Source organism: Triplophysa dalaica, chromosome 19 (assembly GCF_015846415.1).
Source record: "Triplophysa dalaica isolate WHDGS20190420 chromosome 19, ASM1584641v1, whole genome shotgun sequence".
NCBI classification, from domain to species: domain Eukaryota; kingdom Metazoa; phylum Chordata; class Actinopteri; order Cypriniformes; family Nemacheilidae; genus Triplophysa; species Triplophysa dalaica.
This window is the reverse complement of record NC_079560.1, coordinates 20,636,760-20,758,655: the sequence shown is the minus strand read 5'-3', so window position 1 is coordinate 20,758,655 and position 121,896 is coordinate 20,636,760. Positions and strand designations below refer to the sequence as shown.

General features: G+C 43.1%; 3 protein-coding genes across 6 annotated transcripts; all 3 read left to right on the top strand.

Annotated features, from left to right (window-relative positions):
- The first annotated feature begins 1,415 nt into the window (after positions 1–1,415).
- On the top strand, positions 1,416–18,149 carry p4ha2 (procollagen-proline, 2-oxoglutarate 4-dioxygenase (proline 4-hydroxylase), alpha polypeptide 2). 3 transcript variants are annotated; one of them, XM_056731828.1, is made up of 15 exons: positions 1,416–1,572; positions 2,625–2,725; positions 4,212–4,308; positions 4,382–4,533; positions 7,813–7,968; positions 10,886–11,125; positions 12,940–13,130; positions 13,646–13,822; positions 13,901–13,971; positions 15,169–15,268; positions 15,346–15,399; positions 15,605–15,670; positions 15,959–16,027; positions 16,152–16,248; positions 17,786–18,149. In XM_056731828.1, exons 2-15 carry the CDS (start codon positions 2,638–2,640, stop codon positions 17,854–17,856), a joined length of 1,629 nt encoding a protein of 542 aa, XP_056587806.1. In that variant the 5' UTR covers positions 1,416–1,572; positions 2,625–2,637; the 3' UTR covers positions 17,857–18,149. The 3 variants fall into 3 exon arrangements, 2 of the variants coding, with proteins under 2 accessions (XP_056587806.1, XP_056587807.1); XM_056731829.1 differs by lacking the exon at positions 15,605–15,670 and adding an exon at positions 15,486–15,545; XR_008904740.1 differs by lacking the exon at positions 17,786–18,149 and having other exon boundaries at positions 15,486–15,670; positions 16,152–16,221.
- A 299-nt stretch (positions 18,150–18,448) lies between these two features.
- LOC130407539 (prolyl 4-hydroxylase subunit alpha-2-like) lies at positions 18,449–32,084 on the top strand. Its single transcript, XM_056730527.1, has 13 exons — positions 18,449–18,647; positions 18,718–18,814; positions 21,787–21,938; positions 22,020–22,151; positions 24,050–24,250; positions 24,526–24,692; positions 25,344–25,505; positions 30,691–30,807; positions 31,304–31,354; positions 31,437–31,496; positions 31,573–31,641; positions 31,710–31,806; positions 32,014–32,084. The coding sequence occupies exons 1-13, from the start codon at positions 18,449–18,451 to the stop codon at positions 32,082–32,084; spliced, it is 1,575 nt and encodes a 524-aa protein (XP_056586505.1).
- A 1,408-nt stretch (positions 32,085–33,492) lies between these two features.
- Positions 33,493–96,789, top strand: jakmip2 (janus kinase and microtubule interacting protein 2). 2 transcript variants are annotated; one of them, XM_056731823.1, is made up of 22 exons: positions 33,493–33,626; positions 47,769–47,987; positions 48,458–48,955; positions 50,957–51,166; positions 53,758–53,856; positions 53,966–54,112; positions 59,396–59,536; positions 83,582–83,638; positions 85,298–85,420; positions 85,506–85,634; positions 85,951–86,034; positions 86,143–86,205; positions 86,664–86,762; positions 86,856–86,954; positions 87,049–87,102; positions 87,197–87,262; positions 87,346–87,414; positions 87,491–87,568; positions 91,074–91,277; positions 93,115–93,180; positions 93,454–93,530; positions 93,748–96,789. In XM_056731823.1, exons 2-21 carry the CDS (start codon positions 47,859–47,861, stop codon positions 93,502–93,504), a joined length of 2,466 nt encoding a protein of 821 aa, XP_056587801.1. In that variant the 5' UTR covers positions 33,493–33,626; positions 47,769–47,858; the 3' UTR covers positions 93,505–93,530; positions 93,748–96,789. The 2 variants fall into 2 exon arrangements, with proteins under 2 accessions (XP_056587801.1, XP_056587800.1); XM_056731822.1 differs by having other exon boundaries at positions 93,673–96,789.
- Positions 96,790–121,896: the final 25,107 nt, after the last annotated feature.

Below are 121,896 nucleotides of genomic sequence, written 5' to 3'. Positions count from 1 at the left end.
GAAGAGTAAAAAAATGTGTATAAAGACCTTACATAATGAGGTTTTATATTTTTATTATATTAAAATGAGTTATTTCAAGCGACATACACCGCAGGTCTTCTTGTATGGAATTCACTGTGTTGTTTCTACAGTAGCCCTGAAGGGACAAACTGCTCTACAGAAGGCATTTTGTAAGTACGTGGTTTTCCTGCGGCTCAGTGGTTAGAGCATGGCACTAGCAACTCCAAGTTCATGGCTTCCTTCCAAATAAATGGCCTGATAAAAGAGCATATATTTTATACAGTACATCCAACTGGGCTAAATTGATTCAATATTTATTTATTTTCCAAACACATGTTTCCGGAACTCCGTTGGAAGAAAATATAAAGATTGGACCTCTTGGAACTTTAATTGAATACCCCTGTCCTAGATCCTAGAACGTGTTATGGTCTTCTTCTGCAGTGCGTATTTGGAGATTCCACACGAGAGCGCCCTCTGGCTTTCAGATGCAGCAGCATTTTCCCTTACTTCACTCAAAAGCTGTGTATAAATCACGTGATATTTATCGTCGTTTTATCGTGACAGCCCTGCCTTCATATCATTTTATGTCACGCACATGATGCTTTCAGTGACTAGCTGGGCGCTACCTCATGTGAAACATAAAACAACATCTATTAATTAAATGCATTGTAACGTATTAAAAATGATATGCAATTGCAGCCACAACACACTAATAGATGCGACTGAAACTCTTGTGAAGATAGCCCGGGACTGCCCTGTAAACAAAATATAGAGTTTAAAAATGCTTTTCATATCAGCTTTAAATATATGTTACATATCAACTGAACGACTCACCAGCAAAGCCTCGAGTCAAATGTAAACGTGCAGTCCGGCATGATCCGTCTTTTACCGTAAACCACCGTACATGCTCCAGCTCAAATAAAAGAATCAACTTTACGACGATTAAACGCTAACATTCATTGCTGCGTCTCAGTTTGAAGGATGAGTCCGCCAATGATCGCAATTTTTCGGGCACATTTATACGTGATTGAGGTTTAGTATGTCACTTTTTATATCTGAGTAAAGCATCCGTTACATTTCAAGGCAAGAATTGAAACTACATCTTAAGAGAAATCATTGTTAAGTGTATTGTTTTATTCACTGAACTTAATAGACAACCTCCATGACTGCCTTCGAACTGAGACGCGGTGTAAATATGATGAAACAAACATGATGTGTTTAAAAGGTCTTCTGCGGGAGACGTTGGCGTTAAGGAATGTGAGTGCGCGTTTATAAGGCGCATTGTGTGCGTGTAGATTCGACTTCCATGCGCCGCGCAGACCGATCGGCATATGCTATTAAAGTATCGCGAGAGCGACGCGAAATCACACATTTAAAATAGTTCTCGCGAGACTTTGATGCCACACGCCAATGCATCTTCGCACCGCGTCGAGACGTGGACACGCCTCTTCTGTACGTGGCAGCGACCAAAACTCTGCGAAACATCAGAAACATAACGGAGAAATCTGACGAACCGGCTTCGGTACATCTGTCTCGAGCTCGCTTGACCACTTTAATCCCGAAAACGCTGAGGTGAGGCCTATCCGATATTTCACGATTCACGAATAACGCGTCTGCATGCAACATTTCTCACTAACGTTACATAACGTAAGTGATTTGATTTCTTTACGTGACCGGTGTCTTCTTGCCTTCAAACATTCCGCGTTATTTGTGTAAAACGCTCGTTTATTTAGAAGACTAACACACAGCATTCACGAACAAGAGAAACTGTTCAACTTGAACTCACACGAGATCATCACATGTGCCTTCTGTCATTTCTTAAACAAACTTAATTCACGACGTATTTTCAGGAATTTAATAATATTGCATTTTAAATAATGTACTTAATTACTCCCTCATTAAACATACTGTAGTATATTATAGTGGCTAACGTTACTATACGTGTACTAGTGTTGTGATTTTATGTTGTTCTTATGTGTTTTACACGGTGGACGTCCGTGAAAGTGTTATAATCTGAGCAGAATATGTTGATGAAAGTATTGTGTGTATAATGAACTGTGTTTGTTTATAAAACCGAAGAATAACAGTGAACAATGTAAAAGTAAGTTTAAGAGTGATCAGATGACATGCGCGCGCGCGCGCGCTCGAGTCGTGAGTGGAGCAGAACTTTCTAGATGACGTCATCTTTCCCATGCCTTCACTTCACGAATACTTTCTAATGGCTCTAGTGGGTTGCTGTCAAAAAATGTCTTTCTAACATTAAGACAGCTTATTTCTTCGTGATGAGATCAAAGATGAGTGGAGTGTGATCTTCAGATTCTTCTGTCTGTCATCAGAAGGGCCGGAAAGCTCGAATATGATGGGAGTGAATTTCAATTTCATCTCTAAATGTAGACGGTTTCCTTCATTAACATGAAAAGCCGAACGCTCTTCAGGCTTCATCCACACATAAAGTGGTGTTCAAGAAGGTGTCAATGAGGATGGTTTGAGATATGATGTACTCCAAAAAGGTTGAGAAGCACAGGTCTAGAGCATCTGTTCTTAAACAACCTTCCCACTCACAGTGACAACATCACTATCATTCTGCACATTTCTACACAATGTCTCTGTGTGTTCTTTCAAAGGTTTTGCTGGAGGATGGTGACACGTGTGAAGATGTTAACGCTGCTCCTGGCGCTGGCGTGTCTCTCCTCTCCTACCCGAGCAGAAATCTTCACGTCCATCGGTAAACTTCTGAATAACATCATCTTGTCTCAGAGAGAACTGTGTGTGGGTGTTCTCACTCAACGGCTGAAAGCACAGACTGTTTTCCTAGCACTCCCCATGTCTTCCATTGTTTGGGCCAACATGTTCCTCTAGACTTTAAGTCAGTGTTTGTGAATGTTGTGCTTACCCACTAGAATCCCGTCATATTTACCCAAAAATATGTCACATGTAATAGGGGTGGGCGATCTAGAAAAAAAATTCAAATCACGATTTTTTCCAGATAGATCACGATTCACGATTTTATCGCGGTTCTTCTTCAAGTTGGTTTTAAGACTATTTTGCAAATTAAAGGGGCTTCAGTACAGCCAAACTAAGTCCCCATATAAAAATATACTCTTTACCATTTATATTATGAAGAATATTTTAATCAAGTTAATATTTAATGCAAGTGCAAGACCATAAATCAGCTGTTAGCAAAAAACTTTACATTTTGAATTTTGTTTTTCATCTTGTTGTGGCACTCGGAGTAAAGCTGTGGAATGGGCGTGGAGGATAAATATTTTTGGCTGGGTATTTCGTAACGTGGATCTACGACTTTGAGCAGTTTTTTAAAGCCCTCATTTTCCACAGTCTTTATGGGAATCATGTCTTTGGCCAGGTAAAATGCGACCGCATCAGTGACATCTTTCCAGCGCTTGTTCATTCTGTCATACAGATACGTGTTTTTTTTTCTCAAATGGTTCTTTCGCTAAAGTCGTTGTTTAAGCCTTTTAGTTTCCGTATGCTTGGTTGTACCTGATTTACTCGCGTGGGATACCCTTATAATTTGACTGTCGGCATACTCTTTCAGTCCCTTTATTTTGAGGTGGTTAAAAAGGTTCGTTGTGTTGCCTTACGACGCTCGAATCTTATCATTGCCACATTTGCAAATAACTGTTGTTTGGGCCGTGTCAGTTGGGGAAAACCCAAACCATTTCATTATTACTGATGGAGAATTTTTTTTAGGGACCAAGTCCTCCGTGTTTCCCTCCATCGTCACTGACCGCGTCACTTAATCTTACTGAATTCACAAGCAACGTATACGAGCTTGTTAACATGGCGCAATCTATCGCAAGTATGTTGACGAATTCTATAGAACAGCACTATATAGGACGATTTAACGATTTTCCCGAAAAAGTGGATCGTGCAGTCATTTTAATCGTTCGCGATCTAATATCGTCATATCGCACACCCCTAACATGTAATGCCATTTTTACAAATTCATTACAAGGAACATTCAAATGTGGTCTGAGATCCTATTGAATCTCTTCTGAAGATCTGCTCAACTGTGGGTTTGTGAGAAGCATTTTGTGTCATGATCATTGACTTCTTGCCGATGATAATCACATCTGTCCTGTCTCATCTCTAACCGTCACATTGTTGGTTTGTTGAAGGACTCTTCAGAATTGAATTTTGTTCTGCCTCTTTCGGTAGATGGTGCTAATGTTTTCCCCTTTCTTTGATAGGCCAGATGACAGATCTGATCTTCACAGAGAGAGAGCTGGTCCAGTCACTGAAGGAATACATCAGAGCAGAAGAAACCAAACTAGAAGCTGTGAAGAGGTGAATCTCTGGCCCACATAAATCTCTAGCCGTGACTCATTCATGTGTTAATGTTGTGTTTGGGTGACTGCAGCTGGGCTAATAAACTGGATTTGTTGACACGAGCGTCCACATCAGATCCAGAAGGATTCTTGGCTCATCCGGTGAACGCTTACAAACTGATGAAGAGACTGAACACAGAGTGGTCAGAGCTGGAGAGTCTTGTGCTTCAGGACCCATCAGACGGTACACAATAAAACCCTTTAACTCTAAAGTCCAAATGTGTCTCAAACATTTACAAATAAAGGCAGATGATATACAACGTCGCAGGGACAGTGTAGCCTATATCGAAAACATAAAGTTAGTGGTGTAGACTCTAGAAATCTAAATTCATTTGTTATCATGTGATGAGCTTTAAGATTGTGAGAGACACGTGCGTTCAGATGCACAATATCTTTTTGAAGAGGCCTTTAGAGGAGTTCACATTACAAAACTAACTGTAACACTAACTGTAACTAGAACTATATTTGAAGAATTTGCAGGGTTCGTACGGTCATGAAAAACCTCGAAAAGTCATGGAATTTTAAAATGGCAATTTCCAGGCCTGGAAAAGTTTTGGAAAACGAATAAACTCAGAATGTTTTGGAAAAGTCATGGAAATTTGTTTTTCAAAATATCCGTGTACTTGAAATTGTTTAATTGATAATATTGGTTTTCAAATTGCAATAATTTTTTCGTTCGGGCGATCAGTAACGTCACGTGACATGTTCTCTGCGTGGGGCAACTCAGTTGCAGCTGAGCAAAAATAAACAATGCCGGGAAAATGACTATGTGTCCAGAAACGAAACCCTCACTGCAGAGGTACTGTGGGCGCTAAAAGTGGCTAATTCTCACAATTCTTACAAGTCTTGTGAAGACATAAGCCAGCTTTTTCTGGTCATGTTCCCCGACAGTCAGATAACTACAAGATGTGCTCATGTGTAATTTTGGAGTGGCTCCTTATTTTAAGAAACTGACTTCGGCTAGTGTATCAAAGCAACGAGTATATGTCATTTTGTGTGATGAAAGCCTGAATCACTATTTACAGGCTAAACAGTTAGACCAGTGTTGCCAGGGTCGCGGTTTTATACAAAAATTATGGAGCCGTGGGTTTTTGGGCTACTTTCATAATGTACTGCGGCCGCCAAAATGTTTATTTATATTCTAATGATAAATGTTAATTGATGAGTTTCTTAATGTGTATTCACACTCCGAATGAATACATGGCAACTCAAGGAACGGTCCGATCTCAAAAGTCTGTGGAACGAGTCTGACATGCAGGCTACAGTACAGGGAGGGACGCGGGAGCTCAGATCACCCAAAGAGGAAAAAATTAGCAGTGGTATAAGACACAATGCATCCGAATTATGTTTTTAACAATGTTTCGTCAGGTGAATGTCACGTTGCACAATGAAAGAAATCACTCGTGAGTGTACAACACTTGATTCTTCCGGCTGCCAAATATCACGTTTGATCAGCGCTCTACGCAGTCTAGAACAACTAAATCATTGAGGTGCTTGTATGCTTTTACAGATTATACATTATGCAATAAATGTAACCAAGCTTATATCTTAACCAAGTTTCTGCATGTCTTACGAAGAGAAAACATGTTTCCGTCCATTTACGTGCACGTGGGATATTTTTAATATCCACCCAAAAATTAAAAATTCATATGAATTACTCTAGTTGTTTCTAAACCTGTATACATTTATTTGTTCGGTTGAAAACATGCCACCATGTTTCAGCCTCTGTGGCCTTCTTCAGGGCAAATTTAACAGCATTTTTTTGCCCTGAAGAAGGCCACAGAGGCTGAAACATGTTGGCATGTTTTTAATGGATAGCCAAGTTTAGATAAAGGCTTTTTAAACTTCTATTCCTTGTGAGTGCCTCAGAACTACTGTTTATTAAGTCATGAATATTTAACTTTAAGTCATGGAAAAGTCATGGAATGTAATTGGTAAAAATGTGTATGAACCCTGAATTTGGTTCCAAAATGAGATTCTTCCATTTGAAAAAAATGAATGTTATTTTTATTGTGTTAGTTAGCTGTATTTGTTGAGTTATTATTGCTTAAATCAAAAGGAACCAACTACAGTTTGATTGATATTAGTTGGAATGCACAATAAATAAAGATGATTTTTTTGGTGCCCAACTCTTCATTTGCATCCACACAAGTGGAGGATAATGATGATGTTGTGTGACATCAGTATGTAATGTAAACACAACACTTTCTGACATGTAACCCACGCTGCGATCATCAATAACCAAACATTAGAGATCCACCTGAGGCTGTTTCACAGCATGTTTTATCATTCTTCAGCTAGAAAAAACATTCAGAAAGTGACTCCAACCATACGTCTCTCTGTATCTTTATCATTATAGTTGTGATGTGAACTCTGCTTTATGAATCCTAAATGAAGAACCATTTTTCAAACTGTATTTTATAGTTGTGGTTCATTGTGTGAATGACCCTTTCTTCAATTCAATTCAAGTTTATTTATATAGCGCTTTTCACAATGTGTATTGTTTCAAAGCAGCTTTACAGGGCAAACAGGAAAAACAGATAAGTTAGAACACAGCACAGTGCATGGTGTTTATACAACGAGTAAGATCATTCTAATAAATAATATCTAATTTCTAAATAAATAAATAAATGAATGAATGCAGTCTCCCGGTGAGCAGGCCAACACTGCCCTGCTGTGGTGAGGAACCCAAACTCCAATGATTGATTAATGGAGAAAAAAACCTTGGGAGAAACCAGGCTCAACCGGATTCAGTGTCTAAACAGATGAAATGTGTTGTTATTATGGTATATTTTTATGATTTGATGCGGTGTAGGGCTCGGCTCGGCTCGGTAAAAAAGATGAATTCTCAAATTCTGATGAATTCTTAATTTAACCAAACAAAATTGATTATGGTGGAGGGTGTTTTATTTCTCAAACATGTTTCAGGTTGGTAATGAATTTCTCTAGGGAAGTACTAAGGGTTTATAATGTGTTTACAGTAATGTGTGCTTTGTTTGTTACTAAAAGTAAAGTATAAGTAATGAAACAATTATTGTGTGGCCATATTGTTAATGTAATACATTAGTTAGGGGTTCACTGACCAGCATTTGTATTTCAATATCAATTCTGTTTCTGCATATCTTACATTTTTTAAGGGAACATTGATAACTAATCGAATCAAATTGAAATAAGAACTGAATGGAATTGGCAAACTGTGTGAACTCTCTCAAACTGATGTGAACTTGTGTAAGCATGTGTTGCCACCTGGATCTGAAGAATGTCTTCCTTTACAACGAAACTTAAACAAGTTTGGACTAAAATACAGTCAGTGTGTCAGTCTGTCCTACAAGACTCATGTTAAGAACATTCATTCATCATCCAACAATGACATGAGACCACAAGACAAAACATCCAACCTGTTCCATTTGTTCATCTGTTTGACACATGTTGATGATCCTGATGTTCTCCTCCTCTTCTTCAGGTTTTCTGTCTAACATGTCAGTACACAGACAGTATTTTCCTGATGAAGAAGATGAGAAAGGAGCGGCGAAAGCTCTGATGCGGCTGCAGGACACGTATAAACTAGACTCTGAGAGTTTTTCTAAAGGCACACTGCCAGGTCAGGAGCAGCTCACAGGTAACTTCAACTCTTCTTCTGACATCTACATTCATACATGCCGTCATTTCAAGAGCGTCTCCACGGGATCTTGCAGAGATTTTTTTTTGTGATTTCTGCGGCACAAAATGTGTAATTTTACTTTTATTCAAATTTTGTTTTTTACAGAAAAAGATAAAAATACCACTTGAATTGGCGTGAAAACATTATTGATTCATTCATACTGAAGGTCTGGAAACCTTTAGCCAAAAAAACTTAAGGGCTAATGCTAACCGCTTCAGTGCAACGAAGGAAAGGAGACCTAAATACAGTTGAAAGAAAAAGTATGTGAACCCTTTGGGCTTACTTGGATTTCTTCATAAATTGGTCATAAAATGTGTTCTGATCTTCATCTAAGTCACAACAATAGAGAAACACAGTCTGCTTAAACTAATAGCGCACAAACATTATACGTTTTCATGTTTTTATTGAACACAACATGTAAACATTCATAGTGCAGGTTGGAAAAAGTATGTGAACCTTTGGGTTTAATAACTGGTTGACCCTCCTTTGGCAGCAATAACCTCAACCAAACATTTCCTATAGTTGCAGATCAGACCTGCACAACGGTCAGGAGAAATTTTGGACCATTCCTCTTTACAAAAGTGTTTCAGTTCAGCAATATTCTTGGGATGTCTGGTGTGAATCGCTCTCTTGAGGTCATGCCACAGCATCTCAATCGGGTTGAGGTCAGGACTCTGACTGGGCCACTCCAGAAGGCGTATTTTCTTCTGTTGAAGCCATTCTGTTGTTGATTTACTTCTATGCTTTGGGTCGTTGTCCTGTTGCATCGTCCATCCTCTGTTAAGCTTCAGTTGGCGGACAGATGGTCTTAAGTTTTCCTGCAAAATGTCTTGATAAACTTTGGAATTCATTTTTCCATCGATGACAGTAATCCGTCCAGGGCCTGAGGCAGCAAAGCAGCCCCAAACCATGATGCTCCTCCACCATATTTCACAGTTGGGATGAGGTTTTGATGTTGGTGTGCTATGCCTTTTGTTCTCCACACATAGCGTTGTGTGTTCTTTCCAAACAACTCAATTTTGGTTTCATCTGTCCACAGAATGTTTTGCCAGTAGTGCTGTGGAACATCCAGGTGCTCTTTTGCAAACTTCAAACGTGCTGCAATGTTTTTTTTGGACAGCAGTGGCTTCCTCCGTGGTGTCCTCCCATGAAGTCCATTCTTGTTTAATGTTTTCCTTATTGTAGATTTGTCAACAGAAATGTTAGCATGTGCCAGAGATTTCTGTAAGTGTTTAGCTGACACTCTAGGATTCTTCTTCACCTCATTGAGCATTCTGCGCTGTGCTCTTGCAGTCATCTTTACAGGACGACCACGCCTAGGGAGTGTAGCAACAGTGCTGAACTTTCTCCATTTGTAGACAATCTGTCTTACTGTGGACACATGGACATCAAGGCTTTTAGATATACTTTTGTAGCCCTTTCCAGCTTTATGTAAGTCAACAATTCTTGATCGTAGATCTTCTGAGAGCTCTTTTGTGCGAGGCATGGTTCACATCAGACAATGCTTCTTCAGAACAGCAAACTCAAAACTGGTGTGTGTTTTTTATTGGACAGGCCAGCTTTAATCAACACATCCAATCTCATCACATTGATTGGACCCCAGGTTGGCTGACTCCTGGCTCCAATGAGCTCTTGGAGAAGTCATTAAACAAGGGTTTCACATACTTTTTCCACCCTGCACTATGAATGTTTACATGTTGTGTTCAATAAAAACATGAAAACGTATAATGTTTGTGCGCTATTAGTTTAAGCAGACTGTGTTTCTCTATTGTTGTGACTTAGATGAAGATCAGAACACATTTTATGACCAATTTATGAAGAAATCCAAGTAAGCCCAAAGGGTTCACTGTAGATGACAATGGATGTCATCATATCATAAGTGTTACAGACCCTTCTATAGTATCTCTGCTTGACTTTTGGATTAGGTTTTGACGGAATGCGTGATGTGATGATTGGTGTGTCTTCGGCCAAATTATGAAGAAACTGCGACAATCTCTAAATATTGCAAGTTTGTTTGATTATGCATTATATAATTGCAGAGACTGAATGATGTTGATTTACAGCGATCAGGCGTTACATTATGAGCACTGACAGGTGAAGTGAATAACACTCATTATCTCTTCATCACCACATCTGTTAGTGGGTGGGATATATCAAGCAGCAAGTGAACATTTATGACTAGGGATTCTCCAATATCACTTTTCCTTTACCGATCCGAGACCTGAATTCTGAGTATCACCCGATACAGACCCCGATCTGATACTAGCACTGTTTTTACTTTTTAAGTAGAAAGAAACTGGATTTTTTATGTACTTAAGGACAATATTAAAGGCTAAAACATATATTTTTTTATTTATGAAGCGTAATGGAATAAAAATTGGCCCGAATGTGGTTGATAATGTAGTGAGGTCATTTTTTATTATATAATTTTTTTAAACTACTACCATTGATCTTTGTTTATGGCACAAAACTATCAGGTGCAGAGAGACACAAAAGTGCACATGCACATCTCGGACACAGAATGATGCACTTAATGCACTTTCTCTTTCTGAAGTTGCGGGGATCTTTGCTCCTCATTTTCATAACATTAGGACACAAAGAGTAAAGATATGTTATGTGTTTAACACACTGGGTATTGTGTTCATACAACAGTTTAAATCTGAGGTTTCAAGAGTTATTGTGTGAGAATGAGTCGCAGTGTTTTGAAGTTCCATTTGAAGCTTTATGAGTAACATCTGCGGCCAAAGCACGGGATCAGATTTGGATCGGTCCCATCAGTCTGATCCCCGATTCAGCAAAAACGTCCGTATCGGACAAAGTATCGGATCGGCACATCCCTAGATATGATATTGGATGACTGATGTGATGTCCACAGGGGTGCGCTACAGTGCTCTGCTGACAGTAGATGATTGTTCTGATATGGGGAAGTTGGCCTACAATGAGAACGACTACTATCACGCCGTGCTGTGGATGCAGCAGGCTCTTAAACAGATGGATTCTGGAGAAGATGCCAAGACGCTGAAGGCTGATATCTTAGATTATCTCAGTTACTCCGTCTATCAGATGGGTGACCTTCCACGAGCTATCGAGCTCACACGACGCCTGGTGGCCATCGGTAAGCTCTTTCTTTTCTGTAGATTAAGTTGTCAGTTGAATTGATGTCCACTGCAGATCACGTGTGCTTTATTAATGTCATTGATGTACTGACCTATAGAAATCACTGGATTGCTCATGACGTCATTACACTGAGGCTACCACGCCGCCATGTTGGTGTGCCCAGACATTCTATTTAATGAAAAGGGAGTTATCCCATATGAATCATAAAACCCTAAAGGGGGTCGCACACTGGATGCTGAAGTGCCGCGCATGTAGTGCTATTGTTTGTAAAAATGAGCATATTGTTTTCTATGAGTGTACACACACCGGCGTCGCCATTCTGCACGTGTCGGCAGTGCTATGCTACAACTCGGGACGCTGTTTTGAGTTCTGCAGCGAAACAACGCACCACACTTAATTTAACATTAAGTGAGATGTTCTTTGTCTGAACTCATCTTTAATGTTCACACTAACTTCACCATATGCTGCAAGATGTATATTTCTGTTTGGGAATAACAGAAAACCTCTTGACTCTACCACGTTCATAGCAGAGTTGTCATAGACTCGACGCTGCGCTTCCGCATCAGATGTGCGACCCCTTAACTCACCCGTCCCTGTTTTATATCTAAAGTTTCACAGTATATTCTTACAACGCAAATGCATGTTAATGGTTCATTATTGAAAGTCTGGGATTTTCTCATCTTATTTTATATATGCAGAGATAAGTTCATTTTCATGACAGTAGCGTACACATCAGATCAGCAGACTCAAGAGACATATCGACATGTGACAAACGGGCTTATTCTGAAATCTACAGATAAACACAGGCGATATATGAAGAGTTTGGTTCCAAAATCAGATAACTCTGAATGAATAATAAGAAATATGACTTTTAAAACAAAGTAATATCTATCAAACTGCAGTTGATGTGTTTTGATTTAAGCCGTAATAACTTAAAAAATACAGCTAATCAACAAAAAACACACAAGAGAAACATTTTTTTTTTTTTAAATTCATTGTGGAACTAAACTTTTTATATGTTCTTTAAGTAATGAAGCTTTATTTTTAAACATTCAAACACGTGTGATTACAACAGTTTGAAATACACACTCGCCTTCTATACGTCGCTGTTCTGCCCGAAATAAACAAAGGAAAAAACACCAGAATTAACACACATGTGAACTCAAAATGTATCCCGTCCCTAATAAACTGCAAAAGGGTTTATGTAAGATTTAATGGCGCTCTCTGTCAGTTGGACACCAAGATGGCGGCGCGATCGCTTCTGGTGCCTTCACCTCCTGCCGTTGCTGTAGCGTTCTAGACACAATCCAGTCATGTTAATAGATCTGTGGGCCTTACATGTGCTTAATGAAGTACTGGCACGTCATGTGAATAGTGCCACAGTAATTTATGCTTTTATAAAACTGTCAGTTCTGGTCCTTGATTCTGATTGGCTAAGCCAACTTCCAAGCTGTTATAAAATACCCCCATTTATGACAGAGGACTGCATTACATAGTCTAAATATCACTTTATTTACTTTATTTTATGAAGCCTTGCTACGCATATGGAATAACCGTTTTATAAAAGCTATACGCCCTGTGAAGAAGTGGCTTTACCATAGCAACATGTGACGTGTGTGTGGTATATAATAATTGCCATTTTTGTTATGTAGAATGTGTTAAGCTATTTATGTTTGTCAAGCATTAAACAGGATATATTCGCTGTATTATCATATATACGTAACAAAGCAAATGACAACAGAACAGCAACCACATGCTGCTCTTGCTATATGATAAACTATTGTAACAGAGGAAATGTTTGTGTACCTGCAGATCCCGGCCACCAGAGGGCAGGAGGGAACCTACGTTACTTTGAGCGTCTTCTGTCGAAAGAGCTGAGAGACGTGACTCAAGAGTCTGGTGATGAGCGACCCATTCAGCTGGACACTTATGAGCGTCCTAAAGACTATCTGCCTGAGAGAGAGATCTATGAAGCCCTGTGCAGAGGAGAGGGAGTGAAAATGGTCCGTGTAGAGTAATCGTCCATCCAGGGCCGTGACCATATATATCCATTCACACTAGTTATACCTGTCTCGGCCCATTCTGAAATCCACTGTGTGTTTTCTGCACAGCTCTTCTGTGAACTACGGCTCTTTGATCAGTAGGAAGATGTACTCAATCTAAAATCATTACGAGATTGAGTCGTTTATAACGTGCATTTGAAAAACTATAAATCACTAGAAATGTTCTTTATTATCATGAAAATAACAGCGATAGAATATCATCATTGGCACCAAACTACTTTTGTAATCCAACCTGTGTTCTTCTTCTGTGTCCCATACTCAGAGTTTCTGCTCAGAGAGCGTCCTCTGGCTTTCAGATGTGGCGTAATTTAACTGTAATAAATTGAGAAATTGAGCTTAAAAATATACAGTATAAATGGTCCCAGCCCTACATGGATCTCAGATCATTCCAGAAGATCACATGATACCGGCATAAATGAATGAACATTAATGATTATCAATCGTGTGAACCGCAGACTTCTCAGAGAAGCAGCCGACTCTTCTGTCGCTATCAGAACGGGAACAGGAATCCACGTCTGCTGCTGAAGCCCATGAAGGAGGAGGACGAGTGGGACAGTCCTCATATCGTTCGCTATCTGGAGGCTCTTTCAGACGAGGAGATTGAGAAGATCAAGGAGTTAGCCAAACCCAAGGTGAGTGCCGGCGTTCTGTAACCCATCAGACATGTTTGACTTTCATTTCACACGTCTGTCTCCTGTTGTTGTGTTCAGCTCACCAGGGCCACGGTGAGAGATCCAAAAACTGGCGTTCTGACTGTCGCCCATTACAGAGTTTCTAAAAGGTGAGCGCACACACATTCACCTCAGGATCATCAACACGGCTGTAAAAAGCAGCTGTACAGAAAACACCAGCTGAAACACACAGATAATAATCAAATGTTAACATATAGAAAGATGATGGATTCAGAATGACATACTGTGTGTGTAACACAGGGTCGAGAACCTCCTGTCTACACCTTTACATGTTTTGTCATTGTAGATGTATTTCTGTTAACATTCTAAAGATGCCTTTCAAACAAACACTGTAATCATCTAGAGTCCATTAGAAAATGTTTACTTAAAGGGACAGTTCACCCAAAACATCCTTTCCTAACCCTCAAGTTGTTTCAAGCCTGTATACATTTCTTTGTTCTGCCAAACACAGAGGAAGATATTTGGAGCAATTTTAAGTTCTGTGACATTGTTCACTTCCAAAGTAGAACAAAATCAAATGCTAGTCCACAGTGCCCCAGAACTGTTCAATTCTTCTAAATATCTCATGATGTGTTCAACACAACACAACAATCATTTATCCTGCTATGTGAGTCAATGGCGCCGCAGAACTGAACATTCTTCAGGTTTTTTTAAATATCTTTCCCTTTGTTCATCAAAACAAAGACATTTATACAGGTTTGAAATAACTGTGAGTAAATAAAGACAGAATCATTTTTTGAGTGAACTAGCCCTTCAAAATCAGGTATAAAATCAATACTAGGAAACACAATTCCGTGCGATATTTCAGGGTCCAAGGACTTCCTTTATAAGTCAAAAGATCACAGTTGAGCACAGCTGCTTTCATATTTTACTCCCGGTGTCATTGTTTCTTCTTTTGAAAGCAGCCGAATCTAATGTCATTGGTAACGACAGAAGCTGCGCGGTGCTGGTGTGTGTTCAGTCAGACAAAACAACATGCAGCGTTATAACAGTCATGTGTTTGGGTGTTAAAGACGTGGCACAGCGTGTCATATGTTGAGTTATTCATGAAGTGTTTCTGATTGGTTTGTGACACCCTTTACAGGAAACATAGGTGTAATGCTGCTCATAAAGCTCGGCCACGCACCACACCTGAGCCGTCTTCAGAAACCGATACCTTTAAGTTCAAATGAAATAAATTGCTCACGTTTCTGGCTCATTTAAAAAAACACATCCCAACTCAACTGGCGATGTAAAGGCACAGAGATGTTGTTTTGATAAGAGGCGTGTTTGTGTTGTGTGTTCAGCGCGTGGTTGGATGGTGATGATGATCCGGTGGTGGAACGGGTCAATCAGAGGATACAAGACATCACTGGATTATCTGTGGACACGGCAGAGCTTCTTCAGGTGACTCCTCATCCACACCGTGGGTTCATTTCCTCTGATTTGAATTGCTAATGTTGTGTGTTTGTGTTGTGTGTCAGGTGGCTAACTATGGTGTCGGAGGTCAATATGAACCACACTATGACTTCTCAAGGGTAAGATCCGTTCATCACGTGTCCTCATCATCATCACTGGCAGAGTAAATGTGAAGAGAGATAAAAGTTGCACACGTCTGTTGCAGCGTCCTTTTGACAGCAACCTCATGGTTGATGGAAATAGACTTGCCACCTATCTGAACTACGTAAGTACACGCGCATGTGTGTTTGTGCCTGTCTTTACTCTCACGTTTTGTCTTCATAGAAAGATGAACCTGATGCTTTCAAATCATTAGGCACTGGAAATCGTGTGGCTACTTATTTACATTATGTAAGTATGAGTATGTGGTGGTGTCTGCCTTCACGTCTCATGTGTTGTGTGATCCATGTGGCGGTCGCTCCACCAGTAAAGCGCACACACTTCAGGAATGCCAGTGTTGTCTCTGTTCAAGACATGAGGAATGAGAATGATCAGTCCAGACGTTACAGTAAACACAGGTTCACACCCGTGCTTTCATGTCTGGACACACCCGAGCAGAACTGACATCATACAGTCAACAGACACGCGTGGATGATGTGTGTTTTGTGTGCCATTCTGATTGATGTCTGTGGATTACAGATGAGTGACGTGGAGGCGGGTGGAGCTACAGTTTTTCCAGATTTTGGGGCCACTATCAGGCCTAGAAAGGTACAGTGATCATTTCCCTTCAAGAAAAGTAAAGAAGTGAAGGTTGTGTTCGATCCGTTCTGTACGGAGATGACAGACAGTATTAATCATAAGTCTGTGTTGACGTGTGGTGGTGTTGTTTTAGGGAACGGCGGTGTTCTGGTATAATCTTTTTAAGAGCGGTGAAGGAGACTACAGGACGAGACACGCCGCCTGTCCGGTTCTTGTAGGGAGTAAATGGGGTAAGCAGTCGGATTGCTCTGTATTATGATGTTCATCTGATAAATGAGAACATGAGAAGCAGAAAATGATCTGATATCTAAACACACATCACATTGGGCTATATGGGCTATTCTACAGAATTTGTGCAAACTGCTTTCCAACAAAAAAACACACATTTTATTAAAAAAAAAAAGGTATTCAGTTGTTTACTGAGATCATCTAATGAAACCCACAATAATATTTGCCATATATAATCAGTTGGTAGATGGGTGTCCCAAACCCGTACATTTCAACTTTATATAACGTTTTTTTGCATTTCGAAGCAAGTGAAGTTCAAAAAATATATTTTTCTTTTTTAATAATTAAACTTTAGTTAATAAATTGTGTCCTGGATTTTAGCCACGCCACTATTTTTTTGATCAAGAATCATGACTGTGTCCCTCTCTCTAATAGCTGTCTAAAAACAGTAAGTAGATCGGTCTTATTATTTTAAAGTAAATGTGTTCAAAAGTATGAAAATCTGTGTTCAGTTATGCAAATCATGAGTATTTGAGTATGTTTTTGTAGGGATGAAGTACGATATAGTATGTGAGGTATTTACTGTCAGGTGTGTGTCTGCTATATTCTTTGTGCTGGCTGCGTATGTGCAACATAGTTAGTTGTTTGTATTTATGTTGTATTTTATGGCTAGTAATTTATATTAACATGAAATGTTGAAAGTCTGATTCAGATGTGCAATTTAAATATTGTGATCACTACTAAAACATTACCAACATTTCTGAATCATGTTTAGTCAAAAATGCCTTTTACAAATAAAGATTGGTTTAAAAATACAGGAAATCTCAAAGTACACACTTGTAACTGTTATTGATTTACATGTGAAAACAATTTTAAATAGCAAAAATATATTTAAAAATGAGTTTAAACATAATCCTTCTTATTAAATTATATAAATGACCTTTGGTAGTGACAACATTGTGGAGACTAGAGGAGGAATATTTCAAAACTTTCTGAAATGACGATATGAAAATGAATTGCACAATTACTAGACATGTGAACCTTTGATATTCTACAATTTGCATCCATAAAACAATTGTGGAAGATCTTTCCAGCTCTGATTTTGTACCAATTCTGTCAAATGGCCCATTTATCCCACTTCTCTTTATGGAGTATTTCACACATGAAGTAATATCATTTATCCTTCCATGTGACAAACAATGTGAACCAATGACTAGACAAATCATTACAATAATTAAACAAATACTTGAAGCAACATGTGTTTGATTTTCATTCATTGAGTGAGGGACGTACAGTATTTTATTTCAACTAAATCTGCAGTCCATTCTGACACGTTGATTGTTTGTTATACACTAGTTATATTCTAACAGTTTATTGGTGACACCTTGCAGGACATTTCTTCAGCTAACATGAACTCACAATGAACACTATACAGTATCTTTACAGGATTCATTCTTTGTTCATGTGATGAATATTTTCTGCTGTAAAATAAAGCAGGTCATGAAGTGTTTGGTGAGTGTGTTGTGTTTCCTCTGACAGTGTCAAACAAATGGATTCATGAGAGAGGACAAGAGTTCAGGAGACCGTGTGGCCTGACTCAAGCGGACTGATGGAGGATTGACACCCGCAGTGTCTCAACATCAACACACACACCAGAGACCTGAGAGATCTGTGCGGACGCTTTCTCTCCGTCAGGGATTCTCTTTTAATCAAGTGTCATTATGAGGATGATTTGCTGTTTTAGTGTTTGATATTTCTCGATGGATGTAAAGTGATCCAGTGATGCATCATGTCACAGCAGACCACTCTGTGTGTGTGTGTGTGTGTTTATATCCTGCATAAATTATTGCTCTGTTCTTTTAATCCTTGTTTTTATGTTTGCAATAAAAGATTTGAACTTTAATATTGTATATTTCATTTTGTAGTATTTGTGAGCAGTTCTTATAGCAGCTGTAACATCTGAAAGATTGAGTTCATGTCCTGGAAAACGATTTCACTCCTCAGATGAGGAATAAAGTCAATATCATGCCCTGGAATAAAGTCTTCATCAGTGGGTTAAGCAAAGATGTACAATGTGACTTTAATAGTTTTATGATCTGTTTTGCTCTGATGGGCCACAGAAAAGAAACCATGATTGAGTCAACTGTGTGTGTGTTTGTCAATGAGATTAGACCTGTAGGTGGGACGTGGTTTGATGTAAACATGTGTCACAGTGGTTTGTCTCTGTGTAACTCGGTGGATTTATGTGGATTGTTGAGGTTCAGTGACTCAGTTCATCTGCTTGGACTGCTTGTGTTTCTTCTGTTCGCTCTGAAGCTGAAGGCTGTGATGGAGGTGAAGTGGATGATGTTACTGCTGTCGACACACTTGTGTTACTCCACTGAGTTTTATTCTTCAACAGGTGAGTGTGAACCTGTGCTCTAGAAAACTGATGAAAAATGAAGAGTTTTAACATGAAACTCTGTTTACAGATCACATGACTCAACTGATGGACATCCAGAGAGAGTTTGCTCAATGTCTCAGTGAATATACACAAGCCCTGCGGAGACAGACGGACAGTCTCATGAGGTAAGACTCTTTGCCGGAGACATTAGTATGTGATGAATGCAGTGCTGTTGTACTTGAGTCTGGACACCAGACGATTTCCTGCATGTAGTCTTGGACTTGTCTTGCTTTGTATCTGCACGCGGACTCAGTCATTGGACTCGCCACATGTTCAGTTGGTCTCAACAGAGTCCGATGATATTTTCTTCTTCCAAAAAAAACATTGTTGAAGCATTTATGTTTACTTTAGTTGGACTCTTGACTTTCATTAGGTTGATTCTCTTTCCTCTTGGAGTTGGTTACTTTTTGTGATGGGTGTCAAGCTGTAAAAAAAGTACTAAATGCAAATAAACTCAATATTATTTGAAAAACTGAACTAAACTAAAATGAGAAATGTTGCCTCGGCAATAAAGTAAACTAAGTCACTAAAATAATGAACTAATAATTATTTAGTGGTTAGTTAACAATTTACTAATAAATAAATAAAAACTAAACAATATAAAATGTATAGCATGTAACAAAACTATTAGAATGAAAATTAATATTCTGCATTTTACTTGTGCGTTTTTCCTCAGTCGGTTTAGGAGAACAATGACATTTTTCACTCGGGGATTACGGTCAATGACGTGAGATAAATTATTCAAACACTACGTCACGTCATACATCCACAACCAAAAAGATGTGCTTCAGTCCATCTGTTTCAAGCTACATTCACAAATATGAAAGTAAAGTAAAGGTTTGCTCAGACTCCAGGCATGAGCACAGAGGCACATGCTCAGTCGGGCCAATGAAATTGTTTTGTATTATTTTAGTAAACATATCCTTATCATATGGTGACAAATGACCTCAGCCCGATGAGAGCAGAAGTAGCTTAACTGGCTGAGATTCTAGTGGAAGTACGTCTGTCATGGTTTGCGTGGCAAGACATGGTGTGGGAACCCAAGTGCAGGCAGACACAGACGGTAAAGGTGGTAACAAGGTTTATTTAACACTGAACACTACAAAACAGGCAAAACCAAAAACCCACGAGGGGGAAAACAGGACAGGAATATATAAACTTAAAACAACAAACACTGACTTACTAAACTAGAAAACAAAGACTGGAAATAACCACAAAACTAACACTTACAATTTATGGGGGAAACAGGGACGAAGCAAAACAGCAATAGATACGAGAGCACAGGTACAAGGACAAGTACAATGCACGAGCACAAGACAATGAAACATGAGGACTCTTTATAGGAGACAAACACAGGGTCATAACGAGCAACAGGTGCTGGGGATTAGCACTCAGGGAAAGGCTGACGAGGGACGAGATGTAGGGAACAATGACGAGACACAAGAAAGAACTGTGTCTTTCTCACATAAAACCATAGGCAATGCCATGGCTCCACTAGAGACAGGAATAAAACATGTCATGGTAGTGGAACCATGACAACGTCATAATGAGATATCTCATCCTCATATAGTCTACGAGACGAGACAATTCAAACAAAGTTTTCTTCTATAGACTGTTTCAGAGGCAATAAGAAAAACAAACATCATGTGGGCCAAACTTATCTTCTGGTAGACCGCAGCAAGGTGTAGCTTTAATCTACTTTAACACAACACTTCCCACATCCCGCCCCTGTGGTCACAGCATGACAACTTTAGAAAAAGAAGTTGAAATTTACAAAAGCTATTCTATACAGTGACCGCAAGGGGACATGATCGGTTCACTTAGATTTGTCATGGCCATGAGATATCACCTCGTGGGAACATGATAATATGTTGTTGCCACAAGAAACTCATTTGTGATGAGGCCACAATATGTGAAGTCCTTTCCTCAAGATCCTATGTTGAGAGACCCACATCCATATCTTATTTTCCAACTCACCCCAAATTAGTTTGATGGGGTTGAGCACTTTGAGGGGTCCAGTCCATCATATCCAATGTTCCAGCAGATTCCTTCAGTCACGGGTACTTCTGTTTCTCACATTTTAAAGTAATTAACATTTGGCATAGTAGGCTAATTATTATTAGTTATATTATTATTAATTATATTGTATTATCGAGGAATGTGCTAATAAAAGTAAAACTAAACAGAAAAGACCATTGTGTGTTCGTGTATACAGTATATTTGATTGTGATAACCATGTTTATTTATTGTACTGTCTGTCTATTTCTCCATATTACTCTGTTTGACAAAAAAAGTCTTGTGTGTATTTTTTCCCCACATCTTCACCAACCAAACCACCCCCCAAAAGAACCTTTCTTTTCTCTTAAAACATTATCAGTTTACTTTTCCAAACATTCCTTTTGCCATAATCATCCCAGATTGTTTGTATTCACAGCGAGTCTGACAACAGCCAGTGCACAATGTGAAGATCTGGTGACTCTATCATCACTGTCTGACTTTTTTGTCTTTATTCATGTTGTAAAAGACAGACACAAACTAAATCAAGAAGAACTTTGGGAACGTCTCCAATGCGCTTGAAGAAACTCACCTGCGAAGCTACAGGACTGAGAAAAGATTGAGGCTACAGTTGTGTGAAAAGGGGATACTGTCTTAAATCATGTTATAAATCAGTCAAATGAATCAAAGCAGTCTTTGTGTTTAGGGAACTCTTGCATATAGTTGTCAGGCACATAAGTAAGTCTTGGCGACATTGCGTCTCAGGTTTATATCTTCATGGAATTATAAATGTAGTTGATGATGGTAAAAATAAATAAACTAATCAAATAAAATAGTAAAATGTGATTTGAAGGCTAAATGGTCCTAAGAATAAACTGACAGAGGAAATGAATGGGAAGCAGGTAAACGTGTTACAGTATGTCTGAATGAAATGAAAACTGGGGACTTATCGAAATTCTGTAGTCCATTAATATGTTCGGATGAAGAAAAATGTTTCATTTGAAAAGTTCTTCTGCATCACACACAAAAATCATTTCACCACAGAACACAAAGGGCATTATATTGAATGACATGTTTTATTTTGATGTTATTTTGTGATCAGGGCTGTTAATGCGCTGGCGTGTAACTCTGAAGACACGTCTGAAGACACAGAGACATTCATCAGCAATCCTCTCGCAGCGTATCAACTTGTGAGAAAACTGAATAAAGTCTGGACCATCGCAAATGAAGTTCTAGAAGATCAAAACGTTCAAGGTCTGAGGAGAAGCGCTGACTGTCTGAATGCTGAAAATTGGCCGTTTCATTGGTTTGGATTTTTTTCATTATTTTTCACAGACAGTTTGAAGAAAGTGCGTTCAGCGGCTCAGATGTTACCAGGTCCTGATGATGTTGAAGGTTTAGTGATGGCTCTGCTCAGACTGCAGGACATCTACAGATTACATCCCACAAACATCTCTGGGTTTTCTGGTGGGTTTCATTTGGTGTCTGTTCTCTGATGAATATTTCACTGATTACTGCATTTACATTACATTACATTTAGTCATATAGCAGACCCTTTTATCCAAAGCGACTTACAGGTGTGGTAAGCAATGGAAGCAATTAGGACAGCATAAGTACAACAAAAGCATAAGTCAATCAAAAAAAGACTGGTCTCATATAACCTAACACAGTTTACAGAACCAAGTTCGATTTTTTGTTTAGAAAAAAAGAGTAGAGAATAAAATAGAAGTCAGAACAGATCAGTCAGATGTTGACGGAAGAGATGTGTTTTCAGACGTTTCTTAAAGATGGCTAAAGAATCTGCAGATCTTGTATCAGCAGGCAGATCATTCCACATAGGTGGAACAGATCCCGAGAAGGTGTGCGAGAGAGATTTTTTACCTTTATGGGATGGCACCACAAGACGTCGTTCGTTTGCAGAGTGTAGGGATCTGGCGGGTAAATATGTCTGCATTAGCGATTTAAGATAAGGTGGTGTATCGAACCAGTGGTGGTCTTGTAGGCCAGGAGCAGAGTCTTGAATTTGATGCGAGCGACTATAGGGAGCCAATGTAGCTTAATGAGTAGAGGAGTGACGTGTGCTCTCTTTGGTTCATTAAAGATAACTCTTGCCGCAGCATTCTGGATCATCTGTAGAGGTTTGGTTGTGCAAGCTGGAAGTCCCCCAGTAGCGCATTGCAGTAGTCCAGTCTGGACAGGACCAGAGCCTGTACTAGGACTTGTGTAGCATGCTCTGATAGGAAGGGTCTAATTTTCCTTATATTGTAGAGGATGAATCTACAGGACCGGGCGGTGCTAGCAATTTCCTATAATTAACTTCAATCACACTTCCACCATCCAGACCAGAGCTGACATGTTTCATCTGTTGCTCAAGAGCCGATTGTGTGTGTGTCTGCGTGCGCTTGTGCGTGTTTGTGCGGATGTGTGTGTGTGTGTTGATGAAACTTGCCACATGGATGTGACTGACATGTCTCTGCTCCACTGTTGGGTGTAACGAGTTTCAACGTAATTAGTTACTTTAATTCAAAGACTTTTCCCTTAAGAAAGTAAAGTAAGGGATTACTTTGATTAATTACAGTTACTTGTGATGTATTTGAGCTAAATACTTTGTGTAATATATGTGTGAGCAATAGTGGAATTGATATCAAAATGTAAAGTCTAACTTTAAAATCTGTGCTTTAATGTTTAATTCTCACATTTGTAATACTTTGTTCAGTTAATAACACTATTCAGTTTAATATTATTTATGTGAATGAATTAAATGAGCTGTTTCATGTCTATCCTTGAATGACTGAACTAATTAAAGTTAATTATAGGATATAGAAAGTAATAAGTAACTAAATACTTTTTTGTAATAACACGATTGAATATGTCATTAGTAACTAGTAATGGATTACTTTATCAGAGTAACTTACCCAACACTGCGAGTCGGCTCTCTGGGTCACATGGCACATAAAGAATTCAGCTGTGGATTTTCATTGAAGAATTGCATCACAGTAATTGCAGCTGACATTGAACAAACTGTTTCTGAAATGTGTTTCAATCCTGATGTGCTGTTCTGGCTATGAGCAGAAATGATGTGAGCTGAAATATTCTGAGGGATCAGATAGACACTTTCCTCAGATAAAATGGGAGAGCAAACACCAGCCGTGAATAAAAGGAAGGTCTCAGTGTGAACAGTAGAGAAAGAGATGAGGGAAACACACCTGATGAAAGTGTTCAGAGATGAAAATGACTGACAGGTGTCAGTGGATCTCTGACGTGTTGGTCAAGCTTCACTCAATCGTTTTCCTTCAATAAATATACAAATCTATTGGATTCTGTTTGTGTGAAGGTATTATTGATGTTTTTGACTGTGTTTTTAGGAGTAAAAAACATAACACTGGATGCAGATGAAACCTTTGACATTGCGGTGGTGTCCTATCAGAACCAGAGGTTTTCTTCGGCTCTTCTGTGGATGCTGGAGACCCTCAGAAAACTCAACGCCAGTGAGACAGCCAGCGTCAGCAGAGAAGAGCTTCTGTACCGTCTCACGTTATTCTCCTGTCACCTGTCAGCTGGCAAAGGTACAAGACATCATAGTGCCCAGCACAAATGTCATACTGATACTCTTTTCAAGGTCTCTAGTGGGTTTTTGTTCCTGTCAGGATCGAATAAACGCACACTTTCTGTTGTTCAAGCGTTACACTCTGTTTTGTTTGAAAAGTTTGTTTGTGACCGTTCAAAGAAATAGGCTTTGATTTGATGTTTTGTTAACTTGAAAAGAACTCATTTGAAAGGTTTAGTTAAGAAGATCAATGCAACAGAAGGTTTAGTGAAGTAAAATATCTTCACACTCCAGATCTGATGAATGTGAGCGATGGACCTGCATGTTCTGCACACATGATAGAGAAGATGAAGTCGTGGGATTGGACAGAAGTCAGTGCTCACTTTGCCACACCAGTGGAAGACACGTCACACAAGGAGGACACATATGAGAGTCTGTGCACAGGCAGGAGACTTAAGTCGGTGAGCAAACACTATGTAAGTGATAATGTACAGGCAGCCGGTTGCTATGGCAGAAATAATCCCCTCAGTGTGATCAGGACGTGATGCGGGAGTCTTGTGTCACACTGAAGGGGTTTATTTCACCATAACAGCCAGCTGCATGTACATTATCCCGCTTATTACACGCCTACTTGACACATGAAAAAAAAACTGGAAATGACATGTGAATTTGAAATATTAGCTCGTTTTTACAGACTGCAGATCTTCTGTGAGGAAAAGCCGTTTAGTTTCGTTTTTTAAATAAGAAATGACATTCAAACGCCACGAACAGGCACATTGGTTATATGTCATATATGTTATTAAAAATAAATGTTAATTTGTCAAATCAACCTGTCAAAATGATTTGCTGCCTCCAGCTTACTGTGTGTTATAAGTTTTTAGCGGTTGTTATCTGGGAATAACAAACCTGCAAATGTCACGACTGGCCAATCGGAATGAATTATCTAATTACTCTGATAAAACCACAACATCATTCAGTGATCTTACTGTACATGTCATGAATGTAATGAAAGTGTGGACACACATTCTGTGTATCAGAAAAGAGTTTGAAGGTGATTCATGTGTGACACTTCACCAGGGGTCAGTAAATGTAATGAATGTGTGTTGATGTAGAGGACAGAGAGAGGGCAGGTGTGCAGGTACAGGAGAGGACGACTGGGGACTTATCCTCCGTTCAGAGAGGAGGTGGAGTGGACACAGCCGCTGATTCTGAGATATCATGACTTCACGTCAGAGCAAGAGATGAACATCATCAAAACACTGGCCAGACCCAAGGTACAGCACACACAAACACATCATCAGAAGTCTCTTCAATCTGAAGTTTCTGTGTAGAATCAATTCTGTCATCTCTGTTTCAGGATTGAATACATCTAATAATAATAAATGTTTCACATTATGCTCGGTTTATATTAAGCTTTCCAGAGCTAAAGTCTCAGATCCGGTGTCTGGGAAGAAGTTTTCTGCGGAAGTTCGAGTGTCAAAAAGGTAACATGCTCCATTCTCCAATGAAAGAAACTCCAGTACTCACTGTGACTGTGATTAATGGTTTAGTTCTCATCCTTTCTTTGTTTTGTGTGAACCATCAGCACACTACTGAGTGCCTTTTAGACTCAACGTCAACGTTATGTCTCTTTCTTTGCCTCTCTTAATCTGAATGACATGGTCTGTTCACTACATGGTGGAAGACGCCTTTTCGTTCACGTCAGATGGAGAATCTTGTACCAGTGATGTGTCAGAAACTATTTCAGTCGTGGTCTAATGGTTAGAGAGTTGGACTTGTGATCAGAAGGTTTCCGGATGGATTCTCAGGGCCGGCGGGTAACGACTGAGGTGCCCTTGAGCAAGGCACTTAACCCCTACTTGCTCCCCGGGCACTGCAGTGATAGCTGCCCACTGCTCCGGGTGTACGTGTGTTCACCACTCTCTGGATGAGTTAAACGCAGAGGTCACATTTCGGGTATGGGTCAGCATATCTGACAATAGGTCACTTTTAGTAGTGACTACATCATGGTTGGTCTCTTTATCCCGGACAGATCTGGCTCAAGCGTGGACAGCTCGATTGGGCTGGCGTTCACTCCTGGAGATAGCTCTGTCCTGCTAGATTACATTTGGGAAGCTTTTTAGTGGGTTTTTCTTTTTGGTGTATGTTGGCTTTTTGTTGGATTTCAGATTACTTTGGACTCATTGGTTGTCCAGGGTCTTCACATAACACAATGATCCTGTCAGTGTTTGTATTAACACTGTGGATCTCAAGGATGCCCGTATTTATTGTCATGCTTGTTATTTAGATTTGTTTAGAAGGTCATAGGCAGCCGCAGAGAGGACCTTTATTTGTATGCAAACCCCAGAAGCAAGTTACTGTAGTATTTCAGGACTTCTGGTTCCATCACTCCAATATCTGTGGGGTTTCTTAATGGGTTTTTGGTGAATCGCCTGATATAAGGTCTGTGGTTTACAAAACCTCTAAATATGTTCACGTTTTATTCTATGACATAAAGCATACCAGTTATACCCCTGCTTGTGATTGTTTAAACCTTTATTGTAGCTAAAAAAAACGGCGGTTGCTAACAAGTTGCTATAAGCGACTACTTACTTTGGCAAGTACCTTAGACATCCTCGCACACATAAAGCTCACAAATAATGAAACATGGACACAAATTTCTTCAAATATAGATGTGGGTTCATTCACGGAGTAATTACTTGCCAGGGAACTCTTTCGCCGCCAGGTTGTTTTAAGATTGTTGTTTAACATTTTCACCAAACTTTAATGGCTCACAGTACATTTTCAGTATATAAGGACAAACAATATGATCAATTAAAGAACAGAGTCTCTGCTTTTAAACAAAAGAAACCGTATTTTTCTATCTTCATTTGTTGGTTTTTTATCACTCCTTAGATGTGGATAGGTTTCTTCAAAAATGCATCACTTTGATTAAACAGCTGAGATAATTAACGTAAGATTCCGCCCAGATTACACTCAGAACAATCATTAAAAAACGCTAAAACATATACATTCTAGGTTCTGTGATTCTGTAATTTTTCCAACGGTGTGTAATAGCGCCACCTGCTGTATAACAGTACAAACACTGATCGTCTTTGGTGGGGAACAGTTTTTTTTTAAATGACAAGATAACTCGTCAATGGCGATGAAAGAGTTAATAAAGTTTAAAAGAGTTGTCAGAGGCTTGGTGGTGGTGACGTTGATATTGAGCAACCTTAAGTGTAGTCTGTTGTAGCTTGGTGTTAGCTTTTTACTTCTGCCGATTGTATTTCGGCTTTAACAGTAACAAATGTGGTGTTAATTTGTAAAGATGATCTTGATAGACAAAACTTGTAAACATCATAAACATTTGTTAAACACAGAGCTTATTTATTTGGCCATCTTCCAAAAGTCTATGGAAAAAATTAACAGGCTTTCGTTCGAGGGAACCACTGCGGCGCTTACATCTGGGTTAGCATACAAAAATACATCATCTCTGCCGCTCCTGTTTTGAACAGAAGCAGGTCAGCTGGTACAAATCAAAGCTCTCAGAAATTTCACAAGTTTACAACTTTTACAATAGTGACAGTAATTCAGACTTGGCGTTCACTTGATGTCCATGCTCTGATAACAATTTATCATTGGCTAGTCCATGAGCGGCTTTTAACTCAGGGGAGCATTAATAAACATCACCAGCCTTTTCCCAGCTGTATCATCAAATTATTTGTAGAACTTTAAGCAAGCGGATTTAAGTAAACAACCTTACAACAAAACAACCTTAGCTTAGTGAAGTGCTAAATATTTAGAGGTTCAGCCAGGTGCGGCATCAATGCGATGAATTGTTTTATCTAAATCCACATGACTGGCCCTTCAATGTTCTGTACTCTCTTGTCTCACTGTGTTTCTCATGTATGTCTTTAGTCGGCGCAAGCAAGAAGAATTTCTTTCACATGATGCAGTGTTCATCAGCACAGTCAAGAATAGCCTCAATATTTTCTAGACTTTCTAGAGTGAACAGTGACAATCGTTGTTTGAAACTCACTTCTCCAGTTGGCATAGCATTGAAAAGTGAAAATTGGTCTTCTCTTGTGAAAGTCCATAGTGACGACAAAGAAATGTCAGGTCCTCTTCGTTGCCTGTGTTAGAGCTGAGGATGTGGTTAAGAGAAAGTGTTAATGTCATTTTCCTTGTAATAGTGCTGGGCTGAAGCTGAATTTGGTTCAGGCACCTTTGCTTTGGATCTCCTCCGTAGACGTTGCGGCCTGTGGTAAATGTTCTTCTTATCTCACAAGTCGACTGTGATCTCCCAAAGCTGCTGGAGGTGGTGATCAGTTCTCATCGCCTGTGGTGATGTGAGGCTTTTAACACCACAGACAGTACACTCACCTAAAGGATTATTAGGAACACTTGTTCAATTTCTCATTATTGCAATTATGGTGGAGGTGTAATGGTGTGGGGGATGTTTTCTTCACACACTTTAGGCCCCTTAGTGCCAATTGGCCATCGTTTAAATGCCACAGCCTACCTGAGCATTGTTTCTGACCATGTCCATCCCTTTATGACCACCATGTACCCATCCTCTGATGACTACTTCCAGCAGGATAATGCACCATGTCACAAAGCACGAATCATTTCAAATTGGTTTCTTGAACATGACAATGAGTTCACTGTACTAAAATGACCCCCACAGTCACCAGATCTCAACCCAATAGAGCATCTTTGGGATGTGGTGGAACGGGAGCTTCGAGCATCCCAAAAATCTCCATCAACTGCAAGATGTTATCCTATCAATATGGGCCAACATTTCTAAAGAATGCTTTCAGCACCTTGTTGAATCAATGCCACGTAGAATTAAGGCAGTTCTGACGGCGAAAGGGGCTCAAACACAGTATTAGTATGATGTTCCTAATAATCCTTTAATTGAGTGTATATTAAACTGTTTTAGAACACGTCGCATCAAAATACAAGGGAACAAAAAGTGGATATCAGCAGACTACTTGGCAAACTACACCACGATAGGCTCCTTGCATACTCGCCACACCATCGTAACATTGCGCTCTCAAGTTGAAGATATCAAGATTGAAGCTTGTCAGTTCCATTTTAAAAAGAAGTGTCAAAGATTCACCGTCTGTTTTGTCAGTCCGATAAAATGCAATGAATGAACCGTGGACAACAAGGTCTCTGTCGACAGATCTTAAAACCACTGCAACTTGCTCATGTTGACTTATGACTTGTGTTTCATCTGCAATAGGGGCAAAACTTCCAGCTTCATGCACTCTTTGAATGATGTCACTTTTAACCGTTATATTGATCAACTCATTCTGGGGCTTGCTCAGAATTAAATGATCTCTATCTTTTTTTGAATATCCGCTGAATTAGTTGGTTATCAGTGGCCCTTAAATCCATCAACTGTAAAACTGTTTCTGATTCATCCATTTCGTTGTGACCACGAAGTCTCGCATATTTTTTCCAACTATACCTGTTCTAATCCACTCTCTTTGTGTGTTCACTGCTTATTTGCATTGCTACCCTTCTGAAAAACAGCATATGCTGGTTTGGTATGTTTTGATGGTTTCAGCTGGTTTAAACTGGTCAAACCATCATCAAAATTTACCAAACCCAGAATATGCTGTTTTTTAACAGGCTTCAGTTCCTGTATTGAGTGTCTGTAGGTGACTTTATTTTAAAACTTGCAGTAATCTGCGCACTACTTTTCTGATGTTCGTTAAAATTGAAATCTTTCAGTGACATTTTTGCAGTTGGCAAACCCAGTCATTTGAAATGCATCTGTCTTAGACTCGGGCATTCATGAATCTGATACCATTCTTTCTGCCATCATTCACTGAAAATGAAATTCCCGGTTGATATATGGCCCAATCTCAATAACGTTGGTAGACATTTTGGGTCCATGAACGGTTTTGAATCTGTGGAGGGCTGGCTAACGGCTCAAATTTAGTACGTAATGTGTTACTTGTTTCTCTTTCTTTGTTTTGCTGCTCCCTATCAGTGCGGGGATAAGAACATAGGAAACAATCTTCAAATCTCAAACTCTATGACTACAATAAATGTTTATTGGGTGTGTGAAAGACTACACCAGACAGAGAATGTACTTTGTAAGAAGATTATGGGTTTATAGAGTTGATAGGAAAGTGATAGTCCTCTTTAATCAGTCTGTTTTAGAAAGTGTTATCAGAAAGGGCTGGTCCACCTGGTAGGGTAAGTTCACTGTCAATTACAAGTTTAAGATACTGTATATTGTTTGCACTGCTGTAAAGATGTTCGGACTGAAAGACAATTTTAGTTTTACAACCCTGTACGAGCAATGTATACTGATAGGCTTGATAAAATGCCAAAAGAGACCACTGGTGTAAATTGACTGTATGTGATCAAATACTGTATAACACAGCTTTGAGGTATTTCTTTCAGTGAATCGTGTAGTCAGAAATCCAGTAGTTTTGTGCTGATGTTTGAAATGTGAAGGAGTTGATCTCTTTCAGCGCTTGGCTCTCTGAAGATGAAGATCCTGTCATCACACGGATCAATCAGAGAATCACTGATGTTACTGGTTTAGATCTGGAGACAGCAGAAGACCTTCAGGTACAGATCCTAATGCAAAACTTATTTCATTACACTTTAGTAGTGCGTGTGATCTGGTAATGGATTCAAATGTTCCTGTGGCTCAGTGGTTAGAGCTTTGGGTTTGATTCCCAGTGGACACACGTTCTGATCAAATGTATAGTCTGGTGCACTCGAAATCCCTTTGGATAAAACACACACATAAATGTGAAAAGCTCATGGTCTCTCACTGGTGCTGTGTACTGAAACCATCATCACAGCAGTGGGTTAGACTCAGATTCTCCTGCTAACCTCTCCGGCTCTGAGACACTCTAAAAGTAAAGCGATGTTCAAAAGATGTGCAGGAGGTTTCTGATGGTGTAAGATTGCAAGGGTAAAAATGTTTTTTTGGCAGCAGCAGCAGCATTTTGTGTTGTGAAACTGCAGTTTCTGGATATAAAACAAAGCATATAAAGGATGCTTTTGATGTCTTTAACACCATGTCTCCGTCTAAACGTTTGCTGAACTCTTTATTTAGGTGGCAAACTATGGGATTGGAGGCCAGTATGAGCCGCATTATGACTCAAAGGTTGGAAAGCAAGTGCTTTTATTGTCATCTCTTTCACCCTTGTGTTTCATTTAACCAACTCCAATATTTCTACACTCCACAGCTGGCCAATGACTCCGATTTTCAGCTCAGAGGCGGCCGGATTGCCACTCTTTTAATCTATGTAAGAATATCATCTAGCTCTGTGTGATATGTGTGAGTTCATTTCAGAGTCTTGAGGGTCATCTCGTCTGTTGTAGATGAGTGATGTGAATATGGGAGGGGCGACAGTCTTTCCAAACATAGGAGCAGCACTTCAGCCGAAGAGAGTAAGTGTAAAGTGTGCGTGACATGTGATGTCCTCCCTCACGCTGATGGCTTCACTCTTGTTTTTCAGGGTTCTGCAGTCTTTTGGTTTAATCTGCTGAGGAATGGACGTGAAGACGGCAGGACCTTACATGCAGCGTGTCCTGTGTTTGGCGGCAACAAATGGGGTAGGGTAGTTTAAAAACAACATTTGCCTTAAAAACACACTTCTTCAGCACAAAATGTTATGATTTTTGCATTATTTCTATTGATTTTGCCACCAAATATGATTTCAGCATTTGGAGAGTGTCCTGAGAGTTTTTCTAGATGAAACAAAGGAATTATACATTTACAAATAAACCCAATTCTTCAATGTTTTCATTTAAATCTTTTAGTTGCCAACAAGTGGATTCGTGCTACAGGACAGGAGTTCAGGAGGAAGTGCTCGACAGACCCGTCTGAGTGACAGAAACACACACAATAATGCCACTGTAAACAAACCAACAAACTCTTTCTTAACCTTCAAGATGATGTTGATGTTGGGTCCCTTATTGACGTTCAGTGATATTTCTTTTCGCACGGTGTACTGTGCTAACTACACTTGACATATTTCATAACTAACTAAAGTAACTACACTGTAAATGAGCCACAGCAATATGGCAGAAAACAACCTTCTGTTATTTTACTCAAATATTTGTATAGCTCCTGATAGATAGATGTAACCAGTGTTGGGTAAGTTACTCTGAAAAGTAATTAATTACTAGTTACTCATTACATATTCAATAGTGTAATTAGATTACTGTCCAAATTACTCTGTCCAAAGAGTATTTAGTTAATCATCACTAATTACTTTCTATATCCTACATCAACCTTGATTAGTTAAGTGATTCAAGAATATACATGAAACGGCTTATTTAATTCATTCAAATAAATAATATTATTAACCAAAGTATTACAAATGTGAGAATGATATATTAAAGCACATATTTTAAAGTAAGACTTTGAATTTTGAAGTCAATTACGCTATTGCACACGCATTTAGGGTATTTAGTATTTAGTTTAATTACATCAAAAGTAACTGTAATTAAATTACAGAAAACATATGAGTAATCCCTTTTTCAAGGGAAAAGTAATTAAATTACAGTAACTAATTACTTAGTAAATAGTTACGCCCAACACTGGATGTAACTATCGATTAACGTAATGGAATAATACCCTCCTGCTGCTGATCATATGAACAGTTTTTTTTATGATGTTATCATGTTTTTAATATGTTTTATCGTGTTTGTTAGCTGTATTTTTTGAGTTATTATGGCTTACATCAAAACAAACCATCTGCAGTTAGATTGATATAAATTTGAATGCAAAATAAAAAACATGATATCTGAACTAATTTAAAAACGGAGTTCTCTCATTTTGGAACCAAACTCTTCATATATGATGACGCATTTAATGAGTTCAGTTCAGTAGTAGTTCTTGATCATAATCTCACTTCATCATTAGATGATCCTGTCTGGACTCAAAGAGAAAACTTTAGATCAGTACAGAGCTGAAGAGGCAAGAACAGCAGGCAGAAACACATTCGGAACACTAACACAACTCGAACAATTGCGCGCGCACGCACGCACGCACGCACGCACACGCACGCATACATGCACACACACACACACACACACACACACACACACACACACACGGGTTGCTCACAAGTTCTTCAGTCTGCAGGGTTTGAGATTAACAGAGCTTGTGTTTTACTGCAATCAAAAGCAACGATGAGCGAGAGGGCGGATTGATTGCAGTGTGTAAATGTGATGAGGTCATTCTGACAGCAGCAGGAGGAGGGCGGGGTCACGCAGCATCATTCTGACACTGGAGGGCGGGGTCACGCAGCATCATCGAAGCCTGTCGTGTCATTGTACGGTTGCTGATGCTGAGGGGAAAATGTAGAGCCATGATTGAGGGTTTTAGGTTCTCAGGACGCGGCGCATCGTTGAGCGTGGTTTTCTAGGTAAGCAAGACATCTTCTGGAGTCGCTTTTTTATTCCTTACTGTATGTGTGCGTTGTGGGCGATGTCCGCGGAACGCGACAGGACAGATAGGCTACAGTACAGTACTGTAGAAGAAAACTGAAATGTGAGCAAATGCGCGAGAAGAAGGACAACGTCAGTAATGTTGTGATACTGTGTACAGATGATTTGTGTTTTCTATCAGTTGATAGATGTGAATGAGAAGTGTGCGCTCGGCCTGCGCGTCGCGTCAGTGCGCGTATTATCTGACGCTTTACAGGCCGCGCTGATGGACGCCAATGCATCACATTACACATCTACTCTTCACTTCACACACATATGCATCACATTACACATCTACTCTTCACTTCACACACATATGCATCACATTACACATCTACTCTTCACTTCACACACATATGCATCACATTACACATCACGACACACACGCGCGCATGCAATGATGCTCACATCAGACATGAATGCACTTCGATCTCAGAACAGAAGGGTGATTTTTGCGTCACGTGACCTCGGCTAAAGCGTCTGAATGATGTGCATTAGATACTGTGACACTAAAATCAAGTGCGGAAAACACGAAAGGATTTTTTTGTGTAGATTTGCTAGTTATAGATATTTAACATTTAAAATGGCATTTAGCCCTGGTCAAATCATTTACATGTGTAGGCCTACATGATATTTCTATGAATCATTTGTGAGCCAATCCGAAGTGTGTAAAAAAATAAATCTGCCTCTAGATCACATTGGACTGTAAAAGCTTGATCAAGAGCGCACGAGTGTATTCTATATAATGTAAAAGACTTCTGCTTCTGGGCTGCTAGGGAAGTCTAGAGTTTTTTAATATCCTCTTGACATATATTCAAATATCATACATGTGGGAGAAATGATAGAAAACATGTAAAGCAATGCAGTGGCAAGTAAGCAATTGCAGATTTGTAAGATATTTCCAGTCAGTAAGTCTTAAAGTCCCATAAGAATTGAAAAAGTAACACACCTAATGCTGAAAATAATGTGTGAGTGATAAATCATTTCATATCCTGTGGTCCAAGGTGTCTTGTTTCTTGATAACCACATTTTGTGTTATGTTTGTCTTAAAATGACAAAATCTGAAATTTCAATGAAAAGCAAAAAAGAAATTAAAAAAATGAATACGTGTAGTAGTTCACCAGGACTGTTTGTCATGCTCTATGTTAATATAGTAATCGTTTTTATTTCTTGAGCCATTAAGTAACAATGAAAGTAGTTTTTATTTATGACTCTGAAATATCTATTAATTACTCATTATGCTTTTTGATTAGTGCGGTATTGGTTACAAATCATATAACCAGATTAAAAACCTTTTTTCAAAATTAACATTGCTTTTATATTATTGTTTTTTTGTACATTGAAAAAAAAGTGAAAGTAGCTTTTTACTACTGTACAATGAATAGCCCTTTTTGGGGGGGAATTAACCTAGCTGAATGACAAATATTAAGTGTTTGTGTCGCCTGTAATTGAGAAACATCATAATAATAATAATAATGCTTCAGGTTCTCTAGACCAATGAACATGAGCTGAGGAAGAAAAACATGAACGACATACAGGTGAATCTTTAGTCACATACAGTCTTTACTGGTCCATTACCATTACATAACAGATTGTGTGTGAACAGGACCTTTCCAGTAAATCAGTTCTCCTAATTTACCAGTATTAGAAGTTGTAACATTACCTGTAAATTACCAGTATGAGGCGCTGTGTGAATGAAGAATGTTTTGCCGGTGTAGCAGTTTTTTATTTTGGAAATGCAATTGCTGGAAAAATGATGGAGCAGGTTTTTAGCTTTTTTCATAACGTACTACAGCCGCCTAAAAGTGTTTATTTATTTTTATATTTCACCTATAAATCACCAGCGATTGACAACTCTGTTGAGAAGTTTTAGCAAGTAAGGGGCCAAATGCACATACATAGCAGCTTCAATGGACTGGAAATGACTATGTTTCTTCTGTAGCAGAAAGAAACGGCTGCAGATGTTCAAGTATCATACTAAGTGCATAACACGAGACCCACTGACTGAACCCATCAAATCAGTGGTTAGTAAGATTTAGATTTAAAGTTTATTTATGACAGTGTGTAGTAAAGTACATTTATAATAGTTTAGTTCTGAGTCACTTCTGAGTTTTGAGCTCGCTAATTTAATTTAATGTGATAAAAATAAAGAAGGCCACTGTCACAGTGACAGCTTTTGCAAAGAGGGCAATAAAGGAGGATTGTGAAGAGTGACAGGTTATAGTTGTGTCTGATCATTTCATTGCCAATATATAACTTGAATATAAAACTAAATAATAACAAGTATATCAAATATATATTTATTTTGGATTTATTGGGCTTGCAAGTGGGGGGCACGGTGGCTTAGTGGTTAGCACGTTCGCCTCACACCTCCAGGGTTGGGGGTTCGATTCCCGCCTCCAACTTGTGTGTGTGGAGTTTGCATGTTCTCCCCGTGCCTTGGGGGTTTCCTCCGGGTTCTCCGGTTTCCTCCCCTGGTCCAAAGACATGCATGGTAGGTTGATTGGCATCTCTGGAAAAATTGTCCGTAGGGTGTGAGTGCGTGAGTGAATGAGTGAGTGTGTGTGCCCTGCGATGGGTTGGCACTCCATCCAGGGTGTATCCTGCCTTGATGCCCGATGACTCCTGAGATAGGCGCAGGCTCCCCGTGACCCGAGGTAGTTCGGATAAAGCGGTAGAAAATTGATGGATGGATGGATGGGCTTGCAAGTATTAAAGCACAAATATGAAGCTGTTATAGCCAAATTAACAGAACGATTCATCAACTGAGTTCATTATTCAAGGTCTTTATGATTACTATTAAAAGGTGAGACCAAACCGTAAGTCAGTGCAACCGACTGAGAAAGTGGGGAAATGAGTCTAAAGCCCTGACACACAGCTTCTTCTAATGGGACTGTTGTGCCACGCCACGTCTGGTGTAGACAAAATTTCAACTTACAATGGGTTCTAATGCGGTCTTTTGTCTCTTGCATGCTGCATCTGGTGTAGACACTGTGTTAGTCATTACAAATGTGATGGAGGAAAGAGTACATGCTGTATACTTATTCAAAAATGCAGTCAAGTAGAGAGTAAAGGTTGCTTATATCTTTAATACTCAGTACAACTACAATGTCAAAAAAGGCAAAAAGACACTCAAGTACAGTAACTAATAACATTTACTCTAATACTTTACACCACTGATGACGCGTGTGCTCCGAGCTGTTTATCGCTTCACATTTCTGCACAGAAGCTGACGAATGCATGAACAACATAAGAACTGTTGTGTGAACCATCAATTTAGCAGAATGACTTGACCACTAATTACCAGCATTGCTGCGTGAAAAGGGCTTCTAAATATATTAAGCAGTGATGTTACAGCGAGCTTTAGAATCTGTCTGATGTATTTTCCTCAACCTTTGTGTCTAATGAAAGGTAAATGTACTATTTATATTTCCATTGATTGGTGTGCACTGGCGTCTGGATGTCCAGAGTTCTTAAGTGAATTATGTGACTGTCTGTGGAGAGACTGAAGTGAAATCCTCTCAATGTGATCTGTGTGCTGAAGTTGGCCCTTCAGCAGCGCTCTGTGTTTTGTTGTAATTTAGTTCTGTAGGATCAGGGCTTTCCAAACCTTTCCTTCCCCACAGATCTATCCCAAATCCCACCAAAATGTTTTGATAAGAGAATGTATAGAGCAATTTTTCTTGTCGTCGCATGAAGTGTACAGTGTGTTTCAATGCAATACCCAATAGTACAGTAAAGAAAGATAAAAACATTCAGACAAAACTGCTTGTTGATGTTGTTATTGTAGTGAAATGTAGTTATGGTAACATGATTATTATCATAACAGTACAGTAGAGATATATTGTCGTATGGATCACATGTAGCGTTCCTCCGCTGGAGAATGATGTTTGCAGCCTCAGGGTTCCAGTGTTTCCACTAGGTTTATGGCTTTGGGAGGTCCAGACAATACTTTTTTTAATAAATAATATTTAATCACTTCAGCCCAGTCGATTATGTATGTCTATGTATATAGCGCCGCAAGATCCGACAGGCGGATGACATCAAAGTACCACGAGAGCCGTTCCAAAGCAAACTTTTATGCTTTTTATGTTTTTTCGAATCGCTCTCACGGTACTTTGATGTCATCCGCCTGTCTGATCTTGCGGCGCCGCATCAAATTAAAGACATACACACATAAAACAATAAGATATATAGAATGATTAAAACACGTGTCATGTGTGAGAGTGTCACAACCTGCTTAAAAGCACCTGTCACATTAATAATCTTATATCTAGAAATCTGACATCTAGAAATCCCTCGTCTATTTAAATTCAACACATTTCTTTCTTTAATTGAATCTATTTAGTCCTGACTACAAGTTTATGCATATATTCATATTAATTTGTTATAAAAATTATCTGTTTGTAAAACACATGCATACATATGATGTAGTGAAGTATGAGGACTTGATCTTCTGCAACTTCATACTAATTCTCAAAACTACTATATTCATTGATTTGGCACATTAACTGATAAGTGGTTTTGATAATAACCATAATGATAAAAATGAAAATTTTCTACAAGTATATTTGCTCTAAATCTGTCCTATGAGAAATGTAATTAAATATGGACCCTTATTGGGATGAGAATCATATCGTGAAGTTGTTGGCCATGCACAACCCTACCACACACTACAGATGTCATGAATGATGGGCCTGAGAGTCATACTGAGAAACTATCACAGAGCATTAAACATGTGAGACAAAGAACATGTCTAAATCTTACAGTTTTTATGTATTAATAATAAGTGATGTGGAGAAAAGATGCGATAAGAGCTTTGCTCTCCAAACTTATGAGTTTTCTACATTTATCTCACAGAAAGACTGAAAGCATGAATATTATAGTGAAGCAGAACACATGATGTTGACCTCTACACACTACAAATGTAACTGTGATTTAACGTCAAACAATTTATACTTAAAAAATTTAGTAGATTTTAAAGGTGTGAAATCAATAAAAAACTGTTTAAATTGAGTAAATGTAAAATATGAAGTTAATCTGAGTAACTCAAATATTGCTATAAAAAAGCACCCAAAATAGTGTTTAAAAAAGTGTATATTAAAAGTATGATATGTTTATTAAATATAAATATTATTTAAGTTTATTAAATAAATAAAAAGTTCATTTTAGAGAAATGAACTATTGGATTTTTAATATTGTTTTATATGTCCCACAAAAATTGGTTAAAAGATTTTAATAAGTTAATATAGTTGTTTATTTTTGTGACATTTACTAAGTCCACAGAATATTTTTTTAGAGGTCATCAGCTCATTCTAAACACAGATGGGAGAGGAGAACTCTGCACATGTGTGTGTGGGTTAATATGGTATTAGTGATAGTGGTTGTGTCTCGCCACAGTATTCAGTTCTAGTAAACAAGGATGCTCAGATCCACCAGTTTTGTTTCCGATACAGATTCTGATATAAGAGATTCAGTATTGGGCGATACAGAGTACTGAAGGTAAAATTGCGGAATTACTGTATGCACTGAACAAGGCATCAGGCTCAAGTTAATTCAACTATAATTTCCTAACCTTGTAAAACAAAATAACAAACAAATTATTCACAAGTTTAGTGAACTATTTGCTAACACAGGCAAAGGCCTATGTGTTCCACTTTCCTTACGATATGATCAGTAATATTTCTGCATCTTCGCCAACCCTGACTGGATCATGTTAGCGGCTGTAAGAAGTGACGTCTTGAGCATTTGTTTGCTTTGGCTGGTCTGTGTCTGGGCTTCAAATATATATCCTATACAACCTTTTAAAATCCATTTGATTTTCTCCTTACTCTTACTTGTTTTTCTTCAATTATGTTAATTCACATACAATTTAAGTAATCAAATTGAATTATATTAAGTTAGAGTAAAGCTACGTCTATTACACTTTGAAAATTTAAAACAAATCTTTTATTATTTGTTTATTCAAATGATGTTGAATGAAAAAAACATAGCTTTTTTTAATGTCGCAATTTGAGAACAAGTTATAATTAGGGTAGACCTATAACTCATCAACAAAAAGATAAGATAGCCCACATTGCATCATGTTTTTTATTTATAAAGCAAAACAATGTGTGGAGACAAAAAAGTGAATAGAAGGCAATGGATAAAAAGTATTACAGAACAAGTAGACTACAAAAGAACGCATTTGATCTCGCCCAGAGTCAATGAACGAGCCGCTAATAAAGCTGACTGCCCATATAAGCTCATTTATAGAACATACATGGGCCAAACACTCTTTTATCACGTTAAGATCCAAGCGCTTTCTTTGTGATTAACCGAATATAAAGGAATCACAGCAATAAGAAACCAATACAGTTTGCTTAAGCATGGCTCCAGTGAGATTATTACGTCCCTTTGATATGAAATAGTTTGTGTAAAACCTACCCGTTTTCTTCCTTCAGAACACCCCCACAACTCGTCTTTACAGTGCTCATTTCTGAGCACGCTGCAATTGGCACAAAGGAAACGCATTCTAGATCTGATCTAAAATTAAAACATTTAGTTCCTCATACACTTATAATTATTTTTCCAACATAATGTTTTATTGTGTTTTTTTATGTTTTTCAACCAAACATTAAAATGAAAGCAATTTGAATTATAACATTTTGTGTCATTTTTTCGTGTAATCGACTGTTGTTTTCAGTTTCGACTAGTAGGAGCTGAACCATTTAAACATCTAGATGACTAGTATTGCACATCCCTTAAATACATGGAAACAAAATCTCATTATTACTGTTTAGTTTATAATATGCTCTTTGGGAAGAAATTGCTGTTTTAAAATACCTCTAAATCGCAAATATTAAACGGACTATAAATTCCTATATGCAATATTAATTATGTAAAACTTCTGAATTCAAAAGCAGCCCCCCCGGCCAGGCAAAAACAGTATGTAAACGGTGGTGAGGAACCCAAAACTCCAATCGAGAAAAAAAACCCAGGAGAACCCAGGCCCAACCAGGGGATTCCAGTTCCCCTCTGGCAAAAGCTGCTGCCTCTGCACAAGCTCAACAGTGCTTGCACAACAAGGATAAATAAAAAAAAAAAATTACTTAAAAGGTAAATTATAGATGTAAGATTATCATTAATAATCTAATAGCATTTGAAATTTTGTAGTGAAACCGTGTCAAGTCACTGCATCCTTTGTCCGCTCCATTCTGTTTGCTGGTCTATGCTCCATATGTTAGCTTGTTCACCTGCGTACAGAGCACATTGATACGTATAGGCCTAATGTCACACACTGCACACAGCACAGCTGCGGCGCGCAGGCGTTTAAGAGCCAGCATCTTCGTAAACCTTGACACCCCCTGGCAGTAATTTGACGTCAGATCGGGCCAATTTTCACCGATACCCTATCTAGAATTTTATTCAGTATCAACCCGATACAAATATGGGATCAGAGCATCCCTACTAGTAAATGTCATCATGGGTTCTGCTGGGCAGATGATTGTTTTCATAACCAGTGTTCAAAGAATTAGAATAACCTCTAATCATGCTCATTGAAGAATCATTTTATGTTAAATCCAGAGTGGGTCTGGAAATTGAACCCACTTAAGTGTGATAGAAAGGCTTTGAGATGTATGTTGTTGCCCAGGAGACATTTAAAAAGTTGGAGGCAAACTCTTAGCTAAAGCCCAGATAGTCAAATCAAATCTCCTCATTTTGGACCACTACTTCTTGTTAACTGTCAGACCACCATCAGATTGTAAACTTGTCTGATCATGAATAAAATAACATTGATTTTTACAACAATATGAAATAAGCAAGATAAGAAGTACAAATTAATGATCAAAGAGCAAAATGCTAGAAGAATGCCAGATTGTCCCCTGTAATGTTAGGCCAGCCTTTTATAAATCAACACTATTCTACAATTTACAATATTTGGGTTAAACAGCTGTCCTCCCTCAAAATAACAAATGGGCTATGCAACATAGCCATGAAAATAAATGTGTCTTTATCATAGCAGAGATAAAGAAAAATACAAACAAGCAAATATGACATACAAGTATATATAAGCAGCATACCAGCTCTAGATAAACAATGACACTTGAATGCCGGATCACATATTTTGCCAAGATGACAGCACGGCAGTAGCACGTAATGGCCACTCCAGAGCCAAAACAATACTATTTTTGTTGCTATTGTATTGTAAGCCCTTCTATAGAACATATAGAAATTGGAGCAACAGTTTTACTGGTGTACCTCCACCAGACCCTACTAAAATATAAAAACAACTCAAGAAACAACATACAAGTCGATCTATGAAGCTATGCAACCTCGGTTTGTTGCGAGTGCCAGGCCTCCAGACCACGGCGTTGGCTGATGCCAGTGGCTGCCAGAAGAGACATCAAAAGAGGTGCGCGAGAAAGCGGAAGAGCGGCAAACGGGCTGGAGCCTATACTAGGCTAAAAACAAACCCTAGCCGGCTGGCTCTCCCATCGATCCTGCTCTCCAATTTCTGCTCCCTGAACAATAAAGTGGTGTCACTGGCCGCTCGGACCGCCACATCCCCACGGCGCCCCCCCAAAAAATATTTGGGGCTTGACACCACCGGACTTTGGGGCTAAAGACCACCAGACTCGGGACCACCGGACTCGGGACCACCGGACTCGGGACCACCGCACTCGGGACCACCGGACTCGGGACCTGGGCAGGACTGGACGGCACTCCCCTTCTTGGGCATCTTCTTCCGGGACCGGCCCACAGGGAGTGGGGCATACGGAAGAGACATCGGCAGTCACGGTAGGCTCCTTGCTGGAGGAGTCGGACGGGGAGTCCCACGACGCCCTCCGTTGGCGCAGTCCACCGAGACTGGTGGATGGTGGAGAGGACGCAGACTCTGGGGAGAGACCCATGACCGCGATTTGCAGGGCCTGGTCCTCCAGAATCATGTCCAGCCCTGCTGAAGACTCCGCCTTGGACAATTCCCTGGACTCCTCGCGATCCATCGCAATCTGGAGCTGATCTACGAAGCCCAGGGACCTCAACCTGCGCATCTCCGCAGGCTCAAAGGGTTCGACTAGGCAGCTGTTGAAAATGACCTTAAACTCTGCGAGTGGCGTGCAGTGGAGAGGAAGTCCATGGCGAAGAGCTTCACAGGGGTGCCTCTCTGGCGAAGGCCAAACAGGGTGTGAGCCTGGCGGCTCCGAAACGCCTCCTCTGACTCGTCCATGCTACCTGCTGGGTTCTTTGATGGCTGGTTCATTATGTCACGGATCACGTGGCAAGACAGGGAAGGAGAACCCAAGTGCAGGCAGGACTCAGGACGAGACGTGATGGTAGGGGGTCAACAGGGTATTTTATTAGACAAGGAACACTATAACAAAAGAGCAAAACAAAACCCACAAGGGGGAAAACAGGACAGGATAATATTTATATATAAATAAAGACTAGGACGCTGACTTACAACAAAAACTAAGAAAAAACAAACACTTGAAACAAACACTAAACTGACACTTACTAGGACTCAGGGTAACAGGAAACAGGGGGTAAGCATATAGCTAGAGACAGCAAGACCAAACATGTACAAACAGGGTAGGACGTACATGTACATACAATGAACCAGCACGGGACAATGAACACGAGGATGTTTTAAAGGGAGAGGAACCAAGAGGGAACAGGTGCAAGGGATTAACACTCAAGGAAAGCTAATTAACACAAACTAGGAAACAGGAGGGTAGGAACGATGACACGACTCGGGGAGAGTATGGAAGGCCACAAGGTCAAAAACATCTCTCCCCACATGAAACAAAGGATTCTGTATGATTCCACCTCTAAACCAAGAAATACCTGACAAGGAGAGGTGAAACCATGACAACTGGACTATATCTGACTTCAGTGGGCTACACGTTTAGAGAATGTTGGGTCTTTGTTTTCACATAGACGCGGCTCAACAAGAGAGTTCTGGACGCTGACATTCAGCTAAACGGGCTAGCCTAGTTTCGTGCCGACAGGAAAGCAGCTCTGTGCGGTAAGGCTTCGGGTAGTTACTTGTGTGTTTATATAAACACGGAATAATGCAAGAACTCTGTGCTAGTTTCTAGTAACTGCTCATTGCTGGTGGAGCTTGTGACTGTTAGTTTTTTAGACCGTTTTATTTACCACAGGAACTCACCTCTGTCATTGTAACCGAAGTGTACATTCCACCTAGCCCTAATGCTAGGGAGGCGCTCTGTGAGCTGTACGGAAATATCAGTGAACTACATAACACACAGCCTGATGGACTGTTCATTTTGGACTGGAGATTTCAATAATGCAATTCTCAAGTCAGTGCTCTCTAAATTTCATCAGTATGTGGACTTTGCAACGAGAGGGCAAAAAATGGTGGATCTCGTTTACACAATCATTCCGAGTGCGTACCGTGCAGAGCCCCGACCCCTCACATCTCTGTTATTCAAGACCACTCATCAGACAATTGAAACCAGTTCTGAAGCAGGTGAAAACCTGGCCAGCAGGAGCCATCTCTGGTCTTCAGAACTGTTTTGAGACAACTGACTGGGACATGTTTTGGGAGGCTGCAACTGATGGGGTATATGGAGAGCTTGGAGGGGTATATGGCATATCAGTGACCAGCTACATCACTAAGTGCATCAGTAAGTGCAATGATGTCCCCAAGAACATCACTACACTCCCCAACCATTTGTTCCCTTTGCCCAATCAAATGAAAGGAGAGACGGACCTTCCAATGTGGTGACGGAACTTTACAGTTGCTTGAAACGTCCGGAGATTGCAATGATGGTGGAGAAACTTGTGTTGGCTGACGCGGGTTAACCAGCCAATCTCAGATTGAGCACCCTGTGCTTGTACCTTTTTAAAGTTTCTGCTAATATGACAGTTTACTGCAACTAGAGCGCTATAATCCTTGACTGACAGAACAGCTGATTCGGTGGTTGTCCGGCAAGATAATAAAACACTGTGTGTTGCTCTTTTTAAAATGTCAACCAAAAGAGCAACACGGTGCGCCTTGTGTTTTCAAACATGAAAGATGCGTTCTGTCTGATCGGCCCCTAAAATGTCTCCACTCTACTCTAGCTTTCCTACTATAGCTCAGTGGTAAGAGCATTGTGTTGACAACGCAAGGTGGTGGGTTCGATCCCAAGGGATTGCAAATACCTATGTAAAATGTTTAGGATAAAGCAATGTAAGTCGCTTTGGATGAAAGCGTCTGCCAAATGTCTAAATGTAAACAACATGTTTTAGGATCAACAACTGTATTTACTCACAGGTGTGAGTCTCGAAATGTCTCGTTCACACAGCAGCTTGTATACTGTCTGTATGAACTCACAACCAAACTCACGACCATGTCCTATCTGCACGCAACGACTGTAACCATAGTGACATGATGTAAATATTGCAGTGGTCTTGTAGACACATGTACCACTTGCCATCATGCAAAGAAGACTTTAAAAGGGTATTTGCATGTTTAAAGTCAATTTACAATTTACAGGTGTGTGTTCGGTAATAGAACGCGGTTGTCACACCCGTAAATAACCAAACTGGGTGTGAACACAACCTTATTAAGGACTCAAATACAGATGTGACAACTGTACAATGGGGCTGTATGAATTTTTACACGATCTTGCTATCCAACGTTGGAAATCATATAACGCGGGTCCTATTGCATATCTCCTGGATATCCTTCCCCATAGTATCCTCAGTTGGAGTCCATTTTATCTGTCTGATCATTTTATAAAATTTATACATGCTTTATCCTCTGATTTTAGTTTTTGGATGATATATCAGTATATTAATATAATCAGTATTGGATGATATGTCTTCTTCCACAGTCTTTCTACAAATGTCCAGCTTGGTCACTCTTTCTGGTGCCACTATGAGCGTATACTCATTAATTTGTGTAATAATGAACTGACTACTGTGAGTAGAGTCAAAGTCATGACCACAGGGAGACCACAGTCCAATATCCCAATATACTACAGAGGCGTCCTACCCCGTCAAACAGAGTTTTGAACAGTCAGTTTTGCATGCAACCTCAAATTGACGAGTTGGGTATCTATTAACTAGTTTACATTTAGTCATTTAGCAGACGCTTTTATCCAAAGCGCATTGCTGGTGGGTTAAGCAATGGAAGCAATTGGGATAGTAGAAGGACAACAAGAGCATAAGTGCAATCAAAAAGAAGAAGACTGGTCTCAGAAGTCAGAACGGAAGAGATGTGTTTTCAGGTGTCAAAGATGGCTACAGAATCTGCAGATCTTGTATCAGCAGGCAGATCATTCCACATAGGTGGAACAGATCCGGAGAAGGTACGTGAGAGAGATTTTTTTACCTTTATGGGATGGCACCACAAGACGCTGTTCGTTTGCAGAGCGTAGGGATCTGGTGGGTAAATATGTCTGCATTAGCGAGTGAAGATAACTTGGCAGTTGGGGGAGCCGAACCACTGGTGGTCTTGTAGGCCAGGAGCAGAGTCTTGAATTTGATGAGAGCGACTATAGGGAGCCAATGTAGCTGCACGATTCTTATGGAAGAAACTATATCAGTTACTGTGTGTGCTGCAAACTCCTCATTTTTGGGAGATTTTTGCCATTTTGGAATTGCCGAAACCATAACGAAGACTTTCCGACCCTTTCTACGCTAGTATGTCATGTTGTTCAGGCAAACCATTTCATTCATTAAGACCCATCATCGAACACGTGTGTGAGAACTGGACCCATGAACTGTGTTTTAGACTTGAAGCGGTGCTGCCCAGACCGATCTGTGTGTGTCAGTAAACTACTGCGAGAGCGGGCTGATCCGTACGCTTTGCGAAACTTTGATGTCTGGGCAGTCGATCAAACCTCTTGGCAGTTGGCATGATAGCATCATTTAAAGTGAATAACTTTTATATTACAGTATCAACACTTCAAATTCAGTGTGCAAAGATTGAGACAACTCTTAAAGAACATATAATTTCCTCTAAATGAAAAGAACTATCAATATAATAAATCATTTGGTAAATTTGGATAGAATAGTATTATAGTTAAAATAATATATATGCATAAAGAATTGCCACTTTTTTTACTGGCGAGAAGATTCGTATATATGGTGTTGTCATTTTAATTCTCGCAATGATTTGTGTGATGTTTTGAATACACTTAAGAGATAACACTGCTTTATATGTTTGTATTTGTACAGTATGTACAGGACATGTTTCTGTGTGTTGTGCACACTGTGCCCCCTTAACAAAAGAATGAGTGCAAGACGCCCCTGACCACAGATATCTCTGATAATCATTTTGTTTCTTAAGGTTAAATTGAGCTAAAAACTATTTATAGTGTTCACATCAGCTACTGCACATGTGCCTCACCCATGTCTGTGTGGAGCCCCGCCCCAGAGAATCATCAGACTTTATAAACTGATGATTGGTTGTTTTTACTGAAGGCGGGTCTTCCTTCGCTAAACATTCTCTCATCATTCACAGTTATGTCATCGACACATCTTCTTAACATCTTTGGTAGAGAACATGTGTGATATTCTGACCATGTGATCTCGCTCTTCTTCAGCACACCGGGTTCAGTGACCGTGCGCGTGTGTGTGTTGTCATGGAAACCCTTAGCATTTCTGCCAACAGTGACCGCTGTGGGTGCATCATGTGTATTGTGTTTAACAACTGTTCGGCTTCTTTGCATTTTAAGAGCAAAAGTAGGAAATGTCTTTCATTCCTCAGAAAATAAAAATGCTTAAAACTCACTACTGTCATTTTATTACATTTGTCAACGGCAAAATAATGAATAAATACTATTCACTTTTATTCTGGCACTATTTTGAAAAGCAACAATTTCACAATTTCTGACCATGTACAGCAACTAAAATGGTCCATGTGAAAATGGATAAACATGAAATAATTGTCAAACAATGAATATTGAAATGTTTTGCGTTCCTTCAGATTGTTCAGTTAGATAATGATCTAATATCATCTTTCATCATGGTCATGGTGTGGGACGAAGATAAAACCTTCACATAGAGACATCTGAAGAGTATTGGAAATAATCCTAACCCTGTGTCATGATGGTGACGTGTATTTGTGTTTGACTCATTCGCAGGTATTCTGACTGTAAGGATAATGAAGAAAAGGAGGAACTGGACACATGATGGATGAGTAAGAGTGTTTGAGGAGCACTGCATCCGACTCGATGGCAAAGAAAGGTCGAGTCAAGGGCGAGAAGCCTGAAGCCCTCATCTCTGCCCTCCAGGCGGCCAATGAGGAGCTCAGGTCCAAACTCACAGATATTCAAATTGAACTACATCAAGAAAAATGCAAGGTACCAGTGTGACATCCCTTGTGTTCGAGTAAAAGACCTGCACACTCTTCATACTTTGAGATTTAAAGAAAGTCTTCATGATATCACAAACATGTACAAGTTCACTTATAACAGACAAGGGGTTCAGAGGGTCCTGAACGAGGAGCATTTACTTCAAACCTTCCTTCCCTGTGTCATATTAGGTGTTTATAAGAACCCATGATGTGTTAGCTCTCTTTTACAAAATACTTTTCCAATATAGTTATCTTTTCAAATCAAAAACTAGATTCCCCTGATTAGATAAGAAAGCAGGGTTTAATTGAAGTTAAATCAAACGAAAAAAAATTGCCAATTGTAATCAATGCAGTGAAAAGCAATGGGTACCACACTTTTAAGATGACAACAACATGAGAAATAATGTAAGATGTTCCAGGAAAAACACGGCGATCTGGCATCCGCAGACACCGATATTGACAAACGGGTTTTTGCAGGTGACCAAGCTGGAGCGAGAGAAGGTGCAGGAGGGCAAGCGCATCCGCGAGCAGGAGCAGCACCGCCACACGGTGGCTCTGACGGAGCAGCGAGCACGCTGGCACGAAGAGAAGCTGAAGGAGCTCGCTGGGCTACGAGAGTCGCTAACACGACAACATGAACAGGAGCTAGCGCGTACCTCCAAAATCAAAGAGGGCGAGATCCAGCGGCTTCGGACTGCTCTCAGCGCGCTGCGCGACGGCAGCGGAGAGAAAATACGTACGGCTCTGACGCTGGAGGCCCGAGAGGAGGCCCGGCGCTTCTTCGACATCGAGCGAGTAAAACTGCTGCAGGAAATAACCGAACTAAAGAGCACCAAACGACAGACGGATGAGGCGCTTAACACCATAATCTTAGCTGACAAGATGAAGGCCGGTGACTTGCGTTCTGAGCATCATGCGCACCAAGAGCAAATCACCAAGATTAAGTGGGACTGTGAGCGAGACGTTCGGCGATTGGTAAGCAATTCCTACAAATGACACAATAATAGCAAGTGCAGGAACATCCAGCGGCACGTCTAACATTCCAACACAAACTTAGAGCTGTGGGAACACGTCAGCTGTTAGTCAATGTACAACAGACAGAGTCAGAAAATCTACCAATGCTTGACATTTTCACACGACTGCTCACTTTTTCAACTTTAATTGTGTAACGTGGCTGTTGGAACATAAGAAATATATCAAATTTAAAGTTATCAAACTCCAACTTTTTTTCTAACAGAAACTATCTTTATTAACCAACCGCACATTTCACTTTCAAACACATACATTCTGGCCTAAACTGCATTTTGTGATAAAGTAACTATTATGAGAAAAAAGAGTAAAAAGACTTTTGCTGGGTTTTCCCAAGCAGGGCCACATGGGTTTGTTATGAACAACGTTGTAATTGAGAAATGATTTAAAGACAGAAATAGTTCTGTTATGAATGGCATGGAAAGGCTAATTTATGTAGTAACTTTGTTTTCTGTTTATGACGAGAGCATTTTAATTGTTACATTACGTTTTCTGTTTGTATGTTGTCAGTAGTTTTTTCTTCATTCAGACTTCTATTAAGAGGGCATTGCCCTAAAGCCACAGAGCCTACCATACAAACAAACTGTGGATAGCAAGATATATAAAATATTATATTTTATACAGTACATCCAACTGGACTAAATTGATTATATTTTTATTTTCAAAAAAACATATTGTCCGGACCTCCGTTTGGAAGCAAATATGAAGACCGGACCTCTTTGATCTTTAATTGAATAGCTAGCCCTGATATATACATGTGGATATGGGGGCGGCACAGTGGTTAGCACTGGCTTCACAGATAAAAGGGTTTACTCTGGTTGATCCAGTTTCCTCCCACAACCCAAAGAGGTTGATGGTGGATTCCAAACATCAGGGTATGTGTTAGGAACATAGGAAAAGGGACCAGAACCATTTGCTGCTCACTCCTTCCAGACAGATCATGAGCTCACTCTACTCTGCAGCGCAAAAGAGCGTCGGTATTAAACACAGGAAAACCAGTATGACTTGCATAGCTCAGAAAATGATTTAAAATACACTCATACTTCACAAAATCAACTAAAACACTGAAATCAACCAGGACTGTTTTCCCTCATACCACTGGGTACCGTAGAGGGCGGAGCCCGATGATGTAATGATGTAAACCATCCATATACCTTCCATTGACCACCACTAAAAGTCCACTGTCACTCTGATTCTATTAGTTCATGTTTTTCTTTAAAAATGTAATTTCAGTGATATACTGTTCAGTACAGTAGCTAGTGAATCCAGAATGACTATGACCTGCTGTGTTGAGTGCTGCTGAAATGCTGTAGCAGCAGGTATAAAACATTTAACTTGTTATTCAATATTTAACCGCACATACAGTGATGAATTCCTTATGCAACACATAAGAGATTATAGGTGTAGAGTATATTTAATCATTAAAGCAATCACAATCAACTTCTATATTACATTTTTATAAAAGCATATAACAGTGTTCAATAGACACAATTATTACCAAGAAAATCAAGCAGGAAACATTTTGAACTCTCAACAACGTGTTTAAAGTCATTTTCTTTTAAAGTGTGAAACTGCTTTCTTTCTTTCAAAGCAGCTAGTGGAAGATAGACATCAATTGTGCCCTTTAAAGGAAAGGATTTTGCCGTTTGTGTGGATGACACACAGCACAATAAACATACACATGAAACACACAAGACAGAGGCACAGTTTTGCACCAGCACACTTTTCTGATCTTATGTCTCACAGAAAACACACAGTCACCTAGCCGTAAACATTAACACACATTACTGCTGACAGGAGGATTATTCTGTTTGAGTACAATCTGTAAATATTGACCCAAAAGATGTTTCTTCAGGAGGTGTGTGTACAGAAAGAAAGGCTTTTTATTGACAGTATGACTGACAGTATGGTTTATCTAGAAATGGTTCATTTTTGTTAACTGCGCAGGTGGATGAGATCAAGGCGAAGGACCGAACCATCTTCTCACTGGAGAAGGAGCTTGAAACAGCGACAGGCTACGTTCAGAGATTACAGCTGCAGAAAGATGCTCTGGATGAGCAGTTGTTTCTGGTCAAAGAGGCAGAATGCAGCCTGGGAAGCCCAAAAAGAGAAATCCCCGGACGAGCTGGAGATGGAGCTGAGCAATGTGGGAGTCCGGTAATGAAAACGACAATGTCTTCACTGACAAAATGAATATCTATTTGTCATTATTTTTGTCTTGGGAATAATCTGTATTTCATCCACAGTGACAAGGTTGTAAATGACCTGCTTCTTTCTGTTAACTCTTGTCTTTCTCTCTCTGTTCCTATACTGCCTGTCATACTCTTTCCTATTTCTTGTCTCGGGTATTTTTTAGATGCTGTCCATTTTTAGCCCTCCTCTCTACTAGACAATTTTACATTTCAGTAAGGGATTTTTGATCTCCAAATTTCCCTCTGAAGCAAGGCATCCCACAGGGATCAGTTCTCGGTCCGTCCCTAAATACACTGTTATCATTTCTATCCGAATTTCATCCAAATGTAATATTTACACAAGTGGCATCGTCCAGCTCTGTGTAATGTCCTTTTTATTGGATTACCTGCCAACTACCGGATTGCAATACATTCAAAACTCAAATCTTAAAGCTTATTCTGTCTGATCTCCACTGGTTACTGCTGTCTTTTTGCTTTAAATGCAAAATCTTACTGCTCACCTTTAACTCTCTATGTGACTCTGCTCCCCGCTATCTCTGTAAAGTGCTTCTTCTCACAACAACTCATTTGTTTCTTTCTCCGGCCTTCTGTCTGTCCCTTCTTCTTTAAGAAGTGTTGCATTATCACTATCTTTGAATTCAAAACTCATCCCACAACACTTTCTTGTTAGTGGTCAAACCTTGAAGGGGTGGAGATTATCATTTCTAATCTAATAGCAGTTTAAATTTTGTAGTGAAGTGGTGTCAGGTCGTGTCTTTTATCCAGCTCTATCCTCTTAGCTCTTGTCAGGTCACCGCTTCCCATTCTCCGCTCTGCCATCAGGTCTGGGCATGAACTGCATCCTGCTCAATGTGATTACCTCTGAACAAAGAGACAAGACTGGCTGAGAGAAGATTTTCTGTCTATGAACTTTCTTTATTTCAATCTACTGCTTGTCATTCTTTATTCTGTTGTTTGTACTTATGTTTTTCCACGTGTATTTTTGTCTTATTGCCTTTAACCTTATTATTTATTATTCTCAGGGTAGTTAAAGTAGTTAAAGTCCATCCTAAAGTATAAGTATTTCAAATACTCACAGTTTGCTGGGAAGATCCTTATGTGTTATGTTCTTGCTCACAGTCTAAAACCTTTAAATTAAAACCTAGCAATTATATTTATTTGAACTCTTTGAAGCCTTTAAAAAAAGAGTTGCCAGTCAGTGCCAGCGTTTTTAACATTTTCACTAAATTAGAAAAGTACATTTTCTGTAATTAGTTTGTAGACAAATGAAAAGAATGAAAGAACAGAGTCTCTGGTCTCAAACGAAGAAACTATATTCTTCAATCTTCTTTCGTTCGTTTTTTTATCACTCCTTAGATGTGAGTAGCTTTAAATGCATCATTTTGATTAAATACCTGAGATGATTAATGTTTTTTGGTGAAAGATTCCGCCCAGATTACACTCAGAACACTCATTAAAAACACATAAAACATATACCTTCAAGGATCGAAGATTCTGTACTTTTTCCAAAGATGTGTAACAGCGCCACCTGCTGTACAACAGTACAAACAATCTTCAACCAGTCCATTATCTTTGATAAACTGGTTAAGAAATCAGCAAAAATAACAGACAAGAGAATAGTAGGCAAAGTGATTTCACTTTCTTGACATATATAAATCTTTTATGTATTCACATTGTAAAGCATCACTGAGCTGTGGAAAAGGGCTATATTAATCCAACATTATTATAACATGAGGTGTTAAAACTGATGTGGAGATTTCCAGAGCATGCAAGTTAAAGGTCCACTCCAATTTTTCTCAAATAGTATATTAAAGTTATCCAGCAGTCATTAAGTGATTAAAACAGATTTATTTTCTGCCGTCTTTATGAAGTATTATATATGGACTGACCCCATACTCATTATCTGTACATTACAGTTATACATTTCCAGTAAACGAGGGTGTTCACAGAATTGTATGCCTTTATCACTGTCTCTCAACTCAACTCAACTTTATTTATAAAGCGCTTTTTACTATTTTCATTGGTACAAAGCAGCTGTACATGAGACACATTGAATACAAGTAAAACAACTAATGGCATATACCTGTAAAAACAAGAAAAAGGTGAAAACAACAAAAGACAGACATACAAATGCTCCACACACACAATATGCATACATACTTACACACATTGACATAGACATACACACACACACACACTCGCACTCACTCACAGTGAAAGCACACATTTGAGATGAAGGAGAGAGAACCACAGGTCTAATATTAAACGGACTATAAATTCCTATATGCAATATTAATTATGTCTAAATTCTAAAGCAGCCCCCCCGCCCCCCCGGTCTCTGTTCATACGTTACAATCTGATGTTTTTCTGCAATGGTAACATGTGAAGATTACGTGATTTCATTTTAGTTTTCATTTAATGACCTTTTGGTGATACACAAATCAGCTGGAACTGCTCACACTAGAGTGGCTCACAAACATGACGACAGTCAGCTGACGCTCGGAGAGTTTGTCTGATTCATAGAGATCTCTGAGGTGTTGTGTGTATGTTTGTCAGGACATGAGGAGAAACCAGAGACGCATGTCTGACCTGAAATCCACCATCCGCAAGCTGGAAGACCGCAATTCAATTTTAGTGGATGAAAGAAATGAGCTGGTGAGATTATTTGTCTGTACATATTTAGTGTTTTATTTAAGAACATCTTTATTCTTCTTGGGATTTTTCTTAACCTTCCTTCTCTTTAATTGTTCTCACTTGCATTTAGCTGAAGCGTGTCCGTGAAACAGAGAAACAGTGCAAACCACTGCTGGAAAAGAATAAAATATTGAGCAGAAAAAATGATGACCTGAGCCAATCTCTCCAGCGGCTGGAAGACAAAGTCAAGTCCTTAACCAAAGAGAACAATGAAATGGTATTTACTGTCTCTGTCATTCATCGTTGTGCATTCATGTCAATAGATACAGTGTCACGCAGGGCAGTAAGTTAACTATTTTTGCTCATAACGCTGGTGCTACAGAGGTTTACAGAGTTTTGTAGCACAGGCCAAACAATTGTAGCACAAGTATAAAACGTCTGACGTCCTCTTTGAATCCACAGAAATAGGCAGGGAACTGACAAAGGACATTAATGTTACAAATTCAGATACGTTCTACGTTTTTTCATTTTTTTACCACAGAAGTAAGATATAGGTCCACCAAAAAATACTGTAGTATACTATATACCTTAGTATTTACTGCAGTAAAATGTGTAGGTACTATTGTAACGGCACATGCACTATTACTTACACAAGTAGCCAGGAGTAACAAGAAACATATTTAACAATCCAACTAGGTACATGGAAGGAGACAGGAACACAGCATCCGTATACATAAGACAATAACCAACAAAGAATTCAGGATCAGAGGGCTTAAATACAGAGGGTAACATAAAAAGGATGAACAGAAACTGGTGTGGGACTAAATAACTTATGATCACCTCAGGCAAAGGAACACAGAACACAAAACAAACGGACTGAAACTGTGACAGTTCGCCCCACTCCCGGAAGTCGGGTCTTCATGCCGTAAAATGTTCGACTGAGGAGGGTGGGTTCAGGAGATGGGCGTGTTGCGGCTGAGGAGCAGATGATGGGAAGGAGTTCTGAGGGAGATATCTAGAGCAGGGGGAGCCAGGTGGGAACCCAGAGGCCAGCCAGGGTAACGTTCCACAGGGATGCCAACTGAGACAGGAGCCATGGTGGAGGTACGGTTGAAGACACAAGGGGACCCACTGCCGTGGACGAGTAGGTGGAGGAGCCCAAGAAGATGGCTCAGGCGACCAAGGCAGAGGCGGGGACACAGAACAAAACAACCTTGGATGGAGGTGGAACCGGAGGGAAGGAGGAGCCCGACAGAGTCATAGTGTCTGAGTGACAAGGTTTAGCCAGAGGATTGGAGTCCCGGGTGCCAGATGATCAACGACTGACCAAGGTGAAGCTGGAGGGACGAGGGAGCTTTGTGGAGCAGGTGGGATGACAGCCCACCATGGAGATCAGGGAGGCAGGAGCCAAGGTGTAGCCTTTGGGTCAGAGGGCCGAGGGTTCGAGTCCGAGTCTCGAAGAGTGGAGGCGGAGATATGGGATATGCAACCCCTGAGGTAATAGCTGGTGGCTGGTTTCCCGAAGCTTATCTGACCCAACTGTGCTGGTGAGCAGAGGGTGAGCTGAGGGGTCTCTGGATGCCATCAGACCCATGGCAGCCGGACAGGCTGACAATAACAGACGAGGCTGGGCGGGACTTTCTTGGAGGCTGAAGAGGAGGTGCTGGCTAACGAAAAGCTTGACGGGACTTGGAAGAGCTGGACGGGACCGGCAGGGAAGACAGCAGCCAATATTCCTCTTCTTTTACACAGTCCTCAATAGCTTACCCTCTGCCGCATGCGTTGCCATCTTACGCACCTGTTTAGACACGTCTTGAGGGTCAGGTGACGTGATGAAGGGCTAACACTATTCCGCTGGAAACCAGCACCCACTCCAAAAATGTAGCAAAGCTCCCTCGAGGAGCCTTCCGGACAACTGCGATTGTGTGGCGTTGTTGAGTCTGGCGAGCAGAAACGATCAGAGGCAGTCTTCTGGGATAGCAGTGAACTGGGTTAAATATAGTGGTGGGCATAGATTAATATTTTTTAATCTAGATTAAAATGGCTGATTTGAATTCTGCCGAAGGCATTCAGAATATGTGTGCTACCCAAATAATGACTAAAAGTAAGTCTTTGAGAACGGGTTTCTCAAGCCAGGTGGCGCATTAGACCAGGGGCTCATCTCCTGTTTCCAAATGCATCACAAACTGCTTGAGAAAACTGTTCTACTATGATAATTTGTGATGAAAATTAAATTTTGTTCAATAAGATGTACTTGTGTTTACTTCCGCATTAGCTAAGGGATGATTTGCGTTTAGGTGGTACTTGAGACTGGAAGAGCTCCTACAGTACATTTACATTTAGTCATTTAGCAGACGCTTTTATCCAAAGCGACTTACAAAGAGTGAGGGAGCAACAAGCGATATGTCATACAGGAGCCATAATACATTAGATCTCAATACAAAGTTACTGGTTTCAACTAAAGATAGACCACTACCTGTTGAGAGAAAGTTAGTTTTTTTTTTTTAAACCAACTGTATGTAAAGCAATTCCGTACAGTAAACCAATTCCACATTGAACAAGGTGCAAACAACCTCGGTCTTGTCGAGGTTTCTATTGGGAAGCTTCTTAAAAATACATTTACCCTGAAGCAAACCCGGCGGCTTCATAGCTGCATCCATGTTAGCACGTCACGTTTGATGTGGTCATTTCACAGTAACGTTATGTCGTGTTCAGACCAAACGCGAATGACGCGTCAAGCGCGAGTGATTTACATGTTAAGTCAATGCAAAGACGCGATAGACCTACTTGCTGCGCGAATCGCACGAGTGAAGTCCTGGTCATGAGATGATGAGGTGGCGCGAATGACGCGAATGAAGCCCTGGTTATGAGATGATGAGGCGGCGCGAATGACGCGAATGAAGCCCTGGTTATGAGATGATGAGGCGGCGCGAATGACGCGAATGAAGCCCTGGTTATGAGATGACGAGGTGGCGCGAATCACGCGAATCCCGCGAGTTGAAAAATCTCGTTCTCGCCCCCTACAGTGCAAGTAAGCTAGGTATAAATCCGCGCTAAAATATCAAGGTGAAAGTCATCATAGCTTGCGTAGTATAGACCCAGCTCCCAACCCAACTTTGAGAATAGATTAACGGCGACATTTTTTTTATCGCGCGATAAGTAACGGCCCACCATTAGTTAAATATAAAAAACAATCCAAATCTTCCTCGAGGATGCGATCTCCCTGCACGAGGCATAAAAGACGGATGGCAGGAAAGCCCATGGTTATGGTGAAAAAGACACAGAATGAACATGGAAAACAAAAAATTCTTAACTGTACTGTATTCGGTTGGTTATTCTGTAAGTGTACATGCACTATAACTTAAACGAGGAGCCAGGAGTAACAAGAAACTTATTTAATAATACAACAAGGTACATGGAAGGAGACACATCATCTGTATAAGTAATACAATAACCAACAAAGAACTCTGGAACAGACTGGGCTGAAATAGAGAGGGTCACTTAATGAGGATGAAAACAGGCGCAGGACTAGTTAGATAATGATCAAAACAAAACAAAACAGACTAAAACTGTGACAACTATAGTGTTTTTGATTCTTCATTTTGTAAATATGAAGTTATATTATACTGTTAACTTCAGGTTTTCGATTAACTACAAGCAAATTATTTTCCCATCTGGTTAAAATTTACCGAACTTTTATTTTGGCGGGTTGTGGCGAAGATGCTTCAGTGCGTGTTTGACGGCAGCTTCTCAAATAGTAAAATGTTCATAAAATAAACTTTCAGAGCAGCTCTGGAGGTGATGTTCATGTCCTCATACAGTGGTTTGCAGACAAATCCACAAGGGTCACGGATGTTGTATGTTAAACTGTGCTACACATTCACTCATACACACACAGAACAGGCAGATGACATATATATATATATCTATATACTTTTTCCCATATCAAATAAATGAAAGGGCTCTAGGACTCTAGTACTGGTGCAAAATGGAGTGCACGCATGCTACACTGGAAAATGTATTCTTTGCACAGATTGATTTTTTTGTAGCATATTCAACATATACTGTGGTATGCAAAAGTTTACACACCCCTTGAAGAATCTGGAAAAAGCTGAAACTTTTGGAAAAATAAGAGGATTTTTGAAAATTAAGATTTATTTTTAATTTAGTCCTGCCCTGAGCAAGTTATTTCACTAAAGAAATGTTAACATAAAGCTCACACTAAAGAATAATAACAGAATTTCTCAAAATAGCTCAGTGCAAAAGTTTAGACGCCCCTGATTCTTAATACTGTGTGATGTTACATGAACAATCAATGAGAGTTTTTATGTTTAGTCAGAGTTGTTTAAGGTGTAAACCTCTGTAAATGGTTTTGATGTAAAAAAACATATTTTTAATTTCCTAAGAAACATTTATGTATTTTTAAATCTTCTGTAGGACATTAGAAAAATAACTATTTACACCAAAACCATTTTCAGAGGTTTTACACACACCTGACTTCAAATGAATGGTGTTGACTTCATGAGCAGCACTGAATGTTTTTATCTATTGTAATAGTTGTGTTTGAGTCTCTTGATGGTCCTCAATGTAAACAGATGAATCTCAACATCATACAGTTACTGCTGGACGTGAGTCAAATATACACAAATGCTGAAAAGAAAAGATCGTTGAGGAGCTGGATGATTGTTTTGAAGATCAGTGGACAGTCGTATGACTCATGACAAACGCTTAAACAACTCTGACTAAACATAAAAACTCTCATTGATTGTTCATGTAACATCACACAGTATTAAGAATCAGGGGCGTCTAAACTTTTGCACTGAGCTATTTTGAGAAATTCTGTTATTATTCTTTAGTGTGAACTTTATGTTAACATTTCTTTAATGAAATAACTTGCTCAGGGCAGGAATAAATAAAAAATAAACCTTCATTTTCAAAAATCCTCTTATTTTTCCAAACGTTTCAGCTTTTAACTATGACGGAGTTTTAGTGCCACAAAATAAAGAAAAAGATTACGAGAATAAAGTCGAAATGTTACGAGAATAAAATCAAAATGTTACGAGAATAAAGTCGAAATGTTACGAGAATAAAGTCAAAATGTTACGAGAATAAAGTCAAAATGTTACGAGAATAAAGTCAAAATGTTACGAGAATAAAATCAAAATGTTACGAGAATAAAGTCTAAATGTTACGAGAATAAAGTCAAAATGTTACGAGAATAAAGTCAAAATGTTACGAGAATAAAGTCAAAATGTTACGAGAATAAAGTCGAAATGTTACGAGAATAAAGTCAAAATGTTTTCGACTTTATTCTCAAAATCTTTTTTTTTTTTTACGTGGCACTAAAACGCCATCGTATTTAACAGATTCTGCAAGGAGTGTGTAAACTTTTGCATACCACTGTATATCACTGTGTACAGCCCTGTCATTCAAACGTTTAGGCTCACATGTTTCTCGTTATCTGACAAATCTTTTGATCTGAAATGAGTCTTAAACAAACATATTACTTACTGTAATTGAAAAACAGAATTCTACAGCATTGTTGTTATGATGTATTCAGAAAGACAAAATCGGTTTTCATCCACCACTGAAGAAGCTGAAATCTCTGAATGATCTGGATCAGGCCACTGATGATCAAGAGATTGAGTTCCTGAAGCTCCAGGTCCTGGAACAACAGAGCATGATCGATGAGCTGACCCGAGTGAGTACTTCCTGTCAGTGATTGAATGTTTCATGTAAGTCAGTGAATGTTTCCTGTCAGTCAGTGAGTGTCTCCTGTCAGTCAGTGACTGTTTCCTGTCAGTCAGTGAGTGTTTCCTGTCAGTCAGTGAGTGTCTCCTGTCAGTCAGTGAGTGTTTCCTGTCAGTCAGTGAGTGTCTCCTGTCAGTCAGTGACTGTTTCCTGTCAGTCAGTGAGTGTTTCCTGTCAGTCAGTGAGTGTCAGTAAGTGAGTGTTTCCTGTCAGTCAGTGAGTGTTTCCTGTCAGTCAGTGACTGTTTCCTGTCAGTCAGTGAGTGTTTCCTGTCAGTCAGTGAGTGTCTCCTGTCAGTCAGTGACTGTTTCCTGTCAGTCAGTGAGTGTTTCCTGTCAGTCAGTGAGTGTTTCCTGTCAGTCAGTGAGTGTTTCCTGTCAGTCAGTGAGTGTCTCCTGTCAGTCAGTGAGTGTCTCCTGTCAGCGATTGAGTGTTTCCTGTCAGTCAGTGAGTGTTTCCTGTCAGTCAGTGAGTGTCTCCTGTCAGTCAGTGAGTGTTTCCTGTCAGTCAGTGAGTGTCTCCTGTCAGCGATTGAGTGTTTCCTGTCAGTCAGTGAGTGTTTCCTGTCAGTCAGTGAGTGTCTCCTGTCAGTCAGTGACTGTTTCCTGTCAGTCAGTGAGTGTTTCCTGTCAGTGATTGAATGTTTCATGTAAGTCAGTGAATGTTTCCTGTCAGTCAGTGTGTGTTTCCTGTTAGTCAGTGAGTGTCTCCTGTCAGTCAGTGACTGTTTCCTGTCAGTCAGTGAGTGTTTCCTGTCAGTCAGTGACTGTTTCCTGTCAGTCAGTGAGTGTTTCCTGTCAGTCAGTGAGTGTCTCCTGTCAGTCAGTGAGTGTTTCCTGTCAGCGATTGAGTGTTTCCTGTCAGTCAGTGAGTGTTTCCTGTCAGTCAGTGAGTGTCTCCTGTCAGTCAGTCAGTGTTTCCTGTCAGTCAGTGAGTGTCTCCTGTCAGTCAGTGAGTGTTTCCTGTCAGCGATTGAGTGTTTCCTGTCAGTCAGTGAGTGTTTCCTGTCAGTCAGTGAGTGTCTCCTGTCAGTCAGTGAGTGTTTCCTGTCAGCGATTGAGTGTTTCCTGTCAGTCAGTGAGTGTTTCCTGTCAGCGATTGAGTGTTTCCTGTCAGTCAGTGAGTGTTTCCTGTCAGTCAGTGAGTGTTTCCTGTCAGTCAGTGTGTGTTTCCTGTCAGTCAGCGAGTGTTTCCTGTCAGTCAGTGAGTGTTTTCTGTCAGTCAGTGTGTGTTTCCTGTCAGTCAGTGAGTGTCAGTCAGTGTGTGTTTCCTGTCAGTCAGTGTGTGTTTCCTGTCAGTCAGTGAGTGTCAGTCAGTGTGTGTTTCCTGTCAGTCAGTGAGTGTTTCCTGTCAGTCAGTGAGTGTTTCCTGTCAGTCAGTGAGTGTCTCCTGTCAGTCAGTGAGTGTTTCCTGTCAGTCAGTGAGTGTCTCCTGTCCGTCAGTGACTGTTTCCTGTCAGTCAGTGAGTGTTTCCTGTCAGTCAGTGAGTGTCTCCTGTCAGTCAGTGAGTGTTTCCTGTCAGTCAGTGAGTGTCTCCTGTCAGTCAGTGACTGTTTCCTGTCAGTCAGTGAGTGTTTCCTGTCAGTCAGTGACTGTTTCCTGTCAGTCAGTGAGTGTTTCCTGTCAGTCAGTGAGTGTCTCTTGTCAGTCAGTGAGTGTTTCCTGTCAGCGATTGAGTGTTTCCTGTCAGTCAGTGAGTGTTTCCTGTCAGTCAGTGAGTGTCTCCTGTCAGTCAGTGAGTGTTTCCTGTCAGTCAGTGAGTGTTTCCTGTCAGTCAGTGAGTGTCTCCTGTCAGCGATTGAGTGTTTCCTGTCAGTCAGTGAGTGTTTCCTGTCAGTCAGTGAGTGTCTCCTGTCAGTCAGTGACTGTTTCCTGTCAGTCAGTGAGTGTTTCCTGTCAGTGATTGAATGTTTCATGTAAGTCAGTGAATGTTTCCTGTCAGTCAGTGTGTGTTTCCTGTTAGTCAGTGAGTGTCTCCTGTCAGTCAGTGACTGTTTCCTGTCAGTCAGTGAGTGTTTCCTGTCAGTCAGTGACTGTTTCCTGTCAGTCAGTGAGTGTTTCCTGTCAGTCAGTGAGTGTCTCCTGTCAGTCAGTGAGTGTTTCCTGTCAGCGATTGAGTGTTTCCTGTCAGTCAGTGAGTGTTTCCTGTCAGTCAGTGAGTGTCTCCTGTCAGTCAGTCAGTGTTTCCTGTCAGTCAGTGAGTGTTTCCTGTCAGTCAGTGAGTGTCTCCTGTCAGTCAGTGAGTGTCTCCTGTCAGTCAGTCAGTGTTTCCTGTCAGTCAGTGAGTGTTTCCTGTCAGTCAGTGAGTGTCTCCTGTCAGTCAGTCAGTGTTTCCTGTCAGTCAGTGAGTGTTTCCTGTCAGTCAGTGAGTGTCTCCTGTCAGTCAGTGAGTGTTTCCTGTCAGCGATTGAGTGTTTCCTGTCAGTCAGTGAGTGTTTCCTGTCAGTCAGTGAGTGTCTCCTGTCAGTCAGTGAGTGTTTCCTGTCAGCGATTGAGTGTTTCCTGTCAGTCAGTGAGTGTTTCCTGTCAGCGATTGAGTGTTTCCTGTCAGTCAGTGAGTGTTTCCTGTCAGTCAGTGAGTGTTTCCTGTCAGTCAGTGTGTGTTTCCTGTCAGTCAGCGAGTGTTTCCTGTCAGTCAGTGAGTGTTTTCTGTCAGTCAGTGTGTGTTTCCTGTCAGTCAGTGAGTGTCAGTCAGTGTGTGTTTCCTGTCAGTCAGTGTGTGTTTCCTGTCAGTCAGTGAGTGTCAGTCAGTGTGTGTTTCCTGTCAGTCAGTGAGTGTCTCCTGTCAGTCAGTGAGTGTCAGTCAGTGTGTGTTTCCTGTCAGTCAGTGTGTGTTTCCTGTCAGTCAGTGAGTGTCAGTCAGTGTGTGTTTCCTGTCAGTCAGTGAGTGTTTCCTGTCAGTCAGCGAGTGTTTCCTGTCAGTCACTGAGTGTTTCCTGTCAGTCAGTGAGTGTTTTCTGTCAGTCAGTGTGTGTTTCCTGTCAGTCAGTGAGTGTCAGTCAGTGAGTGTTTCCTGTCAGTCAGCGAGTGTTTCCTGTCAGTCACTGAGTGTTTCCTGTCAGTCAGTGAGTGTTTTCTGTCAGTCAGTGTGTGTTTCCTGTCAGTCAGTGTGTGTTTCCTGTCAGTCAGTGAGTGTCAGTCAGTGTGTGTTTCCTGTCAGTCAGTGTGTGTCAGTCAGTGTGTGTTTCCTGTCAGTCAGTGAGTGTCAGTCAGTGTGTGTTTCCTGTCAGTCAGTGTGTGTCAGTCAGTGAGTGTTTCCTGTCAGTCAGTGAGTGTCAGTCAGTGTGTGTTTCCTGTCAGTCAGTGAGTGTCAGTCAGTGTGTGTTTCCTGTCAGTCAGTGAGTGTCTCCTGTCAGTCAGTGAGTGTCTCCTGTCAGTCAGTGAGTGTCTCCTGTCAGTCAGCGAGTGTTTCCTGTCAGTCAGCGAGTGTTTCCTGTCAGTCAGTGAGTGTCTCTTGTCAGTCAGTGAGTGTTTCCTGTCAGCGATTGAGTGTTTCCTGTCAGTCAGTGAGTGTTTCCTGTCAGTCAGTGAGTGTCTCCTGTCAGTCAGTGAGTGTTTCCTGTCAGTCAGTGAGTGTCTCCTGTCAGCGATTGAGTGTTTCCTGTCAGTCAGTGAGTGTTTCCTGTCAGTCAGTGAGTGTCTCCTGTCAGTCAGTGACTGTTTCCTGTCAGTCAGTGAGTGTTTCCTGTCAGTGATTGAATGTTTCATGTAAGTCAGTGAATGTTTCCTGTCAGTCAGTGTGTGTTTCCTGTTAGTCAGTGAGTGTCTCCTGTCAGTCAGTGACTGTTTCCTGTCAGTCAGTGAGTGTTTCCTGTCAGTCAGTGACTGTTTCCTGTCAGTCAGTGAGTGTTTCCTGTCAGTCAGTGAGTGTCTCCTGTCAGTCAGTGAGTGTTTCCTGTCAGCGATTGAGTGTTTCCTGTCAGTCAGTGAGTGTTTCCTGTCAGTCAGTGAGTGTCTCCTGTCAGTCAGTGAGTGTTTCCTGTCAGTCAGTGAGTGTCTCCTGTCAGTCAGTGAGTGTTTCCTGTCAGCGATTGAGTGTTTCCTGTCAGTCAGTGAGTGTTTCCTGTCAGTCAGTGAGTGTCTCCTGTCAGTCAGTGAGTGTTTCCTGTCAGCGATTGAGTGTTTCCTGTCAGTCAGTGAGTGTTTCCTGTCAGCGATTGAGTGTTTCCTGTCAGTCAGTGAGTGTTTCCTGTCAGTCAGTGAGTGTTTCCTGTCAGTCAGTGTGTGTTTCCTGTCAGTCAGCGAGTGTTTCCTGTCAGTCAGTGAGTGTTTTCTGTCAGTCAGTGTGTGTTTCCTGTCAGTCAGTGAGTGTCAGTCAGTGTGTGTTTCCTGTCAGTCAGTGTGTGTTTCCTGTCAGTCAGTGAGTGTCAGTCAGTGTGTGTTTCCTGTCAGTCAGTGAGTGTCTCCTGTCAGTCAGTGAGTGTCAGTCAGTGTGTGTTTCCTGTCAGTCAGTGTGTGTTTCCTGTCAGTCAGTGAGTGTCAGTCAGTGTGTGTTTCCTGTCAGTCAGTGAGTGTCTCCTGTCAGTCAGTGAGTGTTTCCTGTCAGTCAGCGAGTGTTTCCTGTCAGTCAGTGAGTGTCTCCTGTCAGTCAGTGAGTGTTTCCTGTCAGCGATTGAGTGTTTCCTGTCAGTCAGTGAGTGTTTCCTGTCAGCGATTGAGTGTTTCCTGTCAGTCAGTGAGTGTTTCCTGTCAGTCAGTGAGTGTTTCCTGTCAGTCAGTGTGTGTTTCCTGTCAGTCAGCGAGTGTTTCCTGTCAGTCAGTGAGTGTTTTCTGTCAGTCAGTGTGTGTTTCCTGTCAGTCAGTGAGTGTCAGTCAGTGTGTGTTTCCTGTCAGTCAGTGTGTGTTTCCTGTCAGTCAGTGAGTGTCAGTCAGTGTGTGTTTCCTGTCAGTCAGTGAGTGTTTCCTGTCAGTCAGTGAGTGTCTCCTGTCAGTCAGTGACTGTTTCCTGTCAGTCAGTGAGTGTTTCCTGTCAGTCAGTGAGTGTCTCCTGTCAGTCAGTGAGTGTTTCCTGTCAGTCAGTGAGTGTCTCCTGTCCGTCAGTGACTGTTTCCTGTCAGTCAGTGAGTGTTTCCTGTCAGTCAGTGAGTGTCTCCTGTCAGTCAGTGAGTGTTTCCTGTCAGTCAGTGAGTGTCTCCTGTCAGTCAGTGACTGTTTCCTGTCAGTCAGTGAGTGTTTCCTGTCAGTCAGTGACTGTTTCCTGTCAGTCAGTGAGTGTTTCCTGTCAGTCAGTGAGTGTCTCTTGTCAGTCAGTGAGTGTTTCCTGTCAGCGATTGAGTGTTTCCTGTCAGTCAGTGAGTGTTTCCTGTCAGTCAGTGAGTGTCTCCTGTCAGTCAGTGAGTGTTTCCTGTCAGTCAGTGAGTGTTTCCTGTCAGTCAGTGAGTGTCTCCTGTCAGCGATTGAGTGTTTCCTGTCAGTCAGTGAGTGTTTCCTGTCAGTCAGTGAGTGTCTCCTGTCAGTCAGTGACTGTTTCCTGTCAGTCAGTGAGTGTTTCCTGTCAGTGATTGAATGTTTCATGTAAGTCAGTGAATGTTTCCTGTCAGTCAGTGTGTGTTTCCTGTTAGTCAGTGAGTGTCTCCTGTCAGTCAGTGACTGTTTCCTGTCAGTCAGTGAGTGTTTCCTGTCAGTCAGTGACTGTTTCCTGTCAGTCAGTGAGTGTTTCCTGTCAGTCAGTGAGTGTCTCCTGTCAGTCAGTGAGTGTTTCCTGTCAGCGATTGAGTGTTTCCTGTCAGTCAGTGAGTGTTTCCTGTCAGTCAGTGAGTGTCTCCTGTCAGTCAGTCAGTGTTTCCTGTCAGTCAGTGAGTGTTTCCTGTCAGTCAGTGAGTGTCTCCTGTCAGTCAGTGAGTGTCTCCTGTCAGTCAGTCAGTGTTTCCTGTCAGTCAGTGAGTGTTTCCTGTCAGTCAGTGAGTGTCTCCTGTCAGTCAGTCAGTGTTTCCTGTCAGTCAGTGAGTGTTTCCTGTCAGTCAGTGAGTGTCTCCTGTCAGTCAGTGAGTGTTTCCTGTCAGCGAATGAGTGTTTCCTGTCAGTCAGTGAGTGTTTCCTGTCAGTCAGTGAGTGTCTCCTGTCAGTCAGTGAGTGTTTCCTGTCAGCGATTGAGTGTTTCCTGTCAGTCAGTGAGTGTTTCCTGTCAGCGATTGAGTGTTTCCTGTCAGTCAGTGAGTGTTTCCTGTCAGTCAGTGAGTGTTTCCTGTCAGTCAGTGTGTGTTTCCTGTCAGTCAGTGAGTGTCAGTCAGTGAGTGTTTCCTGTCAGTCAGCGAGTGTTTCCTGTCAGTCACTGAGTGTTTCCTGTCAGTCAGTGAGTGTTTTCTGTCAGTCAGTGTGTGTTTCCTGTCAGTCAGTGTGTGTTTCCTGTCAGTCAGTGAGTGTCAGTCAGTGTGTGTTTCCTGTCAGTCAGTGTGTGTCAGTCAGTGTGTGTTTCCTGTCAGTCAGTGAGTGTCAGTCAGTGTGTGTTTCCTGTCAGTCAGTGTGTGTCAGTCAGTGAGTGTTTCCTGTCAGTCAGTGAGTGTCAGTCAGTGTGTGTTTCCTGTCAGTCAGTGAGTGTCAGTCAGTGTGTGTTTCCTGTCAGTCAGTGAGTGTCTCCTGTCAGTCAGTGAGTGTCTCCTGTCAGTCAGTGAGTGTCTCCTGTCAGTCAGCGAGTGTTTCCTGTCAGTCAGCGAGTGTTTCCTGTCAGTCAGTGAGTGTCTCTTGTCAGTCAGTGAGTGTTTCCTGTCAGCGATTGAGTGTTTCCTGTCAGTCAGTGAGTGTTTCCTGTCAGTCAGTGAGTGTCTCCTGTCAGTCAGTGAGTGTTTCCTGTCAGTCAGTGAGTGTCTCCTGTCAGCGATTGAGTGTTTCCTGTCAGTCAGTGAGGGTTTTCTGTCAGTCAGTGTGTGTTTTCTGTCAGTCAGTGTGTGTCAGTCAGTGTGTGTTTCCTGTCAGTCAGTGAGTGTCAGTCAGTGTGTGTTTCCTGTCAGTCAGTGAGTGTTTCCTGTCAGTCAGTGAGTGTCTCCTGTCAGTCAGTCAGTGTTTCCTGTCAGTCAGTGAGTGTTTCCTGTCAGTCAGTGAGTGTCTCCTGTCAGTCAGTGAGTGTTTCCTGTCAGCGATTGAGTGTTTCCTGTCAGTCAGTGAGTGTTTCCTGTCAGTCAGTGAGTGTCTCCTGTCAGTCAGTGAGTGTTTCCTGTCAGCGATTGAGTGTTTCCTGTCAGTCAGTGAGTGTTTCCTGTCAGCGATTGAGTGTTTCCTGTCAGTCAGTGAGTGTTTCCTGTCAGTCAGTGAGTGTTTCCTGTCAGTCAGTGTGTGTTTCCTGTCAGTCAGCGAGTGTTTCCTGTCAGTCAGTGAGTGTTTTCTGTCAGTCAGTGTGTGTTTCCTGTCAGTCAGTGAGTGTCAGTCAGTGTGTGTTTCCTGTCAGTCAGTGTGTGTTTCCTGTCAGTCAGTGAGTGTCAGTCAGTGTGTGTTTCCTGTCAGTCAGTGAGTGTCTCCTGTCAGTCAGTGAGTGTCAGTCAGTGTGTGTTTCCTGTCAGTCAGTGTGTGTTTCCTGTCAGTCAGTGAGTGTCAGTCAGTGTGTGTTTCCTGTCAGTCAGTGAGTGTTTCCTGTCAGTCAGCGAGTGTTTCCTGTCAGTCACTGAGTGTTTCCTGTCAGTCAGTGAGTGTTTTCTGTCAGTCAGTGTGTGTTTCCTGTCAGTCAGTGAGTGTCAGTCAGTGAGTGTTTCCTGTCAGTCAGCGAGTGTTTCCTGTCAGTCAGTGAGTGTCTCCTGTCAGTCAGTCAGTGAGTGTTTCCTGTCAGTCAGCGAGTGTTTCCTGTCAGTCACTGAGTGTTTCCTGTCAGTCAGTGAGTGTTTTCTGTCAGTCAGTGTGTGTTTCCTGTCAGTCAGTGTGTGTTTCCTGTCAGTCAGTGAGTGTCAGTCAGTGTGTGTTTCCTGTCAGTCAGTGTGTGTCAGTCAGTGTGTGTTTCCTGTCAGTCAGTGAGTGTCAGTCAGTGTGTGTTTCCTGTCAGTCAGTGTGTGTCAGTCAGTGAGTGTTTCCTGTCAGTCAGTGAGTGTCAGTCAGTGTGTGTTTCCTGTCAGTCAGTGAGTGTCAGTCAGTGTGTGTTTCCTGTCAGTCAGTGAGTGTCTCCTGTCAGTCAGTGAGTGTCTCCTGTCAGTCAGTGAGTGTCTCCTGTCAGTCAGCGAGTGTTTCCTGTCAGTCAGCGAGTGTTTCCTGTCAGTCAGTGAGTGTCTCTTGTCAGTCAGTGAGTGTTTCCTGTCAGCGATTGAGTGTTTCCTGTCAGTCAGTGAGTGTTTCCTGTCAGTCAGTGAGTGTCTCCTGTCAGTCAGTGAGTGTTTCCTGTCAGTCAGTGAGTGTCTCCTGTCAGCGATTGAGTGTTTCCTGTCAGTCAGTGAGTGTTTCCTGTCAGTCAGTGAGTGTTTCCTGTCAGCGATTGAGTGTTTCCTGTCAGTCAGTGAGTGTCTCCTGTCAGTCAGTGAGTGTTTCCTGTCAGTCAGTGAGTGTCTCCTGTCAGTCAGTGAGTGTTTCCTGTCAGTCAGTGAGTGTCTCCTGTCAGCGATTGAGTGTTTCCTGTCAGTCAGTGACTGTTTCCTGTCAGTCAGTGAGTGTTTCCTGTCAGTGATTGAATGTTTCATGTAAGTCAGTGAATGTTTCCTGTCAGTCAGTGTGTGTTTCCTGTTAGTCAGTGAGTGTCTCCTGTCAGTCAGTGACTGTTTCCTGTCAGTCAGTGAGTGTTTCCTGTCAGTCAGTGACTGTTTCCTGTCAGTCAGTGAGTGTTTCCTGTCAGTCAGTGAGTGTCTCCTGTCAGTCAGTGAGTGTTTCCTGTCAGCGATTGAGTGTTTCCTGTCAGTCAGTGAGTGTTTCCTGTCAGTCAGTGAGTGTCTCCTGTCAGTCAGTGAGTGTTTCCTGTCAGTCAGTGAGTGTCTCCTGTCAGTCAGTGAGTGTTTCCTGTCAGCGATTGAGTGTTTCCTGTCAGTCAGTGAGTGTTTCCTGTCAGTCAGTGAGTGTCTCCTGTCAGTCAGTGAGTGTTTCCTGTCAGCGATTGAGTGTTTCCTGTCAGTCAGTGAGTGTTTCCTGTCAGCGATTGAGTGTTTCCTGTCAGTCAGTGAGTGTTTCCTGTCAGTCAGTGAGTGTTTCCTGTCAGTCAGTGTGTGTTTCCTGTCAGTCAGCGAGTGTTTCCTGTCAGTCAGTGAGTGTTTTCTGTCAGTCAGTGTGTGTTTCCTGTCAGTCAGTGAGTGTCAGTCAGTGTGTGTTTCCTGTCAGTCAGTGTGTGTTTCCTGTCAGTCAGTGAGTGTCAGTCAGTGTGTGTTTCCTGTCAGTCAGTGAGTGTCTCCTGTCAGTCAGTGAGTGTCAGTCAGTGTGTGTTTCCTGTCAGTCAGTGTGTGTTTCCTGTCAGTCAGTGAGTGTCAGTCAGTGTGTGTTTCCTGTCAGTCAGTGAGTGTCTCCTGTCAGTCAGTGAGTGTTTCCTGTCAGTCAGCGAGTGTTTCCTGTCAGTCACTGAGTGTTTCCTGTCAGTCAGTGAGTGTTTTCTGTCAGTCAGTGTGTGTTTCCTGTCAGTCAGTGAGTGTTTCCTGTCAGTCAGTGAGTGTCAGTCAGTGTGTGTTTCCTGTCAGTCAGTGAGTGTCAGTCAGTGTGTGTTTCCTGTCAGTCAGTGTGTGTCAGTCAGTGTGTGTTTCCTGTCAGTCAGTGAGTGTCAGTCAGTGTGTGTTTCCTGTCAGTCAGTGTGTGTCAGTCAGTGAGTGTTTCCTGTCAGTCAGTGAGTGTCAGTCAGTGTGTGTTTCCTGTCAGTCAGTGAGTGTCAGTCAGTGTGTGTTTCCTGTCAGTCAGTGAGTGTCTCCTGTCAGTCAGTGAGTGTCTCCTGTCAGTCAGTGAGTGTCTCCTGTCAGTCAGCGAGTGTTTCCTGTCAGTCAGCGAGTGTTTCCTATCAGTCAGTGAGTGTCAGTCAGTGTGTGTTTCCTGTCAGTCAGTGTGTGTTTCCTGTCAGTCAGTGAGTGTCAGTCAGTGTGTGTTTCCTGTCAGTCAGTGAGTGTCTCCTGTCAGTCAGTGAGTGTTTCCTGTCAGTCAGCGAGTGTTTCCTGTCAGTCACTGAGTGTTTCCTGTCAGTCAGTGAGTGTTTTCTGTCAGTCAGTGTGTGTTTCCTGTCAGTCAGTGAGTGTTTCCTGTCAGTCAGTGAGTGTCAGTCAGTGTGTGTTTCCTGTCAGTCAGTGAGTGTCAGTCAGTGTGTGTTTCCTGTCAGTCAGTGTGTGTCAGTCAGTGTGTGTTTCCTGTCAGTCAGTGAGTGTCAGTCAGTGTGTGTTTCCTGTCAGTCAGTGAGTGTCAGTCAGTGTGTGTTTCCTGTCAGTCAGTGAGTGTCAGTCAGTGAGTGTTTCCTGTCAGTCAGTGAGTGTCTCCTGTCAGTCAGCGAGTGTTTCCTGTCAGTCAGCGAGTGTTTCCTGTCAGTCAGTGAGTGTTTCCTGTCAGTCAGGGAGTGTTTCCTGTCAGTCAGCGAGTGTTTCCTGTCAGTCACTGAGTGTTTCCTGTCAGTCAGTGAGTGTCTCCTGTCAGTCAGTGAGTGTTTCCTGTCAGTCAGTGAGTGTCTCCTGTCAGTCAGCGAGTGTTTCCTGTCAGTCAGCGAGTGTTTCCTGTCAGTCAGTGAGTGTTTCCTGTCAGTCAGCGAGTGTTTCCTGTCAGTCAGTGAGTGTTTCCTGTCAGTCAGCGAGTGTTTCCTGTCAGTCACTGAGTGTTTCCTGTCAGTCAGTGAGTGTTACCTGTCAGTCAGCGAGTGTTTCCTGTCAGTCAGTGAGTGTTTCCTGTCAGTCAGTGAGTGTTTCCTGTCAGTCAGTGAGTGTCAGTCAGTGTGTGTTTCCTGTCAGTCAGTGTGTGTTTCCTGTCAGTCAGTGAGTGTCAGTCAGTGTGTGTTTCCTGTCAGTCAGTGAGTGTCTCCTGTCAGTCAGTGAGTGTTTCCTGTCAGTCAGCGAGTGTTTCCTGTCAGTCGGTGTGTGTTTCCTGTCAGTCAGTGAGTGTTTCCTGTCAGTCAGTGAGTGTCAGTCAGTGTGTGTTTCCTGTCAGTCAGTGAGTGTCAGTCAGTGTGTGTTTCCTGTCAGTCAGTGTGTGTCAGTCAGTGTGTGTTTCCTGTCAGTCAGTGAGTGTCAGTCAGTGTGTGTTTCCTGTCAGTCAGTGTGTGTTTCCTGTCAGTCAGTGAGTGTCAGTCAGTGTGTGTTTCCTGTCAGTCAGTGAGTGTCAGTCAGTCAGTGAGTGTTTCCTGTCAGTCAGTGAGTGTCAGTCAGTGAGTGTTTCCTGTCAGTCAGTGTGTGTTTCCTGTCAGTCAGTGAGTGTCAGTCAGTGTGTGTTTCCTGTCAGTCAGTGAGTGTCAGTCAGTCAGTGAGTGTTTCCTGTCAGTCAGTGAGTGTTTCCTGTCAGTCAGTGAGTGTCAGTCAGTGAGTGTTTCCTGTCAGTCAGTGAGTGTCAGTCAGTGTGTGTTTCCTGTCAGTCAGTGTGTGTTTCCTGTCAGTCAGTGAGTGTCAGTCAGTGTGTGTTTCCTGTCAGTCAGTGAGTGTTTCCTGTCAGTCAGTGAGTGTCAGTCAGTGTGTGTTTCCTGTCAGTCAGTGAGTGTTTCCTGTCAGTCAGTGAGTGTCAGTCAGTGTGTGTCTCCTGTCAGTCAGTGAGTGTTTCCTGTCAGTCAGTGAGTGTTTCCTGTCAGTCAGTGAGTGTCAGTCAGTGTGTGTCTCCTGTCAGTCAGTGTGTGTTTCCTGTCAGTCAGTGAGTGTTTCCTGTCAGTCAGTGAGTGTCAGTCAGTGTGTGTTTCCTGTCAGTCAGTGAGTGTCAGTCAGTGTGTGTCTCCTGTCAGTCAGTGAGTGTCAGTCAGTGTGTGTTTCCTGTCAGTCAGTGAGTGTCAGTCAGTGTGTGTTTCCTGTCAGTCAGTGAGTGTCAGTCAGTGAGGGTTTTCTGTCAGTCAGTGTGTGTTTTCTGTCAGTCAGTGTGTGTCAGTCAGTGTGTGTTTCCTGTCAGTCAGTGAGTGTCAGTCAGTGTGTGTTACCTGTCAGTCAGTGTGTGTTTCCTGTCAGTCAGTGTGTGTTTCCTGTCAGTCAGTGTGTGTTTCCTGTCAGTCAGTGTGTGTTACCTGTCAGTCAGTGTGTGTTACCTGTCAGTCAGTGAGTGTCAGTCAGTGTGTGTTTCCTGTCAGTCAGTGTGTGTTTCCTGTCAGTCAGTGTGTGTCAGTCAGTGTGTGTTTCCTGTCAGTCAGTGAGTGTCAGTCAGTGTGTGTTACCTGTCAGTCAGTGAGTGTCAGTCAGTGTGTGTTTCCTGTCAGTCAGTGAGTGTCAGTCAGTGTGTGTTACCTGTCAGTCAGTGAGTGTCAGTCATTGAGTGTCTCCTGTCAGTCAGTGAGTGTCAGTAAGTGAGTGTTACCTGTCAGTCAGTGAGTGTCAGTCAGTGTGTGTTTCCTGTCAGTCAGTGAGTGTCAGTCAGTGTGTGTTACCTGTCAGTCAGTGAGTGTCAGTCATTGAGTGTCTCCTGTCAGTCAGTGAGTGTCAGTAAGTGAGTGTTTCCTGTCAGTCAGTGAGTGTCAGTAAGTGAGTGTTTCCTGTCAGTCAGTGTGTGTTTCCTGTCAGTCAGTGAGTGTCAGTAAGTGAGTGTTTCCTGTCAGTCAGTGAGTGTTTCCTGTCAGTCAGTGAGTGTTTCCTGTCAGTCAGTGAGTGTCTCCTGTCAGTCAGTGTGTGTTTCCTGTCAGTCAGTGAGTGTCAGTCAGTGAGTGTTTCCTGTCAGTCAGTGAGTGTTTCCTGTCAGTCAGTGTGTGTTTCCTGTCAGTCATTGAGTGTCTCCTGTCAGTCAGTGAGTGTCAGTCAGTGTGTGTTTCCTGTCAGTCAGTAAGTGTTTCCTGTCAGTCATTGAGTGTCTCCTGTCAGTCAGTGAGTGTTTCCTGTCAGCGATTGAGTGTTTCCTGTCAGTCAGTGAGTGTTTCCTGTCAGCGATTGAGTGTTTCCTGTCAGTCAGTGAGTGTTTCCTGTCAGTCAGTGTGTGTTTCCTGTCAGTCAGTGAGTGTTTCCTGTCAGTCAGTGTGTGTTTCCTGTCAGTCAGTGAGTGTTTCCTGTCAGTCAGTGTGTGTTTCCTGTCAGTCAGTGAGTGTTTCCTGTCAGTCAGTGTGTGTTTCCTGTCAGTCATTGAGTGTCTCCTGTCAGTCAGTGAGTGTCAGTCAGTGTGTGTTTCCTGTCAGTCAGTGTGTGTTTCCTGTCAGTCAGTGAGTGTCAGTCAGTGTGTGTTTCCTGTCAGTCAGTGAGTGTTTCCTGTCAGTCAGTGAGTGTCTCCTGTCAGTCAGTGACTGTTTCCTGTCAGTCAGTGAGTGTTTCCTGTCAGTCAGTGAGTGTCTCCTGTCAGTCAGTGAGTGTTTCCTGTCAGTCAGTGAGTGTCTCCTGTCCGTCAGTGACTGTTTCCTGTCAGTCAGTGAGTGTTTCCTGTCAGTCAGTGAGTGTCTCCTGTCAGTCAGTGAGTGTTTCCTGTCAGTCAGTGAGTGTCTCCTGTCAGTCAGTGACTGTTTCCTGTCAGTCAGTGAGTGTTTCCTGTCAGTCAGTGACTGTTTCCTGTCAGTCAGTGAGTGTTTCCTGTCAGTCAGTGAGTGTCTCTTGTCAGTCAGTGTGTGTTTCCTGTCAGTCAGTGAGTGTCAGTCAGTGAGTGTTTCCTGTCAGTCAGCGAGTGTTTCCTGTCAGTCACTGAGTGTTTCCTGTCAGTCAGTGAGTGTTTTCTGTCAGTCAGTGTGTGTTTCCTGTCAGTCAGTGTGTGTTTCCTGTCAGTCAGTGAGTGTCAGTCAGTGTGTGTTTCCTGTCAGTCAGTGTGTGTCAGTCAGTGTGTGTTTCCTGTCAGTCAGTGAGTGTCAGTCAGTGTGTGTTTCCTGTCAGTCAGTGTGTGTCAGTCAGTGAGTGTTTCCTGTCAGTCAGTGAGTGTCAGTCAGTGTGTGTTTCCTGTCAGTCAGTGAGTGTCAGTCAGTGTGTGTTTCCTGTCAGTCAGTGAGTGTCTCCTGTCAGTCAGTGAGTGTCTCCTGTCAGTCAGTGAGTGTCTCCTGTCAGTCAGCGAGTGTTTCCTGTCAGTCAGCGAGTGTTTCCTGTCAGTCAGTGAGTGTCTCTTGTCAGTCAGTGAGTGTTTCCTGTCAGCGATTGAGTGTTTCCTGTCAGTCAGTGAGTGTTTCCTGTCAGTCAGTGAGTGTCTCCTGTCAGTCAGTGAGTGTTTCCTGTCAGTCAGTGAGTGTCTCCTGTCAGCGATTGAGTGTTTCCTGTCAGTCAGTGAGTGTTTCCTGTCAGTCAGTGAGTGTCTCCTGTCAGTCAGTGACTGTTTCCTGTCAGTCAGTGAGTGTTTCCTGTCAGTGATTGAATGTTTCATGTAAGTCAGTGAATGTTTCCTGTCAGTCAGTGTGTGTTTCCTGTTAGTCAGTGAGTGTCTCCTGTCAGTCAGTGACTGTTTCCTGTCAGTCAGTGAGTGTTTCCTGTCAGTCAGTGACTGTTTCCTGTCAGTCAGTGAGTGTTTCCTGTCAGTCAGTGAGTGTCTCCTGTCAGTCAGTGAGTGTTTCCTGTCAGCGATTGAGTGTTTCCTGTCAGTCAGTGAGTGTTTCCTGTCAGTCAGTGAGTGTCTCCTGTCAGTCAGTGAGTGTTTCCTGTCAGTCAGTGAGTGTCTCCTGTCAGTCAGTGAGTGTTTCCTGTCAGCGATTGAGTGTTTCCTGTCAGTCAGTGAGTGTTTCCTGTCAGTCAGTGAGTGTCTCCTGTCAGTCAGTGAGTGTTTCCTGTCAGCGATTGAGTGTTTCCTGTCAGTCAGTGAGTGTTTCCTGTCAGCGATTGAGTGTTTCCTGTCAGTCAGTGAGTGTTTCCTGTCAGTCAGTGAGTGTTTCCTGTCAGTCAGTGTGTGTTTCCTGTCAGTCAGCGAGTGTTTCCTGTCAGTCAGTGAGTGTTTTCTGTCAGTCAGTGTGTGTTTCCTGTCAGTCAGTGAGTGTCAGTCAGTGTGTGTTTCCTGTCAGTCAGTGTGTGTTTCCTGTCAGTCAGTGAGTGTCAGTCAGTGTGTGTTTCCTGTCAGTCAGTGAGTGTCTCCTGTCAGTCAGTGAGTGTCAGTCAGTGTGTGTTTCCTGTCAGTCAGTGTGTGTTTCCTGTCAGTCAGTGAGTGTCAGTCAGTGTGTGTTTCCTGTCAGTCAGTGAGTGTCTCCTGTCAGTCAGTGAGTGTTTCCTGTCAGTCAGCGAGTGTTTCCTGTCAGTCAGTGAGTGTCTCCTGTCAGTCAGTGAGTGTTTCCTGTCAGCGATTGAGTGTTTCCTGTCAGTCAGTGAGTGTTTCCTGTCAGCGATTGAGTGTTTCCTGTCAGTCAGTGAGTGTTTCCTGTCAGTCAGTGAGTGTTTCCTGTCAGTCAGTGTGTGTTTCCTGTCAGTCAGCGAGTGTTTCCTGTCAGTCAGTGAGTGTTTTCTGTCAGTCAGTGTGTGTTTCCTGTCAGTCAGTGAGTGTCAGTCAGTGTGTGTTTCCTGTCAGTCAGTGTGTGTTTCCTGTCAGTCAGTGAGTGTCAGTCAGTGTGTGTTTCCTGTCAGTCAGTGAGTGTTTCCTGTCAGTCAGTGAGTGTCTCCTGTCAGTCAGTGACTGTTTCCTGTCAGTCAGTGAGTGTTTCCTGTCAGTCAGTGAGTGTCTCCTGTCAGTCAGTGAGTGTTTCCTGTCAGTCAGTGAGTGTCTCCTGTCCGTCAGTGACTGTTTCCTGTCAGTCAGTGAGTGTTTCCTGTCAGTCAGTGAGTGTCTCCTGTCAGTCAGTGAGTGTTTCCTGTCAGTCAGTGAGTGTCTCCTGTCAGTCAGTGACTGTTTCCTGTCAGTCAGTGAGTGTTTCCTGTCAGTCAGTGACTGTTTCCTGTCAGTCAGTGAGTGTTTCCTGTCAGTCAGTGAGTGTCTCTTGTCAGTCAGTGAGTGTTTCCTGTCAGCGATTGAGTGTTTCCTGTCAGTCAGTGAGTGTTTCCTGTCAGTCAGTGAGTGTCTCCTGTCAGTCAGTGAGTGTTTCCTGTCAGTCAGTGAGTGTTTCCTGTCAGTCAGTGAGTGTCTCCTGTCAGCGATTGAGTGTTTCCTGTCAGTCAGTGAGTGTTTCCTGTCAGTCAGTGAGTGTCTCCTGTCAGTCAGTGACTGTTTCCTGTCAGTCAGTGAGTGTTTCCTGTCAGTGATTGAATGTTTCATGTAAGTCAGTGAATGTTTCCTGTCAGTCAGTGTGTGTTTCCTGTTAGTCAGTGAGTGTCTCCTGTCAGTCAGTGACTGTTTCCTGTCAGTCAGTGAGTGTTTCCTGTCAGTCAGTGACTGTTTCCTGTCAGTCAGTGAGTGTTTCCTGTCAGTCAGTGAGTGTCTCCTGTCAGTCAGTGAGTGTTTCCTGTCAGCGATTGAGTGTTTCCTGTCAGTCAGTGAGTGTTTCCTGTCAGTCAGTGAGTGTCTCCTGTCAGTCAGTCAGTGTTTCCTGTCAGTCAGTGAGTGTTTCCTGTCAGTCAGTGAGTGTCTCCTGTCAGTCAGTGAGTGTCTCCTGTCAGTCAGTCAGTGTTTCCTGTCAGTCAGTGAGTGTTTCCTGTCAGTCAGTGAGTGTCTCCTGTCAGTCAGTCAGTGTTTCCTGTCAGTCAGTGAGTGTTTCCTGTCAGTCAGTGAGTGTCTCCTGTCAGTCAGTGAGTGTTTCCTGTCAGCGATTGAGTGTTTCCTGTCAGTCAGTGAGTGTTTCCTGTCAGTCAGTGAGTGTCTCCTGTCAGTCAGTGAGTGTTTCCTGTCAGCGATTGAGTGTTTCCTGTCAGTCAGTGAGTGTTTCCTGTCAGCGATTGAGTGTTTCCTGTCAGTCAGTGAGTGTTTCCTGTCAGTCAGTGAGTGTTTCCTGTCAGTCAGTGTGTGTTTCCTGTCAGTCAGTGAGTGTCAGTCAGTGAGTGTTTCCTGTCAGTCAGCGAGTGTTTCCTGTCAGTCACTGAGTGTTTCCTGTCAGTCAGTGAGTGTTTTCTGTCAGTCAGTGTGTGTTTCCTGTCAGTCAGTGTGTGTTTCCTGTCAGTCAGTGAGTGTCAGTCAGTGTGTGTTTCCTGTCAGTCAGTGTGTGTCAGTCAGTGTGTGTTTCCTGTCAGTCAGTGAGTGTCAGTCAGTGTGTGTTTCCTGTCAGTCAGTGTGTGTCAGTCAGTGAGTGTTTCCTGTCAGTCAGTGAGTGTCAGTCAGTGTGTGTTTCCTGTCAGTCAGTGAGTGTCAGTCAGTGTGTGTTTCCTGTCAGTCAGTGAGTGTCTCCTGTCAGTCAGTGAGTGTCTCCTGTCAGTCAGTGAGTGTCTCCTGTCAGTCAGCGAGTGTTTCCTGTCAGTCAGCGAGTGTTTCCTGTCAGTCAGTGAGTGTCTCTTGTCAGTCAGTGAGTGTTTCCTGTCAGCGATTGAGTGTTTCCTGTCAGTCAGTGAGTGTTTCCTGTCAGTCAGTGAGTGTCTCCTGTCAGTCAGTGAGTGTTTCCTGTCAGTCAGTGAGTGTCTCCTGTCAGCGATTGAGTGTTTCCTGTCAGTCAGTGAGGGTTTTCTGTCAGTCAGTGTGTGTTTTCTGTCAGTCAGTGTGTGTCAGTCAGTGTGTGTTTCCTGTCAGTCAGTGAGTGTCAGTCAGTGTGTGTTTCCTGTCAGTCAGTGAGTGTTTCCTGTCAGTCAGTGAGTGTCTCCTGTCAGTCAGTCAGTGTTTCCTGTCAGTCAGTGAGTGTTTCCTGTCAGTCAGTGAGTGTCTCCTGTCAGTCAGTGAGTGTTTCCTGTCAGCGATTGAGTGTTTCCTGTCAGTCAGTGAGTGTTTCCTGTCAGTCAGTGAGTGTCTCCTGTCAGTCAGTGAGTGTTTCCTGTCAGCGATTGAGTGTTTCCTGTCAGTCAGTGAGTGTTTCCTGTCAGCGATTGAGTGTTTCCTGTCAGTCAGTGAGTGTTTCCTGTCAGTCAGTGAGTGTTTCCTGTCAGTCAGTGTGTGTTTCCTGTCAGTCAGCGAGTGTTTCCTGTCAGTCAGTGAGTGTTTTCTGTCAGTCAGTGTGTGTTTCCTGTCAGTCAGTGAGTGTCAGTCAGTGTGTGTTTCCTGTCAGTCAGTGTGTGTTTCCTGTCAGTCAGTGAGTGTCAGTCAGTGTGTGTTTCCTGTCAGTCAGTGAGTGTCTCCTGTCAGTCAGTGAGTGTCAGTCAGTGTGTGTTTCCTGTCAGTCAGTGTGTGTTTCCTGTCAGTCAGTGAGTGTCAGTCAGTGTGTGTTTCCTGTCAGTCAGTGAGTGTTTCCTGTCAGTCAGCGAGTGTTTCCTGTCAGTCACTGAGTGTTTCCTGTCAGTCAGTGAGTGTTTTCTGTCAGTCAGTGTGTGTTTCCTGTCAGTCAGTGAGTGTCAGTCAGTGAGTGTTTCCTGTCAGTCAGCGAGTGTTTCCTGTCAGTCAGTGAGTGTCTCCTGTCAGTCAGTCAGTGAGTGTTTCCTGTCAGTCAGCGAGTGTTTCCTGTCAGTCACTGAGTGTTTCCTGTCAGTCAGTGAGTGTTTTCTGTCAGTCAGTGTGTGTTTCCTGTCAGTCAGTGTGTGTTTCCTGTCAGTCAGTGAGTGTCAGTCAGTGTGTGTTTCCTGTCAGTCAGTGTGTGTCAGTCAGTGTGTGTTTCCTGTCAGTCAGTGAGTGTCAGTCAGTGTGTGTTTCCTGTCAGTCAGTGTGTGTCAGTCAGTGAGTGTTTCCTGTCAGTCAGTGAGTGTCAGTCAGTGTGTGTTTCCTGTCAGTCAGTGAGTGTCAGTCAGTGTGTGTTTCCTGTCAGTCAGTGAGTGTCTCCTGTCAGTCAGTGAGTGTCTCCTGTCAGTCAGTGAGTGTCTCCTGTCAGTCAGCGAGTGTTTCCTGTCAGTCAGCGAGTGTTTCCTGTCAGTCAGTGAGTGTCTCTTGTCAGTCAGTGAGTGTTTCCTGTCAGCGATTGAGTGTTTCCTGTCAGTCAGTGAGTGTTTCCTGTCAGTCAGTGAGTGTCTCCTGTCAGTCAGTGAGTGTTTCCTGTCAGTCAGTGAGTGTCTCCTGTCAGCGATTGAGTGTTTCCTGTCAGTCAGTGAGTGTTTCCTGTCAGTCAGTGAGTGTTTCCTGTCAGCGATTGAGTGTTTCCTGTCAGTCAGTGAGTGTCTCCTGTCAGTCAGTGAGTGTTTCCTGTCAGTCAGTGAGTGTCTCCTGTCAGTCAGTGAGTGTTTCCTGTCAGTCAGTGAGTGTCTCCTGTCAGCGATTGAGTGTTTCCTGTCAGTCAGTGACTGTTTCCTGTCAGTCAGTGAGTGTTTCCTGTCAGTGATTGAATGTTTCATGTAAGTCAGTGAATGTTTCCTGTCAGTCAGTGTGTGTTTCCTGTTAGTCAGTGAGTGTCTCCTGTCAGTCAGTGACTGTTTCCTGTCAGTCAGTGAGTGTTTCCTGTCAGTCAGTGACTGTTTCCTGTCAGTCAGTGAGTGTTTCCTGTCAGTCAGTGAGTGTCTCCTGTCAGTCAGTGAGTGTTTCCTGTCAGCGATTGAGTGTTTCCTGTCAGTCAGTGAGTGTTTCCTGTCAGTCAGTGAGTGTCTCCTGTCAGTCAGTGAGTGTTTCCTGTCAGTCAGTGAGTGTCTCCTGTCAGTCAGTGAGTGTTTCCTGTCAGCGATTGAGTGTTTCCTGTCAGTCAGTGAGTGTTTCCTGTCAGTCAGTGAGTGTCTCCTGTCAGTCAGTGAGTGTTTCCTGTCAGCGATTGAGTGTTTCCTGTCAGTCAGTGAGTGTTTCCTGTCAGCGATTGAGTGTTTCCTGTCAGTCAGTGAGTGTTTCCTGTCAGTCAGTGAGTGTTTCCTGTCAGTCAGTGTGTGTTTCCTGTCAGTCAGCGAGTGTTTCCTGTCAGTCAGTGAGTGTTTTCTGTCAGTCAGTGTGTGTTTCCTGTCAGTCAGTGAGTGTCAGTCAGTGTGTGTTTCCTGTCAGTCAGTGTGTGTTTCCTGTCAGTCAGTGAGTGTCAGTCAGTGTGTGTTTCCTGTCAGTCAGTGAGTGTCTCCTGTCAGTCAGTGAGTGTCAGTCAGTGTGTGTTTCCTGTCAGTCAGTGTGTGTTTCCTGTCAGTCAGTGAGTGTCAGTCAGTGTGTGTTTCCTGTCAGTCAGTGAGTGTCTCCTGTCAGTCAGTGAGTGTTTCCTGTCAGTCAGCGAGTGTTTCCTGTCAGTCACTGAGTGTTTCCTGTCAGTCAGTGAGTGTTTTCTGTCAGTCAGTGTGTGTTTCCTGTCAGTCAGTGAGTGTTTCCTGTCAGTCAGTGAGTGTCAGTCAGTGTGTGTTTCCTGTCAGTCAGTGAGTGTCAGTCAGTGTGTGTTTCCTGTCAGTCAGTGTGTGTCAGTCAGTGTGTGTTTCCTGTCAGTCAGTGAGTGTCAGTCAGTGTGTGTTTCCTGTCAGTCAGTGTGTGTCAGTCAGTGAGTGTTTCCTGTCAGTCAGTGAGTGTCAGTCAGTGTGTGTTTCCTGTCAGTCAGTGAGTGTCAGTCAGTGTGTGTTTCCTGTCAGTCAGTGAGTGTCTCCTGTCAGTCAGTGAGTGTCTCCTGTCAGTCAGTGAGTGTCTCCTGTCAGTCAGCGAGTGTTTCCTGTCAGTCAGCGAGTGTTTCCTATCAGTCAGTGAGTGTCAGTCAGTGTGTGTTTCCTGTCAGTCAGTGTGTGTTTCCTGTCAGTCAGTGAGTGTCAGTCAGTGTGTGTTTCCTGTCAGTCAGTGAGTGTCTCCTGTCAGTCAGTGAGTGTTTCCTGTCAGTCAGCGAGTGTTTCCTGTCAGTCACTGAGTGTTTCCTGTCAGTCAGTGAGTGTTTTCTGTCAGTCAGTGTGTGTTTCCTGTCAGTCAGTGAGTGTTTCCTGTCAGTCAGTGAGTGTCAGTCAGTGTGTGTTTCCTGTCAGTCAGTGAGTGTCAGTCAGTGTGTGTTTCCTGTCAGTCAGTGTGTGTCAGTCAGTGTGTGTTTCCTGTCAGTCAGTGAGTGTCAGTCAGTGTGTGTTTCCTGTCAGTCAGTGAGTGTCAGTCAGTGTGTGTTTCCTGTCAGTCAGTGAGTGTCAGTCAGTGAGTGTTTCCTGTCAGTCAGTGAGTGTCTCCTGTCAGTCAGCGAGTGTTTCCTGTCAGTCAGCGAGTGTTTCCTGTCAGTCAGTGAGTGTTTCCTGTCAGTCAGGGAGTGTTTCCTGTCAGTCAGCGAGTGTTTCCTGTCAGTCACTGAGTGTTTCCTGTCAGTCAGTGAGTGTCTCCTGTCAGTCAGTGAGTGTTTCCTGTCAGTCAGTGAGTGTCTCCTGTCAGTCAGCGAGTGTTTCCTGTCAGTCAGCGAGTGTTTCCTGTCAGTCAGTGAGTGTTTCCTGTCAGTCAGCGAGTGTTTCCTGTCAGTCAGTGAGTGTTTCCTGTCAGTCAGCGAGTGTTTCCTGTCAGTCACTGAGTGTTTCCTGTCAGTCAGTGAGTGTTACCTGTCAGTCAGCGAGTGTTTCCTGTCAGTCAGTGAGTGTTTCCTGTCAGTCAGTGAGTGTTTCCTGTCAGTCAGTGAGTGTCAGTCAGTGTGTGTTTCCTGTCAGTCAGTGTGTGTTTCCTGTCAGTCAGTGAGTGTCAGTCAGTGTGTGTTTCCTGTCAGTCAGTGAGTGTCTCCTGTCAGTCAGTGAGTGTTTCCTGTCAGTCAGCGAGTGTTTCCTGTCAGTCGGTGTGTGTTTCCTGTCAGTCAGTGAGTGTTTCCTGTCAGTCAGTGAGTGTCAGTCAGTGTGTGTTTCCTGTCAGTCAGTGAGTGTCAGTCAGTGTGTGTTTCCTGTCAGTCAGTGTGTGTCAGTCAGTGTGTGTTTCCTGTCAGTCAGTGAGTGTCAGTCAGTGTGTGTTTCCTGTCAGTCAGTGTGTGTTTCCTGTCAGTCAGTGAGTGTCAGTCAGTGTGTGTTTCCTGTCAGTCAGTGAGTGTCAGTCAGTCAGTGAGTGTTTCCTGTCAGTCAGTGAGTGTCAGTCAGTGAGTGTTTCCTGTCAGTCAGTGTGTGTTTCCTGTCAGTCAGTGAGTGTCAGTCAGTGTGTGTTTCCTGTCAGTCAGTGAGTGTCAGTCAGTCAGTGAGTGTTTCCTGTCAGTCAGTGAGTGTTTCCTGTCAGTCAGTGAGTGTCAGTCAGTGAGTGTTTCCTGTCAGTCAGTGAGTGTCAGTCAGTGTGTGTTTCCTGTCAGTCAGTGTGTGTTTCCTGTCAGTCAGTGAGTGTCAGTCAGTGTGTGTTTCCTGTCAGTCAGTGAGTGTTTCCTGTCAGTCAGTGAGTGTCAGTCAGTGTGTGTTTCCTGTCAGTCAGTGAGTGTTTCCTGTCAGTCAGTGAGTGTCAGTCAGTGTGTGTCTCCTGTCAGTCAGTGAGTGTTTCCTGTCAGTCAGTGAGTGTTTCCTGTCAGTCAGTGAGTGTCAGTCAGTGTGTGTCTCCTGTCAGTCAGTGTGTGTTTCCTGTCAGTCAGTGAGTGTTTCCTGTCAGTCAGTGAGTGTCAGTCAGTGTGTGTTTCCTGTCAGTCAGTGAGTGTCAGTCAGTGTGTGTCTCCTGTCAGTCAGTGAGTGTCAGTCAGTGTGTGTTTCCTGTCAGTCAGTGAGTGTCAGTCAGTGTGTGTTTCCTGTCAGTCAGTGAGTGTCAGTCAGTGAGGGTTTTCTGTCAGTCAGTGTGTGTTTTCTGTCAGTCAGTGTGTGTCAGTCAGTGTGTGTTTCCTGTCAGTCAGTGAGTGTCAGTCAGTGTGTGTTACCTGTCAGTCAGTGTGTGTTTCCTGTCAGTCAGTGTGTGTTTCCTGTCAGTCAGTGTGTGTTTCCTGTCAGTCAGTGTGTGTTACCTGTCAGTCAGTGTGTGTTACCTGTCAGTCAGTGAGTGTCAGTCAGTGTGTGTTTCCTGTCAGTCAGTGTGTGTTTCCTGTCAGTCAGTGTGTGTCAGTCAGTGTGTGTTTCCTGTCAGTCAGTGAGTGTCAGTCAGTGTGTGTTACCTGTCAGTCAGTGAGTGTCAGTCAGTGTGTGTTTCCTGTCAGTCAGTGAGTGTCAGTCAGTGTGTGTTACCTGTCAGTCAGTGAGTGTCAGTCATTGAGTGTCTCCTGTCAGTCAGTGAGTGTCAGTAAGTGAGTGTTACCTGTCAGTCAGTGAGTGTCAGTCAGTGTGTGTTTCCTGTCAGTCAGTGAGTGTCAGTCAGTGTGTGTTACCTGTCAGTCAGTGAGTGTCAGTCATTGAGTGTCTCCTGTCAGTCAGTGAGTGTCAGTAAGTGAGTGTTTCCTGTCAGTCAGTGAGTGTCAGTAAGTGAGTGTTTCCTGTCAGTCAGTGTGTGTTTCCTGTCAGTCAGTGAGTGTCAGTAAGTGAGTGTTTCCTGTCAGTCAGTGAGTGTTTCCTGTCAGTCAGTGAGTGTTTCCTGTCAGTCAGTGAGTGTCTCCTGTCAGTCAGTGTGTGTTTCCTGTCAGTCAGTGAGTGTCAGTCAGTGAGTGTTTCCTGTCAGTCAGTGAGTGTTTCCTGTCAGTCAGTGTGTGTTTCCTGTCAGTCATTGAGTGTCTCCTGTCAGTCAGTGAGTGTCAGTCAGTGTGTGTTTCCTGTCAGTCAGTAAGTGTTTCCTGTCAGTCATTGAGTGTCTCCTGTCAGTCAGTGAGTGTTTCCTGTCAGCGATTGAGTGTTTCCTGTCAGTCAGTGAGTGTTTCCTGTCAGCGATTGAGTGTTTCCTGTCAGTCAGTGAGTGTTTCCTGTCAGTCAGTGTGTGTTTCCTGTCAGTCAGTGAGTGTTTCCTGTCAGTCAGTGTGTGTTTCCTGTCAGTCAGTGAGTGTTTCCTGTCAGTCAGTGTGTGTTTCCTGTCAGTCAGTGAGTGTTTCCTGTCAGTCAGTGTGTGTTTCCTGTCAGTCATTGAGTGTCTCCTGTCAGTCAGTGAGTGTCAGTCAGTGTGTGTTTCCTGTCAGTCAGTGAGTGTCAGTCAGTGTGTGTTACCTGTCAGTCAGTGAGTGTTTCCTGTCAGTCAGTGAGTGTCAGTCAGTGAGTGTTTCCTGTCAGTCAGTGAGTGTTTCCTGTCAGTCAGTGAGTGTCAGTCAGTGTGTGTTACCTGTCAGTCAGTGAGTGTCAGTCATTGAGTGTCTCCTGTCAGTCAGTGAGTGTTTCCTGTCAGACAGTGTTTCGTGCTCATGAACAAGCTGTATTTTGTCTGTGTTTTACAGGACAGAGAAAAGCTCTTGAGGAAGAAGAGGCATAAACGCAACAGCAGACCTATAAAGGTGAGATCACTGCGGTGTGTTTTTCTGAATTTCCTCATAATAGTTCAAACACGCCATTAGAAGTATCTTCATAAGTCATGTGGATGTATGACATTTGACAGCTGTGGTCAGTTTTAAAGGAGTCATATGACACATCTAAAACAAATATTTTGGTTTTTTATGATGTAATGCGATGTGTAAACATGATTTAAGGTTTATAAACGCTATATTTTCCTCACACCGTTCATGTTTGTATCACCTCTTTGCTCCGCCTCTCTGAAACATGCTGATCTTTTACAAAGCTCATGGCTCTGAAAAGTGAGATGTGGTATGGTTGGCCAGTTGTTAGTGCGTAGAGATTGGTGTAATATCAGAGTGTTTTTTATGGAAATCAACCCCTCTCACTATATTCAGAACATCAGGTTCCTCTTCAATTGTACTCACAGGTGATACATGACATCAGTTAGGGTTAGATATGGAGATGCAGATAATGAAGATGATCAAGCTGATACATCAACATTGCTAGCTTGACACAAACAGGATGTAAAGGATTGGTAAGGTTTTAAAAACAAAAGTGTTATGTTAAAAAGTTAAAATCTATATCTTTCTGTTTAACCTTTTATATACAAGGTTATAAAGACTATAAACAAACACCCATATACATCATACAGAGTTAGTGTGAGAGAGAAACACGCTCACAGTACAGCAGGGAATGATAATATCATAAATAACACCAGCGCATAAAAGCCTTCTTGATCAACCGGTGTTACTTCACGACTCAACAAAGACAATAAATCCCCATTAAAAACACATTTGTTGCCTCTAGTTGGAATTTTTTTACTGATTATTAGGACTTATGTCGTCTGTTTTCACGTTGCGCGCGTGTCTGCATTTGCAGATCACAAACACACGACAAACTCTACCGGTGTTTGTCCCTAACAAAGTCTTTTACAATGAATATATGCTTACAGGCTGTGAATCTGAAGCGCCTGACATGGGAAGTTGTAATGGTTGTAATGGCCCCACTTTTTAACCAAAGCTTTCGCGCATAGCCTCTGTTAATCTCTCTCCCACGTTCGTGAAGCAATCGTCAGTGAAATGCGCTGCACAAACTTGAGCATTCAGATTTTCTGGAACAGTGTTGTAAATAAAATATAACCGTTCATTTTTGGTTGTATCATCTTTTGAAAGGGCAAACAAAGAGGTTTTTTTTCTTAATGAAACACACAGTGTCTCCACGACATGGAGATTTACAGGAACACCACCTTACTCGCGTATACATTTGGGAGGTCTTAGTCAAGTCATTGTACGAACTGATGTAGATTTGTGGGGGTGGGGTTACACGAGGTGTTTCAGTCAGGTCTGGGTGAGCAATTGCTTTTAGATAGAACTCTTTTGTTTCAAACTTTCAGTTTTGCTATTTTACGTGTCTAATACATGCATGAGCAACTTATAACACACCAAAGACACAGAACAACACGTATTTGTGCCATGTGACCCCTTTAAAGTGTTTATATATGGCCAAGAGCTGTCTGAAGAATTTTCATGAACGTAATATGAGCAAAACTACCCCAAAGAAGGAACATGAGGGTCTGTGAATAACGAGGGAGTCTGTTCCTTCTTTAATTCCATGATAAAGTTCATTTGTACCCACACATGCTCATGTGGTCCTGTATGCAGAGACACATTGTTGTAGATACTTTCTACGGGTACGATGAAGAGTCGATGGATTCGGAAACCTCCTCTGTGGCCTCTCTGCGCGTGGATCGAACTCCAGCAACACCAGATGAAGATTTAGATGAGGTGAGCTTACATGTTTGATGTGCGTGATGTTTGTTTGACTGGATTCTGTTTGAAGCGTTGATCATGTTCACGTGTTGTTCTGCAGAGGCTGGCAGCTGAGGAGTCTGAGATGCGCTTCAAGCAGTTGACTCGGGAGTATCAGGCTCTTCAGAGAGCTTACGCCATCCTGCAGGAGCATAACGGAGGCGTACTGGATGCTGAAGCGGAGGCCAAGGTTCCTGAAATTCTTCTCAAAGGCTATATATGCCGGACGTGCTGTCTGGTCCATATGAATAAAACAAACTTGACATTGTTTGTCCGTCCTGCAGCACAGTATGACGTGAAGCCGCATCTCTTTTCTTGAGCAGCTTTACATGTCATGAGTTTGTGTGTTCTCCAAATCAAGCTCTCAGAGTAGTGCTGTAGCAGTCACAAAGCAACACAATCCCATTGTGTATTGTAACAACACAATTCTGGACACACTGTTCATAAGAGCTGATTCATGTTCTCTTCTTGTAACGGATGTGTTGATGTGTCCGATTGAACTGTAGGCCCATGAGCAGCTCCAAGCAGATGTTCAGAGGTATAAAGCTAAGATTGAAGACTTGGAAAAAGAGCTTGCCGTAAAAGGACAGGTAAAAGATTTTCACAAATTGACCAACTCAAGGCTTTACACTCACATCATCATGAGATGAAATGATTCTTTCAGTGGCTGTGGTTCATACGCTTTCTCTCTCTCATAGGACTCCAAATGGGTGGAGGAGAAGCAGTTGTTCCTCAGACGTAACCAGGAGCTTCTGGACAAGGTGCGTGTGAACACTTGTCTTCATACAGGTCATGGTTTAGATGAAATAATTGGATTTCAAATCAAAACATTGTTCTCCATTAAAGAGAGTAGAAATGAGTTTGTTGAATTTTAAAACAGCATGTCATGGTGAAGAGACTGCAGCACCATTTATCCCTTAACACATGAATGACCAAGATCATCTTTGGGTAGCCCTGTACCTCTCTCATCTCAGCTCTGTTGAATTGATATTTGTGAAACATGTCCAGTTGATCTGCAGTTTCTGAGAACACAAAAGCCTTCGGGCCACTCTCCAACAACCCCACAACATTCACAGGCTCGCTTTCAACTTCAGCAGATTCTCTTCACCTTGTCCACGTTGAGATGCTGATATGATTTCAAAAGGACCTAAAAACTGATTAAGCAGGCGATGGAGCGTGAGTTGATTTCTGTTCTTTGTGGAACTTTATGTTTGATCAGGTTGAAAAGTTGCAGAATGTGAATGGAAAAGTGCACCAGGAACTTCAGGACTCAAAAGATCAAAATGAACTGCTGGAGTTTCGCATACTGGAGCTGGAGGTCAGATCTCTCTCTATCTCTCTCTCTCTCTCTCTCTCTCTCTCTCTCTCGCTCATGGTATGAAGTTTGTGACGTGATGTGTTGATGTGACAGGAGCGAGAAAGGAGATCTCCTCCGTTTACACTTCAGATTCATCCGTTCTCTGAGGGAGTGAGCGCTCTGCAGATTTACTGTATAAAGGAGGGAGTGAAGGTAAACACTAATGATGATGATGATGATGAAGTGCACTTGCTGAACTGTTCAGGGTTTCTCTTTGAAGAGTCACTCACTTCTGCTCTACTCACAGGACGTGTGTATACCAGACCTCATCAAACTGCTGGATATTCTGGGTGACAACGGGGTACGACACTGACCCATCACCACGTGTTACGTTATCATCACATATCAGAATACTGTGAACCTGAGAGTCACCATGTGTTTTCTTCTTCTATCAGAACTTAAGGAACGAGGAGCAGGTGGCCATTATTCAAGCCAGTACTGTCCTGTCTCTCGCTGAGAAGGTCTGTCATGACATATTTCATAGTCAATAAAAGTCTTTGATCACGAGCAGACGTCAGATGTTTGTCACTGTGTGTTTGTCCAGTGGATTCAGCAGATTGAAGGCACTGAAGCAGCTCTACATCAGAAGATGATGGATCTGGAGCTGGAGATGGTGAGTTCACACACACACATGTACAGTAATGAGGAGGAGATGAATGGAATGAAACAGATGTTGTGGAATCTTACAGGAGATGTTCCGTAAACAGAAGGGATATCTGGAGGAGGAGCTGGACTATAGGAAACAGGCCCTGGATCAGGCTTACATGGTAAAAACAACACCACAGACTTTTCATCCGCTCAAAAATTTCCTTCACGTCAACATTTTTTCTTATTCAGAGTTCTTACTCTCTTGTCACATTCTACTTCATTTTATAAGGCAGTGGCTTTTCAACCAGGGTGAGAGTTATGAATGATGAACTGTTCACACTGACAATATCTGAGATGACCACAGGGGCGTGTCCAGGATTTGACACATGGGGTGGGAAAGGGGGAGATGGAGCACAATGAAGGAGGCAATACTCAAACATGTAAATCTTCCTTTTCACAGTTGCCTTGTGTGTCAGGAACGGGTTGTGAGGCAGAATCCAGGCACAGGCAGTGAACTTTATTAAATTTAAACAAAAACCCACTATGGGGAAAACACAGCAAACTTAAACAAGAATTCATGCAAAAAACTTCCCTCAAGGGGGCAGGATAATAAGTCAAAATAACACGATTGGGGAAATCAGCAAACAGGAACAAGTGAATCCTCACACGAAATACGAAGGGATTTACTCACAAGGCTAGGCAAGGGTCTAGGTAAACACACACAATGAACGGAGGAGGGACAATGAATACAAAGAGGGTTTATAAAGGGAACACTAACTAGGGAATAATGACAAATGGGGGGTGACGGGCAGAACACTGATGGGGTGCTAATGGAAAAACAAGGGGGTGAGGCCAAGGCTTGCGACACCGGAGAGAAAGCATGGCAAATCAAAACAACACAATGCCATACTCCTCTCCACATAAAACACATGGGTCTGACATGATCCTGCCACAAGACTCATGGATCATGACATTTTCAGGTGGATTGTGCAGATGATTGTGCAGAGGGTTTAAATGATGATGGTAACATTAAATGATAGTAAAAGATTAAATAGTGTTTGCATAAATTGTTTGAGAAAAGGGAGAAGTCTCCCCTTAGAGGATTTTTTAACGTTCAGCAAATATTTTAGATTTCTGCATAGCCAGTTATATTCCATGTATCTGTTTTTTTCTGTTTCTTTTTCTAGACATGTAGTTTCAAAGGTCAGAAAATAAACTCTCCTGTAAATAAGCCATAAATTATGTGAGAATTGTTGACGACCGGAAATTTGCCCCGCCCATGCCCGTGTAAGGTTATCTTAATTAAGGAAATCAGATAAAGCTGTAGAGGAAGAAAAAAAAAAGGAAAAAGAATAACGGCCTTTAAAGTACGAGGATGAGAACCGGTACTGAAGTGAAGTGGAGCGTATTTCCATTGGAAACAAGTGACGCTATAAGAAAGCAGAACCTGAAGAGGTGTATAGGTGTATATATTAGATATTTTTGTGAATTGATTTCTTGAATGTTTTGAGTTGGACGTTTATCTGTTATTTTTTTGGTTGCAGTAAGCATCCTCAGTTACTTTAACTTTATCGGTGAAAATTATTTGTTGTGTTTTGAATTGTTTGCATATATATATATATCTATTGAAATCGTGCATATTGTTTAGACATTTATATATATTGTTTATTCGTTTGTTTTTTTAGAAATATAAAAATTTCTCATGATTTATTCGTCAATAATGGCTTACGAATGGTTAATTTTCTGACTGAAACATCGTACCTTTTTCTTTTTATTCATCTTGGTTGACAGGCCAAATACTGTCTGGCGCTCGAACAAGCTTTAAATAGTTGACATGCACTAGGCGTACCAAAGTCACAGAATATACTGTACATTATAAATTCTCAGCACATGTTTGGATTCATTTGTAACATTTATAAGTACTTAGTAGTTCATTGCTCACTAGTGATGGTAGGTCCCATTTATTACTGTAAAGCAGCCCTGCGTTCCATTGTGAGGGGTTCATCCCAATGACTTAAACCCTTCAAAAGGATGACCCTCTGGAGAGAGAGCTTCAAAGGGTTGAAGAGCAAACAACTGTTTCTTGAAGTGCCCTTCTGTGTCATCATCCTGTGCCCATAAGGAGGCGCCATTGCCACACACAGAATCACGGGGGTTAGTTGTACCCATCAGTTGTACCCTTCCAGAATTCCAAAGGGCCCTTTGAAGTGGCAGGTTATGTGCACTTTGGTTTGGAAAGACCCTTCAATATGGCGACCATTATGGTTTTCACTCTGACGTGGCCTTCAAAGGGTGATATATCCTGTTTGGATTTGCACCTCAGATCTGTTCGACAGTTTGTTTCAATGAACCGGTTGACAGATTATTTTAAGCCCTGTCGTGATGGTGTCGTTCACGGTGACGTAATGTGTCAAGTATATCATCCTGGCTGGCTGGGAGGAAAATACACTCAACACATTGAGAAGTTGACAAATGATTGTGTGAGAGCTTAAGGGCTTTACTTCCAGACATTGGCATGCTCAGTATCTAAGGAAAATATATCTTGTTATTTATTTACACTGTGTTCTGCAGTTATGGTTTGTGATGCTGTCCTTTAATACAGTGGTCCTCAAACTTTTTTTGGCTCAAGTACCCTTTTTATGATTTTTTCAAGCTAAGTACCCCTTGACCAGACAACAACAGTTTACTTTAAAATACAGTGAAAAAAGAGTCAAACAGTTATTATATCTAATAACTCATTTATTATTCATTTATTTTTTATGCGTCTTTGTGTAGTCCTAATTTTATATAAAAATACTTTTATCATAATTTATTGATTTTCATTATTTATTCCTAAATGTCAGTTTCTCTCACGTACCCCCTGCAGTACCCGTGGGGTTTTGAGAACCACTGCAGTCAGATCACTTCCTCCTCATGTGCTCACAGTGTAATGGTGAGACAGCGGCGACTAAATATTTAGATTGAATATTTATTTAAGATTTGAGTTGGATTTTACAAGAGGTGCACGAAACAATGATCAATTCAAGCACAAATAACAGCAGATTTCATCTTTGTGCTAATGTGGATCTTTAACAGATGTGAGGTCAAATTAAATGTGTGTGAGGCATTAACACTTACTATCGTTTTCATCACATTTACTTTCTGCAATCTAACTTGAGTTCACCAACTCACCATCTTTGTCGCCCCTAGTCTCCAAAATGTGTGTATGCATGGGTCAGAGTTTGTGTGCAGGTGCCCACATTTTTCAGTCAAGTTTGATTTTATGAATCTCATCTCTTGCGTGAGAAGTGGCGTACTCCTCTTTCAGGGCATTCACAACAGTTATAAATAAGACCACAGATAATCTGAAGCTTCTGCAACCGTTCCTGAAGACTCTTTATTGTCATCGGAAGTGAACTTTGCTTTGATTTATTTTAGATCTTTTAGGCACAATTACAATTAAAATGTTCTTACATTTGTGTTTCAGTAAAGTGAACTATTATTATTAAATGTAGGAGACAAAAGTTCAATAATGAATGTTATAATGCGTGTATTATTCAAATGTTGACTAGTACACGGACAGAACAGGACCGGAAACAGTGCTGGAAATACTGGGATGAGTTCTCGTCTCTGGTGATGATTTGTTTGGATATTTATTCATAGACGTATGTCAGCGCTCATCTTATCCACTTGTGTGTGCAACAGCAAATCCAGGAGCTGGAGGCCACGCTGTATAACGCTCTTCAGCAGGAGAAGGTGATCAAGTACGGAGATCCTCTGGATGAGCTGCAGAAGGACGAGCTACGCACGGCCGTGGAGAAACTGCGCAGACAGATGCTGAGGAAGAGCAGAGAATACGACTGTCAGATCCTACAGGAGAGGATGGAGCTTCTACATCAGGCACACCAGGTCCTCTCTCTCTCTTTATTCATTTAACATCTGCTTTTATCAAAGTGACTGCTTAGTAAAGAGAGAGCATTTATCCAATGAGTGAAGATCTTTTCTGCTGGAGAGGATGAACATGAAGAGTCATGTCTGAGTCCGCTTTATTGTGCATTCTGCCACATGTTCAGTACAGACATTCAGAAGATTGAATGAAAGTCTTGCTGCTATCTACAGCCGTAGAGGTGAACAAGTAAAAAAGAAGTGCACACAGCAGAGAGACCTTACTCTCAAACACATGTTTCATAGATATAACACTACACAGAATAAAAATATTAGTGGTGGGCCGTTAACAGTGAGACTCTTATTGCGCGATAAAAAAAATGTCGCCGTTAATCTATTCTCAAAGTTGGGTTGGGAGCTGGGTTTATACAACGCAAGCTATGATGACTTTCACCTTGATATTTTAGCGCGGATGTATACCAGCTTAACTGCACTGTACCGAGCGAGAAAGAGATTTTTCAACTTGCAAGTAGGTCTATCGCGACCTTGCATTGACTTAACATGTAAATCACTCGCACTTGACGCGCCATTTGCGTTTGGTCGGAACACAACATAACGTTACTGTGAAATTACCACATCAAACGTGACGTGCTAACGTGGATGCAGCTATGAAGCCGCCGGGTTTGCTTCAGGGAAAATTTATTTTTAAGAAGCTTCCCAATGGAAACATCGACAAGACTTATTAAGGTTGTTTGCACCTTGTGCAATGCGGAATTGGTTTACTGTAGGAGCTCTTCCAGTCTCAAGTACCACCTAAACGCAAATCATCCCTTAGCTAATGCGGAAGTAAACACAAGTTCATTTTATTGAACATAATTTAATTTTCATCACCAATTATCATAGTAGAACAGCTTTCTCAAGCAGTTTGTGATGCATTTTGGAAACAAGAGATGAGCCCCTGGTCTAATGCGCCACATGGCTTGAGAAACCCGTTCTCAAAGACTTACTTTTAGTCATTATTTGGGTAGCACACATATTCTGAATGCCTTCGGCAGAATTCAAATCAGCCATTTTAATCTAGATTAATTCCAAGATTACAGTGAGATTAATCTAAATTAAAAAAAATGATCTATGCCCACCACTAAAAAATATATAAAAAGATACAGATAATAACTTTATTAGGAATAATGTGCTTTACATTATGATGCAATTATAGGGTTCAAATCTAAATCAAATAATAACAGTTTGATGTGTCTAAACTGGACGTGACTAGTGTGATGTGACACAACATACAGCTTGTTCTGATGCGATTATCACGCCACACTGCATCCAGTTTGGACAAAATGTGAAATTCCAATGAGTTTGAATGCCTTCTATTATCTTTTATCACAATGCATCATGGCGTGTCCGGTGTAGACGCTGCATAAACACAGCCAGTGACTTGAGGTCATTAGAAGGAGTTTCTAGGTTTGGTTGCTTTATTAACAGTTATCAACAACATTAAACTAACCAATGAGAGACGGCTGACATGAGTGTCACCGCTTTTGGAAGGCACTCATTATCTGCATCTAGTTTGTATCTTTACCAGACACTGATGCTCGTGTCGCCGGGTGTAGCTGAGCTTCCATTGAAAGGAATGAGATCACGTCGACCTGCTAGCCGTGTGAATGTGATGCCATTTGAGTAGTTCAGCTTTAATATACGTGTGTGATGAACAGAAGAGAGCAGCAGATTTAACAGCATCTGAACTCTCATGAGGCTGTGAGAACAGAAGATGGTTTACTTGAGTATTATTTGTGTACTGATATATGATTTACATGTGTGTGTGTGTGTGTGTGTGTGTGTGTGCGCGTGTGTGCAGAGGATCAGAGACCTGGAGGATAAGACTGACATTCAGAGGAGACAGATAAAAGATCTGGAGGAGAAGGTACGAGCAAGCCTAATAAATGACTCAAATGTACAAAAGATGTTGTGTTGACTTTAAACAGATGAGGAAAGAGACACGTAACCAAACGTATGAATATTTCTAGTTGAAGAACAGTAAATGATCTACAGGTGAAAGAACATCCTGAGTCTCTGTCTCATTTTCTATTAACAAAAGACAAAGATGATGAGTGTTCTCTTATTATATTGAATACAATTGGATGGATTTCTCTAATAGTTCCCTGTCTTACCTTATTTCTCTTTTGTCTTCTTTCAGTTTTTATTTCTCTTTTTATTCTTCTCTCTTGCCTTTATTCTTTGGCCTTGATGTCTCTGACATCTCCCGCTGCACAGGTGAGTTCAGGTGACTTCTTTCCCTCTTCTGTGTTCATCACATTTCATCACTTACGTCTGCTTTAAAGCATTCCAAAAGTGCTCTAGGAATACCTTTGAAATGAATCTGATCCCATCAACACGTGTGTCTTCGTTTCGACAGGATTGCTGTCGCATGCACCTGCAGTTTTCCGGTTGTGGTGACTCAAGGCGGTTTTGTTTTACATGTGTGTGGAAGCGGGATGTTCAGAGGTCTGGATTCTACTGGAAACACTGCACTGGATTTGACTTCCGGATTACAGAGACACACCGATACAAGAGACCAAACATCAAACTAGAGGATTATCTCTGCCATGCAGGGAGCCGCTGAGTCTTCACTGCGACGACCACCAACCGCAAACCATCTCGCTCTGTCCGTCTGTCTGACCCTCACACACTTTGAGAAATGAAAACAGACACTCAGGGTTTATAGGTGAGGTGACGGTCGGGACCCTCGCTGCCTGAACGCAGAAACAGACGAACGCTTCTGTCTTCAACATACAGTACCATCAGTAACACACGTTACAGTCATTAACAAAACTTCAATTTCACCCAAAAATGAAACTTCTGTCATCATGTACTCATGTCAAACCCGTATGACTTTTCTTTCTTCAGCAGAAAATAAACAAAGAGATTTGAAAGAATGTTGAACTGAACCATGAAGTCAGTGGACTTCTTTGAAACATCTTCTTTTGTGTTCTGCAGAAGAAAGAAAGCCACACAGGTTTGAAATACATGTTTGGGTGATACCATGAGACCCCCATTCTCTAAAGCCACACCTCCTCCAAAACACATGACCACGCTGAAGATGACAGAAGATTGTGTGAGAGAGCAGAGCAGATCCAGAGTTTGACAGACAAATATCAAATCCTATCATTAAATCCACACCAACATGTGATGTTCTCAGAAGATATTTGTTTATGTAAAGAATTTAGACCCCGTCACTTAATGATTGTTATCAGGATGTGAACAACCTGCCTTTAACAAGCTTCATTAACAAACAACAGCATTTATTCATCTTAGTTTATGTTCCTCTCAATTCACGTACTGAAACCTTTTTCTCATCAAAGTTTATAACTGTGAATGCACAGCGAATCAACTCTTACACTTACATTGACATGAACATGAACAAAGGTGAATAAATACTTGATGATTGATCGCTGATGTATTGACAGATCTCACCCTTACTGTAAAAACTTTCGACTGAACGACCTGTTTTTAATGTTTTTATGCTCATTGGGTCTCATTCTGAACATTTTTGAAAAAATTGTTCACAAAACCATTCTGATGATGTATGTCATTTTCTGCAAGTAAAACCGTCCCATTATTGACCTCACGTGATCATCACAGGAATACAACGGGGCTTTAGCGTCACATGCCAGTAAGAATGACTTTGTGAATGATTGTGACAGAAGGTTTCATGAATCAGGCTGATGTGTAGCTGTGCTGTATATAGGGTATATATATATATATAATGTTTGTTGATATGTACATGTGTGTCTCCTCTGAGGGTTTAACATTTTTGAGGTGTATTGTGGTGACGGCTGCAGATATTTCACCCTCTCTGTATTTATTCACATATCTCTGCTGTGTGCACTTCTTTTTTACTTGTTCACCTCTACGGCTGTAGATAGCAGCAAGACTTTCACTCACTGGTTTCTACCGAACGATCTTTCTAACTTTAACCGGCTTCGTCTCGGGCTTGTACATATGTTTTGGGGCATTCTGTATACCAGGTTTGGATTCATTTCATTAAACTCTACACCTCTCCTCTGCAAATCCTTCTTCTCTTTCTTTATAGCCTTGGACATTCAGATCTCAACAGAGCCACAGTGACGATATGTTTGAAATTCGCTCCAAGATAAAACTTTGACTATAAACTTCCGATCTGGAGGGGTCCATGGGCATGCTACTCTCATTCATTGGCAGCTATGAAAACTCTTTTTGAAAGAAAATGTTCTCTGTATTTATCATTCTGAAACAAATTTTGGCTGCCACATATAAGCAGTCAAATGATGTCTTTTGTTGGCCTGTACATATGTTAGTGCGAAACGTTAGAAATTTAAAGTTCACAGAATGAGCATTTGGCAGACAATGCATTACATTTGTATCTATGGTACCATTACAATCTCTGCTTTCACACCAAGCTTCCCCAACAATGCTACGTGAATGTGGCCTTAAAAACTAAACCATGTTAGGCCAACAGAAGAACATTTCCTCAAACTTACACTTGGTTTCGTCAGGGAACAGTATGGTGCGATAAACAGAGTTCAACCAGATATATATTTAACAACTTATCAAAAATGCAACATAGATTTTATGATCAAGTTCTTTTGTCTTTGTTTCTTAAGACGAAAGCAGGGGTGTAGCCCGTCCCCAGATGTATGGACAAGACCAACCTAATGGTGGGGGGAAAGAAGGGGGTAAACGTCAGCGTCAGTATCTGTGAACGCAAACATTGAATGTGAACAGATCTTATATACTCCAAGTGTCGAATGGTGGTTGGCTAGATCTGTATGTAATGAGTGACGCAGCAGAACTTGAGCTTCACTTAGCTGATCTACTCCAGGGGCCTGTACCATGAACATTGCTGAACAAACTCTGGGTTACAGGATTAGTTTTGGGTTGCCAAAACCAAACCAACGTGATCAAGCTTGGTTGGTACCATAAAGCAGCTCCAGGAGTTTCTTTGTCAACTCAAGCTTTGATCCTGAAGCTAAGATTAGTTTGTGCGCGCGTGCACATGAATGAGTGACGTCGGGATCACTAAACCAATCGCGTTCAACATGGATAGAGGGAGTTCCGTAGGTTTCTTAGGAAATAATTATGCGCAAATATAAGTAACACAAAAATGTGTTTCAGCCACGAAGTTATACTGTTTCTGCTGTCTACGCAAGATAGAACGGTTTCAGAAACACTGCTGATTGAGTTAATGCACAAGTTGAACGACTATATATTACACACATTTACTGTAGTATACTGAAGTAAGGTAAATATTACAGTAATGTAATATGATGTGTGTTATGTGTGTATGCGCCCCAACAGTGAATGAACATATCCTGCTAACATTAGTTATCATTTAGTTTACCTTTATTAATGAGGATGAAGCACATGATGAAGTGAAACGATCTGTGTGCTGACAAAGTTAAAGAGATAAATGTACTGTACTATTCATTATGGCACAAGTGTGAATGTGAGGATTTATATTTTATGTTACTGGTGTCTCTGTTATTGTAGGACATTTCACAATTCCTTCCCCAGAAACTGAAGTGTTTACCTTCATAGGTTAAAGAAGAAATGTGAACAAAGTGTAACTTGATAACAAAAAGATTAAAATAGCAGTGTTAAAAAATATGTGATGTCACCTGTCAATTTATGGTTTTGTCTATATCTTACCGTTGCTGTTTAATAGAAAGTTTCTTCAGTGGACAAAGAAGATAAAAGTGAAACTGGAAGTGTTCCTAGATGTTCTGCACCACAGACAAGAATGTAAAAATGCAATGAAAAGAAATACATATTGTATGTAGTACAATAAAAGAATGGAATATTAATACATTTAATTCCATGTGTAAGGGAAAGCCAGCAAATGTCATCTCTAAAATCAGATTTTACCAACATAGTTACCATTACTTGATTTTATATTTGTAATATATATTAACATCCTTTTATGTTATTATTTTTATTTTATTAAACATTATTAAAAATAACTAGCCATTGTAACACGCACTATGAGTTTGTTGCCTCATTTATATGTAAATTTGCTTGCCGCTGATTGGTTAATTTTTCTCTAATCTAGATCATAGCCTGCTCCGGAGCAGGTTAGCCGTGCAGTGTAAGTTACCATGGCGATGAACACCGATTAAAGCTGAGTTACTTTCATGGTACCTAGAACCCAGGATTGGCAAAAAGTAATCCTAAACTTACCTGGCTAGCCACCTAAACCGGCTTCATTGTACAGGCCCCAGGGATCTTATTTAATAAACTAATGTGTGATGTGATCTGAGACCTGTGATCTCGCATCAAATTCAAGACTCTGCTCCTGGCCTACAAGACCACCACTGGTTCAAGTTCAAGTTCAAGTTCAAGTTGAGCTTTATTGTCATTCCACTACATGTGTGGACATATAGCGGGACGAGATGTCGTGCCTCACAGGACCACAGTGCTACATAAATACAGATATACAACACGAAGTAAAACAATATAAACCTATACACAACTAGCCTACTGTCAGCTTTGACTATACATATGCTATATATATATGTATATAAAAGTGGTTGCTTATACATAAACTAACAAATAAAAATAAAATATAAAATACAAACTGTACATCTGTGCAAATGACTACAAATACTGTACATGTGCAAAAAGAGAGAGACATTCAAGCAGCTGTCTGGGGAACAGTGTAAGGTGATTTGAGGTGCATGAAGTAAGCATACATACATTACAGTCATATATTACAGTCAGTCTTTTGTGGGATTTTGGAAACACAATGGTGTGTAAAAGTGTCTAGTGCATGCAGAGGAGAGTGTGTTGCTACAGGTGGCTTGTGCAGGCCCGCTCACCTGAATTGCACAGAAATAAAAGTTAACAGTTTTTTTCCTGAGATGTGGTAAGGTGTATGTGGGGGGGGGAGGTTGTTAGGGGTTTCAGAGAGGGGCGGAGTGATGTGAGTTCAGGGCTCTCACAGCCTGGGGGAAAAAGCTGTTGAGCAGTCTGGCGGAGCTGGCTCTGATACTCCGGTACCGTCTACCTGAGGGTAGGAGCTGGAAGAGACTGTGGGAGGGGTGGGTGGGGTCCTCCACGATACTTTTTGCTTTGCTGGAGCATCGTGTAAGGAAAATATCCAGGATGGAGGGGAGAGGGGCACCAATGATTTTTGCAGCGGTGTTCACTGTCCGCTGGAGGGTCTTGCGGTCTGCTGCACAACAGTTTCCGTACCAGACAGTGATGCAGCTGGTCAGCACGCTCTCAATGGTACCCCTGTAGAAGGTGGTGAGGATGGGTGGAGGGAGGCTTGCTTTTTTCAGCCGGCGGAGAAAGTGTAGGCGCTGTTGTGCCTTCTTGGAGACAGACTTGGTGTTGGTAGCCCAGGTGAGGTCCTCTGTGATGTGCACCCCCAGGAATTTAGTGCTGCTGACTCTCTCCACAGTCGAGGTGTCGATGGTCAGTGGGGGGTGGTCAACGGGGTTTCTCCTGAAGTCCATCACAACCTCCTTTGTCTTCTCCACATTGAGGGATAGGTTGTTTGCGCCACACCATTCAGTCAGCTGTGCCACTTCCTCTCTGTAGTGCGTTTCATCGTTGTTGCTGATGAGACCTACCACTGATGTGTCATCGGCAAACTTGATGATGTGGTTGGAGCTGAACTTGGCAGTGCAGTCGTGGGTCAGCAGCGTGAAGAGCAGCGGGCTGAGCACACAGCCCTGTGGGGCACCTGTGCTCAGTGTGGCAGTGCTCGAGGTGTTGTGGCCGACACGGACTGACTGAGGTCTTCCGGTTAAAATGTCCTGGATCCAATTACAAAGGGAGTTGTTGAGGCCCAGCAGGCTTAATTTATTGATGAGCTGTTGTGGGATTATTGTGTTGAATGCTGAGCTGAAGTCGATGAACACCATTCTAACATATGAGTCTTTATTTTCTAGGTGGGTAAGAGCCAGGTGGAGGGTGGAGGAAATTGCATCATCCGTAGAGCGGTTTTGGCGGTATGCAAACTGGTGAGGGTCGAGTGTGTTGGGGATGCTGTTTTCGATGTTGTGCATGACTAGCCTCTCAAAGCACTTCATTATGATTGGAGTCAGTGCTATGGGACGGTAGTCATTTAGACAGGACACGGATTGTCGTGGATTTGAGACATGTGGGGATGACTGCTTGGCTCAGCGAGGTGTTGAAGATATCTGTTAGGACATCTGTCAGCTGTTCAGCACAGTCTTTCAGTACGCGGCCAGGTATATTGTCAGGACCCGCAGCCTTGCGTGGGTTAATCCTAGATAGGGTCGTCCTTACGTCGGCTGGAGAAAGACAGAGTGCCTGGTCGTTGGGAGGTGTGGGCAGTTTTTGTGCAGATGTGTCATTCTGCATTTCAAACCGTGAATAAAAGTGGTTGAGTGCATCTGGGAGGGATGAGTCGTCCTCACAGGCTTGTGGCGGGGGCTTGTAGTCAGTGATGGTCTGAATGCCTTGCCACAGGCTCCGTGTATCTCTGCTGTTTGTGAAATGATTGTTGATTTTATTGCCATATGAACGTTTTGCATTTTTGATGCCACGGGACAGATTGGCTCTTGCTGTTTTGAGGGCTGCTTTATCTCCAGATCTGAACGCTTCATCGCTGGTATTTAGCAGCCCACGAACCTCTGCTGTCATCCATGGCTTCCGGTTTGCACCTGTGGTGATGGTCTTGGTGACTGTCACATCATCAATGCAGTATTTGATGTAAGCAGTCACAGTTTCCGTGTACTCCTGCAGGTCTGTATGGTTAGTATAAGTGGCCGCCTCTTTAAACATGTTTCAGTCTGTGTCCTGGAAGCAGTCCTGTAGTGCTGGGGTAGCATTATCTGGCCATACCGTGATCTGCTTTTGAACCGGTTTGGACAGTTTGAGAAGCGGTCTGTATGCTGGGGTTAGCATAACAGAGATGTGGTCCGAGTATCCGAGGTGGGGGCGGGGTTCGGCTTTGTATGCGTTTTTCACTGTTGTGTAAACAAAGTCCAGTGTGTAATTTCCCTTTGTTGCAAAGTTCACATGTTGGTAGAACTTTGGTAAAACTGTCTTTAAGTTAGCGTGGTTGAAGTTGCCGGCTATGATGAAAAAGCCGTCGGGGTTATTTGTTTGTTGTTCGCTGATGGCGCTGTACAGTTCACGAAGCGCATCCTTAGCATTTGCACACGGGGGAATGTACACCGCGACAATAACAATGGCCGTGAACTCCCGCGGCAGATAGAACGGTCGACATTTCACAACCATAAACTCCACCAGCGATGAACAGTGTTTTGATAATACCGCTGCATTGTTACACCATTCTTTGTTGATATACACACACAAGCCACCCCCGCGAGTCTTACCAGACTGTGATGAATTTCTGTCCGCTCGGCAGCAGGTTAGTCCGTGCAGCTGAATGGCGGTGTCCGGGATGTTGTCGTTTAGCCATGTTTCAGTGAAAACAAACACACAACAATCCCTTGTCTCATGCTGTGTAGACCGGCTGAGTTGAATTAAGTCCAGTTTGTTTTCCAGAGAGCGAACGTTTGAGAGCATGAGTGATGGAATTGCTGGACTGGTTGGATTAGCCCTTAGCCTAGCTCGAATACCTCCCCGCTTGCCGCGCTTCTGTCCCCTCTCACACCGCCGGCGTCGCCGCTTTGTGCGGGTGGCATCAGTAGGCGAGGCCGCGGTCTCGGGGTCCGGCTTCAGCAGCAGACAGAGGCCTTGTAGCTTCTCCGTAGTCGCCGGTGAAAGCTGGTGTTTGTACACATTGTCGATATCCAGGAGGCTCTGGCGATCATAGATGTGTTTCCGGGTGTTTGTCTTTTGATTTTTCAATAAAGTCAGACAGTTTGAAGACAAGGAGACGAGACTAACAGACATAAAAGCACCGTTTTTAGGACCCGGAGTAGCCGCTGCGTCCGAACGCGCCGACATGATCTTAATCAATCGGCACCACCTTATCTTAAATCGTTAATGCAGACATATGTACCTGCCAGATCCCTACGCTCTGCAAACGAACGACGTCTTGTGGTGCCATCCCATAAAGGTAGAAAATCTCTCTCGCGCACCTTCTCCGGATCTGTTCCACCTATGTGGAATGATCTGCCCACTGCTACAAGATCTGCAGATTCTGTAGCCATCTTTAAGAAACGCCTGAAAACACATCTCTTCCGCCAACATCTGACTGATCTGTTCTGACTCTTTTCTTCTCTACTCTTAAAAAAAAAAAAAAAAAAAAATGTATGAATGGTTCCGTATACTGTGTTAGGTTATATGAGACTAGTCTTCTTTTTGATTGCACTTATGCTTTTGTTGTACTTATGCTGTCCTAATTGCTTCCATTATCTACCCCACTTGTAAGTCGCTTTGGATAAAAGCGTCTGCTAAATGACTAAATGTAAATGTAAATGTAAATGAGACAGCTCACACCCAGAGGCGGAGCCAGAGGTGGGCAGTTAAATGATGATTGACATCTCATTTCACCACTTGCTGAAAAAGCGTCCGGTGCTGTGTGCAGCTTTCAAATGAATCAAGGACGAAAGTGATGTGAGTAACAGAAGAATAATGAAATGTTGCATATAAGGTTTGTTTTAAGACTAGTCATCGGGATTTTGTTTGCGGAAATCATTTTGAAAGTGAGGTCGCTGTATGAGTAAACATGAATGTTGGCGCCAGACGGGTTAATCAGATAAGAGAGATTGGTTCCCGATTTAGCCTAAACATTGTGTTTATCGTTACATTCACAAGTGCAACAGTGCAGTGCCAATACATTACACTATATGCCTGTTTACTTAATGTGGGCTAACGTCAGCTACAGCCACCACCAGTGTTTAAATGTTAAGCTAACTTTGAAATTCTTAAGCTATTTATCTGGTCGTGAAACTCAAAAGATTACCTCAATTGCAAATAGCCTGTTAGTGTTTACATATCATAAAGGGCTAATAAAATACAGCTAAGTTACTCCATAGTACATCCAGCCACGTAACGAATCTAGTTGTGTGTTACGAGATAGAGACACTGACAATTCATAGTATGTGAATAATACTTTTTAAGCCAAATCACGTTACAAACACCAGGATAAGTAAATTATTATTTCTCTTTTGATGCCATGTTAGGGTTACACCTAGAGATGCACTTGATTCATCCTTGTTAACCACTTCGCTAAAACGCTCCCACACGGTACTTTTCTTTCTTTTATTTTGTTTTTAATTCTCCCTTTTTTCTCGGATCCGTTTTGCCCCCATATCTGCTTTAAGAAACAGACCGTCCTCTACCGCCAACACGCGCGCATTTCTTTTAAATTACTGCAAATTAGCGCCTGATGAAAAATGAATTTCAAACAAATTCATTTTTTTTTTGAAATTTAGTTAATAATGTATATGATATCATCCACCAGAAAATAATCTGAATGTATTTTTTTATTACCCGAGACCTCCGTCCCGCGGATCATCCGCAGCGCACGCGGATTTAACCGCCATCCGCGCATCACTATTACACACTGCCTTTCTATCACAGTTGCCAACTCTCGCGAGACAAATAAGCAACCTCAGCTTTAAAAACAAGCCCAAAACAAGCCCAATATAATTTTATTATGCATTTACAATCGTTCTTATTTATAATTAACTATTTTTTTACAGTAAATGAGCCTGCAACATTTAAACTGGAAATTCTCTTTTATTTTAAATCAGCAAACTGCAACAAAACGTGAGGGAACACTCTAACCCCTGTCGATGACCTGTGAGCAGAATAGGGTTGGAGAAATGGAAAAGAAGAAAAAGATAAGAGCCTTTAAGGGAGCAACACAGCCACATATTTATAGCTTAATAAAATCATCCATCCATCCATCCATCCATCCATCAATTTTCTTCCGCTTATCCGGGGCCGGGTCGCGGGGGCAGCAGTCTAAGCAGGGATGCCCAGACTTCCCTCTCCCTAGACACTTCCTCCAGCTCTTCCGGGGGGACACCGAGGCGTTCCCAGGCCAGCCGGGAGACATAGTCCCTCCAGCGTGTCCTAGGTCTTCCCCGGGGGCTTCAGCCAGGGGCTCAGCTCCTTGTTCACCACGACAGACCGGTACAGCGACTGCATTACTGCAGAAGCTGCACCGATCCGTCTGTCAATCTCCCGTTCCATCCTTCCCTCACTCGTGAACAAGACCCCCAGATACTTGAACTCCTCCACTTGAGGCAGGAACTCTCCACCTACCTGAAGTGAGCAAGCCACCCTTTTCCGACTGAGAACCATGGCCTCAGATTTGGAGGTGCTGATTCTCATCCCAGCCGCTTCACACTCGGCTGCAAACCGTCCCAGCGCATGCTGGAGGTCCTGGTCTGATGGGGCCAGCACGATCACATCACCCGCAAAGAGCAGAGATGAAATCGTGTGGTCCCCAAACCCGACGCCCTCCGGCCCCTGGCTGCGCCTAGAAATTCTGTCCATAAAAATTATGAACAGAACCGGCGACAAAGGGCAGCCCTGCCGGAGTCCAACATGCACCGGGAACAAGTCTGACTTACTGCCGGCAATGCGAACCAAGCTCCTGCTCCGGTCGTACAGGGACCGGATAGCCCTTAGCAAAGGGTCCCGAATCCCATACTCCCGGAGCACCCTCCACAAGATGCCGCGATGGACACAGTCGAATGCCTTCTCCAAATCCACAAAACACATGTGGATTGGTTGGGCGAACTGTGTTTCATGACCGGGACGGAAACCACACTGTTCCTCCTGAATCCGATGTTCTACCATCGGCCGGATTCTCCTCTCCAGTACCCTGGCATAGACTTTCCCGGGGAGGATGAGAAGTGTGATCCCGATAGTTGGATCACACCCTCCGGTCCCCCTTCTTAAAAAGAGGGACCACCACCCAGTCTGCCAGTCCAAGGGCACTGTCCCTGACCGCCACGCGATGCTGCAGAGGCGTGTCAGCCAAGACAGCCCCACAACATCCAGAGACCTGAGGTACTCAGGGCGGATCTCATCCACCGCCGGTGCCCTGCCACCGAGGAGCTTCTTGACTACCTCGGTGACTTCAGCCCGGGTGATAGGCGAGTCCGCCTCTGAGCCCTCAGCCTCTGCTTCCTCAATGGAAGACGTGACGGCGGGATTGAGGAGATCCTCTAAGTATTCCTTCCACCGCCCGATGATATCCCCGGTCGAGGTCAACAGCTGCCCCCCTCCACTCTAAACAGCGTTGGTAGGGCACTGCTTCCCCCTCCTGAGGCGCCGGACGGTTTGCCAGAATCTCTTCGAGGCCGACCGATAGTCTTTCTCCATGGCCTCACCGAACTCCTACCAGGCCCGAGTTTTTGCCTCCCCAACCACCTGGGCTGCAGTCTGCTTGGCCTGTCGGTACCTGTCAGCTGCCTCGGGAGTCCCACAAGCCAGCCAGGCCCGATAGGACTCCTTCTTCAGCTTGACGGCATCCCTTACTTCCGGTGTCCACCATCGGGTTCGGGGATTGCCACCTCGACAGGCACCTGAGATCTTACGGCCACAGCTCCGAGTGGCTGCGTTGACATTGGAGGTGGAGAACATGGTCCACTCGGACTCAATATCTCCAGACTCCCTCAGGATCTGGTCGAAGCTCTGCCGGAGGTGGAAGTTGAAGATCTCCCTGACAGGCGATTCCGCCAAACGTTCCCAACAGACCCTCACAGTACGTTTGGGTCTGCCGAGTCTGTCCAGCTTCCTCCCCCGCCATCGGATCCAACTCACCACCAGGTGGTGATCGGTTGACAGCTCCGCCCCTCTCTTCACCCGAGTGTTCAAGACATACGGCCGTAGGTCAGATGAAACAACCACAAAGTCGATCATCGACCTCTGGCCAAGGGTGTCCTGGTGCCATGTGCACTGATAGACACCCTTATGCTTGAACATGGTGTTCGTTATGGCCAAACTGTAAGTAGCACAGAAGTCCTATAACAGAACACCACTCAGATTCAGATCAGGGGGGCCGTTCCTCCCAATCACGCCCCTCCAGGTGTCACTGTCGTTGCCCACGTGGGCGTTGAAGTCGCCCTCTCATTCACCGGGGTAAACTCCAACACATGGCGGCTGAGCTGGGGGGCTATAAGCAAACCCACACCAGCCCGCCGCCTCTCACCCTGGGCAACTCCAGAGTAGTGAAGAGTCCATCCTCCCTCGAGGAGTGTGGTTCCAGAGCCCAAGCTGTGCGTAGAGGTGATCCCGACTATCTCTAGTCGGAATCTCTGAACCTCACGCACAATCTCCGGCTCCTTCCCCATCAGAGAGGTGACGTTCCATGTCCCTAGAGCTAGATTCCGCATCCAGGGATCGGTTGGTCGGGGCCCCCGCCTTCGACTACCACCCGATCCACTTTGCACCGGCCCCTTACGGTCCCTCCTGTAGGTGGTGGGTCTACGGGAGGGTGGCCCCACGTCGCTCCTTCGGGCTGAGCCCAGGCCGGACCCCATGGGGGAAGGCCCGACCACCAACCCCGGGCCTGGCTCCAGGGTGGGGCCCCAGCTGCGCCATGCCGGGCGACGTCACGGTCCTCGAAATTGTCGTCATCGTAAGGGTTTTTCTGAACCGCTCTTGGTGTTACGACCTCCTTCACCGAAACACACCATGGTGGGGATCCTTTACCGTCCTTTGACTCTACCAGCCGGGTGACCACACCACCTGACGTCTCCCATCGCAAATACAGTACAGCGCCATATGAATCACAGCTCCCATCAGAAAACGTGATTCCCCAGGGTTTACCCTTCCAGTCAGAGGGCGTGAGGCTCCTGTGAAACTTGATGTTACTCAGATGAGCGTATTCCTTAAACACCTCAATTACCTTCCCCTGAGCTCATCGGACAGAGGTTCATCCCAGGTGTCTTTAGTAAGCTTACCAGCTTCCTGGAAGGCTCTTCTCACAAGGATCACTCCTCTCTGTTTCACAGGTGTCACAAGACCGATCGGGTCATACAACCCGGCAATTTGGCTCAGATTGAGGTCAATCTCAGTTCTCATCTTCTTCTTTCTCCTGGAGAAGTTGATGGAGACCATCACAAATAGTTTGTCCTCGTGCACGAGGTAACCAACCCCCAGAGCTTTGTTATCTTCCTCCCTTAGCTGGTTGGGCAATGTCAGAGTCACTGGCTTGGACTCTGTCCCTTCCTGCCTCCCACTTTGACCGGACCGGACCCAAGGTTTGAGGTGGAAGCCTCCTGCTTTCAGTATCTTCTCCACTCCCTCTTGGATCTTGTTCAGACAGTGTGGGTCATTGTGAGACGTGAGGAGGTCATCAACGTAGGAGTCTTCCTCGATGACCCTTATTTCTTCCTTCATATCAGAGAACTGGGGCAACTTCGCGGTCTCACGCATGGCAACTTGTGCAATGCACCCTGCTGGCTTGTTCCCCATGTTCACCCTCACGACGGCATAATCCTCAATCTCACTCGTCGGTGAGTCTCTCCATAGGAACCGATGCATATGGACCTCTTGTTCCTCAATCCAAACCAAATTGTACATCTTAGTGATGTCTCCGATGGCTGCATATACTCCTTCCCGGAATCTGAGGAGCACCGCTCTGATGGGATTTAGGACGTCTGGGCCTTTGAGCAAAATGCTATTCATGCTCACCCCTCTGAACTCCTGGCTGCTATTCCAGACTAGGTGTAATGGCGTAGTCACTGAGTGGGGATTTGGAGCGGTTAGGTGGCTCACCCACCACACAGCACCACTCCAGCTGTCCATCACATCCTTAGTAAGCTTAACAGCAGCTCCCCTCCCCACCATCTCGTGGACTTGCTTCATGTAAATCTCTTTCCACAGGGGGTCTTTCGTGAGCCGCTTCTCAGCCCTCAGGAACGTTGCTTCCACAGCTTTTCGGTTGTTGGGAAGAGAAGCTGGGTTTTCCTTCCAGGGGTACTTCGCATCCCAGTGTGGCTGGTCGCTGTGGGCGTCCATCTCTTTGAAGGTTAGCCCTGCCCTTATTATCTCCAGCTCTTTCTCATCAGCAAGGGTCATCTCCTTTCCACCCGGTGGGCACTTTCCACAGCGACACCCTCCACAGGCAGGGTCACAGGCAGCACCGATGCTATCCCATTTTAGCCACTCTAGGACCTCTTTATTGCACGCTGCTGTCGTTCGAACTCTTATACTGCTTTCTTGCTCAAAATGGCTTCCTGGCTTTCCCACGGTGTGTTCTTCAACTTTGACGGCTACCGTCCTCATTGAGTGACGAAGTGTGTTTCCGACTGCCATGTGGTCACCTCCACTTCTTCAAAGAGGTCTGGATGCACACCACTCACTATCTTGCCCAGAGGGCCATCCCACAAAACCAGGTCACTGACTCTTTGCAGTCTTTGCGGAGCTAATCGGCCTTCTCGAGTACTGATCAATAGATCGATCTTCTCTGGCCGGGCCAGTTCTCCAGGCTTAGCGTCAGGGAAAAACTGTTCTAACCGCTCCGGTTTCACCACTCGATCCACTTTTGCGATGTCTTCCATCCCGTAGCAGATCATCTCGTGGAACTTCAGGGTTCCTCGTGAGGTCCACACCTTTATTGTCACGAGATACCTTCTTGTATCAACTTTTACCTTCATCGTGCCGACACCATACACAACAAGGGAGATTGGTTCCCCGGTCAGTCAGAGCCTTTCCGCAGCCTGGTGTGTAATATAATTGGTGTCAGAAGCGAAATCGACCAAAGCTCCAAGGCTGTCTCCCCTCTTTGTTGTGACAGGCACGAGCATCATGAGGACTGGATGTTCCTTCAAGCCACTCTGTTCTATCAGTCTTTTGCCCGAACACACTGTCGACGTTGCCTTGTTAGTACAAGCTCTGCGGACAGCCTCCAACTGGTGGGAAGTCAGTCCCAACTCTGCGAACACAGCCTCTTGCTCCTCTGTTGGACCACGAGGTCCTCTCTTTGTCTTTCCTCTTAGCAGCTTCCTTCTTTGCTGATGCCTTAGGGCAGAGGAAATAGTGGTGGTCCGCTTGAGTGTCGCCTTTCTTACACTCCCCTTTACGACAGAGGAACCTTGGAGTGCAGCCACTATCGACCCCGTGAACATCCAGGCACTTCGTACAGGCTTTTACCTTTTTCACCTGAGCTTTCTTCTCCGACAGACTGGCTTTCCTGAAAGTTTTACAGCGAAACAGTTTACCTCCATGTTCTTCATCACCACACACAGTACATGGTAACTGTTTGGAGTCTCTTTTGACTTCACTAGCTGTAGTCTTAGTGAACGACTTCTTCTCTCTCCATCGGTCACCTGGTTTCTCCCGGTAGCTTGGTCTCTCACCGGCATTAACCGGCCATGGCTTGCTGGGCAGCAACTGCTCCAATCTCACGAGCAACGACTTTTGATCTTTGAAAACGGTTCCCTGGGTGGACGTTATTAACAGGGTTTCTCACACACATGAGCCATTCTCTTTTCATAGCATCAGGGAGTTTACTGTCCAAAGACCGAATCACCAGCTGATTCTGTACAGCGTCTGAGCACCCCAGGTCAGTGAGGTCCAATGCTGCCCTCTCCACTGCTAGGATCAACTCCAACGCCTCTCGTGGCTGGTGGTTCTTTACAGCAGGTTGTGATTGAAGCTCTAACACAATCTCTTCTGCCGTTTGTGCTTTGTCACCATAACGGTTCTCTAACTCTCTGAAGATATCATTTGCATCTCTGCAACACAACAGTCGGAGTTCACTTTTTACAGATTCACCCATACTGTCCAGCAAGTGAAGTTTCTTGCATTCCCTTGACCCCGTAGGTTCTGCTTGCGCCTGGATACTCTCCCAATCAGCCTTCCAGCGCCAATAGTCTCTCCTGTCCCCAGAGAACTTAGGCAAACTTATGGGCGTGAGCCTTATTTTTGGTCGGGCCCATTGAGAGCTGTTAACCCCACCGGCATACAAACCAGGGTTGCTTTGTGGCAAACCACTACCTCGTCCCATGCCGAGATCGAAGGGCGGAGCAGCACGAACACTCAACTGTTGTGGCGTGCCAGCAAGGGTTGGAGGCAGGACAAAACTGACACCAAGTCCACCATCAGACCGTCTTGACTGCAGGGTTGGCTGTAACGTCTGTTGGGGGGAACTAAGTGTGGTAGTTGCTTCATACCTGCTCTGAGGTTGACTAGTAACAGTAGCACCTTGAGCAGCACAGGTAGAGATGCTGGCTCTATCTGTGGACATGAGTGAAGGAGAGCTCGTCACATATACAGTTCCATGCTCATCGATAGGCGGATTGACAACAGCAAGCCGGGTGTTAACAGGTGGTGCAGCAATAGCAAGGGTTACTGGTTGGTTAAAGGTGATGTCCTGTGCAGCTGTAAAACAGTCGATGGCTGTTGTGACACGCCCAACGACCGCATCATCACCTCCCACATCTTCATCCTGTTCCTCCTCACCTCTGTCACCGTCGCCATCGTCTTTTAGTTCTGTGCTGTTTCTTTTAATGACCTCATTATCACGTTGGCATGTCCACCCATCCATCAGTTGCTCCTTGTCCTCTCTTAATGATAAAAGGAGCATCCATTTTTCTTTTCCATGTGGCCGATAGTCTCTCCAAGTATTCACAGCCTCCCTGAGTTCATGGAGTTTCCTGTCCAATTTACCACCTTCGACTGTTTGCTGCGTCCATGGCACTACTTTACCTTTCCCGAGCACCTCAGCCTGATCAAAAGCAGACTTAAACTGTGTTACAAGAGTGTCTATGTCCGGCGCTGCATACTTAGACCACAGCATTTCCATGATCTTACTCCGTTTTAATAAACCTTTGCTCACTGGCATCTCTCCTTGCCAGAGCGTCCAGTGACTCATTGTCGTCACCCGTAGGGTCTATCTGGTTCTGTGCGTCAATATATTCATTACTGACATCGAGAAGTTTGTCATAATCATCCTTCAATCTCACTAACTCCTCTGACAACTCAATTTCCCGTAAACGGCCAGCACTAACATCAAGGCGGTTTATCCGTGTTGTAAAGTTGCATTGCGCATTTGAGCGTTTCCGTTTTAAACTCTCTAGATCTGGTTTGTCATCTGCCATTTTGTCTTCTTTTTGGTGAATAAAATCACTAAAATCACCTTTTAGCAAAAGGACTCGCTCCAAAGAATCGTTCAAAGGAATCGACTCGTCCGCGAACAACACACACGTCTTTGCCAGCTGTTATTATTATCCACACAATCTTACTCACGGTTGTGGAAGTTATCCAGCCCTTTAACGTCCCCGCTAGCTCTTAGCCTTCGGCTTCTCCGTCGTAGTGGTGTTGTCCACGGCCGCTTTCTTCCCTGAATCCGGGTCTTCAATCCCGGCGTCACTCATTAACGATAGCTCTCCTCCGCTCGGGGTCCGTGTACTCTTTAGCACGGCTCCTACCGCGGTTTACAACTGTCCAGTTTTTACTAAGCTACCTGCTATAGCTCAATAAACTCCCCACTGGAAGGGCTTCAGGACAAGCACGGCGGATACAACTCAAGTCACTTTATGAGCTTTTATTGTGCACACACATACATGATAATCATCCACAAGCTAGGTAGCGTGAATGCTACTGTTACGCTAGCCTATCCGCTAGATATAGTGACGTTAGTGCACGCTAATTAGGTTGTAAACCTGCAATGATAATACAAACACGAACACCAAATTAACTAATGAAATTACACAATCAAGTGATGTTAACTTTTGATCTGAATTACTAGTAATACCAGTTTACAGACACTCACCGGCAAGGCGTACCAGTCCTGACCATCAATTAAATAAAATGAAACCTAAAGGCAGGACGCCGGCGCACTGTGACTATTTAAACACACAGGCACACAGTAATAAAACAAATGAAATATAACATAAATATGGATACGGTCTGCATATGGAATACAGCAGTAAATATAAATATACACTTATTTCCTCAAATACCCCAGAACATAACATATATATATACATACAAACAACAGGTACACCTGGTCGAAAGTTCTACAGTGTGTCTTTACTAGGTATGCGCGCATAATGAATCTAGACCGCGCCTGGCTTAACTGTGTATTTTCGAACTGCGGCTGGCTTGACCGCGGTAAAGGTACCGAACGGTATCATCAGAGGTCTTACTTGTACCATTAATGGTACATTTATTGAAAAGGTACAAAACTGTTCTTCAAGGAACATTTTTTGGATCATTGTGTACCTTTTTTCCGAGAGTGTATGACGCTTTGTAAATCTATTCACAGTGACATTACACACCTTGAGAGAAAATATAAATATTGATTCAGTTGTGGTCTAGTGGTTAGAGAGTTGGACTCGTAGCCATTAGGTCGCTGGTTCAATTCTCAGTGCCACCAGGAAATGACTGAAGTCCCCTTGAGCAAGGCACCTTACCCCTGTTTGCTCTGCAGTGATAGCTGCCAGCTGCACCCTACTTGTAAGTCGCTTTGTTTGGATAAAAGCGTCTGCCAAATGAATAAATTTAAATGTAAATGTAATTAAAATGATGCAGTATTTATAGGTCCCGCAACTCTGGTCACAATTTTAATATAAGTCAAATAAGCTAATTGAATAGTATTTTGACATTACTTCGAATAGAATTGTTTAATATACATTTAAATTTACAGCATCTTACATTTCTTTGTATAACTTAATGATCATTTAAAAAGAAATGTAGGTAGACGTGCCAGTCCCACACATTTGAGTCCTTACCGCAACACTGAGAAAAAGCTTTTATTATGACATCTTATGTCTAGACCAACGAGTCTAGTTTCTACTGAAACAGAAATTAGCACATGAGCACATTGCTGACAGATCACGCCACCTCACAAGATCCCCAAAATATAAGATAAATATCATATTTTCTGTCCTCAGCTTAGTAATTCTGTACTTTGAACTACATTTAAAAAAGATATATGTACATTACCGTTTAATTCATGAAATTAGGACGCCAAGAGTCAAAACTAATGTTATGTAGTAAACCTAACTTGCTGCCAATTAGCTACAATATAAAAAAAAATGGCTCCCCGTGACCCGAGGTAGTTCGGATAAGCGGTAGAAAATGGATGGATGGATGGATAAAAAAAATGCCATTAATTACCCCAACATGTCTTTACTGCAGCACATTTTCAAGGTTTACTGTATATTAGATATAAAAATGTTCCAGTTTAAAATCTTAATGTCATTTTTATATGTATTATAAACTCCGATGATAAATTTTTTTTTTGAAGACTCAAAAGTGCCCATACTTGCAGACACCCGAACATTCCTGCTATTATTTTTAATTAAGATTTCTCTAGGCAATTTACATGAATGAAATTTAACGTAAATAAAACTTTGTTGGATTGTCAGGAACTGACAATGGTTCAATTGAAGTATATTATTTAATTGGAATATACAATGACAGGTCAAGCGCTGAAGGATTAAGTCCCCTCTTGTATCTTCTTCCACCGTTGCGTCTGTGCAGCATTGCGTACATGAGGAAGTTAGGAAATTTGCCACATGGATAGAGGACGTCACTGACATGTACTTTAACTAATTTGGAGTCTGAAACTCTATAGCACCGCCACCCCCAGTACAAAGTTTCACATACATTTTTTGTCATAACGTTTACATTTTTTGAAAAACAGACTTTTTCAACTCCTCCTAGAGCATTTATGTGGTTTGCACAAAATATATAGTATATAGCATCTAGAAACAGTGCTGTCAAAAAGTTATGGAACGTGTTGATTCGACAAACCATTCTTGTATGCCACATTACTTAATTGGGCAACGAGCGCGCCAAAATGGATTAGATGCTGTATCTTCACCAAACTTTTGTGTATCGACACAAAACTTGGTATATGGCTAAAGTGACGTAGTAATGAGGCCTGAGGACATCAACCCCTTGGTCAAATCGTTAGAGTGTAATTTATTAAAGAGAAAGCCAATGATTCGATGTGGAGACAAGGATTACTGATCAAACTACATAATATGGGTGTATGACAATCCCTTCGGTCCCTAGTCCTGTTTTCCCCGTTTTTGCCCCAAGGATGTTCTTTTGCCACGCTCCCTCACCTTTTCTTCCATGTTTTTGCCTGCACCTGTCCCTCATCAGAGATTATTGACTTTCACACCTGCACCCTGTAGTGTATTTCGGGGAAACTATGAGTTTGATCACAGTAAAATACGGATAATTAATGATGATTAACTATTCCTATCTTATACACTTTTTATCGGAGTCAGCAGACCTTATAATAGCGACAAAACTAGATTCACCCGTCCAGCGAGTGACTAATAGACTAAGTAGAGAGTGGCATTATTACAAACAGCTATTCACATCTTTATGAACCATCGAGGACAGTCTCCTTAGTTAAAAGGGGTTACAGCTTAAGCGCAGCTATTTAGAATAAATTCTATACTTCCATTGGTTTCCTTTGAGTGTGCTGGGCAAGTTCTGTGCACGTTGAAAAGGTTCTCAGAGTCCTGATGGTTTCAAAGCAAGCGGGTGAGTCCGTCTACTTCTTTCTTAGAGCCCGGATTGGCTTATGAAGGTAGGCCGAAGTTAGCCGAAGTAAAATGCCAGAAGGAAACTGTCTCCGAAGAGAGACAGGTCTCAGGAGGTGTTCTTGAACGGGAACACACGAAAGAGCGGAGCCTCGTTTGCTCCGTTCACGAATGTTTTAAGCCTGGGGGATTCACGCCCTCCAAAGTGAGTGATCCAATGTGATGAGCTGATTTTGGAGGGAAATCCAGTTTCTTTGTTCTGGACATTAGCTCATTTGCATTTATGGTCACCACTACTCTGGGGCTGTAATACTTCTTAGAATATGATAAAATGAGTCTGGTATAAAACACATTACTGTGCTGTACACCATCTTTTAAGAAATGAAGAGAGAAACATTAAGATATTAAACATGCTAGGATTATAAGTACATTGACCTGAGGTTTTTACAAGAACAAAATAAAAGCAGAATACACTTAAACACACATGCTTCTGAGGTTATAGGAGAGGCGAATAACATGGGGACCAAGATACAATGTCGAGATATACGTTTGTACCCATTTAAACCATTATTTTGTGATTAAGAAGAAAGAGAGAGACACTTTCAAGACTTGGCTGACCATTTGCCCAAATTCCTATTAACACATCTGGTGTCCATGTTAGGGAAACACCCCATCCTCCCTTTGGAACTCCTTGATCAAATGATGGATGCTTTAAAAGAGGGCAGTTGGATTTATGATTTGTGATTTATGGTGAGTTTACTTCTATAATCCCAACACACACACATACACACATTTGATAGAGAATCTGTCACTGCACATACAGATATTTCTTGTCATTTCATGTCACCTACATTTATCTTTTGACAGAAATCAACTCGTGTCAGTATAAGACGGGTCAAATGCTGAGTAGAGGAGAATATGGATCCGTCTATGAAGCGACCCGTGTGAGCGACGGCCTTAAGGTTTGATTTTTCTTCTTAATTTGAAATGATTTCTGTGTGACTCGACTAAATCATGTTTTCTTTTGTTGATAAGGTGGCAGTGAAAATTGTCCGGGCTCTGTCTCCAGAATTTATTTCCATTGTTAGTAAACTGTTGCTCATTTTAAAACATCATCATAGTTTTTAGAGAGTTAATCATAATAAAATTGTGTTTCTTTTAGCCCGGTCATCCTAACTTCCTTCACCGAGAGATTGCTCTTCATATCCTCTCCAGTGAAGGACACGTTCCTGAGATCATCCAGCTTTTGGACTGGGAGGAACGTTATAGCAAATATGTCAAGGTCCTTGAGAACCCGTCTCCCTGTGTGGCAGTACAAGGAAGTGTAGGTGTGGCGATTGACATTTGGGATGGCAAATCAGCGACCAGTGCCGGCTATTTAGATGTGGTTGGCAGCAGCCTGTAATGCGTAACGTCCGGATCTTTCCCTGTGGGTGTTTGTGTGCGGTAGTTGCAGCCTGTCCTTTTTGTCTGGTATGTCTAATACGTTGATATAGTGGATTTATTGACTGCTCTAAATTCAGTTTAGCAACGGGGCGGGTGAAGACTGTGAGTCCTGGCCTGTGAACTGCGTGCGATTAATTGACCGTGCTTTTGACCCTCCCTTTCTGGAATCCTCCCCTTTCTCCCTTTGTTTCATTTTCGTTGTCCTGGACTGTTGAATTCTACAGCCTGGGTTTTTGCCCTTAAAGCTACTGCTACTGAACACACGGTGCTGTGATCGCTGTCTCTGGATCTTTGCCGCTAAAGCTACTGCTATTCAACACTCTGCGCTCTGATAGCTGCCTCTGTGTTTTTGCCGCTAAAACTCCGTTAAAACTACTGCTATTGAACACACGGCGCTGTGATCGCTGCCTCTGGGTTAGGGAGGCTCTACAGTTGCTTCCTCTTCCACTGACTACTTGCAATGCCTTATTGGTTTTCGTAACTTTGTGATTGTTGTGAGTTTAGTTACTGTTTGATTATTGCTACTTGTTTTTGTTTTACTTTGTATAATACCTCTTGTTTTTTTTACTTATCTTTTTTCTTATTTAGTTCTCAATTTATTGAATGGGTAGTGTTTGTTTCTTTTTTTAATCTTTTTCTTTCAGGAGCTGGGGTCCCACGGGTGAAAGGTCCCTAGTGATGATGGGAAATGATGAGAAATAAATGAAACTTACACCATTGATTTACCATAACTTTATACTTACAAAATTTCATAAAAATAATTTACCAGGAACATATAAAATTTTACACTTGACTTTTTCACATTTTCTCACATTTCTTTCATATGCTATAAATACGAATTTGAATAATCATGTATTGCTTTTCCTCCCACCAGACTTCTTTTCCTTTGGCTTAATTCCATGCTCTTTATACTGTGAAAGCAGACATGTGAGGTGATCTTGGCTTAGCCTGGAAAAACTAGAAAATTCGCATTCAGATCAACACAACTAATTTTCAATAACTTCTGCACACAGAATGTCTTTGTACATCCCAGGAAAGCAAATTTTAAGTATCTATAACATTTTTTAATACCCTTTGCTTCAAGAGCAGTGTAAAAACTGTGTGCAGCATTCATTTACCTTTTGTTCTTCAGAGCCTTCGCTCGTGACTACAAACAGAATGAATTCAATGAGTTCTTCTTCGTCCCTACCTGCAGCGACCTTCCCCTGGGTCTTGGCGGATCCAGAGGTGTTAGAGATTTTTTCTAAAAAGTCCTTTTCAGGACTGACTGAGCATTCTCCAGCGCGGCATGTCCCGCTGTTCTCTTGGGTGCGGCACCCTAATCGAGGAGGGGGATGGACACGATCGCTGCATTAGGTGTCTGGGCGTCCAGCACTGCGGGCAGATTATCATTCAGAAGTTGCGGTCACGGGTGGCTGTCTTCCTACGGGAACCAGCCACCATTTCGTCTGCTACCTGGGCTGTGACAACTGTGGCTACGGGCCCGATGACCACCCACGTTAGTAGCGTTAGTGATTTGAGGAACTCTGCGAACGTAAACCTGCTCGCCAAGTGCTCACGGGCCGATCGCACCCCGATTCGCTCTTCTGAACGTTCCCCAACCGGCGGTGGCATACCGTCCGGATCCTCAGGCACACACTCGGAAACGATGTGTGACGTAGATGAGATGTCGCTCGCAGCATCGGAAGGAGACTGGCATCCGACTCTGATGAATCCGAGCTCCACCCCCGGCGGTCGAGTTCAGGAGGAAGCAGAAATGATGTCATCCATGCTAACCCGGGGATGCGTGGTTCCTGAGGTCGGAGCGCGGTGCAAACCACGCCCACCCTGGGTGCCATGTTTTTCCCGGAGGTGCATGAGGAGCTGTGTAAAACTTGGAACGCTCCACTCACGGACCATTCCAGTGAAACCGGCCTTCCCTTACTTCCCTCGATGGTGGGGCAGCCAAGGACTACGTCGAGATCCCCCGGGTGGGACGTCTGCCTGCGGTGAACCTGTGCTGTGGACGGCTACCACCTGGGGGTACCGCCCAAAGCGCATAAGACTTCGGCATCACTGGTGTCGAAAGCTTACGATGCTGCGGGCCAGGCTGCCTCCTCTCTCTATGCCATGGCCGTCCTGCAGGTCCGCCAGGCCAAGGCGTTAAGAGAGCTCCACGAGGGTAAGGCCGACCCGGGTATAATGCAGGATCTCCGACGCTGACAGCGCTCTACGGGCGACCAAGAACGCGGCACGGGCCCTGGGTCGGACTATGTCCACGGTACTGGTCCAGGAGAGACACCCCCGACTATACCTTGCGCAGAAGAGTGACACCAAGGTAGTCTGTTTTTTTGATGCACCCATCTCGCAGGGTGGGTTGTTGGTAATACCGTCGAGGACTGCGCTCAGCAGTTTTTGTCGGTTAAGCAGACAGTGGCAATTAGCCACATTTTTTCTCGCCCCGACTCGGCCGCCTAGAGTCGGCCTAAATCCCGGGTGACGTTTGCTTCCCTGCAACCCGGTTCCTGTGCCCCCACAGACGGCACCCCGGAAGCAGAGGTCGAGGGGGAAACCTCCACCCCGTCAGCAACCCAAGAAGGGACACTGACGGGAAGAAACCAGGGAGAACAACATCGGGCCCGACCTTCACAGCCGGAACGAGACGACTCCTGCCTAGTCACCAAAGCCTTTTTAGGGCCTGGTGCCCACTTACTAGTTTTACCGTTCTCCCCGAGTGTATTTGCAGCCGGTCGCACACTCCACTGGACTGTGCTCGGCAAACCGACCTCACACCCTGGCGAGGCGTGAGGTCGTACACAAGACAGTCGTCACCACTCTCAAACCGACAGTGCATGCCATTGTCACGCAAGGCAGGTAAAAAGGCGGAGCCAACCTTCCCTCTGGGTACCCCCCTTGACAGACGGTTAGCTCCGCCAGCCGACGAACCAACCCCGTGGGAATGATGAAGCAGACCGTCCCCATGATCACCCTTTCACAGTCCCTGGGAGATTGAGAGCTGCCCTCACTGTCTCGCTGTCTAATGAGGGCGGTATGTCTTGGTAACTCGATCCAGTTCGCCAGAGACTCTCCCAAGTTTCGGGGATTCATCTCTCCCTCTGTCAGAGGCAGGGACACCTCTGTACTTCGGGTAGAGGTCACCACCCTTCTGGCAAAACAGGCATTGAGTTCGTCCCTAAAAACCAAGATATTCAGTGGGTCACAACCCACACTTCATCGTTCCCAAGAAAGACGGCTGGTTGCCCCCCATAGGTCTGCGTACCCTGAACAGAGCACCTTCACAAGCTGCCATTCAGGGTGCTGACACCTGAATCTATCAGGTGTCAGGATTGGCAGGAGACTTTCATGTCTCGATCTTCCTCGACATCGGCCGTTCCCGGCAGACAGCGGTCCCCCTGAAACAATTCAGAGGCTCCTGGGACACATGGCATCCTCTCGGGTTAATACCCCTCGGGTTGATGCACATGAGACCGCTCCAACACTGGTTTAAGAGTCGAGTTCCGAGGACTCTTAAACTCAGGTCCCTCTGGGCAGGTTATGAGACAGGTCGTGGTGACGACTGACATCTCCCTGCAGGGGTACGGTGCAGTGTGTAACGAGCACGGAGGGTTGGACGAACCCCCGCCTGTGCTGGCATATCAATTGCCAAAAGTTGTGGGCTGTGCTACTTGCACTGAGCAGGCTACGGCCTCTCGTGCGGGACAAGCATGTGCTGGTCCGAGGACAGCACTACAGCTGTTGCGTACACAGATCGTCAGGGTGGCGTTCGCTCACAGCAGCTAACACAACTTGCTCGACGACTCCTCCGGTGGAGTCAATAGGTGACCCGTTCGCTGCGGGCCACACACACCCCGGGCAAACTGAACTAGACAGCCGACGCGCTTTCTCACCGGTTTATGCCTCGTGGAGAGTGGCGACTCCACCCCCGCGCAGTCCAGCTCAATTGGAGGCTGTTTGGGTAGGCCCAGGTAAACCTGTTCGCCTCCCGCAACACAACCATTTGCCCGCTTGGTATTCCTTGCCCTCGGCACCAATATCCTTGCGCACAGCTGACCGTGGGATGGGTGGAAGCACACCTCCCTCACCCAGGAGGTCAGGGAGCAGGAGCACCAAGTGTTATTGGTAACACCACACTGGTCTAACCGCACTTAGCTTCAGAGCTGATGCTCTGGACAGCGACTCCCCCTGAACCATTCCCCTGACAGAGGACCTGCTCTATCAGGGGAAGGACACGTTCTGACATCCCAGATCAGACCTCTGGAACATCCATGTCTGGTCTCTAGACGGGACGAGAAGATCCTGAGATGGCTACTCCCCCTTTATGGCAGAGCGCATCACCCAGGCTAGGGCCCCATCTACTAGGCGGTTACACGCCTCTAGACGGCGCCTCTTCTCATCCTGGTGTCTCTCAATGAGAAAGACCCACTGAGGTGCTTGATCAGGATTAAGTTGTCCTTCTTACGAGACTGGAGACTAACATCCCCCTCCACACTGAATGTGTATGTAGTCGCTATTGCCACTCATCACGACTCAGTTGATGGAAAGTTTCTGGCGCAGCACGACCTGGTCACCAGTTTCCTAAGGGGCGCAAGAGCGCCTCATCTCCGCTCCATACCCTCTTGGGACCCTAAAGTGGTCCTAGGGAGCCTCAGGGCCCCCCAAGGGCCCCTCGGAGGTTCCGATCTTCCTCACAGAGTAAGACGGCCCTCCTGATGGCGCTCACTTCCTTCAAGAGGGTAGGGGACCGCCGAGCATCCTCCGTGTCCCCTGATTGCCTTAAATTCGGCCCTGGAAACTCTCATATTATCCTGAGACCCAGGCCCGGATGCGTGCCCAAAAAGTTTCCCCTACTCCCTCCGGGGCCAATTGGTGAACTTGCAGGTGCTCCCCATCGGGGAGGAAGACCTAACCCGATTAGTGTTGTGTCGAGTGCGTGCACTGCGCCTCTACCTGGACCGCACGCAGAGATCTGAAGCTCTGACCAGCTCCGTTTCTGTTGGAGGACAGCAGAAGGGGAAGGCTGTCTCCAAGCAGAGGCTGGCGCACTGGGTCGTGGACGCCGTTACGTCGGCTTTCCGATCTCAGAATCTCCCATGCTTATTGGCAGTGAGGGCTCACTCAGCACGGAGTATAGCCACCTCTTGGGCACTGGCCAGAAGCGCCTCTCTAGCAGACATCTGTAGAGCTGCGGGTTGGGCTACGCCCAAACACCTTCGCAAGGGTTAACAACCTTCGCGTAAACCTGGTGTAAGCCCACGTCCTGTGTGGCGACATGTAGGACTGGCATCCGGGGGGCCGTATGCCTGCGAAAGCACCTTTCCAGCCTCTAATAGGTTGGGTCAGTGTGCTATCTACCTTTCTTCTTACCCAAACACATGGTTAAGAAACTGGTACCTCACCAACCTTCCTTCTTACCCAGACACTGGTTAAGAACAGGTATTCCATCCATCACCAAACAAGCACCCCCTGGGGGCTGGCTGTGCAGAGCAGCCTTCCCCCTTAGGCCGGGATACCATGTGAGCTATCACAGATAGCTCTAACCGGACCTAGTGCTACCGTACGTCTGTAACACCTCCTCCGTGGGCTGTTCCATCTGATGTATCCTCATGAGAATGGTTCACACTCCTGGTAACCCATGAGCTTCCCCAGGTGGACCTTTACCTCGCGGTTAACTACTCTGTCCGCACATTCCATATGTTCTCCTCCAAGGACGAGACCATACCTATATCCTCCATATTCCACGGGTAGGAGGTGGCCTCTGCAGCGCATTCCTGATTAAGGAAGTGGCGCTTACCCGGTGTAAACCTGAGCCGGACGGCCTGTCGCCAGTAGAGAGCTAAGGCCCCGTCCGTGAATGGTTACGGGTCAGGGCTGTACCCATCTTTCTCCAAGAAAGCTTTGGGACCCCCCGACCACCACACTGGAAGGTTACAGTGTCATGAAGCTTCGAGCTGACACGGCCAGGCTTGTTACCGTCGCTTCGCTGAGAATGTGACGCGATACAGCTTTGTGGCGTTTTCCATAGGCCACCCCATCTGTTGTTCTCGACACAACGTCGAGAGACCGACAGAAAGGGAACGTCTTGGTTACGTATGTAACCTCAGTTCCCTGATGGAGGGAACGAGACGTTGTGTACCTTATGCCACAAACACATATCGTTTTCTACTGCAGTCGTGAGAGGCTCTCAGGCTCTTCAGAACAAGAGGTAAATGAATGCTGCACGCCGACTTCCTTTTATACCGGACATCCGGGGGCAGAGACCGGCATGCAAATTTTATTTGCCAAATTTCATTGTCCTTTTCTATAGGAGTCAGAGTTGATTGGTTCTCAATGGCGAACAAACAAAATCTTGCCCAGGAGGATAAGCCTTTGATCACCTAAAATGAAACAGCAACTTTGAAATGAGCTGGAAAATGACGATACATCTATTCTGTTCTGTTCTATTCTATATTCCTGACATTTTGCTTGTTAATGAAGGAACAGTTAGAAAACCAACTAAACTTGTTGAAATCTTAGCAAGCAAGAGATGATGATTTATAAATTTGTAATGGCTGTGACTTATCTGTCCAATAACATGAGTATACATTTTACTACTGCCATACTAACTGGATGTCAATTATCTCATGGCTGCTCTCCTATGCATCATTTCCTCAGGAGAGAAGAGACGATAGCATGGCTGCCCATCATTGTACTGACAATTACAGCTGGATATAAAACAGTGTCACTTTGTTAAATAAAGGAGCTGGCAACAAATCATAATTAACAGAGGCAGACCTACAGGCTAAGATGATGTTTTG

Coding starts and splice junctions, on each gene's coding strand:
- p4ha2 (XM_056731828.1), top strand. CDS start 2,638: ATGGTGACACGTGTGAAGATGTTAACGCTGCTCCTGGCGCTGGCGTGT. Junction 13,131..13,645: donor GAGGAGAGGGAGTGAAAATG/GTCCGTGTAGAG, acceptor TGTGAACCGCAG/ACTTCTCAGAGAAGCAGCCG. Junction 16,249..17,785: donor TCTTGTAGGGAGTAAATGGG/GTAAGCAGTCGG, acceptor TTCCTCTGACAG/TGTCAAACAAATGGATTCAT.
- LOC130407539 (XM_056730527.1), top strand. CDS start 18,449: ATGTGTCACAGTGGTTTGTCTCTGTGTAACTCGGTGGATTTATGTGGA. Junction 18,815..21,786: donor CAGACGGACAGTCTCATGAG/GTAAGACTCTTT, acceptor TTTTGTGATCAG/GGCTGTTAATGCGCTGGCGT. Junction 31,642..31,709: donor CAGCACTTCAGCCGAAGAGA/GTAAGTGTAAAG, acceptor CTTGTTTTTCAG/GGTTCTGCAGTCTTTTGGTT.
- jakmip2 (XM_056731823.1), top strand. CDS start 47,859: ATGGCAAAGAAAGGTCGAGTCAAGGGCGAGAAGCCTGAAGCCCTCATC. Junction 54,113..59,395: donor CCAAAGAGAACAATGAAATG/GTATTTACTGTC, acceptor TGATGTATTCAG/AAAGACAAAATCGGTTTTCA. Junction 86,955..87,048: donor GTATAAAGGAGGGAGTGAAG/GTAAACACTAAT, acceptor CTCTACTCACAG/GACGTGTGTATACCAGACCT.